Raw genomic sequence first — 144,179 nt, forward strand, 5'->3', positions numbered from 1 at the left:
AGGACCCCAATTTAGGACTTGGATGACCATCAGTCCTGGGGATTCATCGTAGGGATTTTGATCTTCTGCATTGGGAAAAATAGCAAAACATACATATATGGATATATGGGTTTGTGTGCGTGTGCGTAAAAAACTTCATGGACCTACCTATACTAATGTGCCATAACATGGTGTCCCGCTAAAGACTTTTTCCTCTTGATACATAGGCAGCAGAAGTAAGTATTGAGCAAATTATTCTTTAAAAACTAAAGTTAAATTAAACTAGTGGACAAGAACTTTGGTAAAGTTGTCAATTCTTTTTTTAATTCAAATACAGCCAAACTATTCTACTGGTTGCCGTCACCCTCCTCACAAGAGGAAAGTGCACTCTTTTCTTCCAAAGAAAAAGATGCCTAAGGTGGAGACTAGCCAGTCAAGAAAACTCTGAAATAAATGCTTACAATTTTTCAAATGTTTCCTAGCTGGAATGAGTTAAATAGAGTTCTTGTCCTGTGTGTATTTTATTGTATACATATATATATATAAATATATATATGTATATGTGTGTACATACATGCACACACCTTTTTTTTACAGGGGGGAAGAATCTGTATTTCTTCACTTTTCACATGGAGACATACATATTCCTCCCTCTTCTACACCCTGTACACTATAAGCCTTGATGACGAGGCCAAACAAAATGATATAGAACACCGCAGTACATTAAGTTACGTAGCAAAGTCATTTTCAAGCGAGTAAAATAAAGCTGTGTTTTCCAAGCTTCTTGTCTTTAACATTTCTCATTCAAAAAAAAAAAAAAGAAAGAAAAGGAAAGAGGGGAGGGAACAGGCTTATGGCAGAAGCACTGAGTAGTCAGTGGCGTGTGCACGCACACGCAGGTACACACAGAGCAGGGCTTTGGTTGACGACTGCAGATTGTCCAGAGAAGGTGAATGCGTAAGGAAGACGCTACAGTGATGCAGTTGTATCGTTTATGTTTGCACGGCATGAGAGACACTAATTCAATTGAAAAAGAAAAAAAGCAAAGACCTCTTTTTAGGCCCCTCATCAGTGTGAGCATACTCAGTATGCTAGAGAATTTATCTGAAACCTTTTAAATCAAGGCCTCTTTATTACAAAAATAAAAACAACCAAAAAAAAAAAAAGTATGAGAGAAGACAAGATGTTGAAGTGTCATTCCAATTGTCCCTGCAGAGAACAACGGCCTCCCAGCTGCTATTCATTCTCTTCTCGCATTTCTACGATGTCCGTCATTTCCTCTGGGTGAGGCATGTCAGTCATAGCAGAGTCTTCACCTTCTGTAGCTGCTTCATTCTCATTCCGCTTCTTTTTCTAGATTGAAACAAGCACTCATAAGCATAGGAATCTGGATGAGCACAGTTCTGCAAACCCTGGGCACTGCGAGGAGCCAGGTGGGGCTATGTTTTTGGAGAGTAAGTTATTAAGAGCTAGAATATTTGTGTCACATTCATGACTTGTGAGTTAATCAATTTCCATAACCTTCCTGGGGCTTAGCCTTCTCCTTTCTAACATAAATGCACTAATAGAAACTCCTCTTTTTAAAAAAAAAAAAATGCTAACTAACATCCAAGACAGACTTCAGCATGGCTGGAAGGAAGAAAGCATCTGGAACCTTTAATATCACAGACTGTTTGCTAAAAAAAAAGAAGCAAAAGAGTATTAGAGGAGATAAGTTGCTGTAGGGAGAGAGTGAGATGGTATCCTAATTTTTCAAATGTCAACTCCAGGAATTTTGCAAGATGTGAGCCCACTGGCTTTTCCTGGTGTCACTGATGCACTGTGGGCCCACATCCCACCAAGGCCAAGGAACATTAGAGTCTATTCTTGGCTAGCAGGAGTGGCAGGGCATTCAAGAGGCCTATGATTCATTCAGGATGTCCTGGATTAGTAAAAGCTAAGAAGCATTCAGCCCCACTACAAAACAAGTTGGAGCATCTGTTCCTTATTACCCATTTCTCAGCAGGCTGACTCGTCTTACAGAAAACACTTGTAAACCTGACAAAAAACCCAATAACCCACGGGTATTATTGATTCAGCTGAGTTGAGCATATCAGAGAGTCAGAATTTGAGCAGTGTCTACACAATATTTGATGTGCAGCTCTCAAATGGTGTCCACTTAATGCTGCTTTATGTGAAAACAAGCTGATGTGCAGAGCTGCTGGTTGGCTCTGTCAGTATCGCCCTGGTTGTTGAGGAGCTGGTGTCAGTTACATGCTAATTCTGCTGAGGGAATAAATTAGTTGTTACTACTGCTACTTGCAGTCACCACTGCAAAAAAACCCCTAAGCTCCAGATGCCCAAAGTACTCCAGGAGCTACAGTTGTAACATGCAAACAGCAAGGAGGTTAGTCTAAACAGATATACCTTGTGAAAACATGGGCCAAGAATAGCCATTTCAGAGTCTACAGATTTTATTCGGTCCTGCTTATGAAAAACATGACAAAATGAAAAGTGAGAGAAATCAGTTTTCCATTTCTTATGCATATTTCTAGTTTTATCAAGTGTGATAATGATCTGCCTGCACTGTTAATACATTTTAAAGTTAGTTTTGTTTCAAAATGAGGCTTTTAGGCATTTTTCTGACTATTTTGATAAAAAACAGATGCAGTAGGCATCTTTGCTTCATTTTTAGTAAGAAGTCTAATTAAAAAAAAAGAGGTAGTACATAGATTATATACTGTAATCGCATCCACGGGGTTTTGCTGGAATGACCTAGATGGACTGAGCTATGTTCCATGCTGTTTCTTTTTGTAATTGCACCTGGTACCTTGTATAGTGGCCTGAACACACACCTGGAATGAGCCAACTTGCAGGTAAAAAGACTATTGAGATATACCCATTGGTCAAGCCAGCATTTATTGTATGTGTGACTTGATTTAGTGAAATATGCTTTGAAATCCATATACCACCATTGCTTTGCATATACGGGACAGGAGCCAGTGAGCTAGACAGAAGCATGCCTATGAAAAATCCTCCCTGTTTAAAGATTTATAAGTTTTTGGCTTCCACTGCTGGAAGAGACTATCTTGTTTTGCTACATTTTTTTTTTTAGATAACAAGAAAAATAAAGCAACTCTATATATGTCCATACTCAGCAGAACCAGTTCTAGAGAGAATTTAGCTTGAATGAGTAGTTGCTATGTCTACATAAGCAACTGATAGCTCTGTTACAGTAGCAGCTCTACAGTGCAAAATATTTGTTGCTAAGAACGTGATATCCATGGTGTACATGTTTCGAGGAGCAGGAGGTTTACTTCAGGTCATCTCTAGCCTGGTCCCACGAACTGAACAGCTACTACAGCTTGAAGTGCATATTTTGCTTATATTTCATCCCAAAGGGTTGAAAGCAAGCAGGGAAATTGCTTTCATCAGATTCCCCAGAAACTACTTCTTACCTGTTTCCGATAGACATAACAGGCTGCTATCGCAACCATTGTGGATTCTCCTACAAAGCCAGCTAGAAGGGACCCTACTCCAAGGGTGGCTCCATGAACTCTGTGGGTAGCATATTAAGAAAAAAAGTAGTCACAGTTCTGTGATTCATAATTATATTCCCACTAATCAGTACTTAGAAATATTTGCTTCAAAGACATGATGTACTTGTAAAGAGGAAAAATAGTATTCTACAGGGCTTTTTAGCCTTTAATGTGCCTCATTATTTAGTAAGGGTAATATACTGAATTAAATTCTGCATTAAGAAAAGCTGAATACAGAATTTAACATGAAATTAAACACTTGCATAGAATGCTACAGGATAGATTATTTTCTTTGACCTTATCAACAAGCTATTCTTGCACAAGCTTCCATAACAGTACATTTAACAGAATGCAAATCAATTCCTCTAGGACAGGTTTTGCCCCTCTGACATTTGTTTGTTTGTTTGTTGTTTTTTCAAAAGGCATCACTATCATGCCTGCCTAGGTCAAAGTCACATTCGTAAATTTATACATCATTCTTTTCCAGATATTGCCATTATCTTGCAGAATTGCATGGCAATTACTTTGCTATGAAAATAAAACGTTTTTATGTGGATTTATGCAATTCAGTCATGGGAAACATGGAATCACTGGCTCTGTGGCGAGGAGAGTGACTTACCCCAAGTAAGGCAGAACTATGAGACTAGCGATGAGGACGATGATCCGCAGCACCGAACTGGGCGCCAGCACAAACGTCTTCTTTAGAGTCATCAGCCAACCAGTCAAGTGTGCTCTGACCGTCACTGTCCATAAAGAGGGCATGAGGGAAGGGGAGAAAGGGAGGAAAAAGTATTTAAAATTTTGGTTGTCTCATATGAAGATTTTTCATGTAGAGCGTCCTGTTCAGAAATGACCATGATGGAATCTGTTTCTGGTAAGTTTGCTCACTGAGAAACCTTCCTAGAAATGAAGTAAATCCTATGTCCAAGTTGTGTTAGTACAAGGTTCTTTGCAAGAAACAGTTACAGACAGAATCCTGTCAGAGAAAAGAGCTGTTGTCTTATATCAATTTATTAGCAGGTCTATTCTGTTTTCTTTTGTTAAAAAAAAAAAACCCTTCCCTGGACAGGAATAATAAGGAAAATCTTTCACTAAGCTCCTGTATAGTAAATAGTACAACAGCTAATTACCAAAAAAAAAAAAAAAAGATACCTATATGTAACTGTTCTTGTATTTGGAATTTACCTTTATTATGAGGCGGTGGTGTTACACTAGCAAGCTTGCAGAAAACACTACATTCTACGGCATTTGTTTACGAATATTTTAAAATTTTTGAGGGGAATAATTTTGATTGCTTCTGCAAAATTTGCCTGTTTCTTGAAGAGGAACATTAACTTCTATTCTGCACAGTTTATACTCTGGTGGTCTCTGCAAGAGCCAGTCAGTGTGAGAGCAGCAGGGGAGGCTAATGACCCTACCATGCAAGTGGTCCTAAATGCTATACCAGTTAATGACAATCTTGGCAGAAGAACAATGCATGTCTGCATGTGTCATTTGTGTGTGTGTTCTTGGTCAACTGCAATAGATATGATTCAGGTTTTACTTTTGCTAATGAGAAATGTAGTTATGGTAAATTTGTCTCCGTTTAATGGCAGCCAGCTCTTACTGCAACCTTTGTACATTGAAAACCGATGTAAAGGGTTTTGATTCACTGCCTTCAGTGACAAGAGTGTTGCTTTGAAAATGGTGTTGCTTATGCTAGGTATGCATTTGGTCACTCATAGATAGAGATAAGTCACATCTGAAGGTTGGTCTGGGTTTTGAAGTTGTAGAGTTTTAATGTTCTTGTTTTTACCTGGAACTGGGAAGAAGGAGAAGATGCGCAAAGGGACAACACACAGCTCTGCAAAAGCAAAGTCTACTCCAATTATATCAACTAAAATCTTCTCTGAGACGTTTGGTGTCCAAAACATCACAAAACAGAGCTGTGAAGGAAAGCCAGAAGGACAACATTAAGAAATGTTTATGTTTTATAAGGGAAGCCACAACAAAAGATAGGCCCTCCTGTTCTAAAACATTTGTTCACTCTATTGATTTCTTTTTTTTTTTTAATTAACTGAAGAAAAATCATGGATACAAATTAATACAAAGTAATAATTCAGTAGTTCTACAGTATTCAGAGGCTTCTGCCTCTTTGCATACACCAATGAAAGAAAATAACAGAACCTGCACATAAAGCAACAGTCTTGACTCAACAGGCTACGAAGCAGCTGTAGAATAAATAATGCAGATATACAACTACTGCCAAGTATTACTTTGCTGTGTTTAAATTCCAACCATGGTAACCAAGAAGAAACTGGAGGGAAGGTTTTAAAAAGATGGGCAGGGAGCTACTCCAAATATCAACAATTCCTGCTGTCTTTAACTTAAGTTGAGGATGCTGAAGTGTCCAAAGTCAGGTCCAATTTTATAGCTCTGAGTAAAGAGTGGAAAATAGACTTTCAGATTTCTTTAATCAATCAAAAACACTGGAAAAGAAAGCATCAGAGCAAAGTTCATAAACACATCCAGAATACCTTTTGCTTCAAAAAAGGTACTCAAATCAACACTTTTGCAGAAGTTCAAAGAAGTTTTCAAATATTTAAATGCTGTAAGACTCCAGTATACCTACAGCATATCTGTGTCCAGTTTCAATACCAAAATACACAGAGGACACGCAAGAAGCATGTTAACTTGAGAAGCAATCCATACTCTTCAGGCTTCCTCATTTACCTAACTTAAATATATAAAGACTCACATATACAAAGAAATTATAGTGTTTGCAAATGTGGTTCCTGAAAGGTAAAACTGCCATGAAAACACTAAGAACTGGATTTTTACAGCATTCCCCCTGCTAAAGACATCTTTATTCTTAAAAACATAATCAAATGTTTTAACAATTTAAAGGTTTAAACTTACTGCCAAGCGATTTGATCAAAATCTAAGATTAGGAGCTGACACTAACACCATTAGTAGTATTCAATATGCCTGGCACCAAGGCGAAGGTGCTGAGCAGCAGGTGCTGCAGCCCTGCAGACACAGCTCTCAGGCACAAAGTCTCCTTGAGGCTTGTTATTTTAAAGAGTGTGGCTCTTGAATCTGTACACGAAAGGAAAACTTGTGAAAAATCTACAAGAAATGGTACTGAGATGGTGCGTGTTTATCTTTTACTGAAGAACTTTACTGATGGCCCTTCTGGGATTTCTTTAAGTAGGGGTACCAGTGTCACCCTCAGGTGTAACTCCTTCCTTTTTCTCATTTAATTTGTCATTTAAAAAGTTACTTTTTTCCCATTGAAAACAAATGTGAAGGAAGAGAGCTGAGTGGGAAATTTGAAATTTGACATCTACAAAGCTCGATTCATCTTCTGTCAGGTTACAGAAACCTGCACCACGTAAATTCTGAATGTTGGGTGTAAATTCTGATGGCTTTGTAACCACTCTCTTATTTTTAAATCCATAAGCAAATGCCATTACATGAGGCTTTTCTCTTAATATCCCATTCTCATGCCTGTATGTCGCTTTTAGAGTTAGTTTTCAAAATCATGCCAGCTTCAAGACAGCTGGGATCTCACTCTCATTGTTTACTTATGCACCAGAAATTATCTTTTCTATTTACCCTACACAAGTATCTAGGACTAGGAGCTGTTCAAAGGCTGTGACTGAGTGGCCTGTGGGAGGTCTCACAATCTGATAGCCTATGCAGTAAAAAAAAAAAAAAAAATTTCATGTTCCCATGGAAAGGCTAATTTTAAACGTTATTGTTTTCCACAATTAAACATTTTGCTAGACTACTTTGAAGCCCCCTGGCCATTTCCCTCCACTGCCTGTTCACAGGAATTGTCAGTGGGGGAAGGTGAGAGCAGAAGGCAAGTTTGCTGAGCACTGGGAGCAATCAAGAAGAGGGATGTTTGCACGGTTGATAATCCAGTTATTATACAATAACCGTACAGTGATAATGCAAATTCTTTCACAATCATCTCAGACATTGTTAGGTAGACTGTAGCAATTTCTTATTGCAAAATACTTGTAGAGCAATCATTCAAGGAGTAATTTGGAAAATGTATCTTCAAAGTTCAATATACAGAATATCACGCAAATATGTGCAGTGTTCAATTTTAATTTGCTGTTTTGGCAAAAATAAAGATTTATTTAGCACCTTTATTTAGCACCCGTGCACAATGATGTATCTTACTGAGCGGTATTTACTGTTACTGCAAGACTCCATACATTTGTGCTGAGCAGCTGAGTTTGGCCATTGCCAGGCAAGAGGCAAATACAGTTCTTCAAGGTGTTTGAAGCAGCATTCTAATAAGGCTGGATGGACACGTAAGCAGATGACCAAAGGAACTGGCAGCTGGTGGGTCCAGACAGCAGGGACTGCTAAGGCTAAGAGCAAGCAGCCTGAGGAGGCACAGGGTGACAGCAGAGGCCCTACTATTCCCGTCTCAGCAGCCTTCAGCCTTTTGGTTCCCATACTGACACCTAATTTCACCTTGCTAAGAGGTTCCTCTCTGTCACCTCAAGAGCAGATGACACTGCTTACAAGGACACAGTTCCAGGAAAATGTTAATGATTTGTACCATGTATTTTGTTTTGTCAGGGTCCAAAGAGAGAGAGAGAAAAAAAAAACAAAGAAGTCATAGATTTAACTTCCTACTCAGGCATTTTCAGTATTATTTCAAAGACAAATTTAGGATGTAATGCAGCCAACAGGTTCCACTTGAGGAAAAGAGCAACACTAGAGAAAATCTTGCCAAGGAGGAAAAGAGTCTTGGTTACTGACCTATTCCAGATGAGGTATACTGAAAACAGGATGAAGCCTTATTTTTTTTTTGCTTCCGAGTAATCTGTATGATGTTTTTAAATACACTGTTAGAGAAGATGGATACTGGCCAGAAAGAAATCAGAAAGGACTGGAGAAGATGGTAATGAAAAATTATATAAGTAGTCCAGCGAAATAGACAGTGTGGCACATACAGTCAGAGATGGGATCTACTAGAGTGAGCAGGAGTAACTTAATGGGGCTCACACCAGGGAAGATTTTTAAGATAAGACTTACATACAGTATTTATTTTTTAACTTTATTCAGTTAGACTTTCCCCCTCTCCCTCATGGCTTTCTCTGTATGTCTGCAGGTTAAAAAGAGGAAAAAAAGGCTTTATTAGGGAAATAATTGTACCAGTTGTACCTTCATTTCGGTTAATCAAAATATGAGACGAAACAGTAAAAGTCTTGACATACACTAGCAACCTGCATGCGTACTTCCATGCTGTGCATCTGCAGGATGTGACTGCAGTTGAGCGTAATGCTTAATGCTCAGGCACAGCAATGAATGCTGAGGCTCACAATCCTTCATGTAGTCAGGCTCACAATCACTTTCAAATATGAAAGGATAGTTTTGTAAAAGCCTTTGATCATTTAAATGGGACTTTTAAGAATACAGGGAGAGATGAAAATACAAAAAGGAGAACAGAACAGGGAATATCTATGTCTGAATGATGTTGTTATCACCGTACAAACAATGATAAACAGATCTTAAAAGTGTTTTAATCACTTGTACTGATCTGAAAGGTTGTGCTATTGGGCAAGGTGTTTTTAACTGATCTATAGTAATGAAATTTGAAAGGCTTCATTTAATGCATCAGTAACTTCCACCTGCATAATAACATGCATACAGTTCAACCCTCCGCCTAGCTTAGTACCGTCCCCTTTAAAACAGTCAGTGGGTGATGCCTAAAGGAAGGGTTCAAAGAACAGGGTAAATACAGCGTAAGCAATGCCCTTTCCTACTGCATCTGCTGAGCTGCTGGCTGTGACTGCCTGGGGAATTCCTCATGGAGAAGTTATATTTGCAGCAGTCTGCTCTGTAGCAGTAAGTTTATCTCAAGAAGCATTGGGTTGGGCAAGAAAAATGTCTCACGTCAGTGATGTTTCTTTCATAATCTAATTGGGCATTTTGTTTAAAACAACAAAAAACAACCCTGCCCTCCAGACCCCAAGCCTTAGACAATCTCCAGATGTAGTTTTGCTGTCATTGCATTCTGTCGTGTGCAACTCTGCTATTCTCAACCAGCAAATACAGCGTCTGTGAAAGACAACACACCCAACTTTATTAAACGACTGTGACAAGAGAACATTTATGAGGTTTTTCAGATGTGTGAGCAAGTTTCTTAGTTTTCAGCAACTACTAGCATGCAGCCTTCTAACTGGCCGAGCATCTCCTGGAAGCTATTTTCATTTATTCTGGTTGCTGACAGGGAGCCTAAGCCTCAGAGACCCACTACAAAACGCACTACAATATATTATGCTAACAAAGGCTATCACCATGTGTACAGCAGTCTGCAGGGTGCTAGATCATTTTTTAAAAACACCTGTAAAAGCTGTGCATCTTTTTGGATATCCACTGGTAAATTAGTCACATATAAGACAGTACGACATTTCTAGACAATGTCAGTGCAACTCCCTGTTTGAGAAAACAGTGATATAGCTCCATGTTTCTGAGAAAGAGGCTACGGAATCTGAAAGGGGTGTCTTTGAAAGAGGATTCAGGGTTTCAGCCTGTACACAGCCATGACAATAAGAGATTCCACCACGTAACAAGGTGATGGAGCAGTTAACTGTCTAAAGGCCTTTCTATACACTTCGTATTTTTCTACTGCAAAACAACTCTCAGCAGATACTTCCTATCACTTGTTCTCTGAAGAAGTTTGCTGTGATATCAAGGCATGGCAGTCCAAGAAAAGTGTTCTACCCCAGAAGTTCTATATACCCATACGTATCTACCTCAAATTGTTTTATGTTTGAACTGAGCATTCCACCTATAATTTAACCCATGCCTTGTTCACAACCTATCTATTCCCATTTATGCTACATGCTATGTGGCATCCAATGAGGGCAGAAGAAATTTATTTTATGCATTACTAAGTTTCTCAGCTTTGAATTACACCTCAGAATGTTGAGAAAGTATCAGCAAGTTTTTAACTTTTATTAATATGGAAGGATATAAATCATACGATTCTAAATCTTTCAAAGTGTGCAATGAACAAAAGATATCCTGATTTTTTTGCTGTCTAATCTCCTGATTTGCCAGACACTGGCCTCTCATTTTTCCATAAGCAGAACTTTCATAATGGTATTGCTTTTCAGAGCTTGGGTCACACTTTTAGACAAAGATCTTGTAGACCTGTTTGCAAGTCTGATGCACGCCTTGTTCTAACTTGCAGCAGGGTCTGACCACAGCATTCTGTTTTGCAAGATTTTGCAGAAAACACGGATTTTGTTGATTTCGTTAGTGCTATTCTTACATATCTATAGCTTCACTTCACTTGAAAATCCAGTTCTCTAAATGACTGTGTAGTACTGGGACATATCTTTCAAAACTCTGCTCTAACAAACAGCTTAATACTTAAGAAAAAAGCACTTTTGTATTTTTATGATGAAGAATAAAATTAAGAGATATCTCCAAGTATTAACTACTGGCACTAAAACTGCAGAAGTGGTTATTAATTAGTCAAAATCACTTTCAGACTGTAATGGAAAGGTGGTTCAGTGCTGAATATTTCTCTGCAACACAATATAATTCTCTAATGCCTGCTGCTTAAGTACTCATGCCATTGAGGCAGTGTCTCAAGAAGCTGAACAGCAATAAGGAAAATATTCAACAGGGTTCTTAAATAGAGAAGAGATCCAATCATTTGTTCCAATTTACGCAAATAATAAAGGATTTTTACATTCTTTTAGTAGACCAGGAGATCAAAAAGTCTAGGGTTCATAATAAAGACATTATTTGCTGTTGATAGAAAGTCACATGTGAGCTTAAGAAATGCTTCAGTGAAACTCTTGTTGCTTTTAAAGACTAAGATAAACTTAAGACTAAGATAAATAAACCTGCCAAAACCTGCCATAAGATTATCTGAAACCTGTACAGAGACTGCTGAGTATGGTACTGAACGGCACCAGAGGCCAGCATCCCTGGCTTGCCTGAAAGTTCTCTGCACACCAAACCCAGGTCCACACCAGAGGGGACCTCCAGAACCCCATGCTTTCTTGATCTGTAAATCTTGGCAGAGAGCAGTTCGCACTCAGCTACCCAAGTTTTCAGCACTACTAAGGAGTTTTTGATATACATATTTGAAGACCAAAATGTTGGCCCAGCTCCAGAGGAGGCCTTTAAATTTGCCCACAGTCAAGCATGCTGTTGAAACATACCATGATGGTGTATTTTTGAGCCTCGCAACTCCAAGTGGACAAGAGACTGGTCCTTCTCTTGCATGGGAGATGTGTGGTATTCAAGACTAGCCTGTCTAAAGGCCTCAGCAACCTGGTCCAACCCCACTTTGAGCCAGGGGTTCGGCTGGGAAAACTCCTGAGGTCCTTCCAACCTGAACTATCCCGTGATCTTATGAATCATAACCCCCTTGGATCCAATACAGATATTGGACTGCAGACATATTGGAAAGCTGTTTATCTCAGTGGTAATGACCTGAATCACAAGAACATATGTGTTAGAGTGATGATCCCTCAGGTGCACACACTTCCATACAGATTTTTGTGAACTTTGTTTTCTGTGAGGGGTGATGTCAAGCTGAAAACTGCTGTCATAAAATTTGTCAAGGAGCAAGAGGGGGGCGGCAAAAGAAACCAGAGCCTGGCTGCAGGAAAACTCTGAAACTTCACATTTTATTATTAAATAACTGGTTTCTACAGATCTAAGTCCTCGCAATTCCGACTGTCCTTACATTTCAAAGTGATGGAGCAGAAAGTTCATGCTGCAGAAATAAAATCAGGTCCAGCAATACAATGGCTCTTTGATAGCGTGAGCTTGCTGCCACATTTACTTTCCTACCAACTGCTGCTGAAAATATTTAAGGGGTGGTTTTCAAGCTAATTGGTTGGGTTGCTAATTTAAGAAAGACATTATGTTTGTTACCCTGTTGAATCTTGCTTCTTTTTGCTTTTACAGAAGGCAGAATATTTTACTGGGTGTAGGCTCACTTTAATGAAGTCCAAACAACTCGAAGTTGGATGATTCCTAAGCTTTCTGAAATCTTTAACAGCTTAGCCATTTTCTTCTCTTCATAGTGCTCCTGCCCCTGTGCTTTTTGCAGCCCTTGGATCATTCTCATCGAACAATTCTGGACTTTATGTAGCTTCTTCCACTCACAACTACGGTATCAGCAGAAACACGCTGTAGCAGCACTTCTTGACCTTCCTTTTCTGCTCACTCCAGTCACTCGTACACAATGGAGTTTTTGTGTGAAACCAGAGCAGTGATGAAGTCTCTGTCTCACCAAACCAAACAGAATTGCTTTGTTCCAGGACAAAGGATCCATGCGGTACCATGGCTGGAACAAGGATCTGAGCTCACTGCTATGCGGATTTTGAAAAGTCACTCACTGGTGATTCCACATCCCACCAAGCAGGCAGGTTGCAAATAATCTTCATTGACCATCAAGAGGTAAAAAACTCCTTGAGTAACTGATGACCAGTATGCCATTTCCAAACTTTTATTTCTGTGAAAGCAACTCAGAGATAAATAAATAAATAAATCTGGAAGTTGACAGGCAAAAATTAATGCAGGAAAAAAATGGATCCGCTACATCCTGCCTGGGCATTCAAAAAGGCTGTCACTGGGAGGAAATATCTTCCTTTTTTTTTAATCCTCTTCTTTGTGTACTCAATAGAGATCCCAACCACAAACTCGCTCACCCTGGGAGTTCCAGGCATTGGCATAGTCATGAGCCATGGTTGTGTCCTCTGAGAGGGATCGGTTTCTTACAGTGACCCTTCTGCCTGTGGCTTTTATTGCCTCTCACGTTTATCATTCTGTGACTGCAAGCCCAGCTGTAGTCTTCGATATTAAAGTGATGCAGATATTTAAAATGAAGACCACCAGCGGAAGACAGGAGAAAATGCATAAACCTTGAACACAAGTCCAGTGACATCAGCAAAGCTTATAGTTATGGCTGGCATTTACCCCACTGAATGTCACAGGTATACATGGTGGCAGCAAACTGTTCCTATTTACACTTCCTTCTTTCATTCTTCTTGAAACTTGTTTCTACCTCAGTTCTGAAGGAAATGTCTTCAGCAGCAGGAGGAACAGTGTTTGTACTGCTCCTTACACTCAGTTGCTATCTTTGCCTAAGCTTTTCTTTGTTATAAGAAGGTAGATCTGAAAGCAAGAAATAAAATAGAGAGGGCAGAAAACAAATACCAGAAATGGAGGGATTAGTTTAGACTGTGCATGTTATAGTTTAGGTGAAGCAGAAAGGCAATGAAAACTTCACAGAAATCATTTCCATAAAAATACCGCCACCCTGACTCCTGCCCTAGGTTTGGCAAACCCATTTCTTCTAATAAGGTAGAAAACCTACAGAAGTCAAGAATTGGGCATCATATTACACTCTTTTTTTTTTCCCAGAAATGTGGTGTAAAAGACTAAGAGGAATGCCTAAGTTAAAGACCTCAGAAATCATCACTTTCTTCTAAAAATGCTGTCTTCAGCTTGTGAACTGAAGAACCAACATCAACAGGCTGGATGTCACTGTTGCCAGACCATCAGAGCTGTTATGTAGTAGCTGGGGAACTTCTCACATAGCCACCCTCTCTTAATACCCAGAGGAAGATTATGGCTTTGGACACCAGGGAATCAAAAGAGTACCCCTTGATTTTCTGGTGTCCCCTTTCTGGTACTTAAGTGACTTCAAATCATGAGAAAGAGGGAGCTTGGCTGAAGGTCTTTCAGTGCGAGACAGATTGTGGAGCAGTGGAGTAAAGGCACCAACGGTCTGTTGCATCAGTCAGAATTTGCAAATCACTTATTTGCTGTACTGTGGTTAATCTTTATCAAACCTGATCAATTGTGTACACAGAAACCTTCCTACTCTGTTGAAATATATTAATGTGAAAGCTTAAACTCCAGTATTCCTGTATTTTCTTGGTATCTAAGAGAATCTAATACTGATTTCACAAGCATAGGTTAGTGGTAACTGAGTTTATTTCCTTTAGGAAAGGAGAAAAAATGGAACTACATTTTTTTGTGAAAGGATGCTCACATAACTGCTTGTGGTATATTCTATTTTAAAATGCTCCCTTGCACGCCGTTTGACTACAGTGAAACTGCTGAGGCAGCTAAATATTAAAGACAATGTCCTGTCAGGCCCTGGATGCAGCTTACTCACTCTCAGGCTTGGAATGAGACCCTTCAGGTGTTTGGTCTCTAAAGAGGTAAACCAAGTGACGTGCATGATGCATAATGCAGGGATCTTAATTCCTTACATCCATCCTCACAGGCTAACTACAGTAGCAGAGCCCTGTCCTCTCTGCCTTAATTCTTTAATGATGTGAGGGATTTAGTCGCATGATGGAAACCATCATCAAATGAGACACAGACTTTTCCCCAGCTTCTTTATAGAATTAGCACTGAAAGTGCAATCCTGTTGCAGGGAGCTAGCAGAGGAAACACGGTGACACTGGGGCACTCTCTGCCGTATTACGACTGTGATGGGGCCACTTGGCTGACGCTTTTGCAAGGTCAAGAGCCCACGCACCCCACTGGCTATCACTGCCATAGATGTGGGGAGAAGTAAAGGAGATACATAGGCAAGTGCTTGTGTCTCAAATGCTGCAGCTAATAGCTATAATATGTGGTTATATAAGCTATATGCAACTATACTTTATATGTAAATATATAATGTAATGGGTATCTATATATCTATAATTGCATACAGTACATGAAATGACTACAACTGCCAACTGATGGCACTGCATGCTACTGTGCTGAGAGTCGTGGCCACTCGAGTGCTGACACCGTGCCTGCTTGCTGCTCCTCCAAAGGGGTTGATGATGACTTCTGCCAAAGGAAAGCAAGAGACAGTTGCCAATGGCAACTCTTTAAACTACAGATGCTCATCAGCAGGAGCCCTTAGAAATCAATATGTGTGTTCCCATGTCACAAGAACAGGTTCAGATATGAAACTAAATGTATTATGTTCTATTTGGAAAAAAAATGCAGCATGTCATTATGGAATGTAATAAATGACTTAATATCTGATGCAATACAATATAAAATTTAATTTTATAAGTATTAAGAATTTTAGACTTATTATTTTCAAGCATGAAAAAGCTGAACTGTAAAAAACATGACATTTTTGACATTTATTGACACACCCACATCTTCAACTTGCAGGCACAAACATACAAGCCAGTAAACTGACTGCTGCTTAAACTTTCACTGAGGCTTAAAACTAGTGCTCATCATTACCTGGCATATTTTGAATTGGTTTATCATGAGTGAGCTGATGTATCAACTTGCTCAGCTTAAGTTCCTGCATTACTTGAAACCTTATGCCATTTTTTTTTTTCCAAAAGAAAAAAGGGATCTAGGATTTTAGGTTGTTTGTCTGTGATCTGCAAGCAATAAATAAATCTGAAATCTGTAAGCTCCACATAAGACACATATATGAGTGTGAAGGTTAAAAGTTTTCCCTCCATTCTGTCTTATGGTCTCCTGAAACAGGAGCATTCCCTTTTTCTGAATTAAAATCAAAGGACAAACTTGTAACAGCTCACTTGCATTTCTTAAGCAGCATCCACTAATCGCATATGGTTTGGCACTTGTATGCAGCTGGGGGCTCCCCTTGATCAGCACGAATCAGCTCATGAAAACTGCTGCTTCCCCTACCCGTCTGTGAGCATGTGTTTGTCTCAAAGGAAAAATGAGTAGCAGTGGTGAGCTCCCTTTATCACAGCACTGGAGCTACTATAAAAAGCTGTGGCGATCTCGGAGCTAAAGAGACAAGTGCTGCGGCTGCGAGGACCAGGCTCCTGTGGCGGGAGGAGCTCCTCGGTGCGGTCCTCAAGCCTGCGCTACACGTAGAGACAACTTGGCAATGCACAGAGTGCCCGCGTGCACGAAGACATGACTGGCTGAACGTCCTGCTTTTACATATCCTGCCATGGGGAGCAGCGGGTGCAGCTCCTGGGCTCCTGCCCACCCAGGGAGCCCTCTGCTCCCTGCCCGCAAAGAGTGAGTCCTAAAGAGGAGGGAAATGGGCTTGGAGAAGGGAAAAGCCCTATCTCCTGCACCGTGGCATCAGAGTTGAGAGACACTGCTGCTATTCTGAGAAAAAAATGTGTTGAATAGTGGCCTTCTGGCTGTCACTATTATTGTGCAAGCCAGGGTTCCCCCAAAGAGCACAAGCTGCTGCCGAGGCGGGAACGCTCTGCCCCGCTGCAGCAAACTCTGCTGCAAGGGAGAAGGACGATGTTTGAGGGCCCTGAAACACTATGTGAGGATTTCTGTGCTGTGTAGAGGCTGACACGTCCCCCAGCCTAAAGGATGTGCAATACAAATGCACCAGTTTTCTTTCAGAGGTGCCTGTGTTTTCACTTAGCTTCCAACTGTGCAGTGTCCTACAGATTGATTTCTGGGGTCCCATCAAGAGGTCTAGCATTGAACCAACATCTTTCATTCTTCAACAGCCTTGGTAGCTATACTAGTGCATGGAGTAGAGCAATAGCTCTACTTGTAGCAAGAGCATTTTTGTCCAAAAGGTCTTATAAATGACAGTGAAGTAATCAGTAATGACAAGTGCCATTATGGATACTCTTTAAGCAGACAGTAAATTATCAAACATGATTGTGTGTCTAAAATCAAAACAAATCCCTTAACTGTATGGGCAAAATTCTTCAGGAATTTCATGCACAACCCATACAAAAAACAGGACTGCTGGAAGTAACTACTGCTTGCTTACAAGTGAAACCACATCAATATGACCAACCATGTCAGCTGTCTTGTGTATTAGCTAATAGCTGCTGTCTACAGCCTTTAAATGAAACAATTTGCCTAGATTTTTTTTTTCACTGAGCAGTACAACTGATTCCCAATTTTTGAGGAAACAGCTTTAATCCTAATCTGATGCCTCAAGCTATGAGGCAGTACTTAGGCTCACATTGAGCAGAACACATCCACATGCTTCCCCAGCCGGGGAAGGTTCTGTTGCACCTGAAATGTTGTCAAAGTAAAACCTTCAGATCCTGTGAGCACCACAAAAAAAAAAAAAAAAAAAAGTCCCATTAAAGTCCCATTAAGATACCACGCATTGTTTTCTACTCTGTACCAATATTGCCACTATCAACAAGAGTATAAGTGGCTCTCCTGCAGTTGGTTTGAGATGCTTCTTGTGCAAACATGACTGGTCAGTGGAAAGAGGCAGGGCATTTGTCTTCCGATCCCTATGAAACAGCAGGTATTCAAGGACTGGGAGTTTTCCCAGGATTTTGCATCAGGAGGCTACTTTGCGTCATGACTGCTCCTCATATTAAAAGTATGACTATTATTTTTTTCTAAAAGTTAATGGGATTCTTTCATCTCTCGGTCTTCTGGAATCCTTCTACTGTGCATCCAGTGGAGAATGGAGTCATGTGATATGTGTAAGTATTTGTCTTGTTTTGATCTCTTGGCCAGCCTGGGAGAACTGTTTCCCATTTTCCCTCTGGTTCTGGAGAACATGATCTTGCCAAAGATGATTTCAGTAGCTTGACTGCCACTCACTGCGGTAGAGCCTATCCAGGAAAGCATGAGCTGCTACTGATAGTCACGGGAGCTGAGCTAGTTCAGGCGAACTTGGGTAAAAAAGCATTTGCAGGCTCAGGCCCTTGAAACACACTGAGTCTTTAGAACTCATGTGCCTTTTTTTTCCCCTCAAGCAATCCTAAGAATGTACCACTAGTAGACAAAAATAGAAACAGGACAGAAAAAGCAATGGACATCAAAAGTGTCTCTGGAATCTCAATGCAGATGAAATTTCCTAGGATGAGTTAATAAAAGAGCTGCCATTGCTTAGTACTAAGGAGAACTTCTGAAAGAAGTATCCTGAAAAGTTATAAAGCAAAAGCTTATTGCAATAATTAAAAATAGTTCTGCAAAGGGTGGTGCTGGTAATATGAGAAGCTCATGATCTGTCAGAACTTGAGTGAGCTGATAAATGCCCAGAAGGGTTAAGAAAATAATCAGTTCAGAGAAAGCTTTGAAATGGAAATTGAATTCTCAGAACAGTTTATAAAGAGGCAAGTTTGTCCCCTTTGTGGGTCTCTGCAAATACCAGCAGATTTCAAGGGAGTTCTAGCTATCCAGGAGAACATGACTTTCGACTGGCAGACCAAGGTGAACAGCACTAGGGAAAGCTCAATGCGTGTGATAGAGGATGACACAAAAACTGCAGAAAGTCTCCAGACGATGGCAGTGAATGAAACATGAAGATATATATCTGTCACGATTATGGATTGTAGGAAGTGCAAGCTGGGAGTCAGTGCTGTTGGCCTCTAAACCACATGGAAAGAGAGTCCAAGGTAAATCTAGGCAATGAACAGACACCTCTTCCCCTGCTTAGTCCTAGCCCAGGGTCATCAGTCCTTGCCCCATGAAACTGCAGTGGTGCCAGCTCCAGCCCCTCCACAGCCCTGCCTCCACATCTCAAATGACCAAAAACCATGCTGGACAGAGGTAGTGTTGGTCATGCACGTCCACCTAAAGTGGGAAAATAGTAGCTCGACTCATTGTAAACTAATGTAAAACTATCCTATGTAGAAGCATGACTTGCGTTTACCACACTTATCTACTCCATCATTTTTTTATTATCCACAACTCCTTGCAAGTTTTCTTTTTTCCCACCATAACCTATTTGCTGCTAAACAGACTTGTGCAGAAACAGCTTTCTTGGAAAAGATGTATTGCATGCATGCAAGCTAGCCACTTTGAAATGATGTCGGTGCAGCAAGATTTCTTCCTTAGGCTGGAAAATCAAGGAAGCATGACCTGACCTCTGGTGAAGTGCTATATGGAGCAGATTTGAATGCTGTAGGCTCAAATACAAGCCAAGCTTCTGATCTGCAGATGTTTGTAGCTGGGTTACTTTCTCAAGTCAAGAAAGATGAAGCTGAATCTCTCAGCAGGTCTCATAAGGAGTTCTGTGAAACTTGTGTTTTAAAGTGCAAAATGCATCTCTCTCCAGCCTTGCTTCAGAGCAAAACTCAAAAACCCTCTCGTGTGCTGCAGCCACTCTGGGGCCAGTGCTGGGCAGTGTCTCCTGGGCAGATGGGGGCTGAGCAGGAGAGGCAGGAGCTGCAGCCACGTGGCCAGCGCGGGACCAGGCGTGGCCACGTGGCTGACAGCTCTTGACCTATCCTGCTCTTGCTCACCCATCTGACAGAGACACTGCCCAGCACTGGCCCCGAGTGGCTGCAGCACACGAGAGGGTTTATCTTGAGTCTCTTGCTCTGAAGCAAGGCTGGAGACGAGATGCATTTGCACATTTCAAAACACAATCTTTCCCCAGTTCTAGATGGAGAGTCTACACAGCTGATTGATTGGAACAATTTTCAAGTTTCACTGTCACACTAAGCACCTTCATAGGAGAATTAAGAAAAAAAAAAAAAGAAAAAGCAAAACACACAAAAAGCAGACTAGTCTTTGTTAATTTTCCACCTCTAATTCTGCAAATCTTTGGCTATATAGCATATGATAGATGATAGTTTAATCTACTTGATAAACTTATTTTTTTAAGAGTATATATTACTTTTGACCAGAAATTGCACACATGAAAAAAAAATCATGCAATACTATAAATTGCTTAGTTTCTTTTAAAATTGCTTGTTATAAAGGAGGTGTAGTCAAAGAGGTATTAAGGAGATTTAGAGGAAGACTGAAATGGCAAGATTGATAAATGTTCCAACTGGTATTCGGTGCCCAAGTTACTGTTATGAAATACGTTAATCTTTATGCCTTTTTTTAATGTTAGAGTAGGTATTTTTAATTAGAATATTAGAATTAGTCTCTCTGGCTGGAGTAAAATCATTCACACAAACCTTTTAGTCTGCACAACTTCTTAGCCATTAGTCTTTGCAATTTTTTTCCTAGCATTTTTTTTCCTGATATCAGCACAGTCTCTGAGATCGCCCTTTTTAGCTCATTTCTGAGAGTAAACAAAGCCATCTTTGCCTGAAAGTATCCTTAGCATGGAAGACTCATGCCATGCAATACGTAGCAGCGAATAGCTACTGCATTTCCCACACGTGCCAACATTTTCGTCATTCACAGTAAATTATGGATGCTAGGGGACAGCCTGTCACCCTAGCCCACATTAGACAAATTTGGTACTTCATTCTCTTGATAAGCTGGTTATCAGTAATTCTGGCCTTGAAAAATGAGATAAAAGGGAAAAGGGGGATCTCTTGCATTCTCCTTGCATCTGGAGGTTGATTCAAAATGAGTAGCAATGAAGGATTCAGAAACCACTTGTTGTTTTCATTAAACAATTACATAAAAAACTTTTGCCTTCAAGATCTCTAGTCTGAATTACTGCTGGCTGATTTTCTTCTTGCTCTAAGCACATTACTCTGGCTGCATTCCCCTTTTCTCTGAGATGAAAGTAACAGAGAACTCACCTTTCTTGAATTGCTAGTGCTGTAACATTAAGTAGGGAACATATTTTTTTGCTTTAGACAAAAGCCTGAGAGCTGACCAAAAGTTTCTTACCGTTAAAGACAACGCCATGCAGACAAAAGTGAACTTCTTGATATGTGTCGCTGTGACGGTGCTGTTAGTGTTCACCAATTTATTGCTGGGGTTATTCTAGGGCGAGAGGGAGAGATAACGAGCATTAGCTTGGCTCCAGACTGCTGGGGAGCTGACAGCGCCAGGGTCATGCGTCGGACCTGGCTCTGCGTGCGTGCGTGCCCTGCTTTGCTTGTTTGCTTTTTAATCTAGCTTTCTGACTGAGTACTTTGTACCACCACAGAATATTTTCCACTTAAACTGGCAATAACTGCTCATACGGTCACTGAGGACTCAGCAATCTCCTCAGTTTTCTAAGAGGTAAGTCCTATTTAGCAAATCTTAGCTGGAAAAATGATATTATGTGATTTTTGTGACCCTAGTTTTGAATTTGTAGCACGTTTTAATAGATAGGAAAAATAGGATTCCTTTCTCTTTTTCCCACAGAAAGGCTCAGGATCCATACAGCAATGTGAGCACCCACACTGATCCAATTAGCCAAGCAGCTAATATAAACAAAGCACTGGGAACACCTGGCTCTCTTAATGCAGTTTAATGAACAGAACATAATTAGAACTATTAGATGTTCCACCTTGACCATGGACTCTGTGCACACATGGTAGTGAAGCTTTATTTAAAACAACAGCAAAAATTCTCCACCAAAGGTGTGATATAGCAAACAATGCTGAAGCTTTAAAATTGCCCTCAAGAAACCCACTAGGACAAACTAAATGGTCTGTGAAAGGAGAAGAAGGGATATCAAAAGCACGACACCTTTAAGCAGCTCTACAGCAATATGCTATAGGGTCATACAGCAATATGCTGTAGGGTCGGTCATCAACTGCAATTACCACGGAGCTGTTCGAAACACATGGGTAAGTAAGTGCTGACCTGATAAAAAATTTACCATGAGATACAGCACAAGACTCATTCAGCCTTGATGTAATTCAGATAGAGCAGCAGTGTCTGTCACATGGTCATTTCGCTTTACTGAATTACTCACAAGAGATAAAGACATTTATACAAGCCTGTCTTGGAGGGGGGTGAACAAAACACGAGCTCTGTGCAAGGTGCAGTATTTTACACACATTTCAGCAGCTGATGGCCTTTTACTTTTGTGGTGATCAGCGCAGTGACAACATCGGGACAGCCCTGCTGCTCTTGCCCAGATTATCTGCTTGGAAGCTGGACTTTTGCATAGAGGCGATTCATATGCTGAAGCAGGAAGCTACTTCCAAGTCTGCCCATTCTGGAAATATGTTACAAAATTTTTCCATAGCCTTTTCTTGATGAGTCTGTTCTTATTCCTTGTGTCAAAGAAGAAATACTTTGCTATCATTAGTTTTTATATATGTGAAGATGGGCTTTGCTTACTCCACTCACCACTGCATATTTTGCTGCATGGACCAACTTTCTAAAATAGGGCTAAAATAACTGGAAAGAAAAAAGGCACATCAAAATCCAGCCACGTAAAATGGATGTGAGGAAAGAGGAAGAGTTCGTAACTACTTCAGTGGTGCTCACACTGCCCTTGATCTACTCTGCCCTTGGCCTATCTATTGACCTTATATTCTTTATTCCTATCTCTTGCACGTTGTTCAGTTGTTAGATTGAAGCATGCCTGATGCAGTAAATAGACTAAAGAGCCTATCCATTCCTATCTATTCCTCAGATAAATAGCATTCACAGCTTCTCCCACAGCCTCTGCTGTGGCTGTGAGTCACACAGCACAGTCCACTAGGAATACTGGCATTATCACCATGCAAAAGCAGCGCAGAATTACGATATTCCTGTTTTCTTCTTGCAAACCTTAGCGCAACCGCTAGCCATGAAATCGTATTGGATGAAGAGCTGAATGGAAGATTGAAGCCCGACTCTGCATCTCTCTGACTAAAGTGAGAAAATATAACAATCGCACTTTGAAGACGAGAATCTGTGACTTGTCCTGTTTAGCCCACAAGGAAGGCTGGCTAAGGCAGGGAACAAACATCACCATCTTTCTGAGTAACTGACAAAATAAATCTGAGCCCATGTGTATGCAAACTGTTTCAACATCTGAAAATTACATCCAAAGTTTTAGAAAATCTGGAAACAAAGTGAAGTTCTAGCTGGAGTCTCTCAAGAAAGTTTTAGCTTAAGAAAACAAGTTTTTTGAAAAGCATGGTGACAAATGAATCATGTGTCATCAACAGTAAAACAGCCCTCACAAATATCCAAGGAAAATAATATGGGTTTCTGTTTTGGTATTTATTGTGTAAAGAGCACAGTAGAGTAGTCTGTACTCATGGTTGCCAGGGTAAAATATCATTTATATTGTTGCTACCACGTTTAGCACATTGTATGCTAAATTGCTCTTAAAACATGGAACAAAAATCCCCATTCCAGACTTACTTGGTAATTAGATTAATCATACCAGTTTGGGCCTTATGCTAGCTTTTTCTTCCCTTTTTCTTCCTTCCTTCCTTCCCCAAGGAATTTGTTCCTTGGAGCCTTATGAGCACTCTTTCCATTAAATAAACAAAGGAGGAAGAAAGCACAGTCTCATACTGAGGCCCCTCAACCTCATGGCATGTCTTCTGTCAGCTGAAAGGAGACCCAGATTTAAGCCTCTTGATTACTAGCTAATTTTGCATGGCAATAGATGGAAACAGATATCCACTTGACTGTAGCTCAAAACACCTAAGGTTAGCATGCTGTTTCCTGTTCCTGTCCAATTTACTCTTGCAGTTTATTTGTTTTGTGTTCTACAGTTTTTTTCCAGCAGCATGACTTCTGAAAAGAGCCTGCATGTTGTATTTTGTCTTCCATAACCATTTCAGATGAATACAGGCAAGTCAGGAAATGATGACTGACTTGTCTTTTCTAGGTTTTGTTTTTAAATTCTCCTGGAAATATGGTAGATCAGATCAAACACAGCTTACTTCAGCTGAACCCATCCCTGACCAAGCAATAAAATTCTGGTGACATGATTACTTGGTAAACAGAAGGAACTGGGTGAGTCATTATTTGAATGGCAGTGCTACGGAACACCCCTTTTCTTCACACAGCATGTGAGCCAGTGATTAGCAATTCTAAAACAAAGCAAAACACTAATTGTTTACCTGCTGCACACTCCGAGGAGTAGTCTTGGCATTCTTATGTAATTAGATGATTTGCCAAGAAAAATCTTCATAATCTCAGTCAGCTAAGTCGGTAACATTAAAATAGTATCTTTATCTATCTATCTTTATTATAGTCAGCCTGTGAAATATCAGTTGTTAAATACTCTTACAAATGAACCCAACAAATGAGCGATAATGCAGAACCTGAAGAAGGGGCTGAATCTGAAAGAGATAGAAGCTTTTTCACTGTAGGATACTTCATGAGAATTCATTTCATTAGTTAAGTAGTTGTTTGTATTTTAGTACGTGAAGGCTTTAAAAAAATCCTTAAAAATATAACATCTATGTATCAAAAGGTAGCCTAATACCTCGTAGCTCGGAAACAAGATGACTCAAAAACTAGGCAAAAGCTTGAAACCGCCATAAAAAAAAACAACAAAAAAGTTCCTCTGATGTCACTGAAGCTAGTCCTAAATTAGCCCTAAAATAAAAAGAGAGAATGTACAAGAGAGAAAGTGGACCGTGGATGTGAAGCTACACTAAAATGTATTTACCACTCTCCTGACACGGGTACTCACCTTGTCAAAAGCAGGGTACACCGCTCTAATTTCTGTCAACCAGCCATATGGCATGTGTCCCACAGGATATGTAGCTGTCAGGATTGCCACTGCCTACAAAAAAAAAAAAAAAAAAAAAACAAGGGAACATGAACTTCCGATCTTTGCAGAGGAAAGTTACACTAACATGGTATGCAGTGTTCTGTGGAGACTTCCACAGGGACCCCGATGGAAGGGGAGAGCAGGCAGGCAAGTCGGAAGGCTTCCTCTCAGGAGCCCTGCCAAAGTGGCCATCCTATGGCCACTCCCTCAGGAGATCCTATATACAGTCAAGCTACTCATTACTCAGCTCTGCATCTTCACCATCACTCTGGTCCTTTGGGATAACATACATCTCTAACATCTAACTTAAACTGGTACATGCCCCTCAGAAAGCTGAATACCTCTCTCCCACTTTTCTCCTGATATTTTATTTCTCTAGAGACTCCTGAGTAGCAGCATTAAAACTCACAACTAGAACTTCCATTTGCTTCTTATCCTACTTCATAATCTTCATTTATACACATTTTTCTTGGTTATTTACATGTAAAACAGTTTAAAGTGGAACAAATTGACTACAAAGCAGTTATAACAACATAAATGTTAGGTCCCTGAGACGACTGAATTTGGGTGCAAACTGACTGCTCAGGTCTAAGAAGCCTTTAGGAGACAAAAAAGGTCTCTGCTCACTTCGGTGCTAACCAACTAACATTGGACAACTGTAATTCCAGATGGCCTTTTTTAGCATGAGAAACAACTCATTATCCAAAACTTAAAAGTAGGTCTTTTGTACTTTTACAAGTATTGTCAGAGGTATATCAAAGAAGCCTCCATATATATATGCATAAAAGATTTTGTTGATGTTTCTTGTTTCAGGAGAAACAATTCAAACCCAGGTAGCCCAGCAACACCCCAGCACTTCCCGTGAACACACCTCCTTTTCTATAGCAAGTTTGGTATGATTTTGCAAAACATCCTCCATTCTATATGTAAGAAGGAAATTTAGCAAGCCACTGCCACCCAAAGCGTCCATGTCTGCAGAGCTGAAGTGGGCATCAGTGCTGAGAAAATCTCATAATGTTGCTAACTCCACACATCAAAGTGGTTGCCTGTCTTTGGCTTGCGTGGTCAGCTCTGTTACAATTCAACTAAGTTTGGATTCATTTTATATCTGGCAACTGCAGTGGTAAGAAAGACCCTTTTTAACTATTACTCTTTATTTTTTTTCCCCACTGCTAAACTATGTATGTACAGTTTCTTGCTTACCTAACCTCATTTTCCTGTTATAAAACGTAATTGCTGCTCCTGCTTGATGAAAAATCTATACAAATACAGGAAGGTGACCATGTAATAAATTCAGGATAAAAAAGGGCAAAAAAAAGTAATCAAAGCGAACAGGAAGACACAAGGGGAAAGGTTTTTCTTGTAGCTGCAATGATGTTTACTGCATACTTGAGCAAGCAACTAGTTCATAATTTTAATACAGTGCCCTTTTTAATTCTAACTTTTTCCCCTCATTATTTTCAGCAGACTTTACATCCATATGAATCCATACCAGATTAAATCAAATAGGAACTAAAAGATACCCAAGTTTTATTTATTTTCATGTTGATGTCCAACAAGACTGAAAAGACACAACTGCTAAAGAAAATAATACTTCACTACCTCATCTATCTTGTATGCTAGATTCCACTTGGATTAAATTGGTGAATGCTTTAACTCTGAATTTTCTTCCAGTATTTTTCCCAACTGGCAGGATCCCAAAATGCAGGCATGAAAGCTTGCCTAACTGTCTGGAAGTATTTCATTGGGGAAAAATCCTCCATCAAAAGGAGTACCAAAAAGTTATTCCAAGCACCATAACGGTGCCAGCAGCCTGAAGAGAGGCAGTGCAGGCTAAGTCAGAGCAAGCGGGCTTGGATCCTCATGAACGTACCATGTGCCAGCCCTTCATGGGGACACCCATAGGTGCTGCTAGCAATCAATACAGGACCTACAAAAGTCCTGTCTATGTTAATGCTCCAGACACTGATATTACATGTGTTGGCAGCAACTGCTTTTTCAGAGGCAATTCTTATATAAATCAGAGAAAGCTGAAATATGAGAATTCCTGCTAGTAAAAAAATACTCAGCAAAAAAACACCCGTGACAAATATTTGGCATCATGCTAACAATAACAAAATGCAAGAGGCTGGCCACAAAATGTCATGTATCTAAAAGCCAAAATTCCTAAGGAAATGCAAAACTCATCTCTGCTGACCTGCTCATCTCCCATTGTGCTGAGAAATCATTAACGCACAGACAGATCCCAGCCTTGCACATGTAAATGTGCTACATTTGCTAAGCTCTTGCCCACAGCTATTTATTTGCAGCCACTGGCAACTCCTGAATGAGTAAAATACACATTCTCATATATGACATGTTAACATTGCTGAGAGGACACTTGTTAGGAATCAGCTACCTGAAATTCCCTTTTCTTTTCATATCTTTCTGTTTTCTCTTATAGAAAAAAAGATTTGCTAACAACTAAGTGGATCTAGACCTCTTCCCACTGAAACTGGTGGCAAAGGTCCCTCTGATCACTTGAGGGAATGGGTCAGCTCATGATGAGCATTTGGCAAAGATTCTGCATTACAACCCAAAGCTCTACGCCCATCAGTTCCTCTGTGATAAGACCTCAACAAATATGCACTGGTCAGAGACACTCCTTAATACGTATTCTGGAACAGGACACATTTCTTTACCCACAACAGCCAACAATTGGGCGTGGAATTCCCAATTCCTTCATCTTAGAGAATGCTAGCAAAACATGTAGGTGTAATCTGAAATTCCTTGGAGAAACAGGGTGTATTTCAAATCCCAACTAGGGGACAGATTTTCTTTACACACCTCCATCTGTTTCTGCCTTATTCTGCATGATGCACTGGCTTCTAGGAGTAATATAATTTCACATCAATTTGCATAGCCATAAATATACACGACAGAAAACAGTGGAACATGTGACTGCTGGGAACAGTCTTGAAACCTCTGAACGCTCCAGGCCATACCTATACATCAAGCTTAGAAACTCGGGACGTGGGAACTGAGCACAAGGTTCAGAGAAAAAAAAAATCTGCTGCTCTAGTTTGGGCGAGCTCCCTGTACGCCTGGCAGCAGCGCTCGTGGTAAGAGTCTGAAGAGCCTTCTTTTCTGAGACAGAGAGATCACTAAACAGAAATGTATTTAGGACAATTTTCTTTTCCTGACCATATGGCTGAGCAAAGAAAAACAGATGCATCTCCAGGTAAATGACAGTTTGCTGTAAAGCTGAATGCCGACTCTCTTACCTCTGTGGCTGAAGAACTACCACCTAGGTCCCGCGAGACGAAAAGGTTCACGATCGGCCTACTTATTCGCTGAGTCGCCAAAATTAATGCCAAAGGCCACCAGAAACTCAGCATCTTCCTTATTGTGGCCTCTCCCTGCAACATGGAGAAAACAAAAACAAAACTGTGGCTTTGAAAACAAATAGGTAGAACTGAACCAACTGCACAGTGAAAGGATTTTTTCTTTTCCCACTCATTGTCAGTTTGGGTCACTCAATTCAACAGTATTCAATAGCAGGAGCCTAAAATATTGTCAGCCTTGACAGTAATACTGATTCAAGCAAAGCTCTTGTGGTTCTCAGTAAATAATGCACAGGGTATCTGCATAATTTGTTCTGGCTACTAGGCAAAGATATGTAAATTCCCAGATGACATTCAAGAAAAAAGAGGAGCTTTGAGATGTCCTTCCTCAGGAGAAATAAGTGTCCACTTAGCTACCCTGCTGAAGTTCATCCTGTGCGGAGGGACAGCATGGGAGGGCGAGAGCTCAGCACAGACCTGCTAGGCACTTCCCAACGCTTCCCAACCCGCCTCTTTAAGTGGAAATGTCTGTTTTTTCCTGGGCGGCAGAGAGGGTAGGCCCTTCATGCGCTGCATTCAGACGTACCCCCATTTCAGGCCCGCTCCTGTCAGGAATGACATCGTGTATGTTCCTGTAGTAGCCGAGGCACAACGTGGTGCACCGCACCAGCGCTCCCATGTACAGAGACAAGATGGGGATCAGAAGAGGCTCCCTGCACTCCAAGTGACTGTGAAGCAAAATGGCTACAAAAACAACCTGGAAGAGAAACAAATACACGATTAGTGATTTGCCCACATTTCTCCCTTCTGATCCTGGGCTAGTCCATTTGAACCACAACCATGGCCACGTACAGGATCTCATTTCTAGCATGGGGTACTTGGAAACTCCAGTGAGAAACTTCCCCTTGCCGCATCTGAACCTACATGAGAAGACTAAGAGTTAATATCATGTGAAGTTAGTGGGCAGGTGTCAGTCCTGCCTTTAAACTAAGTTCTGCCTTTAAGAGCGCTTAAAGGCAGAAAGCTAGCAGGAAAGTCTGATAAGGTCTGACAGCCGGCGTGCAGCTGAGTATCCCCCTTCCCAGGAGCAGGTGCTATTCCAATGGATCAATGCTTTAGCCATACTTCTGAGGTCAGAATCTAAGCTCTGCTTTTGTGTTTGAGAGGGTGGAATTAAAAGTCAGATGTTTTGAATCATTCACCTCAGATGTTAGAAGTGGAAGTCCCATATCCTCCTGATTTTTTGGGGGTGAAACTTGAGTATATAATCATTTTCTCTTGAGCTACCTGAGTGCCACATTGATGTGACTGAAACTGAAACTTTCAGGCTGAAACCGATGAACAGCTCATAATTCAATTTTATGCATTAAAGGCTCAATCCAGAGAATGCAAAGGGGTTGATTAATGACATGTAATTCTCTTCCATTAAACACAAAGCCTGACAGTATGCATGCTATTACAAATGTCTACGGATGGGCAGGCAACTGGGAATCCAACTGTGCTCAGTTCTGTGGGCAGCAGGATCAAGAATAACGCTACTATGACATGCTAGCATTCAAGTGAGTTACACAGAATATGAAAGTCAAAGTTCAGGATTAGGTCTTCATTCCTAGTGCACAATACTTAAGAAAAAATTAGAGTGTAGATGTGTTTCAAGAAGTTCATGCCCTTCATGAGGATTTGCAAAACAGCTCTTTTGAACCCTATTTCAGTAAGCAGAAGCCAAGTCTGACACAAAAAAATGTACATGAAGATACGCAAGAAAAACTGAATTGTTACTATGCACATACTGCTTGTGTAGATGTAGGTGTAGGGAGTTCAAGGGCGGGGGGAATCTCAACTTGTCCTCTGGATTTGCTTTTGCTCTGTGAAAGGATTCTGTCACAGCCTGGAGACAAGATAACAGGTGCCTTATTCTTCACAGACTTGGCTCATCACATACTCAACAGCCATTGTGAAAAGGGCATGTGTATCATGGCCAAAATACAAATTCCAGTTTCCATATACAGCAGTAAATGACCTGACATGCATCTAGAGTCAGAACTTCATAGGTCACTCCAGAACAAGTGCAGAGCTTGGGTGTTAAGGGCATTTATTGTAATTGGTATTATTTTCAGGTAGCAACAAGGAGAGGCAGAGTACAAACAAAGAATAGCAGCTGAACTGAATGGTAAAATCTGTTTTATGGTTTGCTTATACTTAGTGGGAGGAAAACGCTACGGAGAGTGGAACTAAGTGCTGTTGACTTCATACTTCCTTTGATGTTGTACTATTATTATGCTCTTTCCTCACAAGTCATTACTTCAGCTGGTAATGGAGCAATACAGACACTGATTTACAGGTGTTGGGATCCTCCATTTGGTAATGCGCTTATACATACTTTAGGAGGGGTCTCTATATTGGTTCTTAAATGGTGCAACAGCGGCTACCAGCAAGGAATATGAAAGTCATCTTATGAGCATGTCTAGTACAAAACAAATGGTATTTTTTACCTCCCTCACAAATGGCAGTTCAAACAACATTTGGTCATCTGTATATCACCCAGGGCTGTCAACAAAGTCAGTTTCTGTGGCAGTTCTGTGTTGTCAACTTTTGGCCCACCAACAGAAACAGTCTATACTAGCACTCAGTTTGCACTACTGCATTTTACCGGATTAGACATCATGTGCAAAAGTGACAGGTCAGCTGAAGAATCAAGCCTTCACTTCCCTATCTAAAAGCCCCACTCAGGGTATCAGTGTAAAGCAAAGTGCAAAGTGTCATACAAATGCACATAGCCGAGAAGTGTCTCTTTCAAAGTATTCAGCCTCCAAATCGATAGCAAACATCTACTGATCTTTGGCTGAGGCAGACATTCACGTGTATATAGCTTATTTCTCAGCCACTCTAAAACAGCATTATGGAGGTACAGGAAGGCACAGCTCTGACCCATCAGTCTTGCTTTCCAACTCCTGATATTGCTTAGGGACTGACTCGACCCAGTCAGATGAGACCAGTCTTAGCAATAACTGTCAGCAAAGATCTTGCACGCAGCAGGGAAAACTACCGGAGACCAGCAGGCTCCTCACACAGGTTTGCTGCTCCTGGTGTGTTGTTCATGGCAGAGGGGGAAGGAACTCCCTGTGCAAAACAGCCACCTCTTAGCAAAGCATCAAGTTTATAATACAGCAGAAATGGTGATTGCTAAGAGCAATCATTACCTGAGCTATGACATCTGAGATGGACGCACATCCCACAAGGAAACTGTACTTGTGTTTCAGCAGAATGCCAGCATGGGTCCAAGCCTGAAAAAAAGCAGAGTTTGGAAAATGACTGTGATGTTTGCTAATGATTTCAGATCCCACAATGCTATTTTTCGACTGTTATATTTCATGTAAACAATTTCTGAAGTTCTTTCCCACCTGTGGCATCTGAGGTGAGCTTGTGAAAATCTTAAGGCAGTAACACAGAAAAAGCACTGCCACATTTGGTTCTTTTTGACTATCACTGGGAGGGAGAAAGGGGATAATTTTACAGCTTCTCTAGAAATTTCTGAAATCTAATAAGAATCTGTCCCTTCTTCATAAACAGCATGCTGTGCAGGACAGGTTAGAATTCTGAAAAATCCAAGAGAAAAAAAGTTTATCTCCATTTACCAGCTTGATGCACCTCTGAAAAGTAATAACTCTTTGGTTAACTGAGTCCAGTCTGGAAAAGAAAACCTCACGATCCAACTTCTTTACTCTCACCTATCACGGGCAGCTTAAGTGGAGGAAGTGATAGAGAAACTGGTGGAGGCAAGTTGCGTAAAGATCCCCCCAGACACCCTGGAGCGGAAGCCCAGACGCACATCTGGCTCCCATGCCCATGCATTTGAGATATACTGGACTTACCCTGCAAACGCTGATGGTAAAATACAGCTTTTCAACACAATTGTTTGAGGAAGTATTGAGCTTACTCCGTCTCAGTTCTGCAAGTGGACTGGGACTGCACAGCAAGTTCAGCTTCTCCAGCACCATTTAAGAACCAATACAGAGCCTCCTTCTAAAGTGTATATAAAGTGCCTTCCAGCATGCACACACACATTAACTCTGACAAGGTAACCGAGGATTTTACATTTCTCATGATATCTGGAGGTTCCTAAGCCCAGGCAGGCTCATTTTCTAGGTAGCAGAGAAAGATGTGTCCAGGTATATGCAATGGTATTGCTTACAGAGGACAAGCCCTCCTTCTGCACACCTGCAGTTTCCCACCAGGTAACTGACTTCGCAAACTAAGGTCATCATTCAAACAACAACAGCAACAACAAAACTCATATTAAAACTCAGTTCTGAATCATATACTCACCATGGCATCCATAAAAGGGAAGGCAGCCAGATAAAGGAAGGCCCTCCGAGTTTTACTTCCCACTGATTCATCCACATGGTGTAGCTTATTAATAATGTAATATCCCAAATCACTATATGCTGTAGAGACACAAGTACAGGAATAAATAATAAAGCTTACATATGGATTTCGAGAAAGATATTGAGAAATACCAAAAGGGCACGACGCCTAAAACCTTTGACATGCATTTGCTTGGCAAACAGCTGCAGGAGCTTGAAGGTACCACAGTCGCTCCAGCTGCTGCCTGTTACTGAGAAGAGCTCTCATACTTCTTCTCAAGGAGCTTTTGGCAGAGAAGAGAAAACAAATGACTGGGCTGAGAGATGGGTACAATAAGTGCCACATCTGTTTGCTAAATGAACATGCTGGTACTCCATAAAATCCACTGCTCTTTCATTAAGCCACAGCTTTTTGGTAGAAAAGCTTTTTCAATAGGTGCTGAGCATTTAATGAAATACAGTAGCTTGCAAATCTTGCAACCAGCTATCACCATGGCAGTCTCATAGCATTACCTGTAAATCTACCCAAAGCCGTAATAACATGAACTGCAAGAGCATGTAATCACTCACACTCAGTACGCCCCTTTGGCTGCCTCTGCTCACCCTGCCAGATGCTCGTCTCTTGTGGGACTTGCCTACACACGGTGTGACCGCGAGGCAGCCGCACACAGCTGTTCCTGGCTGGCAGCAGGTACCGCTGGCATCTCACGAGCTAGAAAAGGGTGCTCCATGCTGCTGGAAATCGGGGGCTTGCTCATCTAATGCCCAGCATATTATTTTGCTATCCAAATTCAATCTAGGATGAGAGGAATTGGTGGTGTTGGGCAAAATACCTCTTGCCAGCTCTCCACTCCCAAGCTGTTAGACCAAATACAGTACAGGTTCAGGACTCTCTATATGGCTCTCTAAAGACCTGCTTCAATATCTCTCTGCTGTCCTTCTTGGCACCCATGTTATTCAGCTGTTTTACTTATCCAGAAGCCCTCTCCTAGATATATGTAAAGCATCTACCCTTTATCTGAACTACTACAATTAGACTTGCAGTCTCCCAGTTTGCCCAGTAATCTCCAAGTCCCTTAGCTATACTTTTGAGCTTCTTCCACACACACAGACTTTTTCCTTCAAAGGGTATTGAGGATGAACTTTAAAATGGGACACAAACCTCTTCTGAGTTCAGGCAGGACAACTTAGTTCTTTAAGCATTCTTCACTTACTGTTAAGTCTGGTCACCGTATTTTTGACTGAGTATTTTGAAATATTTATTTTTTTTATAAAAATGGATTTTAGTATGGTAGCTCTTGTAAACAGATGTTTTTACAGTAGGGCAGAACACCATTGATGCTTGCTGAATAGACATATCTGAATAAACAAGAACAACTTTGAAAGGTATGTGAAGCAAACCATCTATGAGGTTCAGATTCACCGAGTTTCTCTTAGGTCCCATTTAAGTTACTTTGAACTTCTACTGCGCAAGAAATTAGAAAGTATCGCAAGAAACATGCCAATCCTATCCCTCACATAGGGAGAAGCAGAATCTGAGTCTAGGGACTGAGGAACCCACTTTTGCAGTGGGATCATCAACAACGTTCAGGCAGCACAGGGCAGAAATCTCCCTTAGTGCTTTCTCTGCACTTCGCTCTACGCTCTCCTCTGGCTTTGGAGGCTCCCTTAGTGCTTTCTCTGCACTTCGCTCTACGCTCTCCTCTGGCTTTGGAGGAGATTTCAAAAGTAGTTAGAAAATCAGTAATAAGGTTTTTTGCTTGTTTGTTTATTTTATTCATTTGTCTCTAAAAGCTACCGTGATTTCTAAGTTTAGTTTTTGGAATGCACTATTATAGGAAAACGCTCAGAATGTGAGGGGTCAGAGGCTGCACTAGCCTCACTTTGAGGAACAGCTATTTGACCACAGTATTGTAGGTTATTGGCAGGGCACTCTAGAGAGACTTATTACCACAGCCTGCAGCACCATTTTTTTTAAGATTTCAGTTTTGTGTTCTATACACTTTAAAGTTCTGCTTTCCCTCTACCCTCTAAAAAAGTCTACCTGCAATTTTTAATGTGACTTTGATTTTCAAATCCTAATGGCTTAACCTAAAAGCTAGTTTTAAAATAGTACACTATTTTCTTCCACATGTCAGTGAAAGCACATGATCACTTTTGCTAATGTCAATGAATGTTTCCATGCTTGGAAGAAGGACTCAGTAAGCTGGGATTTACTGACAAATATACAGGCATGTGTCTCGGAGCTGTGAATAAAGCAATTGCTGATGCAATTAGACCTTAACCTTGGCAAACCTTATAAACTTATTATGAGGCATGGTGCAAAATGAATAGCTCAAGAGGCAACAGAACTGAAGAGCATTACACAAATATGAAGCAGATGGTTGTTCCAATTCCCTTCCCCATTCCAATCAAAACAGAGAAGTCCAAATCCAAGACAAGCTGCCTGTTTGCTCTGCTATAAAAACTCATTTATTTTGTATGTCTGTGGATTAGTTTTACTTTTTGTATAGCAGCATTTAAGCAGAAATTCTTGCTTTTGTCTTTTCTATTTGAATCTCAAAACCTGGAAGCTTAGGAAGTCACACTGAAGTACCATGCACCTAACTTGATCTCACCTTTTCTCTATAGATTTCTCTAAAGCATCAATTAGTACTGCACATACTTCAGACGCCCTTCAAACAACTGAACTCCCTCTTAATGATGCCAGCCGTCTCAAACAAATAGCTGTACCACAGTCATTTTGGGCTGTCTACTGTCCAGCATGTTATCCTTACATCATAAAGAAAACAAAAAGAAACTCTCACAGGAGGTGATACCATTTACTTGCAGACACAGAGGAACATATGTCAATATTAGCTTTAGCAAGGGGAAAAAAAATAAAAATGTTTTTAGTTAAAGTGTGTGCTTTTTTAGAGGCATTCCATATTCTCGTGTTGGTGCCAGTTTTAAAAGTAGACTATTCTTGGAGACTGGAGAAGTAAAATTCTATTCTGCTGTTTGTTACAAGAATGGCCAAACCTGGTGTTGGTCAGGAGTTTGTTCTCCTAAATCATGTGGGCAGATAGGAAAATGCTAATTTGTTAAAAAAAAATTAAAGGCAAAGCCTCACTTGGAGATGGCACACAGTTTCTTTAAGTCTTTGATTAGCCTGACTTAAAGCAAAAGCTTATATCTCCCATGTGAAAGTCCAAATGATCAGGATGTTTTAGGCTGAGTGTTTCATTTTTGCTCATAGTAAAAAATGAGTAACAGAACCAGCTTAGACAGAATGATTATTGCAATCATCTTTTCCTTCGCTCAGTTCTATTTGGAGATTGTATTAACTCATTTGCCCGAATTTACTAACATCCATCAGTCTCTGGAGCACTTTTGGATAGGCATTCACCTCATAAGTCTCAAAAACAGGCTGTTTTAATATTTTTTAATTAAAAAATGTATAATTACTATCCTACAATCCACAAATGCTCAGAGGCTTAATTCATTATACCTTCACCCTGAATATTTTGTTCATAAGAAACTCCCCCCTTGCGGAAGAACGGCTGGGGTGGCTGGGGAACAAGTTACTGCTTTTGCAATGGCCATTCGAAGCTGCTAAAGCAGGACACCCTTTCAATAACTACTGTCTTTTATTAATACCATTTTATCATCTTTTTTTGTAGGAAGAAAAAAACAAAGATTGGATTATATTCTGACTTGTGTTTCTGTGCTATAATCTTTTTTTCCAGGATGAAACAACACAGTGGTCATGTCAGAACACAACTGACTGGAAAAAATAGTTCAGTTTCCCAAAAATCACGCCATAATTCCAGTCATTAGGAGATTCTAGCAATGTTAAAACTGGATTTGGTTGGATTACACCCATGTCTCATTACTTAAACAGGTTTTTTGTGTAAATGCAGTGACCATGCATGTGGGCAGACCAAGAAAATTAGTGGGTTTGCTAGCAGATCCTGATGTATTCACCTATAAAATCTGTTCAGGAGGGACACATGCCTGCCAGCCACTCACTTGGCTACCCAGTCTGCCATGTGTTTGATTTGTTAGTGAAGTTTTTTTTTTTCTGACAGAGTTGACAAATGATCCATCATCTAGCAATCTAGTGTTTAAACTGATGGTGGTGATGGGCACCAGTTAAGAGTGTCTACCTAAGTAAAAAGGATGCTTCCCCAAAATAATGTCATTTCCAGAGCATGGGAGAGCTGTAGAAAGTAATTTTAATATACAAAAAGAGATAAACAGCCTTAGTATTGTGTTTCCACAGCTTGTAACTCCTTCTGCGTGATGGTAAGTATAGGCAGGCAGTGCCAAGGGAGTGAAGTGGAGAGGACTGAATGATGTTATTTGATTGCCAAGGAAAACGTTCATGTCCTTCATGATACTAGCGCCAGAAGAACCCACTTAGTATGGAGGACTTTTCTCAGCGGCACCTGTGAAATGCATGATGCTATAACGATGATATATAAATGACTTCTCTGTCAAGCTGGTAATTTAGTGAGATGCCATAAATATGCATCTCAAATGCCTCCTCTTACAGCTCGGTATTCCCACAGCCAAGCTCTGCAGTAGCTAGCAGCTTTAGACCTTGACTACATAGCAAGCTTCCCACAGGGAAACTTTTTAAACTAGTTTTTAACTAGTGAAATAGCACCAGGGAAGGCAGGCAGCATACTATTTAACATTTCCACATTGCATCTGCAAATACAAGACTTGCCTCCTGACAGAGGGTCTACAGAGGCATTTAAAATGGGAAGGGGAGGTGGTTTCAATTCCCAGCACTGTCATATCATAGTGTTTTGATATCGTGTTGACTTGTGGTCAAGCCATTTAGTTTTGTGGTTCTTGCTGCTCCCTGCACTGGATGGTGACAGGGACTGTTGTGGGGCCTTTGCAGGCTCTCCATGGGAACTCGGTGCCTGCAGCATCCCAAGGTCGGAGCTGTGAGTCTAAGGCGTTTGGCTCAGCCTTAGCCCCAGTGCAGGCAGCAGTGGGGAGCCTGGTCCTGAAGCAAGGAAGTGTGAGTCAGTTGGGTAAAATGGTCTGTTTTGATACTGTAAATAAGCAGCAGTTGCTGTTTGTGAGGAGCTGTGTGTGCGGACTGCAAATAGTCTCTATCGCAGTTGGAAACGTGGTGATTCATTGTGGTCACCGTGTTTTTACCATCACTTGTTTTCCTCCTCCTGGCTTCCTGTACTCCTCCTTATTTCTTTATGGGCTTCTTCTTTCCTGTTTCTTTCTGTGCTTGGGCAGTCCATAGCAGACAGTCATGCCATCTTCCTTAGCCCTGTGCACATTTTATGTGACAGAAATTCAGTCCCCTGAGTTGTGTTTGTTTCTCTTTTCATCTGCTGAGCACCAGTAAAACTGGATTTTTGTCTCCTGAAGATAGTCTGCAATAGGCTTGCAGATGTTGTGGTGTAGCTGCAGATCCTAGGAGGCTGCCTGTCTGTTGCTGGATTCCTTCTCCTTTTCCTGTTGGGGAGGTTGTGCATCTGTGGGTCAGAAAAGAGTAATTAGGATTTGAAACATTTTCAAAGGAAACTTGAGACATAAAACTTGGCAACATCAGCCAGGCAAGTGGTGCTAGAATCTGACTAGCTCCATTCACTTGGGCGCTCTGCCAGTCTCTGATGTGGCCTTTGCATATTTTCAGGCATAGACAAATTAAAATACTAAAAAATATTTTGCTGTCTGCCACCATGAGCAGTTGAAAGCTTATGCGAAGCCCTTTAATTCAGCACTTTAAGTTTTTAGGCAAGTACAGTCCTTTTTTCTTCTTCTTTTTGTTTTTTTTTAGTAACTGCAGAGAGGGCACTTTGGAGGGTCTGAATTCAGTACGGCTCCATTTCAAGGCAAAGCCAAGTAACTTACCTGGCATTTTTTCAAATGGTTGTCCCAAACCCCTCTGCTCAATAAAATGTACCGCATGGAAAATCCAGCTATGATGTCCTTTACCTGGAAATCTGATGGCTAAACTTTAAATTCTCCTAAAATCTGTAATGACTTAGCACGAAATTTTTGATATTTGGAAAATAATTCTCTATCTAGCTGGAAAAGCCAATGACTTTGACCAGCCCTGGAGGGAAAACAAGCAAGGAACTAGAAGGGCAGCTCTGGAGGCTCAAGAAATATTCCAAGCAAAGAAATGTGGGAGTCCAACGTACAAATTGAACTTACAAATTAAACTCACAAGTTTACAATATTGACTCAGCGCAAGTACTCAGCCTCAGCTGCAAACAGATATTGAGGAAGTGCCCAATCAATACTGCTGAAATAAATAACTTGAATGCATGAATGCTAAAATTATCTGGTAAAATTATCAAGAGGGTTAGCCCAGACAGAGTGTTGGTGATGGCTGGTGAGCACAGTACTTTACATGATGTTGAGTGCTTATTATCACTGGAACATAGGATAAAGGTAGACTGACAGGGCTACTGTGTCAGGGCTGGAATAAAAGCCACGATGATCAAACAAACTAGAGTGCCTGGGAGGCACACAGTAAATAAAGTGGCACCCCACTGAGGGATGTGGGCAGGAGACCTGCATCCTTGCCAGAAGGCTCTGGTAACTGCTCATGCAGGAACTCTCTGCTGAGCAGGAGCATGTCTGGTACATGAGATAGCAACAGCTTGATAATGAAGAGTATCCTGCATCCAGCCCGCTCTGCAATTCCACAACAATTCTGTCTATTGCCATCACACTTGCTTTTTGCATGTTTCTACAATAGAAAGATCTGCCACCCCAGGTAACACACCGACCTCCTTAGACCAAACCCCACCGCTTCCACAGGCTATGGTGCCACATCCCTCCCTCTTCCCATGCCTCTGAGCATCCAGCTTCTAGGATTGTACCTGTTGAATGCCATGCAGTCTCTGCTGCTTCCTCCAGTATCTCCCGTTCCTTGAGGCTGAGATAGATACACTCGTTTCTGCTCTGTGACACGAGCTAGAAGGTGCAGAGGATCTGGTGCAGTTCTTGATGAGAATGAAGTTAAAATCTTCCAGGTCACGTAGTTTATTGTTGTGGTACTGGTTGATGCTTGGCTTGATGACACATTTCAGTCTCTCAGGAACTTGAAAATTCTGCGTTTTTCTTTTTTTTTTTTTTTTAATTCCATTATTGCTGCTTGTGTATTTTCCTTGCTTGGAGTACATTCAGGGAGCTGGTCTCAGCTTGGCATCGAATGCTCTTAGCTATTTCTCTAAGAGCTATTTCTCTTACAGATCAGTTATTCAACAGATGTGGATCAAGACTAGCACTAGTGGAGAGTAATACCTGGCATTTTAATGAGGTTGCTGGCACCTGCTTGCTTGGAGTTTTGCACTGTAAGATAACTAGTGAAAGGAAAGGCATCAAGGGAATACACCAATAATGCTACCAAGCTTGGACAAACAGCTTTGCCTTCCACATCTTGATGTCCTGCTGAGTGGTGAACTTACTCATGCACACACTGTGCCACCAGGTGACGGTCACTGCCTGCCACTAAGACTGAGCTATCAGCTTTAAGCAACCCATTGATGTTGCCAGGTCAGCAACACTGGCAGCATGAGATAAGCAATGAAGTGAGTAGCCAGGCAGGTGAGCCCTGGGGGTAGAATCTGCCATTTAACAACATGTTTAAAAAGTAATAAGAATTGCAAGGCTTGGGCACGGTTCCAGCCCAAGAGAGTTCATCTCCTTGCATTTCCTGCTGCACTTTTACAAACAAAATTTTAAGCCTACAGAATAATCAGCTTTGAAGAGCGGGTGAGGGATAGGAAACAAATTAAGAGATGTATTCATTAGATTTGATCTTACCTATTAAGGTATGAAATATAGCAGCTACAGCTCCAGCCACGACCATGCACAAAACTGCTTTGGTCCTGTCTCGCTTGCTGTTCACAAACACCAGACCTACGTTTTTGAAGTCACTCATCGGACCTGTGAAGAACTTCATCAGCGAGTATGCCAGCCCATAGCTGGCCAGCATTTCCACAGCATCTTCCTTGACAGCAGCGATACCCCTATTCAAGGCCTGTTGAAACATAGAGAGACAAAGAATATAATGTAGCACGTGTGCAGGAAGGCTGAAAAAACGTCTTCTGCAACCTCTTTCTGTAGGAAAGGAAGTTCAACTCTCATTATTTTTGCCCTGAGTTGGCTCTTCTCTGCATTCAGAAGCAGAAAATGACTTGAGATATAGCCAGCATGGTAACTTCACATGGACAGTAAAGGAGCAGAAGAGTTTAACATAATCTCTTTTTAAAATGCGAATGTGACTATTTATAAAGTATCTTACAAAATTCTTCTATACCAGAACTCCGTCTTTTTTTCTTTTCTGATTGACTTAATGACATGTTTTACATCAAGAATGATACCATATTATTTAAATACCACTTTGAGGCCGGAGACCTGAATGTAACCATGCGTAGTCCTTGCAGGCCATATATCTGTTTAGGTAGAAAACTTTGACAAAATACATATTGAAAATTTAGGAGTTAAAACGGTGTTTCGGTGTATTTAGCTTTTAACTACATTCCATTTAATTGTTGTGAAGAACTAATACAATCCCATATTTATATTAGGAAACTGGGCAACGTATGTACATGTCTAAACATGTATAACATGTCTATATATGTCCTCCTTTTATGTATTTCACAAGACCTTCACAAGACCCAGATCATATACTCCTTTACACCTCTTTGTAGCATATTTAAAAAGAAATACAGTGCACACACTTCAAGACCTTAATTCAAATAACCTTAACCTACCATTTCATTCTAGGCCCGTACTTAGGCTACGCCTACCGATGAATCACCATGAACTAAAAGGAGCATTTCTATAACCAAGATGAATCCCAGAAGGAATGTGTAAAATCATTGCTTCAAATTCAAGCCTACACCAAAATGCTTCTGAATTATTGAGTAAAAGTGACAGAATGATAAATTTTATCTTCAGTGTGATAGCATCAATCTGATATATTCAGCAAATTGTTAAAATAGTATTAGATCCAAAAAGTGAGCATGAAATAAGACTTGTTTTCACAAGAATTTAGTTCTTATAGGTCACAGCCGATGTGTGCTGACAGGGCCACAACAACTGGGCCTCCCAGGAGCACCTCTCCAATCCATCCTGCAAATCCTAGTTTATCCACTTACATGACACTTCTCACATTGCTTTTTTCCGAAAGAATAAAACACAAACTGAGTATTGGCAGGCAACCAAGGTGAAGTCCTGCCATTTTAAATGTAAGTATTTTGGTTGCAGGTTGTTGAGTACTTTTCTTTTTACTACAAGTCCCACTGACTTCCAAAGAAACTGCATCTCCATGGCAGAAATTAGCTTTTTTCTTATTGCTTTTCTTTTACATTCTTCCTGTAAGATATGCTTAATTCCTTGAGACTAAAGCTGCACAATCAAAGTAGCAGAAGAAAATAGCAACCTATCCATCACTGATATTTGCTGATTTTTTGTAAAAAGTGCTCTGACCTAAATATGTGTGATTCCAAATGCTTTCACCCTTCCTGCTCCAATTTGTTCCTTCCTAGAAAATATCACATCTAAGATCCTGAAGACCTGTTGCAGGTATACATGGTCACTTCTGAGGAACAGATAATTTCACTTATTGCACTGATGGGCACTCAAGTTATGTTCTATCTACAGGTGCCAAAAGAGATGCTATCCTGTGACACTAGTGGTGTACCCAGGCAATCTGTAGAGAAGGCTGTGTGGCCTGTGAAATGGTCAAACTTAGCTTCCTTTCATGATGATATTGGATATCCAAGTGTATACTGAGTTGTAATCTTTTCGTTTACACTTTCTAAAGATGTTAGATCTTCTTGCAGCTGTCGCCAGTAATGGGCAAACACGGCCTTTAGGTCAAGTCATATAGAGAGTTGGTTCCTTGGTGGCTTTTTTCCCCCCCTTATCCACAAAGAACGCCTTGAAATATTTGTGGCTGCTCTGGTTTGAAGAGAAACAGAAAACTAGCTTCATGTGGTCTAGCTTAAATGTTTCCTGTCACTTGCAAACAGCGGAAACCTTTTCAGTCCAATTCACAAGCACGAGTGCTTCCTTCCTGGCCTGGACCACTACAGAGTTTCAGAGTCCACAAGGGAAGATAGTGTCTTGGAAAACCAGGACTCCAGGAAATCAGACTATGTGCACAGACCCAGCCCTGCAATCTCTCTGCACAGAGACAAACCTTTGCAGAGCACAAGTCTCAAGCCAACTAAACCACCTCCGTGTGGCTTTGGCCCTTTGGGATCACAGTTTTCCACACAAGTAGGATAGAAAGATAGATCTGAGCACTCCTCTTGCTCTACGATTTTACAGGCTGAACTCTGATCTCTGATGTTTGAACAAATTGCAGCTGTATCTGAATAATTTTCCCCTGACACATGCTGTGTACTGGGTAAAGTAAACTGGCAAAACCCAAAAGGGACTTTGTAAGAGAAATGTTGTCATTAATTTATACTCCTGTGGAACAGTTGGACATGTGGTGAAATACCCTAGAGGCAAGGCCTGCAAAGCAATGCTCCTGAACGCTTCTTTGGAAAGAATCTTAGGAAATGAACAGCCAATAGAGCCATCTACAGATGGTTTAGCTTTTCCAACTTTCTTTTTCCAATTTCACTTTAAGAAGACAGTGCAAAAGACTCTTCATTCTCAGTTTCCAATCACAAGCACTTTGTGCAGCTTTTCTACCTCAGGCACCTTTCTGTGTCATTATCATTGAAGCCACTGAGTTCTTACTTGCTTTCCTTAAACCCACAAGAGACCTCATAAACTTGGGAAAGCTGATTTGGGGCGCAATATGAAAGATAAAGTCAGTACATCTTTCATGGCGTGCCAGTCATGCACTTGGTAATCTTCCAGTTTAATTTCCTGTTAGGTCTTCAATTAAATCTCTAATAAAGAAAGAAAACTATACATCAAGACAAATCTCCATTTCTTGTTTATCTGACTGCATTTTATACACATTTTGGGTACACAAAAATCAGCTATTAGAACTAGTCAGCAGCCTGTGTATTGCATACTTGTTTCACATGCAACAGAGGATTTCTCTGCAAAGATTTGTGTGACTTTTCAAGCAAATCAGACAGACCTAAGTAATAGTAATAATGACAGAAGCAATACAGTAAGTTAGCTTGGTCATATATATTTCAGTTGCCATCCCACTTTCAACCGGCTTAGTCACACCAACCCTGACAGGGGAACTAGGAAATAGAGGTGCTTGCAGAAAGACTATTGGTGATGGCAACTTCTGAGGTTTTAACGAACAGCTAGCCTAACATGGCAGTAGATTAACATGCCTTGTACAACAGTAACATCTTATCATATTACCAGAAATATGAAATCTTTAATAGAGGGCATGGGAACAACATCCCGAGCCCTATTCTTATGCCAAGTTCAGTGTTGTCTCTAATGTCCACTAAGATCAGAGTAGTTTTTAAATTAGCATCCAAAAGATGTAAGTCAGAAGAACAGCAAACAATATGCTTAACGACATTTTAAAACAGTAACCGCATCTTTAAAATTGGGTACTGCAGCTACCTTTATCCTCTCAGAAGGAACATATGAGACCTTCATCAAATCTCTACGCCACGCATAATGGATGAATACAACAATCTTTTGCATGGAAAGGGAACGCTTGAAAGAGCAACAGTTGTGGAGAAAAATGACAGGGCCCTAAGCAGCTCCAATTTTGCATGCCTTTTCAGCACTGCTCACTACTGCTGGCAGAAAAAAATGATACCTTCCAGTCTACAGGCACGCACCTGTGGCCAAAGATTCGAAGTCCCTCCCTTAGGCTGGTTTGCTAATGTTTGATCACCTCTTATATGATCCTGCCTTGCCAGTGACTGAAGGATGACTAGATTTGTATATAGCTATAAAAGCTTGAAAAAAAAGGAGAAACTGGCAATGCCATATCTGTAATAAACCTTCTCTTTTGCTTGTAAAATGGTTTAATGCCTACCTAATGCACAGAACTTCAGTAGTTTGAATCTCACTAGAAGTGCACACTTTCGGCTTAATTTGAAGTTAACTATTCACCATACAGTAAATACTTCACTGGTACATGTTCTCGGGGTTGAATTTCAAGCAGAACAAATAAAATCTGAGAAGCAGTAATTCCTGTCACTCCTCAATTTTGATTACTCTGAAAAAGAAGATCATGACCTACAGGTAGTTGTCATGTACTTACGTCTTGGTTAGTTTGAAAATGGGTTTTCAAGTTTTCTGAGTTGTTTGCAAGTCTATTTTAACTATTAAACTACCTGAAGATGATACCAGAAACTCAATAAATTTGGCAGTAACTTGGCTAAGGATATCTTTGGTTCAAGGAACATTTGTAGGAACCTCAAAAAGCCTTTTTCCTACTTGTAGTCTCCCAAGAAGACGGGAGAGAGCTGGTTAAAGAACAAGCTAACATAAGGGACAGTCCTCCAAAGTCCAATAATCTCTCTCTTGATAATTATTGGCTGAGTTTTCATCTACTAAATTTTGGTGCACTGACATCATCTGTATCAAATTTACTACTGGGCTTTGGCTGTTCTGCTTTGCAGTGTCACAGTTGCATAAACTGCATTGCCAGAGGATATGTGACAAATACAGGACTCTTGAAGCATAATTGAAGTATTGGATCGGTGCTGCCTGTGCAGTGCTTGTTTCTGGTTTGGGGTTTATTGTAAAGGCAGGAGCCACTGGAAAGTAATTTGAGGCAAACTGCTAGTGCCTAACACAGGTCTGTGTAGGACTTCCACAGTCGTAGACATAAAAAGGAGAAAAAACGGGGTAAAAATAGCACACACCAAATTCTCCTGGGTCAAGAGGATTGCCAAAGCATTGTGTATGAGGAGACAGACCTGAAGGGGTAGAGGCAATCTGATCTTGCAGATAAAAAGTGATGACTCTTCATTATTTTATTGTTCCTTTTCCTTCCTTTCTTCCTTCTTTTCCTTCCTTCCTTTCTTCCTTCCTTCCTTCTCTTCCTTCCTTCTCTTCCTTTCTTTTTTTTTCTTTTCTTTCCTTTCCCCCCCCCCTTTTTTTTTTTTTGCAATGCTTCTATCCTCGTTTAAGTGCCTCTAATTTTGGTTCGGCATCTGCTGCTGGTCATGTGTCAGATGATTGCAATGCCATCTGAGGTCAATTTCTGACAGTGTGCTAATAAAACCCGTCTCTCCTATTCCCTTATTAAAGCTTCTCTTGAGGAGAGCCACTAGTTCAGGCTTTCTCTAGCCAAAATGCTGCAAGCGCTGAAAACAGGTCGACCCACCAAAAGTTACAACCGCTAATGCACAAGTGGGCATGCTGGGGAGCTGGCAGATAAGCTAAACACACCAGACTAGGGCACTGAGGGCCTGTCCGTAGGTACAGGCATGATGACCAGTGCAAAGAGACGGGCAGCAGTGCAGAAAAGCCGGGGGAGCCCTTGGCTTTCAGAGCAATATGTGAGATTTTTGTCCCGGGAGTTCATCCTTGGAGGTAAGAACCATTTGCGTTTATGTCACGGAAGTATGGCTGCCTCCAGCCTCAGTTTATTTGTCTCCAAATCTTCACTTAGAGGCCAGAGATTCATTTTCTCTGAAAAGCTATTTCTCTTGTAAAGCTAAGAGACAAATAACACTGAGTTATAAATTAAAACACATAAAACTGGGAGCAGGCCATCTACTCATCTCTTCAAAACGCACTGTGGAGCAGCTATCATTTTTTCATCAAATCCCATTTTGAATCCAGAGAGCACTAGGAAGGATGTAAACTAATATCATATGTAAACTAATGTAAACTAATATCATATGCATCATAACATGTACAAAGAAAACTTGACTTAATCATAAATGATGTGGTACCTGCAGCAGTCCTCCTTACTTTGCTCTTTATTTCTCACAGGAACATCTGTAGCTACAGATTTTGTTCTTTGCTTTGCATTGCTCCCCCACGGTAAAATATAAACAGATTTACTATCAGTTGTCTACTTCATAAAAACTCATTTTCTCATGTTTATAAATTAAATCTTAGGAAAGGGCTGCCCTAGGACTTATTTGTATGCATCCTGCCTATTTAATCTACACAGGTCCCCTACCTGTCAGTCTGCCAGGTATTAACATTAACTCAGTCCCTGCTGAAATAGCCCTCAGTTTTCTCTCTTTCTGAAATGGATATTGCTAGTTTCTCCAAGGCTGCAACTTTTTACCAGGCTCCAAGAACTTGCAGCCCGGTTCAGGTCGGAAGGGATCTTTGGGGAGTAGGCTGCTCTGGGCCATGCTCAAGCAAGGCCTGAATGTCTTGGAGGAGATGCAGGGGAGACCACACAGCTTCTCCAGGCAGCCTGTCCCAGCATCTACGCATCTTCATCACGGTCTTTTCTTTCTTACTATCTAATCTGAATGGGAATCAGAAGACCAACGGCCTTGTCTCTTATGCATTAAAAGATGATCTCTTATCAGTGAAGGTCCCTGCACTCAGCACAGTGCAGAGCTCCCATTTTCACTGATTCCCCTTTCATTTCCTGCAGACTTGACTCTTTCACTATCCTGCATGACTTCTGGTTTTCTTTCACCAAAGACATTTTTGTTCTTATCAATAATTGACCTAATAATTTCATCTCACTCCATGAAAGTTCCATAAGTTCCACTCGCTTTTCTGCTTTCACCCTTTCTGCTGTTTCTGGCTTTCTCACAGATAGAATTTACCATACCACATAACATTATTTTGAAGTAATTTAGATGTTTTAATCCTTTCCTTTGCATTTCTATATTCAAGTATTGCATATGAAGCTGGCTATTGCCTCTTTTTGCACACTACGAGTAATTCTCTAAGTGGTATTTTTTCAAATAAGATTTCCTAGCACTCCCAATTACACATTCCTGTATTTATTGTGAGTCTATTTTTTCCCTTAAGAAAAATCAGACTGGCATTGATCCAAATTAAAAAAAAATAAAGAAACCCACATACCTTTTAAGGCACAGCAGAGATTGTCTAAGCTAAAGTTTTTAAGGTACGAGGTGAACAAGGAAGCCCTGTATCTGTCATTAGCTCACAGCAAAAGGGAAGTATCTCAGTATATTTGTTTGTCTCAGGAATTGTGAAGTCTGGCTCTTGTGTGAAGTCTACTGGAGGCCAGATCAGCAAAGTTTATTTTTACTCCTTCAATTGTCTTATTTCTGTGACTTCCTACTCTTTGTTAATGCTTAGGATCTCATATACTGATACCTGGAAAACAAATACCTAAGACAAATAATTGACTACTGACTTAAAACTGACACCTGCCAAGAAAAATAATGGACTACCTTTTTTGTATGGAATCTATGGGATGTAATAATATATTTAGCAAACTCTGCAAGAGGCAGCAACAGAACTCTCCCACTACCAACATTGTAGCCAAACCCAGGGTACCACGACAAGTACAGTCTTACCACTTTCTGGCTGCTTTTGAGGAGACTAATCTACTACTGTTATCATATAGAATTACTAATTTTGCCACTGCCAGAGTGGGCAATCATTTGGGAGGGCTGGTTTACTTAGGGGCAGCATGGCCACACAAACAGAGGCTTTGGTGCGACAGGGAAATGGAAACTTCCTGAAGTGGATCTGCAGCCAGAGGGAGCTTCTCTTAAATCAGCAGATGATCTGCTTTGGGAAATAAACCCATTTTCAACTTTTGAAAATGCCAGAATTATGAGCTGGCTACCTTTTGCCCCTCTCTCCCTTGCCAAGTAGGGTTCAGAAGCCTCCCTCCTAGAAGCAGACTAGGATGAAAGAGCTTTGCAACAGCAGTGCTGTTGCTGCCAATGGGCTTCCGTGCTCACTCAGAGTTCCCTACGAGCCTCAGAACATATGTGCACTAAGCAAAACACGTTACGCAAGTGAGTCCCTGCTATTTAATGAACATTACTTCCACATGATAAAAGGCTGAGGCAAACTGAAGCAAGCATCTGCAGATTTTGCTCCTTCAGCCTCGGTCTATGTTGTCTCCCTCTCCCACTGGACACAAAAGAGACGACAAGCTCATAGAGCAAATGCACCGAATTCCTAACTTATCATAGGGCTGGGCTTATAAGGAAAGGCAAACAATTGGTCTGGGCTTTTATTTTCCTCAGTTTTACACTATATACCAAGGGAAAGCAAAAATCTGCAAAGTGGATGTCAAAAATACTATGCTTCCTAAAATGTGTATTGCCATGCAGTAAGGCTCCTGGGTCTGACCGGGGGAGTGGAAGGCTGCCTAGCTGTCCCTGAACACGCAGGACGGCAGGACATTCACGTTTCCTTAGTGCACTGTGCAATTACCTGCTGCCCCTTAACTCACTCTCAAAGCATTTATCTCCCCATGCGGCCCAGCAGTGACATGTTGCTAATGGACTGGGGCTTTGCCCAGCTTCTGTTGAGCAGAATGTGTTTGAGATTCGTCATTTTTGTCAGCTGCTGTGTCGAGAAGGGATGCAGGGGTTGGTGAAGGTTCGTGCTGAAGCAGCTGCTGCATCCAGCGCGCCGGCGGCTGCACAAAGCCGTCCTGTTAGGTGCAATTCCAGCGGCCACGACCACGGAGCTGCCAGATGAGCTCATGTCTTAATTGCTTGGAAGCGAGAAACGGAGGGCACCCAGACTACCAGCCCAAATCCAGACTTGGTGTTTCCACTCCTGGAAACATCCACTAGGAACCAAGTCCGTAACATCAACATGAAAACCTTCCATATGCATCTGTTTTTCTTTCCCTTTCATTCTTGTCCTTTAGACCAGTTTTATTAGGATGAGATTAAAGTTCTTTTGGTTGAATTGGAAACAAACTCTGGATAGTGACAGTGATTTCCTTTCTCTAGGACTGGTGAATTTATTGCAAAAGTCCCTCTGAAGCCGTTCCAGTTATTCCAGCACTTGCCAACACTGCAATACCTACAGAAAGCAACAATCCCTCTAAACTTGCAATTCTGCATCTAGATTTTGACCTAATATACCTGTTAACAAATGGGGGGTAGAGGGATTCAAAGTGGAGAAGCAAGAAAGGGTGAACTGGCAAAGTTTCTTCAAAGTCATTATTTCCTCTTAGAAAACAAATCCGTTGTATCCCAGCCTAAGTTTTGGGAACTCTGAACTTCTCTCTCAGTTCTAACATGTTTACAAGATTGGCTAGCACTTACTTCCTTTTAAAAATAACTTGCCTGTTTCTCCTAGTATCCAAAGACATGAAGTCAACAAGTTAACTCACAATGAAATTATGGCACAACTTTTTCTGGAGGTGAGCGTAACGGTGCACAGAAAACTAACACGTTTCTCCTGAAACCGTGCACTTCTTCAGGAAACTACTATCTTTCACAAAAAGAAGCCAAATAGGATATTTGCACAAGGATGCTTCTCAAGACAGTTTGGTAGTGTCAGTCTTAACCTTTCTTATCTAAAACTGGAGTCTTTTACTCTCAGATTGGAACAGCAAAATACAAGAAATTTCCAGACTTATATGTACATTCAAACCTCTACCTTCTTAAAGGCAATGACTAATAGAAAGAAACTCTCCTAAATTTCTCAGATTTTGTGAAGTTGGGCTTTATTTTAAACCAAAAAGAGGAACTGCAGAAAATGCTGCTTTCACAGATGCCAGGCCTTTGCACAACATATCCCCCCAATTTCATAGCAGGGAAACTCCCACTTCCAACCCAGCTTTGCAAACCTCACTTGGAGAGAGACATGTCTATAAGATAGATGAGACTGCAAGAAATGTTAAGAGAAGGAATTTCCCAGCAAGACTGCATATTTTGGGTTGACGGAGGAATATGAGCAAGCCTGCATTGCATTTCTTCGGCCAGTTCTGAAAGACAGATGTCAAAAGCAAAAGTATTTTGCTTTATTTTGGAAATGCTGACACACACTGATAATCTTTTGCCCTGAAAAGTAATTGCATAAACAAGTCAAGTTTGACTTTAGAAGCTGTTGAGAAATCTCAGATTGTTTTGTTTGAGCTAAACTATCTTCCTCCATGTCTATCCTGAAAAGCTTTCTTGCTTTACTTGCAGAACAGAAACTTTTACTCTTTCACCGGAATCTGGGGCGTTGGCCATACACTCACCAGAAGATACTTCATAAGCAAAATGCCTCTTTCTATTTTGGGTCTTGGTTTCTAGGCTGGTTTTTAAGCCATGAGTCTGTGTCGTGAAAACTGCTAAACTCTCATTCTCAAGTTGGGGTGGATGAGAATAAATGAGTCAGCAACTGAGGCATGGGTTGAAAATACCCTCTCTGAGACGGGCGAGTAGGAGGCAGTGGGAGCACTGATTTCTGCTGCTCATGAGATCTCCTGGCAGCTGGCAGCCCAGTTGCTGCTGTTATAATAAGTGTCTTTCAAAGGCACTGGTTGGTAAAATACCAACCAGTTTGAAATGCAGTCAGGCTAGATATGCTCTGCCCTTATAGAATTTGATAATGAAGGGGAGAACTGGAGAATGCATCAGCGTTTCATGCTCTTCCTCTGTACCTTCCAGGAACATGCAACTTAAGGAGAGAATCAAAATGAGCCCATGTTGTTTCTGAATGCCCAGGGACAGGCAAATTCTAGAGCCAGGGGTTTTCCAGCATAACTTCTAAATGCCTGGCAGTAATTAATCCTGCTACATGTTCACCAGGTCCTTGGCTAATGCCTGTACAAGGAATACCATAAGTGGTACCCAGGCAGCCTGCCCGTAAGGGAAGAGCTGATAGAAACCCCCCGCCGGGAGTTGTGTAACAAGCCTTGCAACTTGGATTTCTCTGTGCCTGGCAGGAACGAATCTGAACTATAACTTCAATCACAAGCAACTCCGTGAGCCTTCCTGCTTATGCTAAACATATGGTGCAATGTGATGCTTAATCTAACTTCAGAAGTGTCTTAATGCTGGGTTAAAAGAATCTGAATAAAAAAAAAATGCACATAGATACATATATATATTTAATTCTTCCACCTAAAGGGTGATCAGTTATACAGTGGATGCGTTGCACTATTTGAGCAACTGTAAATATTCTGGTAGTTATTCTTAAATAGGGTCTGCTGTCTTACATCATTTATACACATACTTTCAGCCACAGAGTACACCGCCTGTCATCACACAGTTTATACAACAGCTCAGCACTGCTTCAGCCATGTGGCTACATCAAATTTACCTCCTGTCTTTATGGGCATCCTTTCTCAGTCTTGCTTTCCTAATGCCCTCATATAATGATCATTTGCTATTATATGTGATATTGAATAGCAAAGATTTTTTTTCTATTTATGCTCAGTCTCTAACTTGTCTCCTTGAATTGGATAATTAAACCTTATTAGCTTATTTTCATTTGTCTTAAATAAGCACAAGACCCTGACTTGCCAAATTAAGCAAAAACACGAATGGAAATCAACAGCTTAAATAAAGCTAATATTGAAGTATTGCAGTACATCTCAAAATTTTGCCTACTAAGTTTTTATCTCTGGGTCACTGATTTAACTAATAAATTTCTTTCGCACTGTATTTCAAAATGGTAGGAAATGATGAAGACAGACTATCGACATTCCTTCATGTTCGTGCTCTGTATTGCACAGAAGACTTCACTCCAACAAGAATAGTCTCCAGTCATAGTATCCTCGCCCCTGCACCATTCCTGTTCTGCCTTGTTCCCATAAAGCCTGAGGAGATGCAATCTCTTTTCCATCTTCTCCATACTTGAGTTTTTTTTTCCCCTCTTGCTGATGTGAATGGAAGTGCAGAGGATGTCAAAAAATAATTCAGCATAGCTAAGTTTTCTCTCAGAGTTGCTTTATATGAAATACCAAACTGGCTTTGGATGAGCATCTTGCCAAGAGGAGAGGAGGAGGAGGGGTCAAGACAACTCTTGTACTATTGCAATTTCAGAGACTGGAAAACTAAGCTGGCCTGATGTGACAGTGAAGTATGGAGTATCATCTAGTTTTACTCCGAAAACTAATACGTAGTTTTACTCAACGAATTCTTAGATAAATACCTCTGTCTACAGAAACAACAGATTAAAATTAATCTTTTGCTGAAATCTTCAAAGACAGAGCACATAATCCAATAAAAGGCACAAAGTTGGAAAAATAAAAAATGAAAAAAGGAAGAATGATGCGATGGATGATAAAAAGCAGTGGATGCTCACTGATCATGACGTTTCCATGTACTCCAGCTTCCACACTGATGAAATCCTAGCCTTCAGAGGCTGTTGCATATTGTTCACACTTCCCAGGCAGCTGGCCAAAAGCATGAATTTTTTCAAAATAGCTTCTGAAGTGTGATAATGTTAAGGTAAAACCACCTTGCAATGGGCATGCCTATTTGGGGTAATCTACTGATGAATTTCTTGCAGGTGTAGTGTGAATACTCCTGGCAGGTAAACACCAGGAAGGCACTGAGATCAATAAGTCTAAAGGATTGTATAAGTCAGGAACAAATTAGTCTATGCACATTTTGGTAAGCAAATTCTTTTGGTCATTACGGAAATGAGGTCCTGAGACTTTGAAGAGTTGCACTAGGAGCAAACATCTGAAATATTTTGAAGTAGTCTATGCAACACAATCTGGAAGGTATGCTTGCAAAGAAAACTAAAAATTCTTTCAGATAATGCCTCTTGTTAGTTTTAATTGCTACTCCCTCTGGTCATGTTCCTGCTGATTATCAAATATGTTTGTTTTGAACAAGCTAGAACAAAAGACTTGTTCATACCAGTTGCTGGTCTTGAAGGAAAACTTATAACTGGTGCTAAGACCAGCTATATTTTGCTGGAATGCAAGAAGTCCTCTAGTTTAGGGACTAGTCTAAGAGCTGTAGGAGTGTTGTGGGATGACCTCCATAGAACTATCGTTTCAAAGTGGTGATCCTAAAAAGACAGATGTTTAAAATCAGCTTACTCGAACTGTAAAAGCTTTGTTTCTTCTTTGAAGAATTTAGAAACTTTGGAAATTCTGCACAGCATGCAGCTTTTCTAAACTCTGCTTGAAATTCTTTGCCAAAAAGAGTAAAAAAAAAACTACAGGTAAAGTGAAAGGAGGTGTCAAGGCAATTCCGTTGAATAGACTACGGTGAACCTTGGACAAATGCAGGTGTTTTAATTGCCAGCATCTAGATCAGGCAGCATTACAGTTAGGGTATGTTATTCCTATGAAATTTAAATAAATAAACCTTGAGATAGCATAGTCAGCTGGATATGAAGGAACAGCATGTTTACAGGGTTTCTGCTCCATGCCAGTCTGTTCCTGCTAGGCCTCTTGTTTCATTCACATACTCACACGCTCCCCTGACCAAGCGCTGAGTCAGATCCATAGGGGTCCCAGCCATTCTTCACCCTTGCATCTCAGTACGGATGTGTGAATTATTTTTAAAGGCACTGTAAATTACCTCCTTCCATGCTGCTGGGCAAGACAGACAAACGGACTTTCTTCTCATAAACTTAGAAGCAGAGCAAATAATTTCAGAGAAACTTCTCCTTTGCGCTCGTATCTATACATATGTATTTCCTTATCTATGAGGCATCTCCCTTACCACTTCTGTGCTCCCTTTTTGAAGATTCAACTTTATGCTTCTACCTCCCTAATTTTAATGTATGATACCAAGGGGAAATTCTTTATTGATGCTGAAGTGGAGAACTGTTGCTGTCATTTCAAATTTAAGCTACCAGTGTGCCCTGTTTGTCAGCTCCAGGCATGACTGTCAAAATCTTATTTTATAATCAGAACTCAGTTGCCTTAATTTGGAAGTCAATTAAAAATCTCTTAAATAAAATAAATGCTGGGCGAAGAATTCAACTTTTTTTTTTTAACTCTATGATTTATTTCGCTCTAAACAAAAGACAGGGCCACTCGATTGCATGTTCAAATATTAGAAATTCTCCTTTACAGTCAGCAACAAAGCTGCTGTTGTTGATCAAAAGGCTTAAATGAAAATAAGGTGTTCCTTTTTATTACTGAACGCTCATAATGTCTTTCTCCCAGGAAGCTATCTTGATTCCTTTTAATAAAGATGCCTTTGAGGAAGCAGATGCTTGTCATGGTGGTATATAGCAGATTAAGCCTTTTCTCCCTGAAATGCAAGGGATTTATAGCTGAAAAGAGCCTTGAACTATAGGTATTGTAAAACTAAAAGGCAATTCTGCTCTGAAGCTGTGTTGCATGATTATCTTGTAACCTGAATAGTGCAGGACGCAGCAGAATATTTCTCCCCTCTTTCAGTCATGTTGTTTGTTTAATCTCCAATGTGAGGATCAAATTTTTGTCGGGATCGATCTAGTCTGCAAGCTCAGTCCGTTTCCTAAGGCTGGTCCTACGCACTGGCAGAGCTCTCCCTCACCATTTCACTGGCAAAGGGCTGGTCCTACTGGCCTTGGTGGCGTGACAGCATCTAACTCAAATTAGCTGTGAAGTTCAGGGTGCATGAAGCACGTCCCAGTGTGCTGACTTGCTGCACCAGGATTAATTTCTCAGGAGTGACAGGTAGCAGGGAGGCCACTCAGCAGGCGGCATCGCTGCTGCCTGCAGTGGCAAAGGGCTCCCAGTTCCAGTAAGTGGGCTGATACCAACTGATAGAAAGGGAGGGGTTACTGAAGCAACATTAAATATCAGGTCATGTAGTCATAAGCATCTCTGGCGGGGAAAAAAGTCCTATAAAATGAAAAAAAAGGGGCAGTCATTATTTTTCTCACTTAGAATTTTATAAATGGCCATAAGGGTTTCTTGAGATGAGCTCCAACTGATACTGAAATGATAATAATTTCAAGTGCAGGGTGATCCTTGTTGCTCTGTAATACCTATTTCATTGTCATAAGCCAGAAAAGCTGCTCAAAGAATTTTTAAGCAAAAGGCAGCTGCAGATAGTCAATAATCTGTCTAATCCAATATTCGTACGATGAAAAATATTCCTATGTAAGGAACAACGGTATAATCCGCAGTGACCTCTGCAATTAGTACAGCATTGAACTTGGTTCATTTATACTACCTATTTCATTATGTAGCAATTAGCAAAGCTCCTACTGAAATAGAAGCTTCCTATACTGAGAAAACTATGCCACAAAGCAATGCAAGAGTTTTCTTAAAGTGTTTTTTCCTTCAAGCTCATGTTCCATGAATGGAGAATAAATGTATTTAAAATGTCTATTATGCTGACAGTAGGACTTGATCCACTGTCCTCTGAACTCAGTGTAACTTCCCTTAAGGAAGAACAAGGTTTTTCCCTTTCTTTCAGGGCCTTCAGTCGAATGATTTTGACTTCCCAGATACCCCACTAGAGGATATGGAAGGATGTACTGAGTTTTGAGACCTCCTGCTCTGATCTCATCTGACTTCACCACCAAAGCAGATGAAGTCATACAAGCAAGAAGGTGGGAAACGATACAGTTCTATATGAAGTGGTGCTGCTCTGCTTTGTTTTGTTGAATGTGCTACTGCTTTTAATATTCAAAAGGTAGTATCTTTTAAAGGGTACTATCAATTCGCAACCTTGCTATTTGTGACTACAAAAAAAATGTTTTGGAAGACTTGGACATACTTCTGTTACAGCTGCCCAGTGAAACATTCCTGAAGTTCCAGTTAAATAAAAGTCTTTGATTTCTGTCTCAAATGCATATGTTACTTATTTGAGGGCTATTCATAAAGGTGCTGTAATCTTTCCGGCATCTTTAGATTTCAGAGCAATGGTCATTTGGTGCCTTTCACCAGGAATGTAGTCCTGTGACGAACAATTACGTAAACGCCATTTGTTTATTTACTTAATTTGAAATGATAGTTCAGATGAGGATTACAGTTCTTTTATGGAGATCTGAAGAACTGAAAGAGCTTAAGAGACTTTACTGTGTTACTGTATGCTGTGTATGCTGTGTAAAACAACCCGAGGTTCAACAGCTATGCTGTACAAATCCTCAGGAGCTGATGTGTGCCATTGACAGCTTTGATTTTGAAATCCTTTGCCAAACATTTTTCAAACTTTTTGATATCAAGCTGAGACTCTCCCTGCTGGTTGTCTGCTTAGAGCAAATTAATAAACTGCAAAACAAGCATACAGTGGAACTATGCAGAATATCTCAATCATATTGGTACTAGAGGACATCTCAATAATCTCTCATAGACAGTAGTTTTTTCTTTCCTCTCCTCCTAGAGAATCTAGTATTAACATAATCAAACATTTATTGGCTCTTTCTGTGACAACACTATGCAATGCCACAGAAAATTATGATCTCCTTTTAAGACAAAGTAGCTCGAAATAAACAGATTGTAAAATAGCAACTTGAAATGCAGTTAGTTAGTGCAAAAATATTCCATTTCAAGTTGTACATGCAGTCTAAGTCCTTAGTCTTCATGATATGAAGAATATTTTTGTATCCTAATGTTTACTGCTTTGGTGAAAAGTCAGGAAGCTCTTCAGAATGAGCAGCAATACGCATTCAGCACGTTTACTCAACTCACTTGCTCGCAAATAAGCACGTGGTGGGAAAGCAATGAGTTACAATTTGTTGCTACCCGAAGAGTATCTGGGGAAGGAGGCAAAACATCCAGCAATACACACACAGTCATGCCAGCAGTGGCAGGAAAAAAAAATTAGGGAAAGTACAGGTTTGGAAGATGCTGTGAGAAAAAGTCTTAGTAGGCTTACAAAGGAAAGGTCTGTAAGACTTCGAAGAGAAGAACAGTTTCCAGTTATGGTTTGGCAGTTTCACTACTTTCCCTTTTTGTGCTGCAGTAAAGAGGTATCTCTGCTGATAGCAGGAATGATAAGGCTTAGTTGGGGAAACTGTGCCTCATGCATTATCACAAGTGTTGTTTTGACAAGCCTACTCAGTCCTACTTGCACATTTTATTTTCTAGGCAATTGTAGACCTCATCATGGAATGCCACCAAGTCAGTGGGAAGAAAGACTGCTAGTTTCAGCTAATAAAAACCCCAGTCTACTGTAGATTTCTTTGAACAGCTCTGTGGGTGTATTCCTGGAACTGCTATTTTACTGCATTCTGACCATGTTGCATAGTTTACCCACATGGAGTAAACAACTAAGCTTGTACATTATAAGAGTGAAAACAAAACAGAGGTTAAAAATCCTCAAGGGATGATCTCTCAGGAGAAAAAATCCTCCTGATGAGCACTTCAGAGAATGACCACTGAAGTTGAATATTCCCATCCCATTATTATTTGCAATGTTTCAAGCAACAATAAATACCATTCCAAAATCAAATGAATTCCTCACCACTGTATTTTCAATAAATAAAGCAACACTGAGCACAGGAAAAGCTGAGACAGAAGCCAAACCCAGTAAGCTCGGTGTAGCGTCCAGACAATGAGCTAGACAGTCACGAACCTTTGAAAGAACCAATGCATGAAATTGCAGGGCCTTTAATTAATCTGTCATGCTGGTGTTAGTACAATCTGATTAGATAACAGCATCTGATATCACATAAAAGAGGATTCATCAAACTGAATAAATATGTGGATTAGAAGAGGCCCTGAAATGCTTATAGGGCTGGCTCAAAGAGAAATGCAATCGGCAGCACTGAAAGGGGACACCCTGGGCTCAAAGGAATTTACTGGGGAAACTCCTTAAGACCAAACTGATCTTCTTGAGTATTTTCATTAATTTTCATTCACCATATTGCAAAGGATATGAATATGGAGATTACGTCTGCCAAGGATACAAATCTAGCTAGTACCACGAGTTCAAGGGAGGACTGGGATTTCTTACAGAGTGAACCAGATGACTTTGAGACTTGTGTAATAAAAACGGGATGAAAAAAACACAAAACTCCAAGCTAAACACAGAGGACTAGCAACAAGAATTTCTGCCATCAGCCAAGAACACATCAGTCAGACTGGGTCTATTAACTTGTTGCCAAATGACTGACTGGCAGCGTGAGGCAGCCATGGAAAAAGGCAAATGCATTTGGTGGCTGGATCTGGTGAGGCTCTTCTGGTAGAGACTGCAAAATACTGTTTTGAGGCCTTATTAAGACTACAGCAGGAATAACTCTGCAAGTGATCAGGGAAGAATCTTTCAGAGCAACCCTAGTTCAGTGCAAGAATCTCCCCTTGACCAAGGGTACAGAGCAGCCTGAGCTCACGTGGGGAACCTGGAAGAGCTTGCCTTCCTTAGCAAAGCCAGGGCTCAGAGGCTGTTCTGTTTCAGCATAACCAAGGCAGAAAACAAAACAGAGGAAAAAGAGCCATTTAATTTAAAAAACAGTGCTAGCCTTAGGATAGGGATACGTAGTGCTGCTGTTTTGTGCACATTTTCTGCTTCTCATGCCACAGTATGGTTATAGCTTCCTTTTTCTCTTCCACAAGTAAGAGAGCAAATTCGAAAGAATTCAAATTCAGTCTTTCAAAAGGGCCTTGTGAGAGGAGGTGCCACAACTCTTTCCAACACCAGGTTAGTCAGCTGTCCATCATCCGACCATCACTGCATCTACTCCCTTCTTTCTGTACCCTGCATTCATGTTGCACCAACAACCTACCTCCAGCAGCAGAAAGTACCTTTTGCCTGAGGGCATCTCTTTTTTTTTTTTTCCTTTCTTTAATCATGCTGGCTTCAGTCTTTATTATCCTTGCCTCAAATTATCTCCTTGAGCATCAGTTAAACAAACACTTTATATTAGCATCACTGGTTTTACTTCACTGTGTATACAAGCAGAACAGATGAATATATATTAAGAGATACAACAGAGATAACTACTGGTGCATGGCAAGCCAAGATAATGAAAAATCTGACTAGGGATTTTATGTTGTATTTTTTAAAACAGAGATACTGTATAAGGCTTTTTGCATTAAGCATTGATAGGACGTATTTAAGAAGCAGAGAAAAAGTACAAGTATGGACATACAAGTGAGAAAAGTCTGAAATATGGCACATTGTAGGTTACAGTGTCGGGTAACTTCTTTTTGTTGGTCAGATGAGTTTTCCTTGCACAGAGATGCCTTGGAGTTGGACCGTAAAAGCACATAGGGGAAGAGCGTTTTTGTCCCATGTGAAATGTGTGCTGTCATGACTAGTTCCAGTGGGAACCTCTTTTTGAGCTCTCCAGCTAAGTTTAAGTCAGGTGTGCTTTGCCTCAAGAGGATCTGAGACCTCTTCAAGTATTTTGACTTCTGCCAAAGAAATTTCAGTGCCAGATTCCCCAAAGACGAACCCGAAGGTGAGGAACTCAAATGGCCCTGGGTAGTTTGGAACTTCAGTCCACTGAAAAGAAATGCTATTTTTTTTCCCTGAAAACAACAGCAACAACAACAAAACCCCCAAACAAACAAACATAAGATTTCTACCTTTTGTTTTGCTTGACTTGCATTTATTTGCATTATAATTTTTGACCCTTCGGCGCTACAGAGTCTGGCTATCTATAAATAAGAGTCCTTCCCAGTGCATTTGGTTGTTCTGAAGTTGTTCTGATTTATGTTTTTAGAAAACATAAATCCTAAAGACAAACTTGGCCAAAATGCCTTATCAGAAAAGCGGCTGCGTTTCTTTTTGGAACTAGCTTCCCCAGGTTTGGATCAGAGACAAATTCTAAGTGTCCTTTAGGATTTCACAAGTCACTTTGAACAAACCTCAGAATGAACGCAGGTAGAACAAAGAATCAAGGATGATTCTTCATTGCCTTCCACCTTGTGGGATATATCCATATGGGTGTGCATATGGATAAATTGAGAAGAGGCAAGTGTTCCTCATGAGCTTGTAAGATGGAGGAGAAGTGAAATGGAAAATTAAATAAATCATTCTGTTTTGACTTGTGAGTAATAACTGCTGAAGCCAACCTTTCCGCACAAAATGATCTCTTGGTTTATGCGGCCAGGATGTTTTGCCACCAAAATCTAGGTGGAGTCAATTGAAATCTGCCCTGTGGGTTTTGTGGGACATTAATGTGTTTTCTAAATTTAATACACTCCTGGCCAGAAGTCTTGAATTCCTGAAGATAGGAACTCTTTTCCTTTTTCTTTTTCTGCCATGTAGACCTACATGGAAAGGTTTTTTTTTTTTTTTAAAGTTTTCACTTCTTCCCAGCACAGGCCAGTCAATGAACAAAGTTTATTTACTTTGCCCTTTTGTAAAGAGTGTCCATCCATGTCTGCAAGGCTGAGTGGCTTTCACTACTAAAGTGGGGATAAAATCCTATAAATGTGTGCTGGAAGGAGGAACAATCTTGGAGTTGTTTTGAATTTTGAGTAATTAAAAACTGTGTGTATCGCCTTTATTTTTTAATCATTTGAAGAAATATGATGAGCTGTGAGAAGTTCATTGTCAAATCAGGAACTTTATTCCAGTGCATTCATTGCTGAAAAACTCATCAGCACATGAATAGTTCAAAGAATCATACTAAAAAGTGACAACAGGAGAGACAGAACTATGATTTGTCTGGCAGTGTATTTCCTGATGACTAAGTATTCACAGGACATGAGTGGAAAAATCTGATACTACACTTAAAGGGCAGAGGCCATAGTCCAAACAAACAATCTCCTATAGCAAGGAAAAGGTCATCAGGACTAAGATTTCTTTTACCCTATGCAAGCATCTTTAGGTTTTCATGGGCCTGAGGACAGGCATAACTCTAAAGGACTGACCTGAAATTTTCATATAGTAAATTTAGCTGAGAATGAATGAAAACTTATGATTCTATTTCTGAGACACATAAAGGCTAAATAGTTTTAAAAGCTATCTGCTAGAGATAAGACAGTTTTCACTCCTTCCAAGTGAATGTGATAAAATGATCTAAGTAGTAAGTAACACAGGTTCTACAGAAGGAATTGCTTTTCCCCATGATGAGGGAGGTTAAGTACAACATTTCATCTAATCAGAGGTGGCACTGATACATATTAATAGCCAAGCATGGAAGTGATAAATCATGACATCAAAAAAGCAAAAAAGAAAAGAAAAAAAAGGACCTATTTAATTTAAAGACAACAGGTTCACAACAGGTTCAAAGTCCTAGCCGGAAAGTCAAACAAAACTGTGGGCTTGAGGCATGGCTCTCAAGTTTTGTTAATGAAAGGTTGGATGGGAACAATATTAGCCACAAATGGAAAATGAGCAGGTTCATCTTCTTCCCTGGGGAATGCTCATATATTGATAGACCTTCCTGTTAGAGACAAACTTCTCAAACCTCTCCTTCCCTATTAGCCAAGGAGGGATATGATATGAATGTGATATGACTACAGCCTTACTTATAAGTGCTGCAGTGGTTTCTTTTAATTTTCTTGTTCCCTAAGGACCAGCCTTCTTAAACTAGGGAGCACCTCCTGTATATCTGAATATACAGATTCCAAGGGTTGAATATACAGATTCCAAGGGATGGCTGGCAACACCGCACACATTTATTTTTAAAGAAGGCATAATGATAACTGAAAATATTGTTCCCATTCTTTTCTGCTGTTGACAAAATAAGGAAATAAGCTGAGGGTTGAGGTGCACCGACTGAACTTTGGATTTATGAGGGTGACGACCCTATAACCAGGGATGTCTGTGAATAATTTCACATGCATCAGAAGTCTTTCCAACTGCTCTGTTGTTTAAGCATTTGTAGGTTCAACAGCTGTCAAGATTTTTCATATTTTTTTTCAGACTTATTTACTACTTTGTTCACTTTTAAAGATCAACCAAATGCTCTCAGATTAACAAATCAGGAAACTACAGCTTCCACACATGACTCCACGTGCTTTTTCAGAAATGTCTATCTGACACTTATTTCCAATCCTACCCTACAGTGAATTGTAGCTGATTGACAGTCCAGCGCTTCTTAAAGGCAGCAATGAATAATCTGCTTCTTTTTATTCTTCTACCACTGCATGTCTAAAATAAAGCACAAATCGTTGCTATGTTTAAAACTTAACACAGAGGGATGAAGTAGATTTAGAAAGTCCTTCCATGTCAAGTAGTTCATGAGCCTAATTGGTTTAGAAAGCGTATGGTGCCTAATGTGAAAAGAGAGGGTACTTGCCAATGAATCTACTGTTTTAATGTACCCAGCATTGTTCTCCTCTACAGCCCTGGCGAAGGGAAAGCTGGAGGCAAGCAAAGGGAAATGAGCTTTTTTATTGACAAGTTCAGCCATGCTTGGAACAAATTGGTTTGACAGGTTTTCTTTCGCTTTCTCTTTCAAAGACAGCAGAATCTTTTAACCAGTGTTACCTAAACCCACCATACCTCTAACTTACATACATAAAATAAAATATACTTCACATATTGCTTTAGAAGAACCAAAGCAGTAAGAGAAAAAAAGAAAGCCTGGATGTGTCTTTTTAACCCCTTAAAGTATATTTTTCATGCTTTAATACTGAAGAGGATTGTCAACTTTGGAAAAGTGAAGTGCTTTATCTTACCAAAAAATGCCAAGTCCAAATGTATAATTATGTGATGTTAGTCCCCTTCAGAGAAACAAGCAAAACCTGGAGGTTGAAGGGAGGCAGCTTGGTGAAGTGGCAGCCATCCAAACAGCTACCACTGCTGCCTTTTTCCCATTTCTTATGACTACTGCTCTGCTAAAGGGCAGTGCCCTGGGCGATCCTACCCGAGCTTTTGTGCACACTCCATTAGGTATTGTACGTCAAGACGTCAGTATAGCGGATATAAATTTTCCCTCTGAAAAGAATAAATCCTTCACGAGGGAAGATATGGTTTCGAAATGAATGATTCATTGTTGGAGGGCACCGTCGCGATTTGCCCGAGTTGCTATGATACCGCAGCAGCAATGCCAACTTGCGATAGGCCTTAACGCTTTCCAGCAGCTTAGCGAGCTGAAAAGGCATTGCTGAGAAAAATTACCTATTTATTTTTCATCAGGAGGTGTGTATTGACCATACAACTTCCCTCAATCTCTCACCTTTCTCTGCAGGTTGGCTGGAAAGCAGCTGCCTTAGGAGCCTTTCTCCCCTCATTTGGTTCTGGGGCACTGAAGTAAGTGTAAACAGGCAGGCAGTGAGCATGGAAAAAGACAGCAGGATGCCCCAAAACAGTAATTTAACAAACTCTCTCACTGTGCCTGCCAAGACTTGGGTTTGGGCCTTTTATTTTTGAATAAAAAAAAGAAAAAAATATCCTCAATAACTTTCAGGGGCATGGGAAGCATAGGTTGCTTTGCCTATTCATTTATATTTGGCAAAAGAATGAAAGGATAGCATACATATCCTTTGTCAAAAAACATAGCAAAGACAGACGGCAATAGAGTTGGGATTTCTTTTCAGAATTCCCAGGTTTAGAATGGTAGCTGTGGTAAAACCAAATCAGTTCTGTCTGAGCAACACAAATATTGCTTCTCCTGCAAATCAAAACCTTAAGCAAGGCTTCCATAGAAAGCCAACAGCCCAGAAGAGGAAACTGCCACTAATGAAGCACCGGAGCACCTTATTTGCTAGCAAAAATGGCTATAGGAGTTCTGCAAGCTCATATAAGCAGGGACAGAGAAATTCACTGCTAGCATATGAATTTGTGATGCAGTGAACTACAGAGAAAATATGGAACTGAAGTACTATTGGTGCTGAAAGAAACTTGGCTTTTAGTCTAGAAGAGCCTGTGACTGTCCTAGAGAGATGAAAAAAAGAGGTAGAAGTGGTGTCATATCCTTCTCACAGGCTGCAGAATTTATGAAACAGTGAAGTGAAATAATAGCAGTAATTAATTGTCAGAGACTCTTTTCATGAGGATCACTAATAAGGAAAAGATAAACATTACACAAGTATACACTTCTCTTTTCTTGTCACAAAACAAAGTGTGTGCTTTAGTAGCACATGCTGCCTTTTTCTTCTTTCTTTTGAAGCATCATTTAGTCCTCTTAAATTCTGAAGCCAGAGCACTCCAAAAGGAGGAAGTCACAGAGGGCTGCTATTAAAAAGTCTTTTGCTCCTATACCCTGTCCCTGCCAAACACAAAGCACAGAGAAAGAAAGCATGATAGAAGCCAGTGTAGGAGAATTGCTCGTAGAGAACCTCTCCGGTGGGGGAATAAATACTCCTTACTAGTTAAATGCAGGAAGTTGAAGTGAATTTTCCACTGCAAAGATCAAAACTGGTGTATTTCATACAAATAGTTACCAACTGAATATTATTTCTGAGCAATGAGCAAATAATATTCATGTGTTTGATTCCATGGGCCTTCATTTAGCTTTTTTTTTTTTTTCAAAATAAGATACTCCTCTCCATTTATTGATATTTCCTACCAGTGATGACTTATTCAAAAAATCTAACCAAAGTAATACAAAATGACCCAAATAAAAGGTATGAATGGCATTACACTGCATACACTCTTTAAAAGGTACAACTCAGACCCAGATACATGGAAACTGCTGGTGACTTGGCAGGTCATTTTTGAGTTTGCTTCTACAACTAAATGGACAAATGTTTCCCCCTTAGGCTGTAGAATATTGTTTATAAGTAATTTCCTGATTTTTAGATTTGGTTTTCTGAAAAATCTGTGCTAGTGATTTGCTGTTTGATAGTAGCACCCCAGGAAAAGAGCAGTGAGATTCTCAAAAGGACTAAAAAGGAGGTACTAGGAGTGCCAGGAGGCAATTCTCCTCTCTGAATGAATACAAAACTTCCCTAGGTTGTGCTCTGCCTCTGGTTAGGCCCAGTCCAATGAAGGCTCTTGGGCAAATCCTGAGGCCTAGGCAGAAAAATGACATGAAACAATGAGAATCTTCCTAGTGAGTCTTCATCCTAAGACTGCTTTCCATTTGAGGAAAAAAAAAAAAAAGAAATGAGGGAGCACTGTCCGTAAAACTGATATAGATATGTTTATCATGGTGGCGACTCTGTTGGATTTGTGTTGCAGTTACAGGGATTGCGTGGGGTAAAAGTAATCACTAAGCAGCACTTAAAAGGGTAAATCCTAAGAGCTCCTTCCTTTGGGTGTGCACAAAATGCTGTAGGAGGAAGGCAAATGAGGCGAGGAAGGTAACTTTAGTGGGGGAGAAACTGCATGGATATTTTCAGCAAGGGACTTGGTGGATGAGATAGGGGAGAAGGCGATCTTCCTTCACTTGCTGCGAGCAGTCACAGGCTGCACATTGCAATAGGCTCCCTCGTTGGCAGCGCTTGCTGCTCTCCTCTGACAGGAGATTAAATATGACTTTGGCACAGTATCTGAAAACAGAGGGCAGTGACACAGCAAAAAGGAAAAAAAAAAAAAAAAAGATCAGGAGCAAAAATTGATCCGCCTGCAGCAGCAGCCCAAATAGGATTTATAACGGAAAAAAACAGCTCCTCCTCCCATGCAAACTGCTCCAACTGTGGAGTTTATACCTAAAGGTGCCTCAGTCCAGAAATAACTACTATTGGCATTTATTCTGTCTTACCTAGCTTAACTGGAGTGTCCTCTGGCAATAGCAGAGAGAAATGTTTCTGTCCAGTCAGGTCTTGGCTGCCTGCTAAATAAGTTTCCTTACCAGGGATATGACAAGGGACGTGCCGTGTCCCTATGTTACCCATCTGAACCCTGTATGTCACGAGGGAAATCAAATGCACATTTGCAGAAGATGATTTAGGCCTCACGTGCAAAGGAAGAGCTCCTTATCTAAGCACGGCTCTCTACTGGAAAGCAACACCGGCTGTTTTGAAATTTAATTTAAATATTATTAAAAAAAAAAAAAAAAGGTCAAGGGCTTTGGAGTGTTTCCACTACTAAAAATAGATCAACTCCAACTAGAGGCCCGCAGATATAATACACAGAGAGGCCAATATGTGCAGGAACGCACAGGCAGTGGCAGGAAGAAGATGCAGAGACTGTTAAAAAGGAAGATCAGCAAATGATAGTACCTAAGGATGAGCTCTTCAACAGAGAGAAAACATAGCCTGGGGTTTGTAGGGATGTGGCCTGAAATAAAGAAAGTGGATCCTGTTTCTGATCTTAAAATTAACTAATCAAGTAGTGTCTTTGCAATGTGTATGAGTAAACCATACATAGCTGGAAATGAATAAATTGACTTGAAAAAGGAATCAAAGTGCCCTAATAGCACTGATTACTCTTATTTTTTTAAATGCATACTCAGGCTGACATTCTAGCCAATGTTTTTCCTCAATACAATTAGGAGACAGGAAGGGTTTTTTTTTCCCCAAAAAAAATCGCTGAAGAATGAGGCACCCAGCTGCTAGTGGCTCGCAGCAGCAGCGGGTAGCCCAAATCCCTCAGCAGAGGCTGGGTTAGGGCATTACCCTGCCAGGCTGGTTATTACTGCCATGCTGCTAAGCCCGAATGGTCGCAGGTTACTCTCTTTTGGCAGACAGATAGTGCTGGGGTTCTTTCAGTCCTTCCTAAACCGACGCACTTGCAGTGTGTAATTGCAACAGCAGGAGCCATCCCAACGTGTGCCAGCCATGCCAAACCAACCGGCCCTGCCAGGAACTGGGCGGCCACCCGGGCAGGTAGCGGCTCTGTCGCTGCCTGTTTGTGGTGATGGAACAAAACAAGTGCCTCTCCTGGCACTTTGGCAGGGGAAGCAGATATTCCAGAGGAGCTCCCAAGCTTTTTCCCCCTAAGCCCGCAATATAAATGTTGAATGGTTTCCCATTCAAGAAGAAGAGTGGGAAGTGCAGGATGCACATGGGCTAAGAAGATTGTGTGGGTAATCAGGAGGCTGGTGAGAGCAGGGCAAGGAACCATGCCCAGAAAGCTCACAAGTCACTTGTTACAAAAATAAGCTTGAAAAATGAAGCATATGCCAGGACCTGAGGGGAGAAGAGACATCACAGAATTGCTGTGCCCCAAGAGCGTGGCCTCCACGTGTAGACTCTGTTTTGTGACAAACTCACGGTACGGGCACAACTCATGGAACCGGACCATACTGACAAATCCCGCATCCAATGTCTTGCTGAATACTTTTGAAGCAACTAGGAATGTTATATATGAACACTCATTGCTCTTTTCTTTGAACTGCAGATTGAAGATGTGAGCACTGGTTGAGAAAATGTTGGCAGTTGCCCACTCGCGTGCTGCTCTTGCTGGCTGATGAACACAAGGCATCTGGCTCATAGGGCCTCAGCCATATCCTTCTCATCGGCCCTTTGTCTCTGATGACCCAAAGTCCACTTAAGTCAAAAGAAAAGTTATTTTGGCTTAAACTAACACCAGATCAGGTCCTCTACCACTAAGTGAAGGTGTATGTTTCATTCTGGGGTGTCTTGGGCATTTGCTTACACCTGAAAAAGTGCTTGCAATAAATCTAAGCTCAGATGTGAGAATAACGAGAAGCGTGCCCAGCTTTCCTGTTGTCTTAGGCTACAGAAAGGTTCATCTCCTGATAGCATCAGCATGAAACTGGGGAGAGGCACTTACCCATACTATCCTCTCAGTCCAGTGCAAAGGATGTCCAAGCAAAACAAACCAAGTGTATGCGGAGGAGGAAAGGAAGTGGTTTGAGACAAAGCATCCAAATGTGGATAGGATAATTAATTTTGGTCCATGTGTATGCGGGCAAAGAACAAGACTGGAAAAAACACATTGCAGACTAATGCGATAAAGAATTTGCTTCTAAGTCAATCCTAATGCACTTAAAATCCCAAGTGGCTTGGGATACCTATATAAATACATAGAAATACATATCTGAATGAACAAAAAGGTCACACCTAGTTGTCTTTACTATATGAAACCATTTAAATTTACTAATCTTCTTCTAATCTGAGTGGGCATAGTTAGCCTACTAACATGGTTACGTGCTCCTACAATACTCTCTTAAAGCATATTTATCTTTGTGAAACAGTATGGTTAGTAGAACTATAACAATGTTTCACACTCTCCAGGGAAAATTTACTACTTATTATACAGCTCTAATGATTTAAATGCTGATGTAATAGTCCAGGAATGGAAGCAGTATTTTGCAGAAAGGTTACAGTGAAGTAGTAATTGTGATCTGCTTGAAATTGCTTATTTTATCCAGTAGGAATATTCCTTTTCTAGTAGGAAAGAAACTTGGGAGCAGGGAATAGTATCAATTTAACAAAATTCAAATGGAGAGCAGCCTGCACTTTCCACCAAGCATTTGAATCCTTTCGGGGCTGGTATAAATAATTGCAGAGGTTCAGCACACGGAGCAAGAAACCTCACTGCCAGAGCGTTGCCAGATCAAGAATCATGGACTGCTGTGCATGTAAATAAGGGATCCTGTTACCAGACACTTACATTGCAAAGGCAACACAAATACAGTAGCTAGGGAGAGGAGAAAAGCAAGCAGGACTGTACAGGAAGTCAGCTGGCTACAAGGCCAGGTAGCTGAGTTTTGTATCCTGGGAAGTGTTTCTATATGCCAAAAAATACTTGAATGATGCGTAATGATACGTATCATTCAAAAAATACTTCAATGATACGCAAAATAAACTATGCTAATTTAGATGCATTTTTCCTACTGATTGCCTGGCTGATTCTCTTCTTTTTTTCCTTTGATAATATCTGTTTGGAGAAAAGAATTTGCATCTTGGAGGAAGTAATAAATACAACATGAATGTGGATTTAAATGAGCAGGTGCTGGATTTCTTGCATAGCAGGCTGAGAGGTCAGATGCACAGAGTCATCGAATAGTATTGATAAGAAGATACTCTGTGAAAACAGCTAAGATTACAGAGGGAAAATGTTAAAAGAGGAGTCCAAGATACCAGATGGCTATGATAAACCAGGAAGACAAAAAAAATGGGAAGGATACTAGCAAAAGTCCAGGTATGCAATAAAGAGAGCAGTGAGCTAACTAAAGGAAAGTAAAAGGTAACAGGAAAGCAAATGTCCTAAGACTTTGCCAGGGAGCAGTCACTGCAGATGCTAACACTAACTTCAGTGAAATGAAATGGATATCTGTAGTGGATGCAAGAGATTATTCATGAGCTGATGACATTAGAGAAGTCAGCTGCTGCAAATGAGCAGTTTGGAGCACCAGCAGGCCAGCGGCCTGTAAGACAGCTGATACCTAAGAGAAATCAGGAAAGTGAGAGGGAAGGAGATGAAGATGCTGAGGAAGCACGACTACAAACACAGATGAGTGGGCAGCCTTGTGGGAAAGGCTGCAGGAGTTGCAGGGTCTTCTTGATTATTGTTAAATTTCTGCTATTGAATTTCTTTCTTCCCACCTGAGTGGAGATGACTGATATTCCCAAAATGACTGGTGACATCAAGGCAGGAATTAAAACACCTCACAAATAAGATCCTCTGTGTTCTTGGACCTGAAACACTAAGATTATACTGAATGATGGATTTTTTCAGAGCCCTCGGGTAATACATAAAGTTGTACAACCTTTCTTGAGGGACTTGAGTACAACTGGAGCTTCTCCAAAGAGATAAAGACAAACGAAGGTTATATCACAAAAAAAACAGCTGAAGGTGAGATTGAATGGGCAATAAGACAAAAAAAGGTAAATTAAGGTAAAATGGAATTTTTTTGTGGGTAACATCTCTATCTCTTGAAATAAAATCTCACAAGAGGGAGGGTAGCAGGCCATCTTTAAGTGATGGTAACACTGCTTAAAGTCAGACTATACTAATCATTGCTTTGTTAGTTGTTGAGGGTGACTTTTTATTTGGACGTGTAGGTTTACATATCGGCAAAAGCTGACCTAAAAACTGACTCTGATATATCAACAATTAATATTAACACCAGCACAAGAAAGAACAAATGAACAAACAGGCTTTCAAATTCGGATGTACATTTTTTACCCTCAGAGCTCTTGCCTGCCAGTCAGTTTTAAGTTGTTATATATTTTTTTTAATTAGATGATGATGCAGACTTCTCAAATTTCCAGAGTTCCATGCTTGCCAAAATGCCCTGTTTGGATTTCAATATGTTGGGCAATGTATTTCTTTATTCAACCTTGGCCTGGGATGGCTCCAGCAGTGAATCGTTTTTCTTTCTCCCTGTAACCCTCAGACTTACTTGTTTCACACATATACAGTGAGTTGACCTATAATAACATAGAACTTCATGGTCCAAGTGTCCAGCCATAAAACAATTCCTATATCTTTCTACCCCAACAGCCTTTACATACACGCACTCACAACCATCCCCTTTTGCTTAGGCACTAGACTTCCCACTTTATATGCATTTGCTGGTTTGTGTTTTTTAAGTGCAGGAGCAGATAAAAGTTGAGATATAGCACAGAGAGTTTGCCAAAGCTTCTATTACTTGCACAAGAAATGAGACAAAACAAAAAACTATTGCATGCATTTCCCAGCTTTGGGAATTTTTCCTTTTGATCATTGTTTGCCAGGGGATTTGTGGGCCTTCGGGGTATTCAGGGACCTTCACTGACACAGCATGGCCTTCTGCATCTCTTCTCCTGAAAAGAGCTGGCGAGATAAGTTCTCCCTGATAACCAGAGCTCATCAAAGTTTAGTGACCTTCCCTGGACGCCCTTGCAACATCACTACTTGCAACTCCATCCCTGTGTGGATTGTGGATGTAACTAAGATAGCAGAAGGGGTGATTAGGCTCACAATCCAAATAGAGTTTGCTTTACCATAAAGATGTTACACAGAGTACAGACTCTCCAAGGCGGAGTTCACAAGTTGCATTTCTCCCAAGCAACTGCCAGCGAGAAGCCCCAGGGCCTCCAGTGCGCGCGGGCAGCCTTCGTGCTCGCCATGAGAGCACAATGAGGCAGCAGTATAAAACACAAGCAAGGGTGAAAGGGAGATACTTTACCTCCTGTACCACTCTGTACTTTTTGCTTTCATCGGAGAGAGCACGTCAGCAGGAACCCAAGATACAGGATGAAGGCTTCAGCGCTCCCTTATTGTGCCCAATCTGGGTCAGGGACTGACTATCTGGACCAGACTTCTAGAGATCACAGCACACAGTCCTACAGACTGCTACCTCTAACCATTGCAGCACAGGACAAAGCGCCTATTATTTAACTATAGCACCCACGGAAGGCTATGTGCTTTCAAAGTGGCATGTTTCCTTAACTTATGATGTTTCTTTCTTTAAAAGACACTGACTTGAATTTTGGCAAGGGGCAAGGTTCAGCAAGGAGCAGGAGATTGGGCGTGACAAATCATAAAATGAAACTTAAGGGGGGAAAAAAAAGACGAAATAGGCTCAAGGCTCTCATCTCCTAATGCACTTCTGCATATTTAAAATATCACATTCACACTCTGTCTTTTAATGGTCTCTGCTGTTGTCAGATGCAACTTCACTCTGCTAGCAGCAGCCTGAAATATAAAATGAGCTAAAAGCTGAAGCAGGTCAAGTCAATAGCAGAGATTTTATCACACATACACAATGACTGGCTAAATATACTTCTATGTAACAGCTTGTAGCCCAAATACAGTGTTTGCATATTAGTTAAAATTTATTTTTAGATCAGGTAAATATTCACTTAACAGAGAAGAAGAAATCAAGCAAACTAGCAAATGACTTACATCACTAACATACATTTCCACATATTAGGTAGTAGAGATGAAATAGCAACCATTAATAAAACTCTGAATTTCAGTGGTGAATTAAATTATCATTCATATTTGTCTGCAGTACTCCTGTCTCTACGTCTTAAGGTAGATCAGTCTTGGCTGATGATCTATCACCTGTCTTACTTCCCAAACTACTTAAGCAAAAATTAATTTTAACCCTAATGAGCTTATTTCTACAGGGCAGGAGCTGCAGGGTCTTGTGCTGTCAGTAAGTCCTTTTTTGTTTGTCACCCAGTTTCCAGATGATCTAAGTTTTGAGTGGTTTTGCTGCTGAACTTGTCAGAAATATCTGCAGATCCAAGTGGGAGCAAGGCTGTCGGCAAGGTAAATGTCACTCCGTGATTCCTAGAGGTGGATGAGGGAGGGCAGGGGAGAGGGTGAGATGCCGTAGAACAGGAAATCCTGGGACCTGGAGGGAAAGAGGTGTCTTTGCAGAAATCGGAATTTCTTTCGGATTGTGCTCTGAGGCATGGCTTTTCTTCCTTGTGCCTCTTAAGTGATACCCACACAAGGTTATGAATTACCGAAGAGCTGACACGTAGCCTGAGATGACGGCAGCAGCCTAGCCCCTCGGGGTCCGACGGGAGGAAGCCAGGACTAGATGGCAGCCTCTATAAGATCAGGTCAGCTCAATATTTGGAGAAATTGGTACATCCCTTTGCAGAAACAGCACGAATCAGATACATGTGATCAAGAGCATCTGCACAGAAATTGGAGGCAGATGTTTGCTACGAGGCAAACACAGACTTTACAAGCAATGAACTTAAACTGAAAAGGTCTCGAAGCTTTTGAGGCAATCTTTTTTTGACTACTGCTGCAACAGTAAATGAGGGACTACTAAGAAACTGTAGTCTGGATGATCTCTAATGTAACATGGCATTAAGATATGTAACTTAAGATATTAAGACTGTAAATGAAATAAAACAGAGATTCACATTTAAAGCTGGACCAGTGATGCCCAATGAGAGATGCCCAATCCATGTTGTCTTGTTACCTTGTTACGCCTCTTTCACTTGGTTCTTCTCTTCTAGATTTTGGACTATTTCTTTTATTGTAGAATTTCAGCGGCTGTTAAGTACTGAATATCCAGACTTAAAGACAATAAAACAACCCTGAACAAAAAGAAATTAATGCAGATGGAAGGATTATTTCAGCAAGAAAATATAATATAATCTATTGTCTAGTATATTGAGTTTCTGTCCAGAGAATTTAGACTTTGAAACCAGCACAGTTTCTCCATTTAAATAAGCATTTGTTTTGGTTGTGTTTGATTTGATCAAAAACTTGTTTTGAATTTGGATGAATCAAGGAAATGGCTTGAACTGTGTTTTTTTTTTTTTTCCTGTTTTTATAGTGGGACTGCACATTTGTGCAGGATCATGTCTTCTCATCTTCAACTTTTTTCCTTTTTTTTTTCTGAAACAACATTGCAACTGATCTTATTTGCTTTCCACAGCTTTGTATAGCCTTCTGTCTCTTGAGCTGTTTGAGATTTTAGTAATGTTCCTAGACTAAACCTGTTTGTTTTCTGTTCCTGGTATCGTTTTTATTAAAAAAAAAAGACTGAAATATTGCTTCTTTTCCCATCTTCAAAAGGAAGAGGATCAAAATGAATATTCTACAGGTTCAAAGCAGCCTGTGAAAGCGGCCTGTGTCACAGCCCTAACTAGCTTTCCTCCTTTGCTGGGCTTCCATAAGAATGGGTACGGGTAGAAGCTGTTGTGTATTTTGTTGCTCTTCTTTAGCTAAAAAACATTTATCTGTGTAGAAAATTGTGGAAAACAGAACTGCCATCAAAAAAGGGAGGAAGTCAGGAGCTTTCATCTTAATGCTTAACTAGCTCTTAGCACTAAATTCTCCAACTGCTCTGATGATTACACTTTTATTTGACATAATTGCATGTACTTAGAAAGCTAACTTTGAACTGTGCATGTCTGCATCCACTGAACGACTCATTTGTCTGAATCCCCAGGTTAAATCCATGTTCAGAATTAACATTATGAGGGATCATCTGAATTGTGTTCCCAGGAAACACCTTACACTGAAAATTTGACCTTTCAAGTCTTCTGTATCCCTGTCCCTGAGCTACTTTGTCCTGGCAACCTCCATCAAGCTCTGCCACCAAAAGCACCTTCTTCCAATGCAGACACCGCAGATGATACTTCTTGGCTACCCAGTGAAGAAAGAGGTAATGGTTTCCTGATCTTGCTATAATGACAGTAATGATGTCTCCAAAGAAGTACACTTCAGTTACAAATGAAGGCCAGGTTATTACAGCAGTAAAAACAAAGAATGTCCTTTACCTCATTTTGCTGCTTTCATTAAAATCTGTGAAATTTCGCTACTCTCTTCTATCACTGACATTCTGTGACCTCACTAGGCTTATCTGTTAATAGTTTATTAGTACTGATGTCTTTTCACACTCTCCTGTCTTTTCTTCTATCAGTAATGAGTGCCAGCTAGCTTCCCCTTCATTACTGACTTCTTGGTCAAAGGCCAAAATGTTACAGTGACATAAAATGCAAGTTTTTGAGGAAGTAATGCAATAGCAATTAGTCAGCTACTAGCTTATCTATTCTTTTCCCTTTTTCTCCTCTAAAATGCCATTAATATGCAACAGACACTGGGTATTGATTTCAACTTTACGATACAGGAAAAAAGGACGCTGAATCATGTTATAGGCAGAAACACAACCTCCTCATTTTACTGCAGCATTAATTTTTTAACTTTTGAAAGAAAGTGCAAAATTGCTAGAGACTCTGGTTTTGATTTTATATGAAAAATTGTATGGGAACTGATGGTGTCCTGTGCAGTAAGAGAGGAATGGTGGACCCTCATCTTAAATCCACGTTGGTCTGACTGCTTAGCAAACTGCTGCCTGAGGCTTTGCATTTGTTCCTCTCTCCTGATCTTGTCTTTCATTGTTTGCGTAAAGGGAGATTTGCTTATTGGCCTATCCAAGGCTCTTGAGTTTTATGCTGCTTTTCACATAATAAGATCTTTGTCCTGAAAGCAAAGAAATGTGATGACTATAGCTTTTGTTCCAAGCTCTGGGCTGAGTTTTTGGGCCATTAAGACTCTTTCCAGTTTTAAGATCTCATTCCCTCAGGCTTTCTATGTAATGGGTGATAAAGGACTGACTTGGAAAGCAAATTTATTGTCTCTTTTTCTTAAAGGCCTTCCTTTTCATACTTGACAGTAGTGATGGGACCTTTAGCACTGATGCTATTTGGTTTCTCCTGAGTGTCTCATTCTGCAGTGTCACTTAACAAGATAAGTTATCCTTTCCTAAATCTCCTCCTGCTCTTCACTTTCAAGGGTCATGTTTTTGCCTGGCTTTAGTGTTAGTGTGCAGAAAGTTCCCAGCAAGCATATGGAAACACTAGAGACTGAGTTGGATTAGGAGTGTGTTTATCTGTTGGACATCTTCAGTTATCTCTTTGCTGGGTATCAGATGTTACAGAAAGCCCAAAAATTTAGTGAGCCAAAAAGAACTGGAGACGCTTTTAGGTCATGTCATGTGATACTCATCTCCTTTCCTCTTCCCAGAGTTCTGCAGCTCTGTTTTCAGCTTGGAAACTCACCCTTGTGCACTATATTCATGCTTCTAGTGAAGATAATTTCCAATGATTTCGCAGTTCCATAATGACATTGAGTAATGGCTGCAATGTTTCCCCACAGGCTGCAGCGATTTCTATTTGCAGATGATCTTTATTCTGCTTAGTTAACAATGATACAGCAAAAATTCAGTTTACTTCCATCCAAAACAGAATGCAAAAGTTCCTCATGTTTTTAAAAGAATGAAGGAAAAAAAAAAAGAGGTTTCCACAGTCTAAGGATGCTGCTGTCTACCTGTGGCTATGGGGAGCATAACAACTCTGCAAGGATGAAATGTATTCAGTGTAATGCCAAATCTGTACCCATTTTCCCAAGCATGTTGTCTAGCAATGAAGAATGATCACTCGAGATGAAAAGGGAATAGCTGTGCTGCAGAAAGATTTCAACCTTACTGAGTCTTGGATGCAAACTTAAGAGTAAACAGATCTGTCACTTTACTTGTGGAAGAAAGAACTCTGCTCTGATTTTATAAGTATATAAAGGACAGGAGTCTCCATGTCTCTTGGGGGCACAAGCTGAATGCAGCTGGAGCCTGATGTTTTCCCCCGTGGGACAGAATTTGCACAATTGAGTGCTCTATGGAAATTCCTTCTTCCTTCAGAGGCATCCAGACCTGGAGATGGTTGGAGACAAAGACAACTACTTTGCAGAAATTTTTAAGTGCCAACACTAATTAATCCCACTGTATTCTTGGGACACAGAATTCACAAATCCAAGAGCCTTGCACACAGGCCAGGGCCTATGGCCAGTCCTGCAGTACAACTGTCGCTTAACAACAGTCAAAGCAGGGGATTGCAAAAAAATCCTTGGGAACTAGAGTGCCAGTAGGATTCACCCTTCTACAGCAGTGAGGAGACTGAGACAAAACTCGTGCCTGACCCTGGCACTGGCTTTTCCTCCTCAGGAGTGTTAAACAAGCAGGGAGGTGGGGTTGTGCCAGCAGGCCTGAGTAGGCACAACACACCTGGTGGGCCTGGGCCTGTCCCTCGCCTCCACCTACTGCAAGCAGAATCACCAGACGTGCTCAGCTGGTGCTGTGGCGCTCACAAGTAGGCAACGGAACTGCAAGGAACACGGGAACAGCCTCACCAAACAAAATGCCCTTTTTCAGCAAACTTGATTGAGTGCAAAATATCGGAGACACAGAAGCAAGCCTACAAATGTTCCAACATTTACTCTTTTTATTGGATCTCTTGTGTCACTTGCATTGCAAGGTCACTTTAAAATCACCTTTTAAATTAGCTAGAGGAGTGCAAATATGACTTGCTTGGTCACTGCATTTAGGCAGAGGCCAACAAATCGAATGCACTCCCTTCTAAAATGCCACATTTCTGAACATACTACATCTTACAGAACGTGTGGCAGATTGTTTTTGTTAAATGCACCATTGCCATAACAGCGGTCACTTCACTTTCAGTAGGACCAGAGCAGCGTAATTAAAATGTATTAAAATATACAGACTGAGATTTCCAAAGCGGCCTGCGGGAGCTGGGCATTTCTCTCCCTGCACTCCCTGTCTGGATGCTTTCCCCTCTGACGTTCTTTTGGTGCTCTTGCATTTTGACTATGAATGTGCTAGAGCAGGAGTGCTGAAAAGGATTTTCAAATCACAAAGCTAACCTGCTATTTGGAATTCACCAGAGAGAAAACGGGAAGGTATTTCATATCCCAGATCAAGATCAATGGCAACAACAAAGCAAACACTGAAGCTTGGCTTTGATTTATCACTAGCATGCAAAACTGAAAAAAATGAAAAGATAAGCTACCCTGTGAACAGCGATAAAAGGGCACTGCCAAACTGTTCCAAATTTTGTTTAACGCATTATCACTGCAAACACTTTCTTTATGAACTGGAATGTACATTGTCTTCTCTTATTATATTTTTCCTCATTTGACTGAACGGCCTCCATCCCCAAGTTCACCCCTTTTCTGTGTGTCCCCCCCGCTCCGCCCTGGCCTCAAACGAACAGAGCTTCATTTGTTCACGAGTGCCGGTGTCAGCAGCAATGTCAGCACAAGCAGGAGACCCGGCCTGGCCTCCACCGCTCTGGGTGAGGGGACATTTCACGTTTCTGGGGATCACACATCCTCATTAACTGCCGCTCCTCTGAGGGAAGAGCTAGTGCATTTGCGTAGGTCTAAATTAAGAAGTGATGATGATGAAAGAAAGAAAGAAAGAAAAAAGAGTGCTAAAAATAGTATTTAGAAACACGGCATGTTCTAAGAGATGAACAATTTTGCTATGAGAACAGAAAAGCGCTCATAATTCAGCTTAAATTGTAATAGTGGGGTCTCTTAATCATAGGGACAGCATAACCTGAAGCTAGAGCATTGCATTCCTGTGCATCCACTCAAGTGCCTCCATTCCTTATATATAATAATAATAATAACAATTGTCTGTATCAAATCCTGCTTTCTTTCCTTCCATTATACGGGGAATGGAAACAATGTTCAAGGCCTTTGGCTTCCACCCTTTGCAGTGTTCCAGGCACGAATGCAATAGAAGCACTTTGAGTAACTGATTATGCTCAATCTTTAAATCCAGACAGTTTGTTTCTCATCTTTCCAGGGCCTCATTCTTCAGGTAGCTGGGAGCCTTCTTCGATTTGCTCTTGTTTAGAGGTAGGCAGGTATCCTCTCTTTCCTACTTACACAGAGCAGCCTTATTTACGCTCAGCCCTTTTCTGCTGGGAGACAGAAATCAAGCTTCTTCAGTTTCTCCTTCCCAGATAGGATGAGGAGAAGTGGAGAAACTAATAGCCCCTCTTTGTGCCTATTCTTTTGAGCAAGCTTAAATTGGTCTCCTAAGTATGTGTGGCCAGGACTGTGCGAAGTATCCCAGATGAAATCTAACTTGAAGCTTGTATTTATATTTCCTTATCCTTGTGATAAGGAAATATATCTCCAGATAAATCCCTCAGTACCTACAGTTTTCTCTCCTTTATGTCATCCTCATGGATTTGCTCTTATTCCCCAGAGAACAGGATCCCTTTGTGATATTACTTCAAGCAGATTGCAGTGCCTAGGTAGAAAAACAGCCACTGATATCCCTTTGGAGATGAATCAGCTTTAGTTAACTTCAAATCTGTGATACAAACTCTTGAGAGCACTAGGCAAGCCAGAAGCAATCTGCTTCTGGAGCTGTTATTTCACTAACTTGTTTATTTGGAATATTTTCTCCTGGTTGGATCTTTTAATTATTTCCCATTACACTAGTCTGCTTGTTGCTTCCATGCTCTCCTTCCACTCTTTGCTTCATCTTTTCTTCCTTATCAACCTCTAGAAATGCTACCATCAATTACTGTACAGTTATGAGATTTTCATAAAGATTCTTAAGAACACCACTGGCTCAGCACACATTTGATTTAGAACGCGTACTGGGTCTGACTCACACCACATTATTCATGCCATTCATCCTCAATTCAGAACAAGCCTTCTGGTATAGCTGTGGACCTGGAAATGTCTGAAACAGAATCATACACAGCACTTCAAAGATGTTTATAAGGAGAAGAATGGTGATAAACATCTCCAAAGTTCCTAGAGATTAAATTTTAATGCATAAATTCATGAAGGACACATTTATGCCTGAACCCTACACTGAACACCTGCTTGACAACATCTGGAATGCTCTACACAATGTATTCATGCACATGTATGAATGATGGAGTTTGACACGTTTCTCCTCACTTTCTTAGGAGGATTGTTGTAGCAATAGCACACCGAAGAGCAGAACAACCCGTGATTCAAAAGAGGCTTTGCTGAGATTAGGCTCTCTCAGCTCGTCACTCCCGTGTCTTTATCTCTGACCTTGCAGGTAGGAAAACATCACTGCAATGAGATCTGTAAGGCGGGATGATCAGGCATGTGAAGAATGCAGGCAAAGTTATTCTCCTCTCTGATCCAGAAAGTGGCTTTGAGACTTAGTGGGAGGATAGAATAATCACTCTGACCTTCGTTTGCAACATCCTAGCAAAACAGGGAGGACAGCAGGCATTTTCCACGTGCCATCAGACAGAAGCACCAGGGAGAAACATTTCCCTGCTTCCTTCCATTTCCAACATTTCCAGCAGCATCCTTCCACAGAGCAATCTGAAATGGGCAAGTGGGGTGAGAAGGAGAGGAAGCCACAGGGTCCCGCAGCGGCCGAGCAGTCACAGCCACGTCTCGCCAGCCCTGCAGTGTGCCTGCCAGCGGCAGATCTGATATGGACTGCCCCAGACCTGGCTCTGACACAATGGCATGTGGCAAAGGGCAATAAAGATATCTGGCTGCAAGTTTCCCCATTCCACTTTCACATGGTTGGAGGAAGAAGAGGGAAGGCAGAACATTTCCACTAGATCCAAGTCTTGTAGCTTTACAAAGCACCCATGCTTCACTTGGAGATTCTCTGCCTTCTACTTGCATCACATAAACACCCATGCATGTGCTTCACTCAGGCCTAAATTTAAATCCCACAAACATCAAGAAGATTTCAGGTTAATCATTTCGCTTGCTGAACCATGACTCTTGCCTACTAGGAGGGAATTTCCCAAGGGTGATCCATGGAAACCTTGCTGTCATTATCACAGTGGGCTGTTTGCCTGCAAGCATTAATGAAACACGTGGTGCAGGAAGCCCCCAGTAAGACACAGAAAAGAAAAATCAGATTTAGGGGAGGACAGAAGGGAAACAAATAGCTGACGGTTAAAAATGACTCTGGAGCAAAGGGCAGTGAATCTGTAACCCTACCAAAAAAGAGGAGGAAGAGGAGGAGAGGCTGTGTGGAGCACTCAGGAGCTGTCCAGTGCCAGCAACTGCAGCGGAGACTCAAGCCACGGTTGAAACCAAACAAAGCAACATGTATTTTAAATAAACATGTTTGAAGCACTAAAAAGCCAAAAAAAAAAAAAAAAAAAAGATGGTAAGAGAGGAGGCTGGATGCAGGAGGCAGACTGTGGGTTGTTGTGCTGGTCAGTGTGCTGCCACGCAGCGCCTCAGCAGGAGGGGAAAAAGGACTGAATTGTGCACGGCTCCCTATTTTATATCCTGTTTCTCTCTTTCTCAATGGGACATTTTATTTCTTTCACAAAGGGATCACGAAACAAAGGGATACACACAGAATACTTGAGGATTTATAGAATCTTATCTAACCCCAAAAAAGAAAGAAAGAAAAAAAGTACAAAGGTATTTAGTGCTAAATGTCAAGAGATAGAGGCATTATTCTTCATGGAGAGCAAATGAGAGTTGCTTACATTTGGAGTTGCCTTTGAAACCAACTCCCAAAAGCTCCAGCAACAAACTCTTGCAAAACAGCTACTAATCCTTTTTTTTTCTTCTTTTTGGGTGTGTGTGTGTGTGTGTAATCATTCCAAGCTCTTTGTGCATCCCTCACCCCAACGCTGTGTCAACAGTAAAGTGAAACGGCGTTTACGACCCCTAATGCTATAAGCCTGTTATAGCAAAAAAAAAAAATCCAAATTCTTTCTTCAGTCTGCAGTCATAACCACTTCCCTGGGGAGCTCGCTGTCTGGACAAATTGCCTTTTTCTTGCCATAGCCCACCATAATCAGAGCTCTCGACAGATAAGGCCAACTTTTATGGAAACCGTTATACTCACAAATAATGGGTGCTTTTGAACTGCAGCTATTAATACTATCTGTTTGAAGAAAGGTCAAGGAGTTAAATGAGTCATGTTTTATTCCTCCACGTATTTCTACAGCTCAGTGCAGATTATCTGCTACCAGCTGGATTAGTATTACTTAAACATTCCTCTTGGTGGTGGTCATAGAGAATCTGATGGCCACCATGTTAAGCTAAACTCACACTGGTGGCATGACACCGCTGCCTTCTTTTGACTTCCAGCAGGACAAGTGAGGAAAAAATCTTTATTTTATTATTCAGCAAGATATCAATGAAGAAATTCGTATGCAAGCATCTCCATCTCTCCATCTTTGCACTGTGGCAAAAAGATTTCATACCTTGAGACAAACATTTGCTTGACATTGGCACTTTCTGGGATGGTTTGGGATTTTTGATGCAAAATTCTCAGTCTTTTCCTTTCATGTGGCTTCCTGCTTGATCTAAACTCTCCCTTACCACTCCCTCCTCCCATTTCCCCTTTTAAATCAGTAGTACACAGACTACAACAGACTTGATAACTGCAGATCACTGCGAGCACGACTGCATCCTTGGAGCTCGGGCATGAATCTGCCACTTCACAGGAGGTCTCCTGACTAAGTCCTGAGACAGGACTTGGGCCTTTGCTAGCAATTTGCTTCTTAGTGATGCAACTACCCACACTGTGATAGGAGCCTGCAGCTCACCCCAAAAAATAGGCATGCTCTGATTCCAAAAATCTAGCCCACAACTACGGAGGCCTTTTTAGGACAGGCATTCAAAAATTACCAACAGGTCAAGCCTGTAACAAAAAAAAAAAGTGCCAAGCAGGCTACCTGCAGTGACTTCTCATAAATTCATTAAAGTCAGGCACGTCGGCCTTTGCAGAATGTTAGCAGAAAAAGCACACTCCTTATATATTAGGGTGAGAGACGTTTGTGGAGAAAGCTCTTGCAAAGTCTATTACAATCCTGGAGCATGTCCTAACCAACAGACCGTTGAGTGCATCTCAGAAGGCTCATATAAGAACAAGACGGTGAATGCTGAAAGGTCGTCATGCTTTCATGCTTTGAAATAAAAAGCTCTGAGGCAAGATAACTGCCCACAAGTATATGAAGAACACCAGCGCAGCAATCGGTATTGCTGTCAAGGTCACATTTAAAAAAGATGAGATCCAAGTACAAAACCATTTGTTCAAAAAAAAACAGCATTTGTACATGCAGTCACCATGATAGCATGTAACCAGTGGCCTCTCTATATGTAAGGGGCATATCAGGTATACATACAATTACCTAAATAGTTCCATGCACACCCTGTTGTCCTTCTTCCCTTAACCATTTTGCCCTTGCCTATAAACTAAACATACTCAAGACAATATTTGGTGCTACTCAGTGTATAGCCTTGCTATAAATGCATTTTCTTCCTGCTCAGATACAATGCACAATATACATGTGTATGTGCACATGTAGGTCTTTCATATTACTTGAAAAATATATATACCCGTGGCAAGCAGAAAGCTTTTCTGGATGACTATCTGCAGTATCTTATGGATTTGAAAAATGTTTCGTAGTTTGGACTTACTTTCTCTTTCAAAGCATTTGTCTAGGACTGTGAAACCATCATGCCTTAGTGTAAGCACAGGGGAAGTAGGTTGTATTGTCATACTAAATTTGTGGCCTGATATTTCCAGTTGTTCTGTGCCACTTAAGTGCAGAGAAAGATGACCAGAAATGTCTCTGTGACTTCAACAAATCCAATGAGAGTTGAGGTTATTTGGTTGGGGCTTCAAAAACTCTTTTAACAAGAGTTGGGAAAAATCATCATTTACCAGGGACGATGGTCGTATGCTGCAGTGAGCTGCAGGATTGAAGCCCCCTCCTGAGCAGCTCTCTCAGGTTTATGGTGAATGGATTGTAAACGATCCCAGCATTCAAACTAATTTCCAAAGTGCCACACTGTGTGAGGACGACGGATGGAATAAGCTTCAAAAGCCAGTTACTGGGCAAAATGGACTGACTGACCGAGACAGTTGTGATATGAGCCCATGGAAAAGCGAGGATTGGGAAGCAGAGGAAAAGCAGGAGGTTCATGAGCTTCCCATAAGCAGAGAGGTTCAGAGGTTGAGGTTCAGACTGTGACCATGGCCCTGAGCCTTTCTGTTCCTCTGCTGCCCACGCATGAACCATGACATTTATTGGCCCACGGTTTCTTTATGCCCCAAACTGTCTGTATTGTACAAAAGTTTATTATTACCCAGTAAAGAGATGTCCTGCTGGTTCCAATCTGCTGACAAGGCCATGTGGCTATGTCCATAATCAAACTCCTTCCATATTTAAGAGACAACCAAGCAAAGCAGATGATGCACAGAACTGAAACTGAAAAGACACCTTGGCTGCAGGGTTGTAAGGCACTGCATGTGCTTTATGGCATCGGAGGACCTGAAACACCCATTGCAGTTGCTGAGTCCATACCTGCATCACTGCAGCGCATGTCTTTAAGGGATACGTGGTTCCCAAGTGGCTTGTCTCCCTTGTCAGAAGGGAGATCTTGATCTTCAGCTCTGACCTACCCTACATAGTACTTTATGGTGACAACAACATTCTTTGCTTGCCGTGAATCTCTGAATTTGAAAACACAGAAAACATAATTGCCATCTAATGCCATCTAAAGCACAGGATTCTTCATGCCAATATATTTCAAAACAAAGTAATGCATAGCGTGGAACAACTCATGCTGTAAATTATCTGGAAACCTCTCCGTTCTAAATTGTGTTTAGCTGCCCCGATCCCTCTTGTTGCTCCTGGCCAAGTTCTCCTGCGCAGCACTGACCTAACTAACACTATTTCCTCTCCAGCATGATTATACTTTTCATATAATGGCAGACAATTATCAAATTCCCTTTTTGTCCAAGCTGCAAATGCTTAATTTTTATAATGTTTCCTCTTGCATAACAGATTTTTTTCCATGTTAGCAGAACCGAAAATGGGAAGTGGCTTCCAGAGCTGCAATGTTGCTAACTATTCACTTTCTTTTCAAATGTGCTGAACACCTTCTAATTGGCAGACGCTGACAGGGGAAATGGTGAAGATGGACTTGTGTGACAGTCTGCCTTTCATCTGCAGAAGCACCAACTTAGGATCAAAGACTGTCGTGTTCTTCGAACGCACTGACACGCTACAGCAACGAAAATCTGCACAATAAGAAGGGAACTGCTTGGGGCTGGTCCCTGCGAGAATCAGCTGATCTGCTCATGGCTATAGAAACAGCAGCTGCTGCTCACTGACAGAGAGGTTATAAAAATAAGACACTGTTCACTGATACGCAACAGAAGGAACGTGAGGCAAACACAGCACAAGGAGGAAGGAAACAGGAAAGCGAGCCTTAAAAAATCCGAAAAGAAACCCTCCATTTTGGGGGAAGCAGCTGTCAAATACTGTCATTAAGAAACCGGACAGGAACAGTGGATACAGTGAAGATCTCCCCACTATGGCTACACATGCCATCCATTGGAGTCTGCAATGGGAAAAAAACGGTCCCAGGTGGCAGGCACCAACTCTTTCTTAGGCCGATGTAGCTCAAAACAGAGCCGTTTCACAAGTTCTGATATAACCTGTTTCTGACTTCATTCACTAATTTAAGAGCTAAGGAAGGCAAGAAGACAGACCTGTTCCCTGCCAACAGCCTTTCAAATGGATTTGTCAGGAAACTACCAGCATATGCCTCAGAATAGTCAGTTTTCAACTCATGGCCTATACAGCCCTGCCTTTTAAGGGCTATTTACAAGGAGGGGGAGAAAGAGGATCAAACAAATGCAAGCCCAAATATGCTATCCAGCTTGTGCGAATGGGAATTTTTTTCTGCATCTCCCCTGGAAGATTTTCTGGTCTCTACAAGTTGAAAAAGGTTGGAAACAATTACCTTAGCACTCATGCAATAGCAATGCCAAGTGGCATGGGAAGCAAACCCTTTGAAAGTAAGTTGCGTTTTGCAGGTTTCTTCATGCCAACTCTAACAATCTGGACAAAACACTTGCAACAGTAAAACATTGCTAAACCACCATTCACCAACAGAGCGACCTTAGTAAAGAAAACTGTGAATACTGTGCAACAGCAACTCCTGCCAAGTCCAAAATACTGAATTATTTGTGTAATTTTTGGGAAAGGAATTCTTATATAAGGTGCACTTGAGATTTCAAGGTATTGTAACAGGGAGATGTATTTTTAAATAACTGCTTTATTTCTCCAGTATTCCTCATCTCTCTTCTCTAGCATGCTCTTAAAAACAGTCCAGAAATCAACTGTGTTCACAAAGAGCAAGTTTGTACTTCAACTCTTTTTGGAAGACAAGGGGTGTTTCCAGCTGGAACTGCTCTGGGTTAACATTGCAGGCAGGCACTTTTATTCTACAGTATATCAGAAAGAAACTAATATGAGAAAACTGCCTATGCAGACAAACTTAAAGGGTAACAAGGCTCTGTGGAAAATCTTAAAGAGAAATGATACCATAGATCAGAGAGCAGCTGGGGAACTGCAGAGCTGCGCTGTTGCAGACTCTGAGGTTCACGGGCAGTTTAGGTCTCTTGTTCTTACGGCAGTTCTTTTTTAATTCTCAGGCTAATCGTTATCTGAAAAAGCAGCAGCAGGCGAGTCTAACACCATCATTACAGGAATATCATGTCAGTAGGAAATCAAGGAAGCAGAAGGAAGTATAACCTGATGATCTAGTTGCATATTAACACCCCCTCCCCGAATCCACAGGTTTACAAATACAAAAATGATGAGAGCTGGTTAAAATCTAAGGTCATTACAAATTTTCTGTGCAATTTCTGAACAAATACCGTTTGATATGCCACTTAAGCTGGAATTTAGTTTAGCTGCAATATAGACATTATTTAAGAAAATCACAGATTTCTGGAAGTTGCTACAAAGCAAAATCTGGCAGCATTGCTTGGTTTTATGCAACAGAGGTTGTTGCATGAGTTGGCAGATATATTTACATTTTCTATTTATACAGCAGCTTACATCCATGTTTTACAAACATGAAGGAATAAACTTTTCAACTGCCTTGTTAAACGCATCACTATTCCAAAACCAGCAAAAATGCCGCGAAGACGCGTATGTCTTGTCTAGAATCAAGAGAGAACGTCACTTAACAGATCTTATCGGCACTTTCAGAGCTGGAGCCCCACTTCTTTGCACATAACCATTTCTCTTCAAACAGTTTGAAGTTGGATCATGTCATGTAAGTCTTTGTGTACAACCAGTTTCTCCATTCGGCCACAAAATGAGAAAAAGTTTTAAAAATTAGCTTAGGCCGAACCAAATACAGGTGGAAGTCAGCTCTCCTGTTGTTGTGGAAATGCAACAGGAAAACACAAAGAAAAATGAAGCAAATTAAATGGTCACTTTAGCTCAAAGCTGAAAGTTTTTTGGCATTTATTTCTATGATAAGGAATACTGTGGTTCAATCCCCTTTCAAAGTTCCAGGTCTGAAATCATGTTTTAAAGTTAGGTATTGGTATTTTCAACTTTCCTTACTAATGCTCTTTGGGTTTACTAGATTTTCACTGGCATACGGAGGAGAAGCCAGATCCTTAGCTCCAAAGTAGCAATGTGACAAATACAATTTGATCCTTTCTCAGTCAAGGACTGCCTAAGTATCCTGAGCAAACTGGCCTGTCCAGAGGAAGCCCTCCACCCTGCAGACTGGGAGCTCCAACTGCCAGGTGGACACCATAAATCCATCCGGTCTCCCACTACCCTGGGCAATCTTCTAGTGTGGAGAATTGTCTCCACTGCACAGACATGAAAGATCTATTTGACATCAACCTACTTGGCAAAAGTCATATGAATTAATTCATGAACGGTTTTGAGATGAATCAAACTATTTTATATTCTTTTCCCCTTCCTCCCTCCATCCCTTCCTGGAAATGGGTTAGTTCTACACTTATATAGCTAGGCAACTACTCCCAACGTGTAACGGCTGTGATGAGGTACAAAACTGTGAAGTGTAAGAAGGTCCATAGGAGTCATTAGAGCAGTGGTGACACAATGGGGGATGGGAAGGCTGGGAGTGGGATGCAGAAAACTGAAAAAAAATGTGAAGGAAAGAAAGGGTAGGATGCAAAAAGAGAAAGTATTGAAAAGGCACAATGCAAATTTAAGCTGTAGCTTATATGTTTTATGATACGGTAACAGCAAGTACTGCAAGGGTTGAATGTCTCGTTCTAAGAATCATTCTCACAATTTCTAGTATGACCTGAAACTCTCACCAGAATTTAGCTTTATTAACTGTTTATTTTTATCATATGTTATAAACTATAAATATATATTGGTTTAGCTGCCGGGAGCATGTGCCTCTGTGACCTTTTGAGTTAATACGTTGCTGAGATTTGGCTTTTAGCTGCTAATAAGTCTTATTAGATCTTTGGCATTTTTCCCCAGATGTCAGTGTACGTTGCTTGTTGTGCAGCTCCCACAAATGCTCTGCGTGGCTGGTGAATGGACTGTCCGCTCTCTAATGCCTGTTGCAATTAATGCTGACATATAAGCCTAATTAATCGCTCATGTCGTCTTAAAAACGGGCCATGTGATCTAGAGAGCACTTAGCAATGTCCTTGCTAGTGCCTGGCAGATGACAACCTCGGAGCTAATGCTGTAGGGCTGAGGCTGGATGTAAGAGGATGTAAAGGTGTATTGCTTAGGTGAAGACAATCTCTGGAGTCAGTGAAGAGGTACAAATCTTGGAAACATCCCCTCTGGTTTTGTGTGCTTCATTTTTCCACACTATGTGGCACCTTCAGATAAGTTGGCACTCGGTTTGTCTCACTCTAGACAGTGAAATTGAATGTGTTTAACTTTTCTTCCTTAGCAGCTGCCCTGAATATACCTGACTTGCAAATTCTGCAGAAGAAAATAACTCCTTCAAAATAATACCACTTGTGGGAAAATAAAATCCGTTGATAGTAGACTTTGTAGATGTTTGCTTCTTCAACACAATTTGATCTACATTTAATTTAAAATTACCATACTAGTGCCATTATAATAATGTGGTGGTGGTAATCACATACAGTCATAGCCTATACCTATTGTAAGATCTTGTTAAGTCTCTTGTTTATATGGTACTAAAGTCCTATCTGATTTAAATGAGTCACTGACCTCTCAGAATAGCAATCACAGGAATACTTTGTACTTATATAGTGCCTTTCATCTCGGAGCATTTCTGAAACACTAATTTTCATCACATCCTTGTGACACATAGGTAGGCGTTTATGCACACTTCAAAGACAGGTGAACTGTGACATGAAAAGGTTATGTAATTTGGCCCAAATCCCATAGGAACAGTTGGGAATATGAGCTCTCCCATTGCTTTGTCTGAACTTCCAGGCAATAACATCTACCCCTGAAATGGTCTTCATAAAGCATTAATCAAAATGTTTAACCTCCTACTAGGTTTGCAAATGCCATGGACAGAAGATAAGCTCCCTAATTCTTTTTGATACATTATTCACGACTTGTTCTGCTTTTCTGGCAACACTCTTTTTTTTCTTAATAATAAAAAGAAGCCTATGCAAACACAAGAAAAAAAAAAGGTGTTTATTTTTCAAGCAGTGACTGCAAAAAAGAAATCCAATAAAAAGTAGTTAGCATTTCCTTTATCACTTGCCTGTTTAATCCCAGCTACTAACTCGTTTGCAATCCATGGCAATCTCTCTGCAGGACCAGGGCACCCTAGTGATTTCAGGAGACAGCAGCAGTAGGACTCCGTTTGCTTATTTTTAGTTTCCAAGGAGCTATGTGCCACTGAAGAAAATTATGTCTGCAGATGCACTGATAATCCTGGTGAATAAAATTGTACGACCAATGGCTAGTGACACCAATTCAAACTAATACTTCAGGGCCTGGCTATATTTCCTGCCAAACGGGAGGGGAAAAAAAAAAAACTGCTCCAGTTGATAATTAAGGAACTACAGGCCACCTAGTGCTGACACTATTTTCAAAATACTGCACCTGTCCTGTGTGACACTGCAAGGAACAAGCAGGGTTATCAGCCATAACTGCAAATTGTGTCTAATCCTGCCTGAGGCAGGCTGCGCATGTCTGAGATTAAGGTAGTTAAGTGATGTGCACCACACTTCTCCCCTTCTCTAACAACACTAATACAAATGTACATAGAAATCACCAATTGGGCCCTCACAATGTACATGGGCAGCTTTGAAATGGTGTTAAAGGAAGACAGATTTGGACACCGATGGCTACTTGAGTGTGTGGGCACGCGTGGTATTATTGAACATGCTGTGGGGTGTGCATGGGTATAGAGAGCTAAATAAATCAATACGTACATGCACATGCATACATACTTACTATGCACAGAAGGAGAGATGAGTCAAAATATTTGGATCTATTTTCCCGAAGGCCTTACTCTAAGAAGAAAACTTCATAAAACTACACAATATTGTAAATAAATTCTGTAAGAAGTGCGCAGTAAAAGGAGATAACAAAAATAGCTTAGAAATGCTTTATTTCTCTAATCTTCTCTTAATTTACCTGCTCTATCTGTTTTTAGTAGAACCATAATTCAGATATTGGTCCAAGAAGATTTTACAAGCTAAACAGATGAGCTGTGTTGCCTAGATTGGAGTACCTCTGTAACACAGCTTTGGCCTAAAGGGTTATTGGATTGGGCCCAAAGGCCAAGATTGTCTCCCCATTGACCATCACGGTTCTGGAGCAGGCTGCAGGAGATGAGCGTGTTAGCTTTTGTGAGCACTGCTCCAGCATTCCTTACCTCCCACAAACTGAACGGAATTGACAAAGGAAACACACAATTGTATAGGACAATATTGCCATAAACTATCTTCTACAAATATTTACGGGAAATTTCATGTTAGGCATTGAGTAAAAGTATTGAAAACCTAGAGAAGTCTCTCAAGCTAAGAAAATTTGAGATAGTGTTTTCTTCTTGCTTTTCAAGCTCAGGGTGGCGTCTTAGGTTTTATTTAAAAGGCTCTGATTTGAACACCCTGCTAACAAATACTCTTCCTGCTTGAGGAAGGCAATGTATGAATAAGGTGTATCGATGTGTGAGTAAGTCGTATCAAAATTCATGACTGACTTAACAATATTCCTAAAAAGGCTAGAAAAAAAATCCTTAAAAAGAAGGATTCTCTTTTACAGTATTGTTCTGAGACGGTAACTTCATTTCATGTAAATTTGACATGAAATATGTAAATATTAACATTCTTAACATATAACATATTAACATTCTTAGAAATCTTTTTTATCTAAAGCATACACTCACAGAAGGAGGTACTGAATCCTCTCAGAGCTATCGGTTGGCACAGCCACTCTTTTATGTTGCTTCCATTCTGCACTGTTATTAAAATGATTACAATTTGGGGCAGCAAAAATGTGACTGGCTCAGGAGATCAGTGTATTTACAGCAACAAAAGCCTTGTTGTAATGTCCTACAAATATAACAACTGCACATATTATATACAGGAAAATAAAATTACTGTCCTTGTGGATGTAACAGGGTCTCTGCAGACCGGATCAGGAGTCATTTTGTTCCTGCCTCAGTTTCCTGATTGCCATCTGAGTAAGTCTCCCACTAGGCTGATTCCAGCCCCCACTTCCGACCCAAGGTTTTCTGCTCCTTAGATTTTCCACCTTTTAATTAGGTATCTCCCAAGCCTGCCAAACAGGGAACAACCCCAAGAGCCTGGAGGGAGGATCCCATCCAGTGAGGTGGCTGTCATTTAAATTCTCTTTTGCACACTGTCTCCACAATGCTGTGAGAGTTGTACAGATACAGGCTTATGAGTATTAACATTGAAAATTATCATCCCGCCAGTGATATGGGTGCGAGGCCAGACAGAAGGGCCCTCACTTACAAAACTGCAATTTCTTTATGGATGGAAGAGCTCCTCATCTGCTAAACCACACCACTTTGAGGGATGCTTAACAATTTGCTTGCTAATTTTTGAAGCCTGATCCAAAGCATACTGAAGCCAATGGGAACTTTTTACTACGCGAGCACGGACTTTGAATCAAGCTGACCTTGTTTGAAGCAAACTGCATATGTGCACCTGTCACACTGAGGTTTCTGTAGGAGCTGCTTTCATTTTATCTGGATATTGATATTTAAGCAACTTTCCCCTCTGCTTCTCCTCTCTCCTTCTTGAGAGGGGCTGACTTAGTAGGAAAGTATGTGGTCACTAGACAAGAATGCAATTGCACCTTTTTAAATATCATAGCTTATCTAAATTTACAGAACCATGAAATTGCAACAACTATGATAACTGTATTACTAGCGTTAACTATTTCTCCCTACTGTAATGTTTTTCCTTTGATTTTACTCTTTATCTACAGGTGGAATTACCCACTAATTTCCCAGTATCTTTGCCCAAAGAGCAAACGCACACTCCATTTAGGAAACAGCAGCTTGGCAAAACCGAGCAACTCAGGGCAAGGCTAAAAGTGACACGGGCTACCTATTGTGCCTGTCCAGCCCTGCACTTGTGAATAAGCACCAAGGGGTCCTGCCCTCACAAAAAATTTCCGCGCGAGGCTCTCACAAGCCCCGACTGGAGAGACCGGGGCGCTCTCCACATCCCAACGCGGTGACAGATAAGCATCCCGGATGAAATGCTCGGGATGAGAGCAGCATACGCCGAGCCCGGGCGGTATTTATAGTGCCAGCGCCGCAAGCCGGGATTAGGGAGAAGGAGAAGGGCTGCGGGAGAGCCTTGGACCAGCGAGGGTACCGAGCGGGGCTATAGGGGATGTTCGCTGCGTGCACAAGGAGGGGCGGCAGCAGCAGCGGTGCGGGCAGAAGCAGCTCTTCTGGCTGCCGCCTGCCCTGTCTCAGCCCCGGTGCCGTGAGGAGAGTCCCCGGTGCCCCCGGTCGCGGCTCTGCACCGAAACGAAACCAGGCGACAGCAGGTCGCTCCGCGGCACCGCTTCAAACAGCCCGGGGCGCCCGGGCCTGAGCAGGAGACTGCAGCGCGGCCGCTCGCCCTTGCGCAGATGGGGAGGATAAATAACAATAATAACAACAGCAACACCGCGCTGTGATTTGCACCTGAGAGAAACATAAACATTTCCATAGCAGGGGGGAAACAGCAAAAAATAAAAATAAATAAAATAAATAAAGAGCAAAACGCATTATATAATTTCAGATTATATAACCCTGATATATAGGAAAATAAAAAGGAAAAAGGGAAAGGACCGAGCCGCGGCCACCGCAGCCGGCGCACGCAGCAGCCCCAGCCCGGCCGGCTGCGGGGCGGCAGCCCCTCGCCGCGGCGGTTACCTGCTCGCCGAAGTCGATGGCGATGTTGGTGATGCCCAGGGGCACGAGGAAGCGGATGAGGGGCCAGTAGTTGGTGAGCGCTGGAAATTTCACCATAGTCCCAGCTGCGCGGCGGGCCCCGGCGCATCTGCCGCGGCGGGAGGCGCGCAGGGAGGAAAGGGCAGAGGCGGGGGAGGTGCGGGCGAGCAGCGCCCGGTGCGGGCGACGGAGAGAGAGAGAGAGGAGGGGAGAAGAGAAAAAAAAAAAAAAAAAAAAGCGGGAGGGGGGAGGAAAAAAGGAGAGGAAAGAGGGAAGGAGAGCGGCGGGGATAGCGCTGCCTCCGTGCGCTGCGCGCGGCGCTGCCGCCCTAGCAGCGAGCCCGCAAGCTCAAGTCCATCCCCGCTGCCCTCCTCCCACACGGCGACGAGCAGCAGCCGCCGCAAAGGGAAGGAGGAGGGACGGGGCCGGCGGCGGCGGGCGCGCCCGGCTCGGCCATGCCGGGAGCGCCGCCGCTGCGGGCGCAGGCCGCGCTGCGGCGCCGGGGCCGGGCCGGGCGGAGCAGCGGGCGGCGGCGGGGGAGGCCGGCGGGGCCCGGCCGCTGCGGCCCGCGCCGGGGCACGTGGCCTTGACACACGCACCGGGGAGAAGAGCGGCACCGAGCGGCTCCGGCGGCTCCTCCCGGCGCGGCGGGCTCGGCCCGGGCCCGCTGCCCTCGCCGCAGCGCGGGCTCCGCGCGCCGCCCGGGGCCATCTTGGAGCGGCCGCCGCCCCGCCGGGACCGGGGCCGGGGCTCTCGCTGGCGGCGGCCGCCCGGGCCTGTCCCCGCTCAGCGCCGGGCAGGACGGGGCAGGACGGGGTGGTGTGGGGCCCAGGCTGCGTCCTCACCGCCGCCTCGTGGGGCTGGGGCTTGCCCTGGCCTGGGGGGAGGAACGGGGGAGCCCTGCCGCGTGCTTCGCTTTTCTAGAATGTATATACATATGTATGTATGTATGTATGGTGTTTTGTTTGGATTTTGCTGTAACTGAGTGCCTCTGAAGCGTTCAGCTTTATGGCGACACCTGCCAGGTCTCCAGCAGCTTGCGGAAGGGATCACAGAATCCTAGAATAAGAATGGTTGGAAAAGACCTTCAAGATCATTAAGTCCAGCTATAAACTCATCACCACCGCGCCTGCTAAAGCATGTCCCCAAGCGCCTCATCTACACGCTTCCTGAACCCTGCCGGGGACGGACACGGACGGTGACTCCACCACTTCCCTGGGCAGCCTCTGCCAGTGCTTCACTGCTCTTTCCGTGTAGAAACTCTTCCTGATATCCAACCTGCACCTGCCCTGGCACACCTTGAGGCCATTTCCTCTTGTCCTATTGTTAATTACGGTGTGTGTTGGAGCGAGGATGACTGGGAGGGAAAACAAAGCTTCAAAAGGGAAGGCTGGCAAATATTCCAGAAAAGGCAGAAGTCACATGAGGAAAGATCCACCACAGAGGAGCAGTATCCAGACTCTGGTGACCGCCTGTTCTGCTGGGGAACATTGGGCCTTGACCCAGTGGTCAGGCCATAGGGCTGCTTTGGACCACGGCCATCTTGGGGAAGGGCCAGCGCAACCAGTTCGCTTGCATTTTGACCTAAATTACCTGCCAGTTTAGACCAAGCCTGTGCACATGCTGCTATGTAAAGCTGCAGAAGATAGGGGTATATTTCACAGAGTTATTTCAAAGCATAAACCTCTCTTCTGAGATTGCATATGAATTTGCAGGTGAGCTGATGTTTGAGGCCTGTCTTCTCTGATTTCTGGTAAGCACAGGAGCACAAGCCACTGCAAAATTAAAGCTTTCTAAATGAAAACATTTGAGCACTCAGCGTGTGGCTCACAGTACTAACTATAAGAGTTACATGGTGATTACTTTGTCACAAAATTACGACCAGCCCAGGAAACATTGGGGCCTGAGCCCAGGAAAAATTGACACCTGAGTAGCGTGATGGAGTACAATGGAAACTTACCCATTTGTGGATTTATTATATATTCTTCAAGTAGTTTGCATCTTTTTACCCCAATAGGGGTAATGAATCAGGCTCCTTACACATGTAAATAATTTCCATCTCATTACCACTTTAGAGCTCTGATTAACTTATTTTTTTTATTGCCTAAAGCAATAGTGTAGTTTTGTTTTAACAGAAGTTTATATTTAGTTTGTAACCTGTACTGGCATGTCCTGGGAAAATGTTAATGTTATTGATCCTTTCTGAGTCATGTATATTAAAGATATTTAATATACTGTTAGGTTGTATTTCAGTTTGTCTGTCTTCATCTCTTTCATGTCTTCTGTTTTTGGGAAGAAGAAAATTTTTCAGTGCCTTTTGAGTCCAAGTCGTTTTTGCTCTTATAAACATTACTCCCGCAAATTCATTACAGAAATGAAATTGGATTAGGAGGCAAAGGACAAGGATGGCTTCTGGCATCTGGAAGACCGTAGTTTGCTCAGCTGACGAGCCAAGTAAATAGATCTTTTTAGCTGTCTTGAGCAAAAAGCAGTGATTAGTAATCGTTTCCTTGCTAGCATATTTTCTGTTACACTACATTTCTTACTCATATACCAAACACTGTCTGTTTGTTTAATGGAGTAATAAAGACACAGAGAGGACAGCAGGAAATAATTAGACATCATCCCTCTACTTATGCTAGAAAAAACATGTCCAGAAACATGAAATACTTCAAGGCCAGTCTTGAATAGAGGCAACCACCAGGGGTGGAAATCTGTATGGAATATGTACAATTCTATCACAGATTCCTCTGCACTGCCTTGCAGTACAGATGATAAAATATACCAGAAAGCTCCCTTGTGTCTGATAGCCAAATGTGTCTGCAACTGCCGCTTAGGCAAGTGAGTCAAACCCTTAAGATGTGCTCACTGATGGATCCGTATTGGGCCAGTTAGTTAGCTTTCCTCATGCTGTGAGAAGTCCCACTGCAGACCGGCACATCGGCTTTCACACCTGTTAGAGTCCCAATTCCTTCCTGAATTCAAGGCAGCCCCGCACCCCAGAGCCAGACCTTAGGCTAGCAGAGTCCTCACAAAATTTCTATCGCCCTCCTTCAGGATAATGCCTCTGTTTCCTTGCTGAGGCTACTGCAAGTTACCTACTAGAGTGAAGAAGGTTTTTGTTTTGTTTGGTTTTAAATCACTATAATTGGTCTTTCCATCCATCCAGTTGGCTCTTTTGCTGTCACTCTTCCTTTTTAGATATATTCTTCCAATTTTTTTCCCTTCCACCTAGCTTTTAAGATATTTATTTATTTGTTTGTTATAGTCTGTAAGGATTTTGAACTGTGAGTAACAGAAATTGTGCACCATAAGAGGACAGACAAACGGTTTCCCAGACTGTGAAATGTCCAGTGGGTCTAGTCTGTGCATGGCTGTTGGGTGGAAGCGAGTGCAGGTGACTACTGCATTTGTCTGCCTCTTACCTGAGCAAGCACCAGTGGAAGGCTGGCTGTACAGCCATGTTCAGCTTTCTCCTCCCTGCAACAGCTGCCTCAGCTGAGACTGAGCCTGATGTTTATTTCTTGCTCTTTATACAGCAATAATTAAAACAATAAGGTTACCATTAAAAATGTTGTCAAATTATGACTGAATGTTACTCTGGGAATGTTCAGGAAATTGGATTTGTATACTTACTGGAAAAAAAAAAAAGAAAAAGAAAGAAAGCACATTTAGTATTGAGGAATAAGCAAAATTCTTCTGCTCTCTGACTTTTCTAGGGGCCTGACCAAAGCAAGATTTTAAGGAGTCTTCACGACTCAGTGGAGCAGTGGAGAAAAGATGCCAAATTTCTCTTCCAGTTCTGCAGAAAGATTATTCCAGGGGCCTAGGAAACATGTATGCTCAGCCCCTTCTTTTCATGCAGGGCAGAGAAGATCTTTTCCAGACTTCTCTGCTTGGTTATAAATTGGGCCTATATTACTGCAATTCCTGTAGGCTTCTTCTCCTTCATCATCTCAAAGGCTTGGTAGAACTCCCCGTCTCACACCTCACGGACCAGCATTGGGATCAGGCATGGGCACCATGTTCTTGTGCTGGGCATCTGGTCTTGTGCCTACACCAACTCAGCTTCTACACTGGCAGTTTCTAACAGTAGAATGCAGAAATGCTGTAGGAAAATGAAAAGGATTTACATAACGTTTTGTTCTGTGAAAGAATAGAGCTAGAGGACAGAGCTGTCTGAGTAATCCAGTCACAGTTTAGCCACAAGCTAGGTGTGAAGAATAAAAATGGTCATTACCATCCTCCTATGCCCCCTCCCTAGGGTGCTGTGGTCTCAGCTGACTTGTCAAATTAGGTAAGATGGATGGTGCCCTGCAGGAAGCCCATCTCTTTCTGCCTTGGCTGGCACAAGTCTCCAGCAGCTTTCAGCAAAGCTGTATCCTAGTTTATGAGGCAGGGAAAGCTTCCTATTAGTACTTAACAGACCAAGATAAGAAGAAAATCAGTTTTCAGTGGTACAAGGGGGCCTGGGTCACTCAGAATAAAGATCAAGATGCCGTCTGCAACATGGACTGCTACTGAACATGCCTCCTGTCACAGAGCGTCCTGCAATGCACGCTCTTTACCACTTGCCTGCCCAGCAGTGCCCCTGGATGTTCACCCCACCGCTTTCTCAAGCCCACAGCTTGGGGCAGTCCCATCTATGTGCATGAACCTGCAGTTAATTGCCTTATTTAGCTTTTGGGCTTCTGCTCAAAGTCCGCCACTGCTCCTTGCTTTGCGATGCCGTGGGGCATGTGACTCTGCAGCCATTCTGGAGCGAGTGAACTGGTGGCAGCAGCTTGTCTCAAGCTGTAGAAAGCTGGGGGAGATGGTGAGGCCCAGCTACAGCACCATTAAGGCCCCCTCAGTGCTTACGAACCTTATGTATTGCAGAGAGGACTGTGTTGTCCTAACAGGAGGCCTGAGGCTTTGCCATTCCTTCATGAGCAGAGACAGGAGAGGGAGAAATTTCATTAGCTTTCTCATAAGCAAAGCAAATATATACAAATATTGCATTTTCTCAGCATGCAGGAAAATTAAGTCTTTAAACGTGGTTTGGTGTGTGTTGCGTGTAGGTTATTTTTCCCTTCCCATTATTTCTGCAGTCCTTCGGGAGTACAGGTGAATGGGTCTTACACTTAGGTTAAGTTGTGGCCTTAGAATTTTATCTTTCATAGCTAAGATCATCTGGATTTAACATCATACAGTTTATTTAAAGTTTGTGAGCTATACATCCAAGCATTTTGAAAGAAATAAAAGTGACCATTTTAATAATAGAGCAAGCACACAACTTTATATTCTTGTAAGAGTAGCAAAGGTTAGTCTCTGTGGTTCTGTGTATCTTTAAAACAGTAATCAGTATTAGGCCTTAGTTGTTCATTTAGATTACTGATGTCATTGAACACAATTTAACTAAAGCTTGCAGAAAGTGGTGTAGAATTTGTGTTCCAAACTTTCATATTCTAAATCCCTTTATTAGGTAGAGCTCATTGACTACATTGATTGTTGAGAGTATGTTTATTGCTTCAGAACTGCACATTCATGAGGTTGTGATTAGTTCATATTGCCCAGTTTTCTTTAGAGGGGGTTAGTGTGGCTGAACAGGGAGCTTTTAATACACATTAGCTGTTCCTTTCTGCAATGGAACATTGTATAACATGGGTGTTACTGTAGAGGATAAAAGTAAATGTTAAGGTGCCAAGATAGTCAATTCATGAAACTATACAAGGACGTTTTTCTGTGCTTTGATTGCCCATGCCATCTGCCAGACTCAAAGTGCCTTATAAATTTAAAGTTATTCTCATGTGATATATGTGGAAGAAGCAAGAAATGTTCCTATTTTATAGATGGGCAAAACAGGGTGAAATGAATTGCATGTGCAGATTAGGAAGTGTATCCCATGTAAGTGATTAACCTTTCTGCATCTTTTGATTTACATAAGTTGTTCTCCTGAACCTGGAAAGGAAAAACAAAAGAGTTGGCTCACAACAGACAGTCTAATCCATCTGGTTAGTTTATAAGCATTTAGAGAACAAGAGGAAAATGAAGTATAGACACATATCTCTGTGTGGATAGTGGCCTTATCCAAGGTCTCAGACATTTCTTGTTCTTGTTCTTTTATAGATAAAGTTGTATCATTGTGTTTTTCTAAAAAGAACGGAAAGGAGCAGCCTCAGCTGAAAGCTGAAAACATTTCCTCCAAGGTGCGGGTATTTTGGATTCTTAAAAAAGTAAAACAAAAATAAAAGCCTGTGTAATGATAGAAGAATGCAAGCAGCTGTTGTGCTCTAATTAATAACTTACATCACTTTTCAGAATTCTTTTTACTGAAAAATGGATTGATTCTTGATCATCTCTCTCCTATGCTTCCAAAATGTTCACTCCTGTCCCCTGATAAACAGAAGATAGAGGCTGGAGAATTGAGGAAGCTCTGCTCAATTTGCTGTTCCAGGTTAGACAGACAAGTTAACATGGGCCTGTCTGAAGGCAGTTGGTAGATTATGTGAAATAAATGGTGCAAAGCTAAAAGTAATTTTAGCTGTCTAATACAAATTTTTCTCTTTTTATACTATTTATACCTCCCCTCAAAAGCCAGGATGGTCAGGACCTTTGTAAAAAAAAAAAAGTGGTGACAGAAAGAGGAATGTGAATTCAGTTTTCATGCCCCTTGATGCTGGAATTGTGTAGCAAGTGCTAAATGTCAGCAGGAGATTTCTCTGTGATATGATTTGTTATCCTGATCAAATGCAATCCAACACATAAAGATGGATTTAAGATTTTAAAATCTTCAATAATTTTTTGCGCTTCCATTCAAATCCAGTTTGAGAGCCTCTGTGAGTCCATTAGAAAGCTATGGAAATCTTTTATTTCACAAAAGATGCTGAATAACACAGCTATTGGCATTTGTCCTTCTCCCAGAATTTTTGCTATCATTTTTTTTTCACTAGTTTCAAATTGGTAATATAAAGCTAAGAGGTAACTTGGTACGGTACTGGCTCTCAAGTGCCATGGGCATGAAATAACTTCAGTTCTGTTGAGATTCTCTCAGAATCCCCCCGCTTTCCCATCAGGACATTTCATGAATAGGATTCACATTTTTTCTAGGATGTGGAAGACTAAACATTTTGAGTTTGGTTATCAAACATTTGCTTGCTTTTCAGGCACAAAGCAATCAGTTTGCACATCCTCTAAGACTCTTAGTGTAGAGTATATTGTCTAAACCAGGTGTGTTTTTCTTTGGGTATGGTCAAAGAAAATTTTCCCACATATAGCTGAAACAAAACTCTTAGCTGAACCACAGAGCTAAGATAAACCTGAAAAAGAAAAACAAAAGAAAGAAAGAAAAATAGTTCTGTGGCATAGTCTCAGTCTTTTGTGCCTATGGGAATTCAGCTTATCATCTTACACTCTTGGAAGTGTGTTTCTGTGGCAAGAAAGAATTGACACATCCAAAAGAATTAAACATAATTAACCTATTCAAAGTTATTGCTCCTGTTAGAAAGTAAAAATTGCCCATTGAATTGATTCCCTGCTAAAGCTACCTCAAGACTACTGTCTCAGTTCCTGATAAACCATGAGGAATTTGGGGTAGGCCCCAAGACAAATGGAGATATACTCTATCAGTATATGCATCAGCTGATCACCAGAATTTCCTCTCCTTCCTAAAAAGAACCCTTCAGCTATAAATAAACATTTGGAGGAAAGCTACATCAAACACTGTTCAAGAGTTGTCTTGAACAATGACTATGCTCTAACATATGTCTTTGATATGATTCTGTAGTGGTAATCTGTATCTCTTGCATCCTTCACAATCATCTGTCCATTTAAAGTATCACAATATGATTTAAAATATATAAATCAAACCTACAATCAGAATTAAATAGTTTGAGTGTGCAAAACTTGACAGTCTAGAAGAAGGTAGTTCAAGTTGCTCAAATTCTGCATGTGTAAGGAAGAATAGGGGGAGACCTGTTGTCCCTTTTTGGTCTCACACTGCTCTTTCTGGTATCTCACTATCTTCAGTAGACTAGACAGTACTTTCACCTGTGAAGGTGAAACATTTTACTCTATGCACCATTCAGCAGTTGTGGATTTGCTTAAAATGTGGGTGAAAGGAGGTAAAACATAAGCAGCATTTGACAAGGTGAGAGCAAGGTGCTAGGGAAACTCTTATTTCCCAAGGAAAGGAACTGGCGAGCAGCCCGCTCATGTGGCACAGCAGTCTTCTGGCCTGTGGGACCACATGCCAGATGGAGCTGGTCACTGGATCAAGCTGGCCAGGTGCATCTTACCTGCAACACCACGGAGGAGAAGGGAGTCAAAGTGACCCTCACACTTAAAAAGAGACTTGTTGGGTCAGTGGCAATAACAGCAGAGGGTTAACCTCATCTGTGTCTCTCTCAAGTGGAGCTCGGTGGTGAAAGCAGCCTGCTACAGCTTCCTCACTTTTCCTTTAGAACATACTGAGCTAACAGGTTGTGGATTTATGGCATGGGATTGGGGTAAATCTTTCATTTTCTCCAAAGGTTCTGTCCGTTAGTAGATGTAATGAAGTGGCCTCTTAGAGTTAGTCTCTTAGAGTTAGTCTTTTAGTGGCCTCTTAGAGAGGCCTCTTAGAGAGCAGCAACATCTCGCAAAACCGAATGGGACAGAAGGTGATTTGTTGACATCTTTCAGGTGAGAGATATGAAAGCATCTGCAGTGGGTCAGACTTGCCTTGGTGGTGATTAATTCCTTGAGACTTTGTTCTTTATTCACACTGCTGAGGTGAAATAAGCTGAGGAAGTCAAATATGCTGATGTATATTTGCTGTAGGAAGGTGGGCAACTAAATTTTGTCCCATGCGCTTTCTATAACCTGAGGCTTAAAGTAGTAAAGTTTTGTTCATATGGTGCTTGTGGAAAGTTTCTTGAGGTTTTTTATTGAAGACAGAAGGAGACCCTGTATAGAAGATTACCTTTTTGAAATAAAGACTTTTTGAGGATATGTCTCAAAAAGGCTCTCTATGAAAGAGCTCTATGGGTCCACAGTGGTTGCTGTGTGACTAGTCTGCAGCAAATGCAGTTAGCAAGGATGGTTATTAATAGGTACATTAGAGAACATCCCAGGGACTGAAAACAGCAGTTTACTGCCTGAGTTGTACAGAGGCTTCTCTTTCCACCTGGAAAAAATAGTGGAATCCTCAAAGCCAAAATCCATTAAAATGCAAGAATTTATTTGCCCTTCTACTGAAATCCGCTGAAACCATTCTCCATCAGCACAGTGTTACCAGCATGGGGAATATCTTTCTATCTACTCATCATGGGAGGAGCACACTAGGCCAGGGCTTCTGCCAATATACTCCAAAAGCCAGCAGTCCCACCTGCCACTGCTTTCTCAAGTTTTTCCAAGTTAATCTCAGGAAAGTTTCATTTTCTTGCAAGTGAGAAAATTCTGGTCATTCTTGAATGCCAAGACACTGTAATTTGTTTATCTAATGCACTTACAGTCCTCAAATGCCTAGCTGCTGATTCTTGGAGAACTCAGAAGAATTTATGAGATTTTTATCCCTCTGTTAAAATTGAGTTAAAAATGGTCTGATGGTTTAAATAGTGTGTCAAGGAAAGGACAAAGGCAAGGAAAAATGGATAAGCAAGCAGGCAGCAGAGTGGCACAGTACCTTGTTGTTTAGGAAACCCTTCTTCATGCTAAGTCTAAGTATGGCCTATAACTGTACATTGAATAGGTTAAGTCTGCAAGTTTTCCTGGACCATAAAATGAATAAAAAGGGCAAATCTGTGTTTTTTTTTTATCTAACTTTACTATTTCTACTTATTATCTTATTCAACAGACATTGACAAATTTAAGTTAGTTTTTTAGAGAACTGTAGCTGATTCTTCTAATGGTCACTAAGACCTATTACTGCAGATAAAAGGCATATGGGGAAGCAGGGAACATTGTGTCCCCTGATTGGGACACTCGAATCCCTGGGAACACACCCTGAGTTTCAGTGTGGTCTGCCTGAAGGTTAATCTCACTGTTCAGTTTAAGCATTGCTTCATTCACAGCGTGCCGACTGCCTGAAGAGTTTCTTTTACCTTAGGGCTCATGGTGGGGAAGATGTTGAAGATGCAGCGATTTCCCCACTGCAGTTTGCTGCCACGTGAGCTTCCAGCTTTGGGGGGAGACTCCTGCGGGATTCACATTTACTTTGGGCAAAGTAACGAGGTTCTATTATGTGCTGCAGAATTAAAGGGTAAGAATAATGCAAAACAGGCTTTCTTGTTCTGTAGCGTTTCGGAGTATTATCTTTATACGTATTTTGACAAATATAGCTGAATATTCATTATTTATATAGCTCCAAAATGCAAAGTGTTTTACTTTTACAAAAAATTTTTTTTTTTTTTTGGTGGGAGAGCAATCACATCTTTCTCCTAGTAAGTCTCTTTGACAAAGTAAGACCTGTCACCACCAAACTAGCAATTGCTGCTCAGTACCACTGGGTGGTATCTTAGTTGCTATGCTCGATTACATATTTCAGCACAGGAAAAATGGCTCTTTTCATCTGCATGCGGCATTTTAATTGTTCAGCTAATAGTAGTTGTGCTGTAGTCCCTTCTGCTTGTGTGGGTTAACATGAGCGGATGAAAGAAACGGGGCTTTGCAGAGGTTCCTCTGAAGCTTTGCGCATCTTGCCCTGCCGAGCACTTCTCTGGCAGCAGTGGCCCACACTCAGAGTGAGCAGAATGGAGGTGTCTTCTGCTGCAATTTTGCATTGGTTTTCAAGGCTTTGAGCATTTCTTTTGGGCAATAAAGCAAAAAAAAAAAGAAACAAAAAAAAAACAAAAAACAAAACAAAACAAAAAACAAAGGAGTGAACTGGGCAAGGGGTTGTTCTGCACTATGGAACAGCAGTTTCTTGCTCTCCTTGATGACTCGATAATGATGGCAAAATCTTTGCAGCACTTCTGTGCTGCTCTCCTATGCTGCTCTTCTATTTGCAGTGTTAAGCCTGAGGTGGATTGCTTGCTTACAGTGGTCACATCTACAGAATCTATCTTTGGCTTCTGGCTGTTAGTGTGATTCAGTGGAGAATATGTTAGATACTGTGAGGAAAATGCAGAATTCTGAACCTTTGCTGTTTGTGTCTAGGTCAGTAATTCTCAGACAGGCGTGCCACTTGATTGCAGAATTTGCCTTCTGAGGGTGGATCAAATTATTATTATTTGAAATTTGAAATGCATGATGTTGAATTCTTTATATGCACAGCACACTGTCGCAGAGTTCATTGGATATAAAAGTGTGCAAGCACCTTGAAGAGACAGAGTTGAGATATACTTCCTGACTTTTCCCATCTTACAACCCCCCCAACTAAATGATTCTTCAGAAATTGATCTTTATTTTGTCTTTCTCTCAAGCAGTAGTATTTTTGAAACAGTGAAGATGTCCTCCTCAAGAGCAAATCAGCTGAAGAATAACCATTTCTCCACTAAATGAATGTAAACTCGTGTTTTGAATATGGAAGAATTTACTAACATGTACAAAACCAATCCACCTAGAGGGATTCCCGTATGTGCATGCTGACCTGGTCAGATCATTTAAGCTCATCAGATTTCATGAAATAGCCTTTATTAGTGCTCCATGCGAAGCTTGACTAATTTATTTGTCCTTTCTTCACTAGATCTTTCCACTCAATTCCCATTGAAATTCATGAACAAACCTTGCTTTTTCTTCCTTACATCTCATTATCCCTCAAGTATGTCTAGACAACCCTCTTAAACAAAGGAATAAATTAACAAAACCGCATGGGACTTCTGCTGTATTAATATTAAGGTAAGAGTTGATTCTGCTGTGGCTAGCAGTTCCTCTGATGCTGTAAGCTCTTTTACAGAACAACCAGACACAAAACATTTTAGAATGAACTCTCCTTTCATTATTAAATTTGGTTCACATCTAGGACAAACTCCCGTTGTCACAGGATAAATAGCTTACTAATTCAGTTTGCTAGTGTGGCCTCTGGGGAGTTCTATGATATTGCTCTCCCACTTCATTTGGTAGCAATCTTCCAATTTTGGTTGCAACCCCGGTGATGACTGGAGACTAGAAAGCTTGTGGCTGTCTGGACCAAAAATGATAATCTTTCCAGGATATGGGTGAACACAGGAGGTGCGGCCTTCTAGTCTGTGACATTGTTCATTTATCCAAGAAAAACCATGGGCTGTTAAAACTACCGTAGGGACATTTAGCCTTCATGTGTGCCTAAGCTGTTCCAAGCTTTTGTTCCATCTAATTGTTGCTGCTAAGCTCTAAGAAAATATGGCATTTTTCAGCTAATTTTGTAGGAAAGTAGGCAGTACCTTTTATTCAAAAGCAGTGAATCCAGTGGAAAGGATATCAAGTTTCTGCATATGGGAGGGAGATCCTCACTCAAATAGTCACAAAAGTGAACCCCGAAACTGGTGACTTAGTGGAAACTTGGTAGAAGAGAGGTCTCTGGTCATTCTGCTCTGTTGCTTTCTAAGGCATCTGTGAGTGGTCTCACAGGTAGGAAAATGCAGGTAAGCTTGGCTTTAGTTAAGTGTAACCCATTCATGCTTCTGACTGAAAAGTGTTTAAGTGCTATTGAACACAGTGATAATTTGGAGACTGTCACTCCTAAAACTGCACACTAATAAAGGGTGCCTGAGCTGTTGTTGAAAACAACTGATGGCAGTAGCCTCAGCAGGGGAGAGTACTTTGCCTGCCAGGATTGCTGAACAGTCTTGCTTTGTGGAAAAGGTTTCGATTACAAGGACCTCACCACACTTAATAGCAAAAAATAAACACTTGAGCAATGGGTAATAAAATAGCATTAGTGAGGTTGCACTACTTTCAAAGCTCTAGATACGGCATACACAGACTGTTTCCTCTCTCTGTTGACACAGAGAGTCAATTTGGTTATTTGTCATTTCTCAGAGTAAGCCTTTTGTTATACTTCTAGACTTCGTATATTCCTTTAAAGCAAATAGATGTAGTTTTGGGGGATGAATATGGAATATCCATCTTAGATGTAGTGCAGAACTAAAGATACACAGTAAAGGGACTGAAATGCCTAAATTCAGTGCAGGTGTAGGTGGATGAGTGCAGCCGTTCACTTAACTGCCTGTTTTATTTCAGACTGAGAGCCCTTCTGCATACAGAAAGTTCCAGACAAACAAACATTCTGTTTCTCTGCTAGTTGCAGTTTGTTCTGAATGCAGAAACATTTTAGGTCACTTCCTTGATTTTTGGAGGATATTCTGCTGCCTGCGTTCTTTTTCACTCGGGCTGCCTCTGAAGTTGCGGATGGGTAAGAAGCTCTTGGTCAGTCTTGTGTAATTCATGCACGGGCACCTCACTCTAATTCTGCAAACATGTTGATGTAATACAGAGAGCATTTACTTATTCCACTCCCAAAGAAGTGCGATATTCTATGTAGATGAGGTGTAAAATGTAATGTATGCGTTATTGGGTCCAAGTTATCAAGGCAAAGTAATGAGAGACTTCCACAAAGTGGCATAGTTTGTGAATATTAATTGGTTTAATAAAGTTTTACATGTACTCATTTTTATTCACTTTTGCAGATTGTTATTAATCCATCCTGCTGAAACTCCACCCATCTGCTTCGGAAGGGACCAGACGAGGCTTGCTGCTGAGCAGATGATTAACAATGATTTCTTTTCTTCCTTCTGGTAGCAGGTGTCTTGTAACTGACTCCATACTTTGTAAGATGATACTTCATCAAATAAATGTGCTGTCAAAGTTAATTAGTTGCATTTTATTTTACAGTTCACCTCAGTGATGACAACCTGCCAGTAGTCAGAAGCGCTTAAAAAAAAGTCTGTGCTCTAGCTCATGGGTTTTATGAACATATGAAAATGAAAGCTTTTGGAGAAGATATATGACAGCTTTAGGTTTGATTTTTTTGCTTTATTGGTTGTTGCTGACAATATAAATGATATTTAAAAGCTCTGGGAGATTTTGACTAGATTGGTAAGCTTCAGCCATCTGTTAGCTGTCTTCACTTAATAATGTCTCCAAGTCTTATAATAAAGCCCTGAATATACGGAAACGCCTGAACTGCTGTTGAACTGCGGTCTTCAGAGTGACCATCATTGCACGTATCATTTTGGATGGTACGAGGAAAAGACTCTCCTTCAAAACAATCAGTGAAGCATGCCAGAATTATTATCTCATGTCTTACAAAATCATGTAGTTTGGCCTGAAGTAATATCAGTGAATGAAGTTAACGTGGTCATCTATGTGCCCCATACCATTTCTAATAAAAACAAAAACAAAAAAACCCCAAACACACATTTACTATTTATTTTATAACTGCCAAACTACAGGATCAGGGGTCCAGGACAAATAACTGCACAACATGTTTTGGCCATCTTTCAAAAGATAGGCACCCTGTCAACACAAGGAGTAAGACAAATAAAGTCTATAGGAAAATTCTCACAGATGAAGCATGGTGGTTTTTTCTTCTCCGGGTACTTTTACCCAGCTGAATAAAGACAGAATTCGTTAAAATAGTCAACAATGCAAGAAATGGCAAATATATGGCAGCACTTACAAAAACAATTATTGGACAGTTATAGTATTATAAGAATTACACTGGGTTTTACTTACCTCTCAGCAAAATCAAAAAAAGTAGAAACACCTTCTTTTTAGGTATAGGGCCTAGTACAAATCTACTTGGACAGGATAATTCGTTCATTTTCTTTCAAGTCTCAAAATGAACATATGATATCAGTGATCACAACTGGGAGAATTGTCAAAGAATTTGTTGCAGTTAAAATCAGCTGTGCTGGATTTTATGTGTGCAGCCAGCGAAGGCTAGCCCAAGAGGTTATTCTTGGACAACATAAAATCCCTTTGAGAACAGGTAATGTCAAATGCTAATAAATTTGAGGATGTTTTGTTTGTTCTTACTTCATTTTGTTTCTTCCAGGGGCATGAAACTCCTGGGAAGAAGAGGCAACTAACTGTTTTGGTAACGTAAGAGCGGGATTCATGGAAAGTTAGGCCCTTCATTCTCTAAGGGCCCTCCATGTACTCTGCTCAGGAAACTTCAGCATTATCAGAGTCTTTTTTGAAACAGTGCTGTTCCAGGAGATATCCACACCAAAATACGTCTGGTATGAAATCTCTGGCACATCCATTCCAACGCAGTTGAGTCAAGAAGGTAGCCAGGGCCTGGTTGTGGTGTCAGTGTGGTAAACCAGCTTCCTGAAACCTGACTGAGATGCCTATCTTAAGCTGAAAATTGTTCTAATCTTTTCCTGTAGAGAGAGGGAAAATACCAGCCTCTGAGGTAATGCTTAGAGGCTGCGTCACCTCCTTGAGATTCTTCTTTTTCCCTGTTCACTATCTAGGGAGGCTAGGCATGCTACTCATCAGGGATAGAGTCACAGTCTTGAATTTTTAGAGGGGTGTAATACCTATGTCCAAAATTTGAGCTTTTATTTCTGTTCTTAATCAGTGAATTCTTTGTCTGCCATGGGGGAAAATTGGTTGGGGCGGGGGAGGAAGGGAAAGTACTAGCTGATGTAAATTGTCTTTTTTTCTAAGGATTTCCATGGTGCAATGGTTAGGGGAATTAGCATTACCTTAAGACCTGCCCAACACTTGAACACGTTTCACCACCATATACTGCAGTGTATGTGATGCATTAGGTTTCTGTCACCGCATACCTGCCAGCTCCTTGAGGGAAATAACCTGGTTTATGTACTGAAACCCAACAGTTTGTCACCCTTTCTGGGAAGCATTCCCACTGAAGTGCGCAACTTCCCATGGCTTTTTTTTTTAATGGGATGGCCACATCCTCCCTATTTACCCCCCAACAAACACACCTTCCTCCCTTGCAAAAGTGCTGCGATGGAGCAACCCGCAATTACCAGAAGCAAAGACCCATCATTACATTTTCTTCAGTCTGTATAAATACTAATTTTAAAACACAGGAAGTCTTTACACAGTTGCGCAACTACACTCTTTAGGAAGGATTCAGACAGACAGAGGTTAAAATGTAGGCAACCGATGCTACCCTCTTCATTTCTGTACCAGTAACTTTCAAAGCGTAGAATAAATTGACCCTGTTGCTTTGTTGCTTCTCCTTAGGCAGTAAGATTAACACACAATAAGATGTAATGGGGCAGCTCACAGTTTTCTAAAAAAAAACCCCTGCAAATGCTTTTTTTGTAGTTTCAGTATTAAAAAAAAAACACACATTTATAGATCTGATCAAGTCAATTTCTTTGTTTTGTTATGATTGCTACTTATCTTTGTGCTGTCTACATATCCCATGCTGTCTACACATCCCATGCTGAAATACTGAGTCAACAGCCTGAAGGTAAAGTGGATGCTTTCTCAGGGAGGCTGAGATTGTTCATTTCTCCAGTAATTATTTTAGTAAAATCTTCCTTTGCAAGTTTGTCAGTCTTGAACATATGGGTATAATTAATTTTTTATGTAGTCAGAACTGAAGAGTGGATTTCAGTAACTTTGACCTTATAACTGGGGACAGAATCTGGATTGACATGTGGTTGTTGCAAGACATGTATAATTGAGGAAATTTTGTGGCAGATTCTTTCTGTTACATAGTGGCTAGAAGGAGCAATTTCCAAAGACACTGACCTCCAAGTGTTTTGGAGGATTCAAACCAAATAAGCAAAGCATATATATTAAATAGATTTTTTTTTCTAACAGAGGACATTATTTTTTGCTTGTTGCTATATTCAATAGGTTTTATTAAATTAAAAATAGTTAGGAGTGCTGTCCATCCTATCAAAGTGGTAAGATAATCGCTTGGGTGCCTATAGATTCATGCTCCATGCTGAATAGTAACAAAAGAATAATTGTGTATGGTGCATAACCATGGGACTAGATGGGGTCTAGTCTTTTCTTGAGCTTGGTTTCTCAGAGAGTTTTTTCTTCTTCTTTTGTTCTTTTATTTTAATATAAACCCATGTCTAGCCTTATTATTGACCTAAGCATATTTGTTTTCTGATAATTATTGAAAGAGATTTTAATGTGCTGTTTGTCAGCAATATACAAGACCAAAACCAGCAACAAGTAAAACAGTCCAGGCCACAACAACAGAGTGACTGGAACAGTTGGTAGAGCCCTCTGATGAGAAGGTAGAATATTATTTTCCTTTGGGGTGTAGGAAGGATGAAAGGATGAACTACTTTGATTTTCCGTTGTGATAAACTTTCGGGAAGACTTTTTTTTTTTTTTTTCCAAAGACAATTTTTGGGATTTATGGTAAATTTAGCCATCAGGAAGTGGAGTCATCTTTCCTGACTTATGATGAAGTGCAAATATCAGCTCTTCAGTCTCCTGAAAGTCATATGACTTGAGAATTTGCTCTGAATGTTCACTGCTTTTACCAAAGAGAATAATGGAGTGTTTTCATCTGAAAGGCCATTAGCTTCACAAGACAATATATATTTTTTTTGCAGAAGAGCAAAAATGTTACGCTTGCATCTTTTTGCACAATCATATGCCTCACATGTTCTTTTAATATCTTGAACACAAATAGATTTTATCAACTATAAGTAGTAAACAGTAACCTATTTTTTCTCGTATTTTCGTAGTCATTATAATGATTTCAGTTATGGTTGATTTTTAGGTTTAAAATTGCTACCTTGAAAGAAAAAATGGGGAAAGGCTAATATGATGTAGAGGTGTGTGTGTAGAATATGTGAAAGTTATAATCAACACTGTTGTACAGTATGAAATGAGCATCAAGAAATATTTATATCTGGCAATGCCAGATAGTTCCCAAAGTTTGGACTAAGAAATAAGGGCAATATGTCTGATAAGATACACTAGGTAAATGTTGAGTTCTTAATGGCTTCAGTTTTACAATTGACAGCTCAAAAGCTGTAATCTCTTTGACACTTCAACTTCTCCTAAGAGGATCAAATATACGGCCTCATTTAGTAGGGACAGCAAAGTTCACTGGACGCTTGATTGTTGTATAGATGTCTGGCATTTCCTTCTCTTTGAGGAAAATTGTATGGTACACATTTACACTCAAACCAATCCAACAAAAGGCCTGGGTAGGCCAAAGAATGTATGCCTATAATGTCAAGTATTTCACTCATCATTCTTATGTTCTTAATTTTTTTTTTCTATGAAGCGCAAAGTGGATACATGAGGACGTGCAGGAGAGAGGAAGCCTTTCCTAGTGAGGACCCACACATCCCAAGTCCTCTCTGCATTGTCATCCACTGGCCAAGCAAATATCCTGTGTGGGACCCTTCACAGAAAAGATAATGATCCGTTAATTTCCTTTTCTCTCATGGTTTCTACGTAATTGCTGTTTTGTACAGTTTTGATGTAAGAGAAAAGAAGGACAGTATTGTGTGTTCAAAGTTTCTCTCACATGCTACTCTGTGGTTCCCTAACATAATTGCTTTGATATAATGTAGTTTGATTTGTTTGCTGATGAGAGTCTGGCAAGTATTTACTGAGGAAAAGCAAAAAATTTCCAAGAAAGGTTGCCGTTAAGTATTTGGAGAAACTATAATAGTCTGAAGCTTTGCCGAGTTTTGAACTCTCATCTCATCAGTCTCATTTGTATTCTAATCCCCTGTAAAGGTCTAGAGAGCATCAGTAGGACTTATGGTTTTCTGCATTTTTCTTATGTAAATCTGGGAAACATTCATTGAAATCAATGCGAGTCATGGTTGTGCAGTTTAAATTCTGATTTTTATCTTCTCTGTCTATTTGCTTTGAAGAGGAATACAACAGGATGCAATCTTATTCTTCTAATGTTTTACAGTTTGTTGAGTGAAAGTCTTGGTGTTTCGCTACTGCCAGGTGTTTGCCTCTTGTGACTAAGTGCCAAGATGAGTTTGTACTGCCAGAGGGATAGCTGTAACAGAGGGAATGAACTGAGACAGATTAAGAATTTTGTTTTCCAGACCAACCAGACTTATTTTTGGTGGCTTTGGCTTGGTCATGTTTCAGAAACTTCGTTCCATACATGTTTTTCCTGCCTTCGAAACCTCATTTGTTTTAACAGTAACAAGAACAAATTATAAATGTCTCCATCTGTAAGGGAAGTAGCTGCAAGTTCACTCTGAGCTTGATCAAATTGAAATGCTGATGCTATAGCACAAGACATAGGAAACAGTGAGCTTATGCTTGAGCATTCTGCTAACATTGTCCAGAAATACTGTTTTTAGACCCTGTGGTTATTTGTGGACAGAAGAATACCTGTGGGTACAGAATTTAATGAAAGAAAGTAATTTGGAAGTAAGGTTGACTTTAGGCTGGTCGATTAAGAGAAAGAGAATATAGAGCTTGTGAAATCTAATTGAGTTGCTGTTCTCAGTTTACTTGCAGATGGATAAATAGCCTAGATATAAACCTAGCATTTTACCTGGTATTCTAGAAAGGCTAAAGTTTGGACTAAACAACCATCTACAGTTTTGCTTCACAAAATAGGCCATAATTAGTAACGTGGTTCCAGTTTTTTGTATTGTTATTTGTTTAGTCTCTATCTGATAATTGTTGTAGAACAAAAAACTTTGTTCTATGGAGTAAGGTGACTTGGACCCTGAACAGTATCTATAAAAGAATTTACATTATCCTGCAGTGAAACTGTATTTACTTGCAGGGCAGCAGTGGACAGGAGTGGAAGTGGAGATGTTACAAACCTTCCACTGCTGGCTTGAGACATGCAATTAATATGTTTTAATAAACAAAACCATTTCTGTGGCTAAAAAAAAAAAAGAACTTTGGCCTGAAAACCTATCAGTCTGATATTCCTTTACAGCAACAAAGATTAAACGTCATTGGTTTTGCCTATATTTATTTTAGAAATGACAAAATGACCAACATGAAAAGCCTGTTGGCAGGGAAGAAAGAGAGACAAGAGGTATATTTGTTATTAGAATGAAAAAAAAAAAAAGAAAGAGCAAGAGAGAGAGAGAACAGAGAAGGTACTTATTCTGGAGTTCATTTTTCGTTTTATTTTTCTGTCTAATGAATCAGAAAGAAAGTGTAGAATTTTACTGAAAATGTAAAGTAAGTCCAGATGTTAATATACGGTAATCTCACCACAATCTGCTGGGAAAATCTTATCCTGTCAGATTTATTTGTCTGAACGCAACCAAACAGCTCATGCTGAGTAAGATGGGCTTCCATTCAAACAGTGGTGGTAAAAGCTGTAGGACTGGCATCTGCTGTATGAAGGGAAAATTTCAAGGCTGATACTCATAAAATCTGTGAAAAAGTAACACATTAGGCTCTTTGTGCTTTAGAAATGTGTAATGACTGTTTTTTTTTTTTTTAAACTTTGTGAACTTTGTGATGTGTTGCATTTTCAAGAGTACTAAAAATTTTTACTAGCCTGCAATCACATGAGAATATTGCCTATGGGAAGTTTTTCATCACTCAGGAGAATTTTCCTCTGTTTCTACCTGGATGAAGTGGGTGTTCGACGTGTAGTCAGATGACCAGGTTATGTCAACAATGTGAGAGTCCTCCAAGCTTGAGATGCCTGTCAAAAGATAACTCATGCCTGACGTGAAGGGGAGACCGAAGCAGTGGAGCCTGAAGCTGCCCTGAATATACTTCTCCTCTATCATCTTTGGCTTCATGCTTTGGGAAGATATGTTGGGGTGGCTCTGCAGTGTATCTTATGGCAAACTGGTTTGAAAAGGAGATGCGACTGGAGGAGGCAGTTCTGCTCCTTCAAGAGTCTCCACCTGGGGCAAGCACTGATGGAGGAAGTTAAGGCAACCTCACACACACTTTAAACTCCCCCAAAATCCTGTGCTTTAATCAGAGATTAAAGGATTTGTCAGTAAGGAAAGTTTTGAGCCTATGTCATGACAAGGCAAAAGAAAACCATCCATAATGAGCTTCTCTTTGTAACCTTTGACCCTTCCTACCTCCTACCCCTGTGATGCTGAAATTTTGTGTGTGAAAGCGTTTAAGGGTTAAACTGCTTGAGAGATTACAGTTAAATGAATTCCTTGGTATAGGAATGAAGGTATGAGGACTATTTATACACCTTTTCCCTTCCTGTCTCTGCTCCTAATTTATTCCTTGATTGTGTGCATTGATGCAGTGCAGTCTTTAATTAGATCACCCTATTCTATTTTTCATCCTTAGAAAGAAAAGATTGAGGATCAGCCCTCCCAAGCCTGTGCTGATCCCAAAGTGTTTAATTACCATTGTGTCTCAGCCAGTAACGAAAACTGCAGCCATTTATCATATTTAGCTGACCGTATCAGATATTTTATTCATATACGTTGGCATATAGTGTCCTAATAAAACCCTTTTCACACAGGAACATACCAGTGAGTTACAGGAAAAAAAAAAAAAAGTTTCTCTCTCAGAGAGGCAATTAGTTCTTCAAAAGCTAGGCAAATATTAGAGATGATGCTGTCAGCTACCTGACAGATTTTGCATTGTCTTCCCACCATGTTCCGCGCATGTCCAAACGAGGAGCTGGTGCAGTGGGGTCAGGGAAAGCAGGTATGCCTCCTGGTGATCGTGCATGACTAGAGGAGCTTGGGTGTGCAGCAAGATATTGGGATGTGCTTGGGCAACTCTGGCTCACACAGAGCTGTTTTTTTTATTTTCCTTCCCTTCCTTCCTTTATAGGCCCCATATATATAAAACTGTTCAAAGCCTGCCAGCAGGATCTTTTTGCACATCCCTGTTGTGCCCTTTGAATAGTGTCCATGCCACATACAGTAATTCTCACTGATACCTGTATGAGATATGCAAATAATACTGTCCCGACTTTACGAAGGAAGACTGAAACACAGAGGAATTGAAGTCAAAGCTGTTTAGTAACTTGGAGAACCTGCTTAAAAGCTGAATATAGAAAGCGACCGATATGTTCAAAGCATGGCTCCCCCTCTACAAGTACAGTTGTTGTTACATGTGCTGAATAATTTTTAAGACAGACCAAAAATTAACCTGTAAGAGCTTGGGCTTTACGCTTTAGAATGCTTTAGCTTAATTGAATCCCACAGGGGCAGTGTTCAAGACAAGCATATCACTTCCTTTCCCAAAACAGTATTCAGTTGACTGAGGCAAGAACACTCAACCTCAGTATGATTTTCCTTGCAAATGGGTCTTCTGACTGCCCATCATTTATTTCCAGGAAACAAGTAGGTTGACTAGAGATGGCTCTGAAAAGTTCATTATACATAGTGCAGATTAAATCTTCAAGGAAGTATCTTTATGGTTAAGCGGTCTGCTCTGAAACATAGACTGTGACTAGTACAAAGAGAGGCCTTGGAGATGTGGCTCTGGCAGCTGATTTACTTAAAGTTCCTTCTGTAGTAGATGAACTAAACATCAAGGTTTTGATGTTTAAAGACATATGCTCCTTTGTTTCCTTTTTTTTTTTTTTTTTTTTTTTTTAAGAAGTCTTGCTCTATATATACTCCAGGCCTAAAAGGTAACTTGACACTGATCAGTAGTGGTATTTTTTCTACTACTAGTTCTTGCCTAAATGATATACTTCTTTTTACTTTACACATTACTCAACAATCACAAAAAGTTTCTCTCCTTACTAGAGCCTTGTTTCCTTTGTGTGCCCGTTTCAGTGTGCTCTTAACTACCCCTATTTTCCTTGCAGTATTAAAGTCATTAGGAATTATGTTGCCCTAGTGCCCCTAAAGTCCCAGGATGCCTTCTGCTGTGGGCAACACCATTGCACAAGCTGGTCTCTCCCACCTCCTTGTGGAAAATGGGACTGTGCCTTCTTCATATAGTATAAGGAAAGATTGTACAAAATAATGTTTTTATGATTTCTGTAACAAACTGCATAGCCTGATTATAAAAGGATATAGAGGTCATTGATCTAAAAAGCATTTTTTAAATCTACATAACTACTGTTCAAAAAATGAACGTATCTTTAGCTTAACATTCATGATTCATCATATAAGATTTCTTTTGGCAAAGTGATATTCAATATCTGGCAGTATAGCTTAAGTATGTTGTAAACACTTCTGTGTTTGCATACATCATCTGGAAAGAGGATATTTTTATTCAGAAAGGAATGCCCATTCTTTTTTTAAATAATAATTTTAATTTGTTATCTCTCTCTTATGCAAGATTGGAAAACACTTTCTAATGTCCTAATATGTAATGGGCCCACTATAAATTTCCTAAGCGGGTAGTCATTACAGCTTGCTCTTTGGAAAGGGTAAACAAATTCGGAAAGTTTCGGTTACTTTCCTGTGACTGTACAGTCACAGTACACCTTCTCTTGGTCAGTCAGCTTCTTGAATGCACTTCTGCAAATTATAGCTGTCACATTTTTTTTTCCAGGAAATTTCTGTAGACCTAAATTTATTAATAACATTTTTCATTTTTCAGATTTATGAGCCTGAAAATTCCCATGCTAACATTTTGTAGCAGTGGCGATCTTTTGGCAACTAACGTTTTCAAAATGTTACAATAGTAAGACAGTGACTGATAACATGATATACTATGGAAATCTCATATCTGGTCATTGAAAATGGTCCTCCAAGCCATGTAGAACTAATTCATTTATTCCTAAGTATTTTGTAACCTGGAGAATAAATTGTGTACAAATTCCATTTCAGAGTGAGAAAACTATTATTTGCCTATGAGTTCTGCTCATTTCCAATGCCATGATACCAGCCTCTTTAGTCATGAGGGAGATTTTTGTGCAGTTTTCCAAGATCAGAAATAGAGAGCACCTACTACTATAGTTTAATCCAAAAACGTTCCGGTTGCATACCTATTATTTCTCTTCAATTTCTACAGATTGTTTAATTTAAGGTAAATTATAGGTAATCCTCTTTTATTGACTTTCATTTTCAGGAGAATGGTTAGCAAAAGAAGTTTTTCTAATCTTTGTGGGAAGTGGAAAGACCTACTCCCATGACTCGGTCAACCAGTAATCTGCTAGGTGACTTGTGGCGAGTTATTTACACTGGGGAGTGCGCATTGAAGAAGAAGGAGTATGACTTTCAGAGGTCATGAGCTTCCAAAGTTTCTGTTTGTTTTGCTTAGTGTTTTAGAAGCTCGATGCCTTCAAATGTGTCTAATACACACAAAGGTTAGATAATATGATGAATCAGGGAAATGCTTTAATTTGACTTTAGATGTAGGAAGAAAACAGAAGAAATAAAATATGTGGGATGTTGCAGGTAAAGGTTTCTCAGTCCCTCTCTTTTAATCTTCCAAATAGAAGCATTCTGGCAGGGAAAATAATCTTTGATTGTCTTTCTAAAAGTAGGCAATCAAAAGTAGGCAAAAAAAAGAGTTTCTGAAGGCTTTGTAGCTACTATTCATCCCTGTGTTGTGCACACAGATTGGGACTATTCTGTAACATGCTCCAGAAAGTTTAAAAGTAATTTTTGGTGTACAGAAAGATAATGTGTTTCACATTTTCCTCCATCATCCAGGGTTCCACGTCTTCGGTAAGGGAGACATCAGTGCACTTTTAATGCGCTGAACTCTTAGCAAAGACAGCCCCCCCTCCACACACACACACGAACTGAGCAACTTTCATTTTAGACATCTTTCTGGTACACTACAGCCGCCTTTCCTTATGCTATTTCTTATTTCCCTATTTCATTGGAGCCTCTTTTCTCTACACTGCTAAGTTATTCCTTAAACATCACAAGAAACAGAAATAAATATTTCATTGAGAGTTAAAGATTGCTTATGAAAGCCAAATTCTGTAGACAGCAGTGCAACAGCAGAGCAAATATTAAGCTTTGTGTGGAAGTATCTTGCTTCCTATGGACCCCTAAAAATTCATGAGGGATATTTGAGTAAGGAAATAAAAGTAGAATTGCTGTAATCTTACAGCAGGCTGGTGGGAAGGAGAGGAAGAGTCTTGACTTCTGTATCTGAAGATATCCTGGTAAGCCTGAGCAGGACACTATTCTGTGTTGTAAAGCTAAGACATCAACTGTGGTCTTAAGCTCCTGAGAGAGTTTGTCACAGAGGGTCAGGGAGAAACTTGTTTCCCTTGATAAGCAGCTTCAAGTAGAGTCATTAGTAGCCAAAATGAAAAAAATACTGGCTTCTGTTGCAGAGATCTCCAAAGTGAGTCAGGTCCAAGCCATTTATGACCAGATTCTCATTATTTCTGTAGATGTGAGGTAAAGAGTTTTATCAATTTTCCTTGCTTGAAATCAAAGATTTATGAAACCTAAGATGCCATTTTCTTATCTTTGACTGCTAGCCTGATTATCCTTGTGTGGTAATAGCTAAACAACAATTTCAAAATTATGTTAACATTTAACTGATGGATGTGTACATCAATTTATACCCTACCTTCAGTATACTGTAGAGTCATGAAGAGGGCTGCAATAAGGAAGCAGTAAGCAGTCAGTACAGAACTGAGGGTGTTTCAGGTTTATATCAGGTTGCAGGTGTAAAAGAACAGTGCAGAATTGGAAAAAGGGAATATCAGGAGGATCTGAACAGCTTCTGGGGAAGAAAACCAAGTCTTATCAACTTGTCAGGTGGTAAGTTTCTGAATCATTGAGGTTCTTCAGCCTTGCATAATGATAATTTACATGCTTGAAGTTAATGGAATTCCCATACAAATGCCTGCACTCTTTTAACTGAATGAAAGTCAAACTGGTCTTTGTTTCTATGCTAATTAAATGTTGCATGACTTTAACATTTTTCTGAGAAGTTTTACTGGTTTGTTACTTTTAAGGAGTTGACTGTACAGTTGGATGAACACCTGATAGATTGCCATTTATTCTCTGAAGAGAAATTCAGTCCATTCTTTTGTTAACTGGGCTTCTAAGGCCCTTGTAATATCGTGTAGTCACATCCATAGGGATAGCACATACCATCTAACTTCTGTCACTTTGGCTGCCCTAAAAGTAATGCTAGCTGTGTCATCATCTTATTCAAGAAGGAGCTGGAAAGTTGCTGTCCAAAAATGGTGCTGTAATTAGCTTATTATCCTGCAGCATCAACAGTGAGTAACTCTGTCTGAACCTCTTCCTCTGGAAAATATTGTTCTGTTAACATCCAAAGACCAGCACTGTGACTATAGATATAGCAGGTGATTTCTCTCCTCCTGACTTGACTCTAATGCTTTCCAGAACTCCCTCAAGTTAATGGGAAAGTAATGGAAAAATCCTGCAATGTAAAGCTGTTTACATGCAGGACCTCCCCTGATTCTGTGAATCCCATGCAATGCTATAATTTTTGCATAGCATTGACACCACATAGGTTAAAATTGGTTTTCAATATCCTATTATCCCTCAACTTGAGATGATCTGCCTGGGTGCTCCTTCTCCAGACCCGAGCCATGCTCCCAGTGTTACCCTGTTCTTCATGCCACTCTCTTTTTTACTTTGTCTTTAAATCTGTTCCATGTCCCTTTGTTCCAGGGTTTTGGCTGTGTGTGCCAGGTGGGCTTAGCAGAGACTTAAGCCAGCCTTAACTTTTTCTGTATTCTTGGAAGCAAACAGTTTAACAGAATGAGCTTTACTTTTGGGGAAAAGCTTCTGGGACAGAATGAAGTGGAGTACTTAACGTCCACAGAGGTGTTCTGCCAGAAAGCAATGGTAGCTCTTGTTTGAATTGTTGTGATTGATAAACCCTTTGAGCCCAGGGAAATTATTTCATTCTGAAAAACAGTACTCCAGGTGAAAGGTCAAAAAACCACAACAGTCTTTACATTGTCCTATTTTCATTTCTATTTCTTGTTTTAAGGATATTTTAAGATTATTCTGTTTGGCATGCTGAAAGCATGATCACATTTTCTTTTAAGTCTCGCATCCTATTAAATACTACAGAATTTTTCACTTCATTGCAAATAGCATAGTTGAAGTGGGAAATGGTGAAGTTGTCCACTTTATATGGCCTTTGTTTTTTCTTCTTAATTTGACATTCCAAATTGAGGGAATATCTTAGTTTGAGATTTTGAAAGTTTTGCATGATAAGAAGTTATTTGTAGGTAAGTGCTTCTTTCTGCTCAATAAACTCATTCCTTCCTCCTCCCACCATTTTTAATTGATTTTAAAATAAGTAAAGCTTTCCATATTCTTGTCACACTAGCAAACAGTGTTGCATGTCTGTGCGCTAGTCTGTCACACTAGCAGACTAGCATGTCAGTGAAGCAGACATGCATTGTATGTGCATACAATCAAACAAGTTTTGTTTTATGCATATTAAATACATGTTATTTAAATTTGAATAAAAGAATAAAGCCTTATAACTAACTTAATTAAAATCTTTGTTCTGAATCCATATTGGCAGTTCGGAAATATTGTTCAGCATCTCAGTCAACTCAGTATTGCAAAGTAAAATAGCCTAGTTTATTATTATTATTATTATTACTACTACTACTACTTATTATTATTATTATTATATGTTATAATTATTTTTATTATTCACAGTGTGACCACAACCCTTTAAATCATCCTTCATGAAGGGTGTATGGAACTCATCAAATATGGTAAATGCCATATGTACAAATTGCTGACTGCTTTCTGTTGTAGCATTGTCCTCCAGATTTGGACTAGCAGTTCTATATGTAAGATTGAAAACTCTGAATCAGGTGATTGAAACATGTGATGGATATGACTAGGTAGCATATAACCCTGAAGTTTTGGCCAATGAGTGTTCTTACATGGGCTTGTCAGGAAATAACTTAAGTTTTGGTGGATTAATTTTTGAACTGAAGGGGATGAGACAACTTATTTAACACTGCAAAACCAAAACACTAATTTTTCTGTTGTGTGTCTTTGCTATAACTGTATATACAAAAGCATCTTTAAGAAATTTTACAGATTTTTTCAAGATAAGACCTTTTAAGCCTCTGTGTTTTATGGAAGAATATACAGTCTGTAAATAGTGCATTTTTGAAGACTTTCTTTTCCCTGGGAAACTAGAGTAGAATGACTTCTTGTTGTGGCATCTAATCTGGATGAATATTCAATAATCCCTTCAATTTCGCTTGCTGTTTGTGAAGAAGCTCAGATCTGTAGGAGCAGTACCTAGGAAATTCACAAATTAAGTTTATCATCAGTACAGCCTAAACAAGTCAGTATAATCACAATACCTGTCACGTTCACAATGTCAAACTACAGAAGTTTACCTTGACATGATAGACAGCTTCTTATAGAAAAATGTCTCTCTAATTGATTTTAGATATTTCATTTACTTCATTGCTTGACAGCTGCAGTGCTCAGTACAGACACACGCGGCCACTGCAGGTTCCTTCCATTAGACGCTGATCTGAGCTTTCTCTAACAGAGAATTCATGGGGCAAGTTTACATGTCTCAAATGCCCATTTGGATCAGTCTGTTAGCAAGGGTTCCCTGTCTTTCTGAAGTGGATGGGTTGTGTGATGGTGCCCTGCTTACATTAGTGGTAACCACTGATGAAATAGGGCTGTGCCCCATGGTTGGAAAGGCTCAACAACCAAAATCACTGTGTGCTCCACTGAAGGAAGAAAGTGGCGGTAAATCACAAATCCCTGTGCTGTGCTTTCCTGTCTAGGAGAAGTCATCTGACTAGCAAATGCTTGTGTAAAAAGAAAACAGTGTCTTTGTTTGTTTTTAAGTCACATCTTGAATTACTCTTGCCATGAGGGTGGTTTTCAGTATCAGCAGAGGGATAATGATGTTCATCACGTTTCTGCTGTTTTGCAAGGGAGACCATGGGGTGCTGGACTGGGGTCAAGGAGCAGTGGCAGGGAAGGGTTCAGCTGTGAGGGTGTTGGAACCAGCACTGCTGCAGCATGGCAGGGCAAGGATTGACCTCCCCGAGTGGGCTGAGATGGGACTGGGGCTAAGGGACCAGCAAGGGGACCTTCCAGGATCAGCAAGGCTGGGGTGACCTGAGTGTGTGACAACACCTGAATCTGGTCTGGGGTGCAAGCCCAGTGTTGTGGATTTGATGTCAGTGATTATGAAGTTGCTGCAAGGTTGGTTTGAGACATCAGTTTACTGAGGAGAAGGACATTTCTGGGCCACAGGGTCCTCTTTGTGAAGACAGCACTTCATTACCTCAGTTTATTTTCTTTGGATACAGACTCTATCTTCAGACTTTCCAAACAATCTTTGCTCAGGAAGGTTATGGAAGTATAAAAAGGCCACATGTGGTGTCCCTATTCTTGGCTTATAATAGTGATGAGTATTCATATCTGTCAGTCTGGAGTCATGCCAGGAGGCTGATGTAACAGTTAACCCTTGAGAGACAAAAAAGGGAAACATTCGCTATCTAGGACAAAATCTGAAGTCTTCAAGTTTGTCATCTATTTTCACATTGCCTGCCCTTTCTCCAAACTTATTTTCAGCCCACAGATAAGCTGCAGGGATTAATGATATCCAAGCAGCTAGGTTTTAATAGGATCCAGACCCGAACGGGAACTTCTGTGTAGCTAATAAGAGCAGTCAAGTCTTTAGCTAGGATGGTAAATGCACCTACATGTGCAAAACATGAATTTTGTAGTGCAAATGCTCTTTCCTGAGGTGATACCTCAAGTTAAACATGTAGGGCAGGAGTTTCCTCTCAAGCAGTGGCTGTTTTCCTGGGATTTCTAGTCAGAGTGGCCATTTATGGGACCACTGCTGGTTCTTCACTGGGACTCCCAAGTCCTTCTGCTGGTCTCAGCAGCAGAGCAGCTCTTTCTGCTCCCCGAGCACAGGCTGGTGCCATTCACACAGGGCTTCCTCACTTGCCAGGGAGGCTCGAGGAGCTATGCTGAGGGCAGAAGTGTCACAGCGGCTGGTGTTTTAATACTCCTGTCTACATGTCAGTGAGGAGTCACGCTTCAAAATGGTGCATGAGTCTAATATGCACTGAACTAAGGGGGGACCCTGAAAAACAAACAATAAAAATAGCTTTGTGACTGTCATTTCTGCAGAGGGAAGGAGAGAAAACAGGCAGATGTACTTTGCTGACCCTTCATTCTCTCCCCCCACGCTCTCCTCCCACAACAGCTTAGATCATTAAGCTCCTGTATAATTAAAGCTTGGTCCAAGTCGCACTAATTCTGTTTACTGGCCACAGCGAAGGCTATAAATATCTAATCACTTCCTTACACGGAGGCAGCTTCCTGCCGGTGGTTTGCCATCGTGAAGGATGCAGTCCCTCACCGAGCTGCTGTACAGCTGCTCGCCCTGCGTGAGCGGGTCTTGCTCCACTGCGGTCCCCTGCCACGGTGCGTTCATTTCCACAGATTCCTACTTGTGGGTTTTTTTTTTTTTTTTTCCCAATAGGAATGATGTCACTTTATACTAACAAAAATGACAGAGAGGCTATTGTTAACATATGGAATAACTGGAATTAGATCTGCAGCCTCAAATCAAAAATGGAGGAAGAGGCTGTCCCCTGAGTTTTCCCAGGGGATGGCTGTTTTAATGAGCAGCTGAAGCCACAGCACTTAAAGGCCGCGGAGGTGAATAGGTCCTGAGCAAAACTCCGCTGAAGTCATAGTGATGGTTAAATGGCAATATTATTAATATAAAGTGTTCTTTCTCCAACATGGAGTGCCCAGTACCTCTTGGTAGGCTTTGGAGAATGCAGGAGTTAGTTAAATGAGCGTGGCCTGCAGTAAGATTTTGTAGGCATGCAAGTTCGCGCAACGCGCTTCTCTCTTTGTAGGAAGAAATAACCGGAGAGGGAAGGGGAAAGGGAAGAAGAGCTATAATCTTCTTAATTCACAGCATCATATGGTGTTGTGACGTTATCTCATAAGCTGCAGACTAGCAATAACTAGCTGCTCTTCAGTCCTGCTAGAATGGACCGGTCTTCTCTTTTTTTGGGGGAGATGTTTGTACAGCGTGCATTGAGACTGTCTGCAGAGGCGATCTTGTGGTAAAATCGTGGGTCCCTGGAGACACTGAGCCCCCAAAGCTGCTGTTCCTGCCCGCTTTGGGCTCACCAACTGTGAGCTCTTGTATCATCTATACAAGAAAGAAAAGGCATTACCACAAACAAAATGAAACTAAACAGATTACACATGAAACTAAGTGACTAAAAACTAATCAAACTAAACACACAGCCCTTCCTCTTCACTGGCAGGTTCCAGACATACCAAGGTTTTTTTTTAATCTGAGTATTTAGAATAAAATTTCTCTGTCTCTTCTCTCTTCTGATTTATGAAGCTCAGGACTGCTGCCTAAATGAGGTTTGCTTGTATTTTATCGACATTTTAGCTATGTAGCTGGCCTGAGGATGAAAGCTGCTACGTACATGAATGAGGGCTTTAAAGTCTGTAGGCAATACCTCCAAATTGCAGTGAGAAATCTACTGTTCAGACCATCATCAAGAAATGACACAGAGCACATCACTTCCATCAAGATGTGCAGAGGCTTGCCATGCTATGGCAGCTGAAATGTGCCTGCTTTTGCCTGGAGTATTTTTAGTAGCTCTCTAAGCTAGGTAGGGTCAAAGACTGAGTCACACACCTCATCTGTGGCATTTGATATGTACCACTCCAGCTCCAGCTGAGCCTTCTAATGCCTAGAAGCATTAGCTTTTCTCTATTTAAACAGAAGTTTGGAGACAGAAGTAACTTTAAAGTAGTAATGATAATAATAGTACCTGAAATTAAAGGGAAATATCTGGGACAAGAGCTGGATACAGGTCTATTTGAAATAGTGAAGTAGAAGTAACTTCAGAGATGCGAGTTGACAACACCTATCTGTGTTGGCTTTACTCATTCTCAGCAACAGATTGATATCGACCTGAAAGTTTCTCTGTATTTAACTTCTGGTTAATGTTGTTTTGTTGCAGAATTAGTCATGGAAATTGTTTTATTTGTATCTGGGCCATTTAGTGAACATTAGAATTGGTTTGTCTTCTCCTGTCTTCTGTGCTGTTGCTTATCTTTCTATTTTTCTACATTCTTCTAACATATACCATGTTTCTTTTTCTCCCACTTCATGAAGGCAGATATGCAATGGATTGCTATGAGGATGTTCGGGGTTTTTTGTTTGTTTGTTTGTTTTTATTTGTTTTGTTTGTTTCTTTGTTTCTTTTTGTTGCATGCAGTTTGCTAGAGGACAACAGGCCAGAGAGACTGGGATGAAGTTTGTGTCGGATGTGTATTTGGTGGACTAACTTGAAACTATTTGTCTCCTGCACAGTCAGCACTTCTTCCTTCCTCACCCACTCCAACCCCTGCCCAGGGGGGTCCACTCAGAGTAAGAAATGAAAAATTATCAGCCTCTGCTTTCACCTCAGAGCTCCAAATAGCCATTAAAAATCAGTCTGCTGAGCTGACGCATAACTCCAAATGAACCTGCTTCAGGTTCGGTTTCAAGTAGCCTTCCCTTTGACTCACACTTGCTCTTCTCCAAGCACTGACTCCCTCGGTGTGGTAGTAGTGCTCTGTCAACAAAGAGCTATATGTAATCTGAGCGTTACTAGTACTTAAGTGCCTGTTATTTGGCCATTTGGTCCAACTCTTGGAAAATACGTGTTTGCATGATACAGAGGAGTCTGAATGGTAGAGTTACACTTTATCCTCATAATACAGAATTTGAACCTTTGGGCTACATTACCATAGCACTTTGCTGCCTACGTGGTGGGAAAGCAATCTCTGCTTAGTAGGGATACAGATAATGCAGAGTAGACCAGAAGGTGCAAGAGTGGTTTCTGCTTTCTATCCACTAAGGAGAGATTCACCACTAAAAAACACTGAGGAAGAGGGTGCAACTTCCTCACAGATTCAGCTTTATGTTCCAAGTGGAAGCAAGGCTTGCTTGTATGTTGATTTAGTACTAAAACGTAAGGTAATTTCATGTGGAATGCATGCTTTTGAAGCCAGATTCTTGGTGCAGCCTTAGGCATGGTGCCAAAACCATTATTTTCCAAATTAGCTATTACACAACACCTGTTTGTAGAGTGACAATAATTAGCCTCCTTGCTTCTTTTTCTTCTCAGATGAAAACATTCAAGTAATTTATCTCTACATTTAGTTGTCTTAGTTTGTTATTTCATATCAATAGGAAACAAAAGGATTCTTTATGGATAAGGAGATTTTGAAAGTCTAAAGGAAGGGGAAAGGAAGAATGAGAAGTTACTTTCTAAGCAGTTTGTTTAAATTAAAGACATCATGCACAACCTCTAAAAAGAGGAACAAATCATGTTTCTGAGTCTTGAACTGCTAAAGTCCTTCGGCAAATTTTCAGTATAAAATTCAGGGACTCAAATGAAAGAGATTTCCAAAGTTGTTGTCGATCTTCTGTGGGCAGAAAATGAACCTAAAATCCTTCTCCCTCCTTTTCATTAGCTTCCCTGGTAATTTAGAGTTCCCAGTATGTATTTAATGGTGGGGAGAGGTGAACACACTTGCAGAGTTAGTTTTCAGAAAGTTAATTATGTTACAGCTGTACTTACTAGCAAAATAAGTTTATTCTGAAGAGATAAAAATGAACTCATGCAGATGTTCTGCCTCTAGTCTAAGCAGAGGGAGCTGACTAGCATGTTTACTTCTACATTTTACCTCTTCCTTCCATCCTTTTCTAGGATTTATATGCTGCATGAATAAACAGAGATCAGTGCAAGCTATGAATCTGCAAAATGCACAGATACTTTGGCCACACTACTTATCCAGTTAATGCCATTGCAACTATTTGCATGGATCAGGGTAGCTTGACTGTGATCTGATACAGAGTCCATGACAGTGATTGCAGTACTGCTTGATCCAACCTGTCTGCTAAGGCTGGATGATTTATATCCTAGATCAGCCTATAGTTCTTGGCCAACTTCTGTACTGAGTATTATCTAATCTACAAGTGGCTGCTATTCCAACATTTCTGGTCATACAAAAAGTGGAATTTAAATGAGCAAGGGAAAATTTCTGCCCAACTCAGTAAATAATTGAATGTGGAGTTTGGCACACACAGAGAGGTATTTGAATTTGAGGATGAAAGAGGAGGAGAGAAAATGGCAAACACATAAATAATTGATTAATTCACAACAGCAGTCCCTTTGTGGCAGAGACTCGGGGAAAGAAGGGAGAAATTCCTTTCCTTTACCATGCTTTATGTACTGCTGTGATTTATCCTTTAGACAACTGTCTGTGTAACTTTGACATGTGAGAGGAAAAGTCTGAAGGTGACTAACTGCTACAGGCAAGGTAGTGCCCTACTTCTCTATCTTTTCGTTTGGAGAACAAGTAGCGTACACTTGTTCTGTTGCAGAGAGGAGAGTGCCCACTTTCTGCCATATTTCTTTAGATAAGTGTAATCTTCGACCTGCACATTATAATAATTTTTATTATGAAATCAGATTATCAGTGTTACCTCTATCTCTCTTCACATTTGCAGATACAGCTGATTTGTCTTCTAAGGCTAGTAATCCATGCAATACCACAGTTCCTACAGTCAGTATTTCTACTGCAGATCTGAGGATTGGGAACCTTTGGATTGACCGAAAAAATGATTCTGGGAAACTGCTTCGGTTGAGTATCTCCAAGACTAACAATGCACCTGGGAGCTAAGAAACAGCATTTTCCATATTGCTATCGAAATCATGGAGATATACTATCAAAAGCTATCATCTTCCATTCTAATAATTTTGGAAGCACTGCAGATGCTCCCCACACTCCCAAAGAAGTATGGGTTACTCCCTCATGTCTATCTTTAAAGACGATACATGAAGAAGAGTTAAATACTCTGTGCTGGAAAAACATTTTTGCGGAGTTTTTGTAGAACCTGCTTCAAATACTCTCCTGGGCAGGTTCCATCCCAGTAGGACTACACTGTTCAAAGGTGCCTATATTCATTATGATCTAATCTGTCAGCCTTCATTTATTACTAGTTGAAAAATATGTTTTTTTTTTTTTTAGGAAAAAAAAAAACAGCTTTCCTGGCTATATGGCTTTCTAAGTCAGACAACGCAGGCAAGTGCTTGCCAACTGTGCAATAATCTGACAACCATGAGATAGCAATCTTACAGAACTTAATCTGAAGATTTTAATATATTAACACTTATTGTACATGTGGCTGCATTTATACCTCTGTGATATACACAAGAAGTTGTGTTTTGATTGGAAAGGTCTTAGTCAACATCTAGAACAGTTTACTTTTTTACTGGAAGAAAGGGGAAGCAACTGTTTGACATCTAGTTAGGGTTGTGACCTCTCCCCTCCACCACTTTATTCTACTTTTTCTGTCTTTGAAGCCTTTTCTTTTTTTTTTTTTTTAAGAATATAGAATTTTCTTAAACACATAGTACATATAGACTCCACTAAATGAGATACAGCTGGGATGACTATCATAAAACACTGCAGCTGTGTGAACACCAAGCTTTAAATGAGTTACTGAATGTCTGCTAGATCCTGGAACAAGTCTTCCCCACAACTAGTATTTAGCTTCATGGTATAGTAACTCAAATTTGGTTAGTGCCTTTTCCAGGAAATTGGCAAGCTACCTCAGATTTATTTTTAAAAGTTTATTAATGCCTTCATCTGATTATTATTAATAATAATAATAATAATAATAATAATAATAATATAGTGCTTTCTATTTAATATATGGTAGACAACAGTTGTTGAAGCCTCCTTGTTGCTGTATTTGTGTAGGAAAACTCAGCTTCCAGCAAGGACGGATGTGAGCACAGCACTTGTCTTCCTTCAATATACTTAAAAACTCAGAAGCTGTCAGAAGAACGTAACTGTTTAATCAGACTTGCTGTATATGTCTAGGCTTGAGCATACTTGACAAGAAGTAGTTTGGCATCCAGACTATTGATCAGTACCAATATTTAGACAGAAAAGTTGCCTTATAAATTATTTTGAAGAGCCTTCATCTCTTCAGCCCATGACATTTCAAATGTCTCAGAGAATGTGGGTGAGGTTTGACCCTTCTGATGCAGAAAGAGGAGTTATAAGATGAAGCTAGCAGGAAGCAGATTTAAAACAAACAAAAACGGCTATTTTTTTCATTCCATGCTTGTTAAGCAGTAGAAATCCCTATCATAGGGATATGTGGAATGAGCATAGGAATGCTCGTTCCACAAACTGCTCATAAATTTGGTTTGAGCTGAAAGTTGTTGGAATCTGCAAATATATTACAGGGAAGTACCGCTCTCCGCTCGCTCTGTTTGTACTCTGGTCCCTAGGCCTGCACTTTCTGATCGTCAGTGGCAGATGCTGAGACAGTCTAGGTTGAGCCAGTGAGATTGTCCTTGCATCCTAAGAAGGCTCTGCAGGTCCACCTTGTGTTGTCACTCCTAAAGCAGATTACGGAAATGAGATTCTACAGGTAAGAATATCAACCAATAAACCTAAGCAGTTATCTAGAACATCTGCTTTTGAGAGAGCAGGGGTAAAAGGCCTTTCAAGTTTAAATCCTGCTGGAGAAATAACAGTGGGACAATATACTCTATATCCCTGTCATCCCACCCTTCTCCCCTTCCCTCCCGCCCTCCCCCCCCCACCTTTTGTTTTAAATACAGCCTTCAAAGTAAATCATTACAGAAAATACGCAGCAGGTTGTTGGGTGTTTGTTTTTAATGCCAGCACACCAAGCAATATCCATTTCTTTACAGTAAAAAGGGCAAGGAGATGTGCCTCCAGAAGTAGCTCTAATCAGATAGTCTGCTCTATTGTGTCTGTCCAGCTCCTCTTTGTGTGTGTATGTGTATTCTTAATTTCTTTACCAGAAACCAATGGAATAAGAGAAGGCCATAGTCTCAGTTAAGAAGTCCTTCCAAAATTCTATATTTTCTCATATGCCAAGAAACTGGATTCAAATATTGAAGTCTGTTTGTCTAAAAGTTATAGCTGGGCTCACAAAGCAATAATATTTAGTGGGGCACTATGGTAGGGTTATGCAATCTGCTCTTTCCCAGCAGGTCAGGTATATTCAAATGATGAATTTACATGTCAAATCATCCACTGCCTGAATAGTGGGTTCTAAGCTCAGCATGTTTCTGCAGCAGTCTGGAAGCTGATCTAGAGCCCATGGGCTCAACAACACAGGACCAAGTTAGTTTTTTCACTTGGCATTTAAATAAAAGCAACACAGTTAATATATTGTCTCATTAGATGGCTCAGGAATCTGTCCTGATGTTGACATAAACTCCCATGAGTAGAGGATGAGATAGCAGATGCTGCAAGGCTGTCGCAGAATAGCAAACAGAACACATTACTGAAGTGGGAAAAGTGAGCTCAAATCCTAAAAAATGCTTATCTCATTTTCTCATTGTATTTTGAAGCAAGAGGAATAGCTTGGGTTATAGCAACAAATGTTGATATTTCACAAGTCCTGAGCACGAAAAGCTTTTTTTTTTTTTTTAATAAGCTCGGTATTATTATGCAAAACTACTTGAATTTCTGCTTAAATTTAAACTGCATCCTACATGGTCTGTGTACAGGTTGTATTTCTGTGGTTATGACATGTCAAAAACTATGCTAAAGCTTTGAGGAATGAGTTTTTCATCAGCCTTAGTAAAAACACCATATAATAATATCAGGGGTAGAGAATCATGTAGCTAATTCCTAACAAGGCTGGTGCCAATGTAGTTAAAGGAAAGAGATACGTAGTGGAAATGCTCTTCAAATCAGCCACCAGAGGTTTCTTTCCTCTCTTTTCTCCACTATTTTCTGGACACTTCAAATAAACAGTTGTTCCCCCTCTGACCCTCCGCACATAATCTATTTTCATTCCTTCATTTTTTCCACCCCACATGGAATATAGGAAATATCATCATAATCTATCAAATCCCTCATTTTTATTAAAATAGTTTGTTTCAAGTTCTCACGGTATCTCCATTCCTCTGTTTTCTGCATATCAAGGTAACACAGTAGTGTTATTTTTTTATAAGCCAATGAAGACTTCTTTCCTTCTTTTCTCATCCTCTCTGGAACTCAGGAGAAGAAAAAAGTTAAAAAATTCAAAAATTCAAAAAAAACATTTTAAAAAATATTCTTCCTTTACACTTTACCACTCGGCTGCAGTTTTTTGTAATCCCAACCATCACATCACCTGGGCCTCCTCAGTGTGCTGCCTTTGGCCTAGGTTAGTACTCTTTTAATGCTTTCTTATGGAATTCTGTCCTACTACTTTTTATTTCAAATGCTAAATTCAGTATCATGAGTACTATCTCATTTTTGACATAGACGTAAACCTGGTGCACTTTGAAAGATAGGGTGAACAATGTCTTTGTGAAGAACATGAGAGCCAACTTCTGACTTGCTCCTTGGTCTACGTGTTTTAGGGTTGCTTCTTACCGAGAAGACAGAAAAGAGAGGGCTTTGCTAATGTGGCCTGGTACTTAGAAGCTATGATTTCTCCCTTCCTCTGGCATAGCCTAAACTTCCAGATTTTGAGCTGTCTGAAAGAAGCCTTTCTTTGGAAAGATAAGTATAGGCCAGTCAGCTTGTTATAGCCCAGAAAAACTTGTGCTAAATACATATTTGATAGCCAGAAAGGAAAATGGTAATTTGGTTAAGTATCATGATGAAAGGAAACAGCTAACTACACTTAAGCTGCTGATACCGGGGGAAGGCTTCTGTCAGCCCCGTGGCTAGGTCAGAGGCCCTGAAACTTGACCAAAAAGCATTAATACCTGGGAATAGGTAGGCTGCTAGGGAGCGTTGCAAACAGCAGAGATATTTGCATAGGCTTTATGTAATGCAGTGAAAAGCAAGGTATGAAAAATGTATCCAGGAAACAATATTTCACTGAAAACATATTCTTCATATACTGAAATTTTCATACAAGGATGACTTCATTTAGACTTAGCCTTGAAAGAAGGCCACATGAAGGGAGAAAAGAAAAAGCTCAAGCTAACCTTCTTGCATAATTTCACATGTTTTTTGTGAGCAAATATATGAATGTAGGCAGTGCCTTAAACTAAAGCGTGAGTAATCAAGACCCAAACTAGGCCTTTAGGTGTGAAAAGGTGTAGGTGCTTTTCCCCTGTTCTTCATGTTTTTGCATTTATCTGGGAGTGTTTGGTTAGCTGAGTAGGTAAATGACTGAAATGACACGGAAAAGATGATATTATAGCCATTTTAGAGGGAGGGGGTCTCATTGGACGGAAAAATCTGTGTAAACTGAGGTATTTGATTGGGGGCAATAGTGTAATGGAAACTCCATAGCTGTGAAATTCCTGAGAGGAGCTGAGCAGGCTCAGATCAGAGAAAATAGCTTTATGAGACTGGAAAACAAGTGTGACCGTGGGTTAACTGTGAAGGCCCCAGTAGGGAGTGGTTGTTATTTTATTTTGAATATGTTGCATGTCATAACTGAAGATAGAATTTGGAGATAGTTGTTAGCAGGATTATTTCAAGATATGAACTGGTACCTTGAGGTGGTAGCTTAAAGCTTATAAACCTACGTGGTATAGTGCAAATCTGTATATAGGTACATCTATACTTGCCGCTTTAACAAATATTCGCTTGGAGTAGCACAGACCAGTGTCTGTGCTTGACTGTGGTTTGGGGTTTTGTCTTTTAGATTGACATTTCTCTTGACAGCATTCTGCGTTGGTAGGAGTCCTGGGGAAGAGAAGTTGGGATCAAATCTCTTACTGTACCTTTTAAACAACTAAATAGTTCAGCTTTATAGTTCAGCTGAAGTGGCTTAGCACACCCTTCTCAAATGAGAAAAACAAAGTAGTTTAGTTTTACTGAGTTTCCTGCAAAGATAAGATTAGGGCCTGTCTACCTACTGAAGGTGCCCGTGGTGTGCTGGTGGGGTGTCAAGTGGGGACACAGCCTAACGTCTCCTGAGACAGGCAGAAAGGGAGACAGGAGTTGCTCATCCTTTCTTGCGTGATTTAAGCTGCTGTTTATGCTTATTTGAACCAGTACGGAGATGTCACCGAGGTTCAGATTTTGTAACAGCCAACCAGCCACTCCAGTGGGCAATCCTGTAATTCAGTCCTTGCCTGTAGGTGATAGCCCCAAGAGGCAAGAATAGACCTGAATTACAGCTATGCTTGTGTAACCTTGGCCTGAGGGTGTTCATGGCTTTGTCCTGATATGTCTCTCTATTCTCAAGCTGAGCTACGGTAGTGGAAAGAAAAGTGGTTACTTGTTGCTTCTTTGGGGAAGAATAATTCTCTAATGGAACAACATAATTCTCATTAGTTTGCATTTCTTTTTTGCATTAAACCTACCATGAAGTTTAGCTGGTGCTTATCTTTAGTTCCTATCTTTTGCTTCTTGTTTTTCACCCTCTGTGTTTGGGCCCTGACCTTTTTTGGAATGCTGAAAACCACTTGTTTCAATGTGATGGTCCTTCAGCTCCTAAATGTGTTGCACTATTCGCTCTGCCTACTACTGTTTCCGTCCATTACTGTCCAGGGCAGTCATGAGAGTGGCTTAAAGCTAAAATACCTGGTAAACTGATACAGCAGTTAATGTTATTTTAGTCTTAATTTACATGTAGCTCCTCTTCATCACTCAGCCTTACTGTATATATCGGAGCATTATCAAGAGAAGTTTCTGTTTTCAATTTCCACTTCCATCTTTAAAAACCTGACTAATGGTATCTTTGTTACTAGTTTTGTCACTGCTTCAATTTTGTGACTCTCTGTGACTACAATGCATTGCCCAGTAAAACTCCAGGATACACAGCAGCACAGAGAGAGACCACAGCACCAAGATATTTTTGCAACTTTAATTATTATTATTATTATTATTATTTATCACTGATATGACTAGGAAAGACTGTAGTCATTTCTGTGTTTTTAGTTTCCAATCGTACTGACATGGCCTAAAATAACAGTAATAAAATGTCATTGTTGAGCAGACTACTTTCCTGGATTTGTTTTCCTCCTCTTAAATACTGTTTTGCTATCTTTTTCTTTTCTGACTAACTGACTTCCAGAAAACAGGTTCTTTTACTTTGCTCTTCCTGTTGCCATCTCTTCTGGTTGATTTTTAAATGACCTTACATAAAGCACTAATTGAGTAAAGAACTCTTTCGTTCAAAAAACAACCAGTGTGACCAATGCTCCTCACATCTTGTTTTTTTCCAGAATTTTATTTGGCAAGTAGGATGGGTATCTGTGGGAGGAAATAAAACTGAATTAAAGTTGGGGAAATTCAGGGCCAAGCTTTAAAGGGTGTGCCTCAAAGACGTGCGACACTTGCAGATTGGGTAATTGCATATTTAGCTTCCCGTCTGTATCCATGTGTGGGAGCAAATGTAAGGTTTGTCTGCCATAAGAGAGATGGATGCACTGAAGCCATCATCTTTTTAAAACTGTTTTGAACCTACCAGAATGGAAGAACTTATTCTATGGGGCCTGTTGCTTTGAAACCAGGGAGACTTCAAACCACAGGGGAACCATCAAGAACCCTTGGTTCAAGTTAGCTGAACCATGATTTTTGCGCGTGTGTCCCTACTTGCATTAAGACTGGCTCATGGCAATTTAACCTCCTCATCTTTGAGCTCTGCAGCAACCCAGCTGGCAAAACCTGTAACACAGCTAGGGCAAGGAAGTATCCTTGCTGTCTGCCCGCTGGCTGTGGTGCTAGTGCGTCGTTAAACACTGGCAGGACAGTCTGGAAGGACAGTGGTCATTTCTGCACTCAGAGCTTGCTGCCTCCTTCGTAAGAGACACACTGTCTTTTTGACATGTCTTGTTCATGCCTTCACCTCCTGTTTGAGTTTACTTAGTATGGAACAGTACAAACTATACAAACTATATCACTGCTCTTCTTCCTCTGGGAAGAGGAAAACCTAGACCAAGGGACTAAAAAATTCAGTCCTATTTTTCTGACTAGCAGCTACTGCTAGGAATTGTGATAGTAAATCCATTTTGAAGTGTATGCTTTGTTGAGATTTTTTTTGTTGTTTTTTTTGGCCTTAGGGCAGCAGATTTACTCCATCCACTATGAGTTATAACTATCAATATATCCTTAATACTGCTTGTGGCTTTCTGATTGGAAAAAAAGCACCTCAACTGCCATATCTTTCTTCTTCATGCCGTCACTTGGGTAGCTTGGAATATGGCTGTTTGGTTGTGGAGGAACATAGAGGGTACTTAGAAGTCAATGTTCAGTGACAGTGAGGAGACATGTAGGAAGATGGTGAGGTTTTTGTGTAAACAGTATTGATAGTTAACAAAAAGAATAACTAAATGTTGGTTTTCATGTTTCTATTCTGCATTTCCAGCCTCCCACCTGATGATGCTCACCTTCCATTTAGGGCCCTTCTGTCTATAACTGTGAAAAATAAGCTATTTCTGATTCCAACAATAAATATGCTTGCTCACTAGCCCTCAAAAACAACTCCCTGCAATTACTATTGTGGTGACCACATGTAATATATGATAGTGTTAGTGGTAAAAAGTTATGCTGTCATAACCCACCTGTTGAAATGTGAGTTCAAAACATGCATCATAGTTTGTTTGCAGTTTGTATTACCTGTTTTGAAAGTATCTGAAATGCAAGTTAAAACCTATTTCTGTCATGGAAGTGGATGATAGGGTTATTCATTGAAACAACATTGAGGTTTTTTGTTTGTTTACTGTGAATATTTCTTTATTTTGTTTGGAAGATAGTGGAGGAATGAAGTTAACATCACATTTCTCTATGTCTGTCTGTCTTTGAAGTTAATTTAGGAGTTGATATCTGTGAGCCCTAATGGAGGGTTATTCTTTCCAGAAATGCAGGTAAAGCTAAGTGTGTGTTAATTTTATCTTGCTTTTATTGCAGAGTTGCATCAGAAGGGGCTATAGACAGGGCTTACTTTCTACCTGGGCAAATAGCATGTCTTTTGTCTTTCGAATCTGAAGCTAAACTTTTAAAATTGCATATTTTTATCATGGCACTCAGTCTTTAACCCTTAGCTATTCCATAGCTAAGGGAGTAAGAGGACAATTTTGTGGAAATTGGCATAAGGGCACTTTTTAATATTGGCTGTTAGCAAGTTTGGTGTAAAAGGTGTTTCAAATATTCACTGCAGAGACTAATACTTTTGCCTTTAGGTCAAGACCTAGGGTGTCATCGTGTTAACAGACTTCTGCAGCTTGTAGCTCTAATATGAGTTTCTGATGAAAGATGCTTGAAAGTCTTATCTTGAAGAACTTGATCAGGTATTTAGTAGTTATGAAGGTGGTAGTAACGTAACTTCATTATCTTTGGCATGTTATACAATTACAGAAAAGTTGGGGTTGGAGGGGACCTCTGGAGATTACCCGGTCTAACCCTCCTCCCTGCTCAAGCAGGGTTGGCTGCAGCAGGTTGCCCAGGACCTTGTCCAGTAGGGTTTCGAATATCTCCAAGGATGGAGTCTCCACAACTTGTCACCTGTTGTGACAAGTGACCTGTTGGGGGAAGTCTACTTAACTATAACTACATAGATAAACTAATATCTTAATACATTTCTGAGGGCTGTGAAAAGTTTGGAAGCCCAGAGAACACAGGAAACTTCAGTTGTGCAATAACCAACCTTTCAGAGGGGTTTCTGAATTTCTGCAAGATTTGGGTAGGAGAATGATTTAACTCTAAACAACTTAAATATTTATTATTTTCATGAAAATTCTTTAAAGATTGGTGTGGGATATAGGGACAGTGTGCACATAGTGGAATTGTCACTAGTATGGGTATGTGTTATCCCTTACCAGATGCTTGATAGTTTTGTCAAGGCTCCTAGCAGATTTGCCCTAGGACATATTATAAATAGATGTCTCATTTAACATAGGAAGTGATAGCCTGCAAGATTCTGGAAAAGCTTTATTTTAAAACTAAAAGAAAGGTAGGTATTTTTAAAGTTACTGTGCACAAGGCCTGCCTCTGTTTCTTTGCTGCTGTTCTGGATTTGATGTAGACCTTTCAGTCAACAAGAAGAGGAATCCGTCTTCAGGAAAGCATAGACAGCATGCGCCTCTTGATCGGACACCTGATGGTTTTGTGAAGATGCATTCCGAACCTGCCAAAGCTAAAGAAAGGTGCATGCAAGAAGTGTCTGATAATCTTTCCTAATTGCTCTTCATAATACTCACTTTCTTCTTCCACTTCTGTGAAAATGTCACTGCTTTGGTAAAAGCCCAGTGGATAAAATCAGCTGATCTGGTTCCTTTACGGCTTAAGTCATCTTATTAGAGTGAATTGGTTTCCCATTTAAACAAAAGTGTCATTGTCCCTGGTCTTGCTGAAGCACAATAATACTGTTGTGATGGATCTCATAGTCCTTGTAAGAGGAAAAACTCAGAATGAATTAGTTGTATGCACCACCCAAATTATGCAGACGTGATGTATTGTTCTATGGTGATGGGCTGTACTTGAACTTCTGGGCAGGTTCAGAGAAAATGGATGCATCTTGGGCTCAGTAGTAGTTTTCTGTCTGGATAATCGTGCTTTTCAGAGAGAGAGGATGAGGTACTAACTCATCTGTGGGTGCTGGCTAATACTATTTCTGTTTCAATCTGTTGTTATCAAGCAGGAAGGCCTCTGTACTGACAGGCCCACTCTGGGAATGAAGACAAAGGACAGATCTCAAGCAATATACTCTTTTCTAGGCACATACAAAATCAAAGTCCTTGCTAAGACAAAACATGAATTTCTTCAGATATTTCCTATTTTGAATGAGTGGGATCTAAATCTCGTGTACTTAGGTTTTGCAGCTTTGCAGAGGGCTGATCTTGTGACTTCTGGAAAATGCAGCTGTTCAGTCATGTGTGATGCTTCTTGCAATGTAGCATGCCATATCTTTTCCTAGCTTATTCTCAGCAAATATTACCTGTTTTTCCAATGGCTTGTGACTTGTCTGCAGTCAGTGCTCTAGTGGTTTGTGTTCCAGGTTCTCAAACTTAAATAAAAACTTGTGAGGCAATTTCCATTTTAAGGTGAACTGACTTTTTTTGCCTGTCTCTTTTATGTGACATACAAAAGTACTCTCATTGTGACATACAAAAGTACTAAAACAATGCGTCTGCCCATAGCTTGTCATATATAAAAATATGTGTATGCCCGTATATATATATGGGGATATACATATGTGCATTTGTGTGGATGTATTTTTTAACATATATTTACATGCACGTGGGTATGTAAGTATTTTCAGGGTATGGGCATGAAACTTGTGCCATACAATATATCATGAAGCCAGTAAAACTTTCTCCTTTCGTCATCCCCTCCCTGTCTGCCCTATGGCTGTGCTGGCCTGAGATGCACTGTGTGTTCTGCTGACTTGGTGCGATTCATGGCGTGTTAGTCTTCTGCTTTTTCTTTTTTTTTCCCTCCAGGCTGAACTAGTACTGTCCTGGCATGTGACTCTTGCTCAGACAAGTCTGAACTATGACTTCAGTCTTTTAAATTTGAGACGTGGATTCCTTCAAGTAAGCAATTGAGTTTACTCTCCTGCTGAATGCTTCCATGGGGATCTTGCATGGGGTCCAAGTTTCTGATCCTGCATAGGATTTCTGCCTGAGAGCTTAGACCTGCAGCCCCCTTCTCTGCCTTCTGAGAATAGCAGGGATGTCAGAATGCCCTGTTGATTATTTTTCCCCAGATTCAATCTGTAGGTTGTTTGGGGGGTAACTTGTAACAGGGGAACAGATTTGCAAAGGAACTTGGTAGAACATGCGAAGTACACGGGCTGAGACCAGCCACTTGGCCCTGTTTTCTTGTAGCTCTGAAAGCTCATTTGGGCTGGGACAGTTTCACGGTGTCCTGCTTGACCCCAGATGATCTTGGAACTGTATCTAGGAAATCTATCTGTAACTGATGTTGGCAGTTCTGCAGCGGAACCAAATCTCCTTGCTACAGAAACAATATGCCGCTTTCTCTCTTTCCCTCTGTTTAAAGTGTTCTCTGTGACTGCATTTTCCATTCTGTTGCTTATTTTAAAACCTTTCATTTGTTACTGAGACTTTACTAATCTCTGTTTCTTGGGCCTGTGGAAAGATAGGAGGAAATCTGGCCACTGGATGAAGGAGCTAAGTGAGTAAATGTTTCTGGCAAGAAAAGGCAACTGGTGAGGTTTAATAACTAGCCACTGTTTGTGATTTGTGAGTGCAGAATTTGTTTGGGGTGGAGAAGGATTCTGTATTCAGGCAAAATGAGTTTGTGAAAGAGAAATCATCAAAAATTCAAATGATTGTTTGGCATCCTTTAGGTAGATATACTGTATACCTTATCACTACGTGGCCTGGAGTGGAAAAGTATAAAGTGGGAATTGGATATCTTAGTTTTGCTACTGGGTTTCTGAGAAGCTATGAAGCATTTCAGTTTGCAAGTAACTTGATACAAGTATAATAATATCAGACTTGGAAAATCTATGCAAGTTACATTTCTTGAAGAAGAAATGGCAATAGTAAAACCTGAGCAAAGCTACCATTGTTAATTTCTTCAAAATCATGTGAAGGAAGAAAACTGAGTTTGAGATTCCTTTAGATCTTGTTGGTAGCTTTTGATGCACTTGGCATGATCAGTGTGTGCTGCTTAGGAAGTAAGGATTTATAAGCAAGGTATATTTTCTTCCCTCTCTTAAATACTAACCTGCTCTCAGTTAGAAAACTCATCTCTGTCCCTAGAATAGTTGGTGTGTTGTTTTGCACTACTGTGCTTATTGGTAAGGAACAGAGGAGTTTTATTAGTTTCCTGGCATGGAGGTTGGAAATTCTTTTTCTGCTCTGATGTTGAAGAAAAATGAATGTAGTGTGCAAAAGCCTGCCTAAAAACTTAATGAGACTTAGTTCTGCTTTTGGTCAAACAATTTTAAGGGTTGTCTTTACTCTCCTGGCAGTAGCGCTGGAGAAATACAGTCCTGACAGAGTCTTAATCCTGGGAGACTGAGGCACAGTGCTCCCTCCCTGGCGCGGCAGAAACTGCTGTTGTCTAAGCAGGCAATAGTTGGTGAGTTGCCTGCAAGCGAAGTCAGTACAATTGCTTGGTGCCCTCTTAATAGGAGGGTGGATGGTGGCCATACAGGCAGGTTAGGATCTTTCAGAAGTGTGCCCATGGTTTCCTAACAGGCTGCCTGTTTTCCAGCAGTTGGCCAGTTTGCTTAAAACACAGTTCCTAGAACTTTTTTTTTTTTCTTTCTTTTTTGGAAGAGAATTGTTTGTGCTTGTTCCTTTGCTACATAACAAAATGCTGGGCAGTATTTATTTTAGATGCTCTGTGCTCAAGACAAAAGCCCTCAAAGTAAAATATATCATTATTTGGTGATTTGAAGTAGATAACTTTGAAGATAAGAGTTTCCAGATATCAGAGGATTTTTAACAGCTACTGTTGCAGTTGTCTTCCCGCAAGCTCCATGGAGTGCTGCAATGAGTGTTGATGCAGGGAAGATGATCTAGATCCTGAACTATAGTATATAATCTAGTATATAATCTATATAATCTAGTATAGCATCTAAATAATCTAGTATAGGCTGTTGAAGAGACTAGTCTTTATAACAGTAACTATAGAGGTAGAAGCGTTTCTCAGAGGTTGTGTCATGTTTGGTTATTTTTACCAAATGCCTGGGTATAGGAATACCTAGAAGATATAGACAGTTATAGATATTTTATATGGAGGACATAGAGAATTCCTGTTCTACTGGATGAGTGAAATAGTGGTTTTGTACCATGTTTTGCACCAGGAGCTACATTCTGTTTGCTTCTGTTAAAAAGCTTCTACCTCTATTAGGATAATTAAGAGCACCTCTGCACTGAACAGCCACAAGTGTGAGGGATCTTAGAGAAGCTGCTATAGACTGTACACAAGAGATGACTTAAAGCACCAGAGCTGGACATGATCTAAATAGCTGAGAACTGCACAAGGACCAGGCCTTGTCTGCTTTACAGCTAGCTTGTCTTACACAGTGCTCGCAATCTGTGCCTGCCTCTCTGCCCTTTGTGTCAGGACTGAATCCTAGAATAGATAAGACTGTCATTGCTGTTATATAAGCATACGATACCAAAATACAGAAATTTATCTTCAATTCTGATTATTTTTCTGGCCTGGTATCAGATACGGCTATGTCGCAGAGCACATTTTATGCTGAAATTCTTAAGATCTTCCTTGATGTTTCATCCATTCCTATCATGCTTAGTAACAAGCACACATCACACAAATACTAAGGGCTTTTAATGGAATAATCTGTAATCTGTGAGATGAAATATGTTTGAGACAAACTAAAACTAGAACTTTGTTCATAGTCATGTACTGTCCTTGCTGATAAGATCACAGTGAAGCTCCCCACCCTCCTTGCAACATTTGCCTTGGTCTGGTCACCTCATGGAAAATTTTCATTAAATGAAGAGCTGTAATGTTTTTGTCTTACTGGAATGGCGTGCCTTCAGAGCAGAGTTTAATTGCTTCATGGCTTTTAGAGTATTGTAACAGTATTGCGTGTTTCTTAATGTATTGCAAAAAGAAGCTATACAAATTAAATGAGGTGGGTATAGGGAAGTGGAGAAGATGGGCAAAACAGGGGTCATGATTTCATCCTAGGGAGGAGGAGGCATGTCTCCTCTTAATTAAGACCTGATTCTTCCTATAGTGCAAGAAATGCTATAAATATCTTTAAAAAACTGCTGCCTCAGTAGCAAAGGTTTTTTTTTTTTTTTTTTTTTTTTTTTTTATGGAGCAAAATCGAACCGCTTTGACCAGAAGACCATCTTGTTTCCATATCCTTCCTCATGTAACATCCTACTTCAGCGGAAAATTAACACCAACAGAGAACAGCCTCTTTTAGTTATACAGATCTGATTCATCTCTAGGGCAAGACTCTCTGTGTTTCAACATGAGTATTCTGGGGAGGATGGAAGGATGCTATGGTGAAATAAAATATGATGCTTTTGCCTGTTTTCCAATTGCCTAGGGTGTTTTCTGGCTCATGAAAACAGGTCTTTGGAATATGTCTCTGAAATTATTTTTGTAGTATTTATAGACATAATTTCAAAACTTTTCAAAGCAAATGTTGTCATATAACAGCATACTGATATCCAGATGGAGTCACTTCCTAGACGACCATGTCTAACAAAAAGATCATGCTGCTTTAGCTAATGAAGTGATTGATATGGTGACAGTTTCCTGTGATCAGGATGAGAAGATGGGTTGCTTTATTAAGTAGGTGCCTTGCACCAGGTATGTAGTAGCAAGACTTGGACATCTTGGAATTTCACTATAAGATCTTAGAAGGGAGTCCTCAAACTCTATTAGAAGAGGATTAGTCTGGCAGCTGTATTTTATTTTAAAAGTCTCTAATACTTTTAAAATAAAAAAGGGGGGGATACTCAAGTATCTAGCAGAAGATATGCATCTTTGCGTATGAGACTGTATTATATCTGTTTCTAGGAGGATTATTATTGAAAAAGAGTGAAAATAGTGCACAAGAAGATCATATCGAGGGATAGAGCTAATGCAAAGGGAAAGCACTTAGCTTTCAGTAGACATAAATAGACTCATGTAGTCTGGCTTATGTGGTCAAATGTGTATGTCTTTCTAACAGGACTTGAGCTAGAGCTTGAAACTGAGGAACAAGGATATTGCTGCCATTAATAACAGCGGTCTAAGTGTTAAAATAATCTTATGTGGCCCTTAATCTTATTAAAGAGCATTTGTTGCCCTCTAGTGTTTCATCCTGCACGTGCTGCAATTTAAGTGCAGCATGAGAGCACCTAATCAGAGACTGGGGAAGGGAAATGCCTGGGCACAGATCTGGTGGTGGGAAGGTTCAGTGGCATCAGGTGTACAAGGAACTGAAAAAATAACTTGTTAGCATTAATATTATTCTTTTTTTTTCTTTGTGGATGCAGTTGTGTAAGCAGAATCTGGGAATACGAGATGATGAAATTCACAATCCTGCGAGGAGGAAGCTGGACAAGAAGTAGGATTGCAACCCTGGGCTTTAAAAGAGCTAACTTTGACCTCTTCAGAGAGCTCCTTGGCGGAATCCCCTGGGCAAGGGTCCTAGAAGGAAAAGAGGTCTAGGAGAGTTGGCTAATGTTCAAGCAGCACTTTCTCCAGGCTCAGGGTCGGTGCATTCCTATAAGAAAGAAGTCGAGCAAGGCGGGCAGGAGATCTGCATGGATGGGCAAGGAGCTGTTGGGTAAACTTAATGAGAAAAGGAGCATGTATGTAATGTAGAAGAAGGGCCAGGCCACGTGGGAAGAATATAGGAACATTGTCAGAGAATGCAGGGATGCAACGAGGAAGGCCAAGGCCTGTCTGGAATTAGAGTCAGCGAGAGATGTCAGGGGCAACAGGAAGGGCTTCTATAAATACGTCAGCAGCAAGAGGAAGACTAGGGAAAATGTTAGTCTGCTGCTGGATGGGGAGGGTGCCTTGGTGGTGGAGGATGCAGAGAAGACAGAATTACTAAATGCCTTCTTTGCCTCAGTCTTTACAGCTAAGGCCAGTCCCCATGTACTGAGTACAGAGACAAGAGAGAGGAGGACTTTCTGTTGGTCGAGGACGATTGAGTCAGGGATTATTTAGGCAAACTGGACACCCATAAATCTATGGGTCCAGACGGGATGCACAACAAGAGTGCTAAAAGAAATGGCAGGGGTTATTGCTCAACCACTCTCCATCTTTAAGAGGTCATGGAGAGCGGGGGAGGTACCGGACTAGAAGAAAGCCAGCGTCACTCCAGTCTTCAAAAAAGGCAAGAGGGAGGAGCCGGGAAACTATAGGTCGGTCAGCCTCACCTCCGCCCCTGGAAAGGTGATGGAGCAGCTCATCCTAGAGACCATCTCTAGGTATGTCAAGGAAAAGAAGGTGACCAGGAGTAGTCAGCATGGATTCACCAATGGGAGGTCATGTCTGATGAACCTGATAGCCTTCTATGATGAGGCTGACCAGCTGTATGGATGATGGGAGAGTCATGGGTGTTGTCTGCCTTGACTTCAGCAAGGTTTTCGACACAGTCTCCCATAACATCCTCATAGGAAAGCTTAGGAAGTGTGGGCTGGATGAACGGACAGTAAAGTGGATTGAGGACTGGCTGAATGGCAGAGCCCAGAGGGTGGCAATAAATGGGGCCAAGTCGGGTTGGAGGCCTGTGGCCAGCGGTGTCCCACAGGGGTCAGTACTGGGCCCAGTGCGCTTCAACTTGTTCATCAGTGACTTGGACATGGGCACAGAGTGCATTCTCAGCAAGTTTGCAGATGACACCAAACTGGGAGGAGTGGTCAACACTCCAGAGGGCTGTGCTGCCATTCAGAGTGACCTAGACAGGATGGAAAGTTGGGCAGGGAGGAACCTCATGAGGTTCAACAAGGACAAGTGCAGGATCCTGCAGCTGGGGAGGAATAACCCCAGGCACCAGTACAGATTAGGGGTTGACCTGCTGGAAAGCAGCTCTGCAGAGAGTGATTTGGGAGTCCTGGTGGACAACAGGTTAACCATGAGGCAGAAATGTGCCCTTGTGGCCAAGAAGGCCAATGGGATCCCAGCCTGCATTGGGAGGAGCGTTGCCAGCAGGTCAGGAGAAGGGATCCTGCCCCTCTACTCAGCTCTGGTGAGGCTGCACCTGGAGTATTGGGTGCAGTTCTGGGCTCCCCAGGGCAAGAAGGACATTGAACTTCTAGAGAGGGTCCGGCAGAGAGACATGAAGATGATTAAGGGACTGAACTATTTGTCGTATGAGAAAAGACTAAGCAAGCTGGGCCTGTCTAGCCTGGAGAAGAGAAGGCTGAAAGGAGATTTGATCAACATGTTCAAGTTTCTGAGGGGTGATTGTAGGGAGGATGGGGCCAGGCTCTTCTCCGTCGTGGCCGGTGACAGGACGAGGAGTAACGGGTGTAAGCTGAAACACAGGAAGTTCCACCTCCATATGATTCCTCCTGACTTCCTGTGTTTCAACTTCTTTACTGTGAGGGTGGCAGAGCCCTGGAACAGGCTGCCCAGAGAGGTTGTGGAGTCTCCTTCTCTGGAGATCTTCCAAACCCGCCTGGATGCCACCCTGTGCCACATGCTCTGGGTGTCCCT

At 40.8% G+C, this 144,179-nt stretch overlaps 1 protein-coding gene across 1 annotated transcript; it reads right to left on the reverse strand.

The window, feature by feature from the left end:
* Positions 1–267: 267 nt before the first annotated feature.
* Positions 268–92,587, reverse strand: ANKH (ANKH inorganic pyrophosphate transport regulator). Its single transcript, XM_010222996.2, has 12 exons — positions 92,344–92,587; positions 40,280–40,496; positions 32,445–32,563; positions 31,319–31,402; positions 28,705–28,875; positions 28,059–28,193; positions 24,715–24,807; positions 21,018–21,113; positions 5,293–5,422; positions 4,117–4,240; positions 3,417–3,516; positions 268–1,332 (listed from the first exon to the last, which is right to left on the reverse strand). The coding sequence occupies exons 1-12, from the start codon at positions 92,437–92,439 to the stop codon at positions 1,216–1,218; spliced, it is 1,482 nt and encodes a 493-aa protein (XP_010221298.1). The 5' UTR covers positions 92,440–92,587; the 3' UTR covers positions 268–1,215.
* Between the last annotated feature and the right edge of the window lie 51,592 nt (positions 92,588–144,179).

This window comes from Tinamus guttatus, unplaced genomic scaffold, assembly GCF_059628265.1.
Source record: "Tinamus guttatus ecotype Peru unplaced genomic scaffold, ASM5962826v1 Tinamus_guttatus_pri_ptg000302l, whole genome shotgun sequence".
NCBI lineage: Eukaryota > Metazoa > Chordata > Aves > Tinamiformes > Tinamidae > Tinamus > Tinamus guttatus.

What these genes read in the sequence shown, in the direction of transcription:
- ANKH (XM_010222996.2), bottom strand. Translation starts at nt 92,439, where the DNA reads ATGGTGAAATTTCCAGCGCTCACCAACTACTGGCCCCTCATCCGCTTC. An exon ending in ATAGTTCTGCCTTACTTGGG is followed by an intron (nt 3,517 to 4,116) that starts GTAAGTCACTCT and finishes TGCTACCCACAG; the next exon opens with AGTTCATGGAGCCACCCTTG. An exon ending in GTTATGTCTATCGGAAACAG is followed by an intron (nt 1,333 to 3,416) that starts GTAAGAAGTAGT and finishes GTTTCAATCTAG; the next exon opens with AAAAAGAAGCGGAATGAGAA.